Source organism: Pyrus communis, chromosome 11 (assembly GCF_041283825.1).
Source record: "Pyrus communis isolate YQ-2024b chromosome 11, ASM4128382v1, whole genome shotgun sequence".
Taxonomy (NCBI): domain Eukaryota; kingdom Viridiplantae; phylum Streptophyta; class Magnoliopsida; order Rosales; family Rosaceae; genus Pyrus; species Pyrus communis.
Genome location: NC_142575.1, coordinates 15,674,225 through 15,801,462, shown reverse-complemented (window position 1 = coordinate 15,801,462; position 127,238 = coordinate 15,674,225). Strand labels below are relative to the sequence as shown.

General features: G+C 35.6%; 7 protein-coding genes across 8 annotated transcripts; 3 read left to right on the top strand and 4 right to left on the bottom strand.

The window, feature by feature from the left end:
* The first annotated feature begins 17,772 nt into the window (after positions 1-17,772).
* On the top strand, positions 17,773-21,822 carry LOC137742043 (uncharacterized). Its single transcript, XM_068481781.2, has 10 exons — positions 17,773-17,939; positions 18,084-18,353; positions 18,589-18,793; positions 18,944-19,034; positions 19,132-19,280; positions 19,858-20,101; positions 20,188-20,292; positions 20,435-20,617; positions 20,711-20,915; positions 21,107-21,822. Exons 2-10 carry the CDS (start codon positions 18,122-18,124, stop codon positions 21,589-21,591), a joined length of 1,899 nt encoding a protein of 632 aa, XP_068337882.2. The 5' UTR covers positions 17,773-17,939; positions 18,084-18,121; the 3' UTR covers positions 21,592-21,822.
* Positions 21,823-25,285: 3,463 nt separating this feature from the next.
* On the top strand, positions 25,286-28,528 carry LOC137742968 (uncharacterized). The gene is made up of 9 exons (XM_068482895.2): positions 25,286-25,354; positions 25,469-25,921; positions 26,028-26,118; positions 26,255-26,400; positions 26,712-26,955; positions 27,070-27,174; positions 27,278-27,460; positions 27,562-27,766; positions 27,961-28,528. The coding sequence occupies exons 2-9, from the start codon at positions 25,488-25,490 to the stop codon at positions 28,449-28,451; spliced, it is 1,899 nt and encodes a 632-aa protein (XP_068338996.2). The 5' UTR covers positions 25,286-25,354; positions 25,469-25,487; the 3' UTR covers positions 28,452-28,528.
* Positions 28,529-28,678: 150 nt separating this feature from the next.
* On the bottom strand, positions 28,679-32,749 carry LOC148692956 (uncharacterized). The gene is made up of 5 exons (XM_088680276.1): positions 31,915-32,749; positions 30,273-30,680; positions 29,322-29,797; positions 28,998-29,093; positions 28,679-28,762 (listed from the first exon to the last, which is right to left on the bottom strand). Exons 1-5 carry the CDS (start codon positions 32,747-32,749, stop codon positions 28,679-28,681), a joined length of 1,899 nt encoding a protein of 632 aa, XP_088536402.1.
* Positions 32,750-34,067: 1,318 nt separating this feature from the next.
* On the top strand, positions 34,068-37,854 carry LOC137741590 (uncharacterized). Its single transcript, XM_068481285.2, has 9 exons — positions 34,068-34,154; positions 34,379-34,848; positions 35,006-35,096; positions 35,215-35,360; positions 35,475-35,718; positions 35,872-35,976; positions 36,071-36,461; positions 36,644-37,142; positions 37,398-37,854. The coding sequence occupies exons 2-9, from the start codon at positions 34,412-34,414 to the stop codon at positions 37,483-37,485; spliced, it is 2,001 nt and encodes a 666-aa protein (XP_068337386.2). The 5' UTR covers positions 34,068-34,154; positions 34,379-34,411; the 3' UTR covers positions 37,486-37,854.
* A 239-nt stretch (positions 37,855-38,093) lies between these two features.
* On the bottom strand, positions 38,094-54,065 carry LOC137741589 (structural maintenance of chromosomes protein 3). The gene is made up of 30 exons (XM_088679348.1): positions 53,877-54,065; positions 53,178-53,215; positions 52,980-53,055; positions 52,217-52,255; positions 52,025-52,092; positions 51,849-51,920; positions 49,875-49,954; positions 49,683-49,761; positions 49,445-49,562; positions 49,192-49,367; positions 48,060-48,305; positions 47,807-47,928; positions 46,848-46,992; positions 45,759-45,931; positions 45,587-45,686; positions 44,740-44,876; positions 44,397-44,598; positions 43,480-43,567; positions 43,230-43,379; positions 42,215-42,366; positions 41,931-42,122; positions 41,655-41,838; positions 41,498-41,568; positions 41,277-41,428; positions 40,735-40,903; positions 40,480-40,626; positions 40,003-40,098; positions 39,395-39,569; positions 38,615-38,807; positions 38,094-38,372 (listed from the first exon to the last, which is right to left on the bottom strand). Exons 2-29 carry the CDS (start codon positions 53,190-53,192, stop codon positions 38,617-38,619), a joined length of 3,615 nt encoding a protein of 1,204 aa, XP_088535474.1. The 5' UTR covers positions 53,193-53,215; positions 53,877-54,065; the 3' UTR covers positions 38,094-38,372; positions 38,615-38,616.
* Positions 54,066-56,948: 2,883 nt separating this feature from the next.
* On the bottom strand, positions 56,949-58,016 carry LOC137725582 (uncharacterized). The gene is made up of 2 exons (XM_068464318.2): positions 57,701-58,016; positions 56,949-57,620 (listed from the first exon to the last, which is right to left on the bottom strand). The coding sequence occupies exons 1-2, from the start codon at positions 58,013-58,015 to the stop codon at positions 57,108-57,110; spliced, it is 828 nt and encodes a 275-aa protein (XP_068320419.2). The 5' UTR covers position 58,016; the 3' UTR covers positions 56,949-57,107.
* Positions 58,017-90,632: 32,616 nt separating this feature from the next.
* Positions 90,633-99,712, bottom strand: LOC137743510 (serine/threonine-protein kinase TOUSLED). Of its 2 annotated transcripts, none has more exons than XM_068483413.2 (16): positions 99,088-99,712; positions 98,133-98,222; positions 97,611-97,817; positions 96,301-96,357; positions 96,036-96,143; positions 95,850-95,894; positions 95,108-95,220; positions 94,879-94,945; positions 93,983-94,049; positions 93,689-93,783; positions 93,391-93,570; positions 93,017-93,227; positions 92,603-92,867; positions 92,284-92,338; positions 91,805-91,966; positions 90,633-91,206 (listed from the first exon to the last, which is right to left on the bottom strand). In XM_068483413.2, exons 1-16 carry the CDS (start codon positions 99,340-99,342, stop codon positions 91,111-91,113), a joined length of 2,073 nt encoding a protein of 690 aa, XP_068339514.2. In that variant the 5' UTR covers positions 99,343-99,712; the 3' UTR covers positions 90,633-91,110. The 2 variants fall into 2 exon arrangements, with proteins under 2 accessions (XP_068339514.2, XP_068339513.2); XM_068483412.2 differs by having other exon boundaries at positions 93,017-93,230; positions 99,088-99,710.
* Between the last annotated feature and the right edge of the window lie 27,526 nt (positions 99,713-127,238).

Sequence of the window (127,238 nt, the reverse complement as noted above, 5' to 3'; positions counted from 1 at the left end):
GGACAATTATTAAGATTATTGGAAATATGTAATATTATCGATGCTATGTTATTTTAGACTTTTGATTACTTTGCATGTATATATTATGATGTTTTAGTTAATAGTTTTGCAAATACTATCTGTTTATTTTTTTATTTTTTTATTTTTTTGTTCCATATGTGAGGGGCACCTCCTAACACGAAATCCTGGTTCCATCGCTGCGAGAAACACTTGATGGATTCTCGAGAGCTGTCTGAGACAAAATCCCAATACTCTTTTCACTCTATTTCAATAGTAATTTTGAGCTTTGAAGTATTGAATTTGATGGATTCATCGGGGTTTAAAAAGCTTTTAAATTTAAATCACAAATGATATATGGGACTTTTTTTATTTTTATTTTTTTCAAAAAATTTACAGCAGTGTTGTGGTTTGGTAGTCGATGAAGGAAGAAAGAGGAATGCAGTGGCTGCTCACCGCAATACTGCCGCTGGTTTGGCAATCAACGAGAGAACGGAGGAAACCCTATTTGGAGGATGGAGGAGCTGGGAATTGAGGATGGACATCAACTTCATAGTTTAAACAGTGGAAAATGAGGATCGATTACTGTCGCTGGATTTTGGTAATCTTATAACAAAAAAAAAAATAAATAAATAAAAAATGAAACTTGCGTTGGAAACATCTAGTAGACTAGTAGCCACATATCCTAAGATCATCTCCAACCGAAGGGTCCAGAGGGTCGAAAATAGCCTGAAAACCGTCTCCAACCAAAGGCCAGGCCAAAGGGCTCATGGACCCCACTGGACAAAAAAGGGCCAACCGGCCAGCCCAAAGCAGCTAGCCAGCCAACCAACTCTACGCCGGGCCAGAATTCAAATTGCAACAGCTAGCTAGCTGACATCAACTAGCCATTATTTTATAATTTTTAATTTTTTTTTTTTTTTTACAAATTTTTTTAAAATTCTATTTGTTTCCTATAACTTCCTAAGCCATTAAACAACATTAACTTAAATTAAGTAACATGAAACAACATTAAACAATATGAAACAACATTAAATAACATTAAACAACATTAAAATTATACAACGTAAAAAAAAATATTTAAAAATTCTATTTTTTTCCTATGACGTCAGCCAGCCGTTGTATTTGAATTTGAATTTTTTTTTGGCCAAAATTTAAAAAAATATATTAAAAAATATTCATTTTTTTTCCTATAAATTTAAGTTGTAGTTTTTAAATTTAAGTTGTTATAGTTTTAAATTTAAGTTGTTGTTTTTAAATTTAAATAATAAATTATGTTTGGCCCTCGGTTGAAGATGGTAAGAAATATGGTCTTGCATTGTTCATTAAAATATTAATTTCTTGGAGGCCCAGAGGGCTAAAACAAGCCCTCTAGCCCTTCTTCGGTTGGAGATGATTTAAGCGCCAACATGTCAATAAACATATAGAATTAGAGAGTTAATTCCTACTCTAGAGGAATAGAGTTTCTCCACTTGTTTCTCTCATTTTTTGCTTGTTAAATTTCAAATTGTGTCTTGAAGCCTCGTCACGGGTGCCACTTTCTTGGTCAGCTAAATGCAAAATTTTCGAACACCACTTGATGATGAACCTCATCTTTTTCTGGTTGTATCCGATTATTAGGATCAAGATCCTCTCCTAATCTAAGGATGAGGACCCTCATGATCAAGGGATGTGGGCCGTTGGATAAAAATTCAACGGCTACAAACAGGGGGTCACTTTAAAGTTATAATAATTATAATCGTTGGATTTTCATCCAATGGCCCACATCCCTTGGTCATGAGAATCATTATCCTTAGATTAGGAGAGGATCCTGATCCGGATTATTACAACCTCTACCAGTCCTCCCAGTCAATTTTTTAATACAAAAAAATTGAAAATTATGTCAACTTTTGGTAGAGAGTGCCAAATGCATATTTACAAGGCTTTGACGTCCAATGTGAAAAATATAATACAATTTGGTATAAATAATCAAAGGTGCAGAGCCTACAGCTGTAAGTTGTAACATGCAAAAATATAAATAGGACACACATTGTAGACTATTTATTGAATGGTTAATCTTTACATATTGATTTAAAATATAAAATTTTAATTATAAATATCAAGTTCTATAAGTTAATCACGAAGCATTTTTGAGACATAATCTTTCTAGTTTTTACTAGTCAAGTATTTTCTTGAACAAAAAGTATATCTACATAAGGTAAGCTTTAACCTTACAATGAATTAGCAATAATACAATTCAAATTCGTTTTTGGTAAGAATCGAATCTAAAACTTCACTTATAAGTTAAGAAAAATACTATTAAATTGTAGTATTAAGTAACTTGAATAGTCAAGTATTATTCTAACATAAAAGCCACCTATTTGTCTACATGGGCATAAAAAAAACACCCATTTGTCTACATTTGCATTAATAAAGCACATGGGCATCAATATTTAAAAATTGAAAATGTTTGGCTTTTTTTTTTTCATATAAAAATCCCAAAATCCCGAGAATGGCATCAACGACAATTGAATTGGTCGTTTAATCACAATGACATATGCCCAACCACTTTGAATTTACTTTTGGTAATAACAATGTTGAAAATTCTATCAAAACAACTGATCGGTTCAGTTCAAATGTACAATTTTTTAACAAGCGATTTATTTATTTATTTAAGCTAAATTAAGAGAATGAAACGGTTTGAATTCGTGACAAACTTAGTTAAATAGAAATTTTCTATCTACTAGAATAATTCATCACTTACAAAAATCAATTGTAATTAAACGAAGAGAGTTTTAACGAAACACTTCAGGTACTGTTCACTTCAACGAAAAATGACATAAGTCACTTCTGATACTATCACTTACAACACATTTTTGTCATTTTGATTAAAACTCAAAATTTTCAAATCATTTTCATTAATTTTCCTTTAAATGAAATACCCTCTCAACTTGTTCATTTACCCTACATTTTACAAGGTTCCTTTACTAAGGAAGTGGGAAAGTGAGCTAAGTCTCACAATAAGCTAGCAATAATGTGGTTTAAATTCACATTTGACGAGAATCGAACCTAAGACCTCTCACTTATCAATGAAAAGGAATATCATTAGACCGTAATACCAAGTGACAAGTTTAAGTTTGTTTACTTCTATTATTTTTGTATTGGAAATAAACAAATAAATAAAAACTAATGAAAAGGGTTTGAAAATTTTTAAGTTTTAATGATAATGACAAAATAAAGGGTACAGTAAATAGTACCAATATTGACTTTTTAATGTAAAAATATGATTTTTTGTTAAAATAAACAGTAATGTGGACTTTTTCTTAAAACTCTCAATAAAAAAAAAACCCCAAAAACACGAAGGCAGCGTAGACGGCCAAAGCTCGTAAGTCTGCACCGATCAACCACGACAGCCACGGAATCGCCACTACCCACGACCAACCCACCTCGCCGACGAGAGCTCCATGTGCAAGCCTCCTATCTCTTTCTCTTCTAGGATTTCATCCGTCAAGGGCACATTCGTTGTTATTATCATTTGCCCCAATTCTAATTTTCTAACCGAATCAATTCGATTCAGATCACAGGCTTCGCAGGCTACGAATCAATTAGATTTCAATTATTGGCTGACTCAATTCCATTTAGTCAACAAGGAATTAGGAGAATTTTATAAGAATTTATAGATTTGATAGAATTTGAAAACTCCTACAAATTTTATATTGTTGAAAATAATAGTGGGTAATGAATGCCCACATAGAAACTGAAGACATTGGGTAGATTTTCAATGCCCATAAAATTAATCTTGATTTGGGAGATGAAGAAAGATTATATTGTCAAAGATGTGTGCTTGGAGTTACTCTATAAATATAGCACTCCGTATGCTTTCAATAGAGAGCAGAGAAAGAAAGAGAGTAAGAGGTGAGGAGAGAATACATAGAGTTATCTTTGTACTCCTATTATTCCAAATTATAATAAAAGCATCACTGCTGCCCGAGGACGTACTCCAGTCACACTAACTATAGAGGAACCTCATAAATTTTGTGTCTTGTTTTATTTATTCCACTATACACACCGTCGATTTTACAACATATATGGATTTTTAAGGATTTCGTTTATGATTTTGGTGGATTTTTAAGGCAATGGATGTGGTAACCCAACAGACATCCGAGAGCAACCATTGTTGTTCACCACTTCTACACACCAACCGCTACTGCCACCCACGGGAAATTCACCATTACCCACCAAGTCTAGTTCGACTTTCCGATAAAAAAAAATTACAAAATAAATATTACAAACGGTGAAATCAACACCATCATTCCATGAAATTGGGGAAAAAAAAAAAAAAAAAAAAAAAAAGTCAAAAAAATCCCCAAAGATCAGGGTAAAAAAGGATAAAGAACAAAAATTGATCGTCGAGCGAAAAAAATTGAAGATGTGAAAATTGGGACCCAGCAACACTACATATGAGAAATGATGCAACCCAGCATCATCTTTATTTAGAAATGATGCGACACAGCATCATCTACCCATCAACGAAATTTCAAGAAAAAATGCAGAGATGAAGGAATAAGATTAAAAAACCAAAAAACAAAGTGGCTGGCAGGGAGTGAGAGGAAGAGAGAGTCAGAGGTCGCTAGATTTGAAATCTCGGGGGGGGGTGGGTTGAGGTTGGATTATATTTGAATTTGGTTATATATATTTGTTATTCTCAAATCTCATAAAATCCACAACTTAATGAAATCCTATAAAATCTTTAATGTTTTAAAGGTTATTTTGATTCCGGTCCCTAATCAACCTAGTTGTTGGAATGAAACCTTATTTGTTTAAATAGTTTGATCAAGGTCCCTAGCATCTAAGGAATTTAACTCATGCATTTATGCATTCAATATCCCGCAAATTATGAAATTTAAACAAAGCCAAATAATATTGTTACAAATATAACAATTACTTAAAAATCAATAATACAGTAATTTGTTCTTCACGTAGTTCTAACAAAAAAAAAATGTACCCACGTATTATTAATATAGTGCAAGTAATAACTATTGGTATATTTTAAAACATAAAATAAACAAATATAATTAGCATGGGTACATTCATAAAAAAATATATTGGAACAAATTAAATTAAAAATATGGGTACATATTAAAATTCAAAACTATGAGTACAAATTAAATTGAAAATATGGGTACATATTAAAATTCAAAATTATGGGTACAAATTAAACTAAAAAGAATATTGGTATAAATTAAAAAAAAAAAGATACAAATTATAAATAGAAATATATGAGAAACAAAATACTAAAAAAAATATATTTGAAAATGATTAATAAACATTTTTAAATTGACATATAATATGACACACCCCGACCGAGATCAGGGCGTGCTGGCCGTCACGCGGAGGTGACGTAACCATGTGCACAATGCGGAAGCTAATAAAACAATAATAGAAATAGTAATACGAATAAATAAAAACTGGTTTACATGAAATGATAATAGGTGCAAACGTAAGTGTGACACAAGTTCAGAGCATAACGCCTAAAGCAGTCCAAACGAAAATGACCCAACAACAGTACACCCGAAGGTGGCCCTACGTTGGTGATCGTCTGTCAGAAATGCCGGGAAAGCCCTCTGGGAAACCACCAAACCTGCTAGACAACTAGAACTTGGAGGGGTGCAAAACAAAAGCGTGAGTGGGCAAAAACAAAGCTTTTCGAAAACCATTTAACAAATAAGTTCTAACCCCTCGCCGTAAAACCTGTATACTTCCTAGAAGATAAACATATGTACATATATATATATATATACCAATCATGCTCCAGGATATGCCATGCCAAATCTCACAACGAAATGCAAGTGCTCAGGTGAAAATCATATCAATATCATATAGTCTGGCAGCCGGAGTCACCTAACGTGACATGTACGGCTGAATCTAGAGCTCAATTCTCAATCTCAATAACTAAACCTGCCCACGAGTCGGAACCACCTAAAGTGGTCTGTACGACAGGCCTGGGTGTAATACATATAAACGCTCTAGTGCTACGATCACGTGAAGGCTGTGCGAATAATCGCGGGTCACCTACGAGTCGGAACCACCTAATGTGGTCTGTACGACAGGATTGTGCACTTAACTTGGATCCAAGCTAAGCGTGTGGTGCGGGAGGTGAACATCACGTGAAGGACTGTGCCCTACTCTAGGCGGGAGCACTAACACCGGGGGTGCAGGTTATGAGCTCTCTAAGCATCTTAAATCGCCACTGAATGTAAACATGAATAACACTTACCTGTGCGTCCGCAGCACCCAATATGCATATGTATATATAAACAATTAATAATGCAACTAATGATGCATAACAATGATAATGTAATGCATGGCATATGACAAATAACAATTCAAATCAATTTCTGGGAAAATATAAGTATATAGGTATATACGGAAAACCAAAAGCCCACTCACTGGTATGTGGAAGGGTCGTAGCTCCCCTGCCTCGAGTGACCATGCTCGTCCTCGGGATAGGTATCACCTATATGCGAAACAACTACAGAAACGTTAATTTTAAAGCACATAACCAACCTTTTGAAATAACTTCTCATACAATGCTCAAATGGGGTGTATGAATACACCAACGTGATCTACTCAACCTCAGGAACATCCCCATATTTTTAAAATAATTTTTCACCGCCGCACGCGCCCCCACGCGCAGGCCACGCGCAGGCACGTGCCTGGCACGCTGACGGCATCAACTGACGCCGTAAGGGAATATTCTGTTATCCCTAACGGTTTCCGTCAACGGCGTCAGGAATATTCCGTCAGACTTGACGGAATATTCCGTCGTCTTCTCCGGCGAGCCTCTGGCGCCGTCGCCTGCGCCAGAAAATCGGGAAAATTTCAAACTTCGATATCTTCTTCGTTTTTCAACCAAATTTCACAAAATTGTTACCAACTCCGGCCAACCTCGAAACTCGTGATCCCGACGTCCAAAACCTTCAAACGAACCATCCCGAGCCTCCTAGGGACCTCACCAAGCTTCCTACAAGCTTGAAATTTCCTAAAACGTGAGAAATCACGTGTGCATGAACAGTACCCGAAATCGGGCATCGTGGATTTGACGTGAAAACGAAGGTGTTCTTACCTGAAAAAGGTATGGTTGGACTCCTACAAGCCTCACGAGCTCGAATATGTGCTTGGATTCCACGATCTGTGAAGGTTTGATGGGTGTGTGGGTGTGTCCGTACGTTTCAAAGGAAATGGGAAGGGAATGGGGACTCGGGACAGTGTGCAAGAAACAGGAGGAAAGGTTGTGGTGTGTGGGAAAGTGTGTGTGGCCTACAACATGCCAACCAAACTCAAAAACAACCAATAAACGTAAAGAAATCGAACTAGGGGCAATTTTGTCTTTTCACACGTACGTTGTAATATTTCTAGGACGGGCTGTCACATAATAACTTGTAAATAATTTAATATTCAAACAAGGACATGAAGATAAGTCAAGGGACCTTGATCAAAAATGAAAAAGGAATACAGTTTTAATTAATGAGAAGGAGAAATTAGAGATAGGAACCTAATTTATTAAAAAGAAAACGTAAGTGGAGAGGTGATACGTTTTTTTAAGTATTTCTCAACTTGTATTATGATACGTGGTATACCAGCTCATGTTTTGGATACTTTGAAAAATCTTGCAATGGCACGGACATACTATCTATGTGACAGTTTGTTCAATCAAATAAAACGTCATATGGAGGGAAATTTACACATAGTTGTGTGGACCAAACATAATTGTGGTGATGTAGATTTGTGCCGTGAAGACCTTTCCCTTAAGAAAGCCGCAAACGACGAGTGGATACATGAACCCCTGCATAGAGCCAAAATGCATATGACGAGTGGAAACACAGTTCTTTTTTTATTATAACAGTGTATCTGTGTGATGTAAATATTTCTGTCATGGACGAGACATTGGATTTAAGATGAGGTACTAGGTATGAAAGCAATTTAAAACAATAAGAAGCGCTTATTTCCGCAAAGCTGTCCCTAAAATTACACAATTTGAAACATATTAACTCATTCGGCAAAAGAAAAACGTTTAAAATAGCATTCACCAAAAATAAAAAAGTCTAAAATTGAAACAAAATAAAGAGAAAGCTGGACCTTTGCTGGAAAAGAAAAGAAAAGAAACTAAAGAGAAAGTTGGGTTTTATTTGAATAAAAAAAAAAATTGATCTGCCAAATGACACTATTTATATCTTCACATATATTTACGAGTTGATCAACACATTACCGATATAAATATATTAAACTCGATCACATAGGTCATTAAGAAAAATGAGATTCTTTATCATTTCATAATATTGGACTTATTAGTTGAACAATGTTGTCTACATCAAGTCCCATATTCGAGTCGTTTCTCATACTGGGGACAACACAACGGGGATTGACACAATGGGTCTTAAAGCAAGAGGAACCTTGTACAATGTAGGGCAAATGAAGAATTTGACAAGGTATTTCATTTAATTACAATTGATTTTTGCAAATAGTAGATTATCTTGGTGGATAAAGAAAATCTGTTTATATAAGTTCATCTCTTCCATTCTCTTTATTTAGCTTAGACAATTAATTTATAATCAAAATTATTCATATTTTAAATCACTATATAAAAATCATTCATTAAAAAATAGCTTGCAATTGTTCCCCTTTTAAATTTCTGGTGCAACATGTTACAGACTGTAGGTTCAACAACTTTGATTATTTTATACCAAATTGTATATATATTTCCTGAAATTCAACCGCATTGGACGTGAAAGCCTTGTGGCACACTTTATCAAAGTTGCAAGTTTACGAAATTTTCAATTTTTGTATTAAAAATTTGACTAGGACGATTGGTAGAGGTCGTAATAATCTGGAATTTTGTAGTCAAGTGGATTTTTCAGAAAAATGATAATAATAATAATAATAATAATAATAATAATAATAATAATAATAGTAAGGGTGGGACTGGGGATAGAAAGAATGGCGAGGCGTGAGACGGAGAAGAGGAAAGGAATTTTATTTCGAAGAGAGTTGGGTTTCAATCATTTAATGATTTTTTTTTTTTTAAACAAAACGTAAACTACGTATTATAATAAAAGGCTTAAATGCTAAAATAGTCCATGTGTTTGAGTCATTGGGTCAATTTAGTCTTTGTGTTTTCAATTTGGTCAATTGGTCCTTGTATTTATCTTCGTTAGCCAATTAAGGACATTTTCATCTAATTTCTGTAAAAAAATTTATAAATTATTTTATATTTATTTATAAAATTATTTATTTGATTTAAAATTATTTAAAAATTAAATAATTTTGAAAATTAAAAGAAAAATTATTCTTGTCCTAACTCGCCGACCTCCTCCCTAACATTACCGCTCTCTTTTCTATGTCACAACCTTATTCATTTTTCATATTGGAAGCTTAATTTCTTATATGTGTTATTTTTCATTCATTTGCATTTTTCTGTAAAGAAAAAAGGTAATTATATCTCATATATTTTTTTCTTATGAATTTTTTAAAAAGATTGAATTTAATGTCCTTAATTGGCTAACAGTGATAAATACAATGACTAAATTAGCCAAATCAAAAACATAGGGACCGTTTTGACATTTAAGCCATAATAAAAACAAAAGAATATTAAAATTCATTGCATATTATAATCTCTACTAATTAATGAAACTCTCTTTGTCAACCAAGAGAGGGTGAAAGGACAAATTAGTCTTCTATCACACCAAAAAAAAATGATGGGCAATAATGTAATTTCACAGGTCCAAATTTTACTGTTTTTTATTAGAGCCTCACCTACAGGTAATATTAAAATACCTCCAATATTTAAAATAAAATAAAAAAACCAAAAACAAAAACCTCCCACTCCCCCCATGTTCTCTCTCTCTCTCCCTCTCTCATTCTTTCTAAAAAAATGTGTTCATACACACAAAATATGTAGGCAAATGCTAGTATAAATAAATAAATAAAAATTATTTACTTATATTACAACACGTCACGTAGCTTGGTTTGGATTGAAAACGCCAAATTTGAATTTGGTCAAAAGTGAAGATTGTAGCGTTGGAACATAAGTATTATAAAAGTGTTTAGCCGGCACACTTACGCAAAAGGCTAAGAAAAATATGCCATTACAAAAACAAAGAACATTCAAATTAAACCGCGTAAGGCTTTTTTTTTATTATTAATTTTATTTTAGTTTGTAATGTTAAATAAAAATTTGTTGAAAATTCAAGAGAGGTATATTAACATCTAAAGAGAAAATTGGAGCAATATTCTCTAAACTTTCATTCAATTGTAACTTTGGTTCAAAATAAAATTCTTTTAGACCATCTTCAATCAACATGTCCTAAATAAAACAATAAGAAGCGCTTATTTCCGCAAAGCTGTCCCTAAAATTACCCAATTTGAAACATAAACTCATTCGGCAAAAGAAAAACGTTTAAAATAGCTTTCACCAAAAATAAAAAGTCTAAAATTGAAACAAAATAAAGAGAAAGCTGGATCTTTGCAGGAAAAGAAAAGAAAATAAAGAGAAAGTTGGGTTTTATTTGAATAAAAAAAAAAAAAATTGATCTGCCAAATGACACTATTTATATCATCGCGTATATTTACGAGTTGATCAACACATTACCGATATAAATATATTAAACTCGATCACATTGGTCATTAAGAAAAATGAGATTCTTTATCATTTCATAATATTAGACTTATTAGTTGAACAATGTTGTATACATCAAGTCCTATATTCGAGTCGTTTCTCATACTGGGGACAACACAACGGGGATTGACACAATGGGTCTTAAAGCAAGAGGAACCTTGTACAACGTAGGGTAAATGAAGAATTTGACAGGGTATTTCATTTAATTACAATTGATTTTTGCAAATAGTAGATTATCTTGGTGGATAAAGAAATTCTGTTTATCTAAGTTCATTTCGAATTCAAACCATTCCATTCTCTTTATTTAGCTTAGACAATTAATTTATAATTAAAATTATTCATATTTTAAATCACTATATAAAAATCATTCATTAAAAAATAGCTTGCAATTGTTCCCCTTTTAAATTTCTGGTGCAACATGTTACTGACTGATAGTCAACCGCATTGAACGTGGAAGCCTTGTGGCACACTATATCAAAGCTGCAAGTTGACGAAATTTTCAATTTTTTAATTAAAAATTGGGCTAGGACGATTGGTAGAGGTCGTAATAATCTGGATTTTTGTAGTCAAGTGGATTTTTCAGAATAAGGGTGGGACTGGGGATAGGAAGAATGGCGAGGCGTGAGACGGAGGCGAGGAAAGGAATTTTATTTCGAAGAAAGTTGGGTTTCAATCATTTAATGAATTTTTTTTTAAAACAAAACGTAAACTACATATTATAATAAAAGACATAAATGTTAAAATAGTTCATGTGTTTTAGTCATTGCGTCAGTTTAGTCTTTGTGTTTTCAATTTGGCCAATTGGTCTTTGTGTTTATCTTCGTTAACCAATTAAGAACATTTTCATCTAACTTGTAAAAAAATTTATGAATTATTATATATTTATTTATAAAATTATTTAAAAATTAAAAATTAAAAGAAAAAGTATTCTCCTCCTAACTCGCCGACCTCCTCCCTAACATTACCGCTCTCTTTTCTATGTCACAACCTTAATCATTTTTCATAATGGAAGCTTAATTTATTATATGTGTTATTTCTCATTGATTTGCATTTTTTTTTTGTAAAGAAAAAAAGGTAATTATATCTCATATAATTTTTATTATGAATTTTTTTAAAAAGATTGAATTTAACGTCCTTAATTCGCTAACAGTGATAAATACGATGACTAAATTAACCAAATTAAAAACACAATGACTGTTTTGACATTTAAGCCATAATAAAAACAAAAGAACATTAAAATTCACTGCATATTATAATCTCTACTAAATAGTGAAACTCTCTTTGTCAACCAAAAGCGAGCGAAAAGATAAATTAGTTTTCTATCACACAAAAAAAAATGATGGGCAATAATATAATCTCACAGGTCCAAATTTTACTGTTTTTTATTAAATCCTCATCTACAGGTGATGTTAAAATACCTCCAATATTTAAAATAAAAAATAAAAAATAAAAAAAACCAAAATAAAAAACCTCCCACTCCCCCCACATTCTCTCTCTCTCTCTCTCTCTCTCTCTCTCTCTCTCTCTCATTTTCTAAAAAAATATGTTCATACATACAAAATGTGTAGGCAAATGCTAGTATAAATAAATAAAAAAAATTTGTTTACTTATATTACAACACATCACGTAGCTTGGTTTGGATTGAAAACGCCAAATTTGAAGTTGGTCAAAAGTGAAGATTGTAGCGTTGGAACAGAAGTATTATAAAAGTGCTTAGCCGGCACACTTACGCAAAAGGCTAAGAAAAATATGCCATTACAAAAACAAAGAACATTCAAATTAAACCGCGTAAGGTTTTTTTATTTTTTATTTTAATTTATTTTAATTTTAGTTTGTAATGTTAAATAAAATTTGTTGAAAATTCAAGAGAGGTATATTAACATCTAAAGAGAAAATTGAAGCAATATTCTCTAAACTTTCATTCAATTGTAACTTTGGTCCAAAATAAAATTCTTTTAGACCGTCTTCAATCAACATGTCAAATTATAACAGTTAAATCACAATTGATGGTTGATGTTGCAACATATAATCATATGTCAAATTTTGTGTTTCTCCAACCTAATTGTCAAATATTATTTATTAATGTAGAGCTTTAGATACTTGTATTTGTTAAAAAAAATGGTTGAAACAAAATTTGTATTGGCTAAAATGTAGTGGAATAAGAGACCCACAATTAAGCTAGTAAAAAATAAATTTGACGTTGATAATTTGACTCTAAAGAGCATCTCTAAAAGAAATGTCAAATATAATATGTCAAAATTATATTTGATGACTGATGTAGCCAATTGAATACAAATACTAAATCTTCTTCTTTTTCAATGAATGTGTCAAATATTTATTTTATTATTATATTGAGCCCCATAGTTTCACTAACTATTACTAAATAATTAAAGTTGATTTTAGTTTTTATACTATTGGTTGTTAATGGACACATGCATTAAAAATTAAATTAAATAATGTTGACTCATTCTTTGTTTGCTTTCAAAAAAGATAGCTCCAAAGTAAGGAGTCAAGTGACTCAATTGCCACATCATATATGGCATATCCATTGGAGAACACCTGAGTGTCTTTTGGTCCTGTTTGGAATCATTGACATCACCTTTGGAAATGATCTAATCACAAAGCTTCAAATCCGGTCTGCAAATAACACTTCGGTTGGAATGATTTTTTTTTTTGTTTTGGGTGAGATAAAGTTGAAGGGGAGATTAGTTACTCTCACCACCAACGCCAGGGCAACTAACAACCTCAAGCTAGAAGGACTTACGCATGATACCTAACTCCCAACTGCTGCCGATATGGAGTTATGTAGGAATTTACAAATCGTGTATCAACGATAACTACTGGTAGCATAACCCAAACTTTGGTGGGGTGATACACAAAACATAGACCTTAGACCATCTCCAACACTGACCTAAAACTTAAAAATATTTAGCCCATAAAATTTAGGTTTTAGCCCATAAACAACTTTTATGGCCTAAAATTTTAGCCCGAGATTATGAAAAAATGAATTAATGCTACTTTAAAAAAAAAATATTATGTAGACTATCCTAAATTAATTTTATGAACATTTTAACCTAAAAATATTTAAATTCTGATAAATTTTGAAAAATACTAAATCAATACATGAAAATCATGATAAGCCACATAAACTTAATATAAATGACATTTAATAAACCACATAGCTTAATACAAATGACAATTAATAAACCACATAAACTTCAAAAAAAAAGAAAAAAAAAAGACAATTAATAAACCACATAAACTTAATACAATCGAAAACTCATAAACTACATAGACTTAGTAATGATATCCACCATCTTGACTTGGTGATGGACTTGGGTGATAGTCTTGAGATGAATCATCATCTTGAAACATACCCATTGAGCCATTCCTTCGTAAAATGTCTTTTTGCTTACCATGTAAGTATTTCTTCCTCTCTGGAGTGTATTTGTCAAGGTCCTCCATCATCAAATTAATTTCAAACCTTTCTTGCTCGCTATCCCCGTCTTCCTTCATGGCCAAATGCATTTGGGCCGATTCTTCTTGCCGAGAGATATGATTTTCGTTCATTCTTGCCATTTCGCTAGCAAATTGTGCATGTATCGGATCTTGGGACTTCCCTTTTCTCTTTGCTTCCTTTTTCTTATCTCTACCCAGGGGCCTTGCAAAAGAAGAAGTTGGGGTCGTTTGTTTGACACCTTCATTGTCGGCAAAATTCACACCTTCATTGACATCATTTGGGGGTGGGGCTTCACTATGAAATAATCTTCCACATTGTTCGATCGCATCGGTTCCCCACCTTGGACAATCCTTGAGGATGTTCCAAGTATGATGCAACTTAAAAGCTTGATTTTTTGGTGTAGTTCTTGTCTTGTAAATTGCCATTGCTTTGTCACCCTATGCAACAAATACATAAAAACAATTAGTTGCAAAATACTATTATGTACATGACAACTAAAATATCAACAAAGAAACTCACAATTTCTAAGGCGCCCCTTCCACTAGGCATGTCAACCATGGCTCTCTCCAAGCTTCCCTTCCACAAAGTGCACGCTTTGTTGCTAATCTTCCACCGATCATAAACACCACCAACTTTGACCAACATTGGAGTTTTCATGGAACTTATCAACGATTTTACCCCAGAAAACCTTTCTATTTTGATTCATGCCAACGGCACCATCTTCGCTAGCAGAAATCCATGCCAAACATAAAGCAATATCTTCGTCAAAGGTCCAATTACGACCTCTAACATGCTCTTTTGCTATCTTGAAAAATTTGGAAATGAGAAGAAATGGTAGAAAGAAAAATTGGAAGAATTGTAGGAGAAAAGTGAGTTTTGTGTGGATGTTTGAACAAATACATAGGTATTTATATAGTTTTTGGTTGAATTTTAAGTTAAATAATATTTTTAAATTATTTTAGCCGTTGGATTTAAATTTAGACCGTTAGATCTTTTTTTTTTTTTTTTTTTACCGTTAGATTTGATTATATTTGATCTAAGCCGTTGGATTCAATAAATATATAAATAATTTGAACCTGGACCGTTGGATTAACTAACAACCCATTTAAATCGAGCCGTTGGATGAAGAAAACTAGCCTTTGTGCTACTTAATGGTTTGACACCCAGGGGAACAACCCCACGTGGGTTTGTTGGGCAGCAGAAATTGCCTAGCGCGTAGGCGAGTAGGGAATGGGCTTCACAGCCTCGGTTTTCAGTCTCATTTGCTAGGGTCCACTTTGCTTTGTGGCCTAAAGTTGGGCCGGTGACCCCCATTTGGGTTTTAGGTTTTAGGGTAGTTTTAGGTCATGGGTTGGAGTGGATTTCTTTTTTGTGTGTGTGTGTGTGTGTGTGGGGGGGGGGGGGGGGGTTGGGTGGGGAAGAAGGGGAATTATAGGTTTTAGCCCATGGTTGGTGATAGGAGCATATTTATGCGACTTAGTTAGCTTGTTTTCTTGCATTTACATAGCTAATTTCTGCTTGTTAGAGTGTCTTAGACTATTTTTCGTGTGTTTTCGGGTTCAAATGATAAAGTTGGTAAGAAAGTGCAATTTGGAGTATTTTAGAGCAGTTTTGAGCTTGGAATGGATAACGCATGCATGGACCAAGGTATATGGACATTTTTGAAGATCAAAAGAGGCTAGGAATGTGCTCAAGAGTTGAAGAAATTAATTCAAGACTTGGAAGATAAGGAATCAGCTAAGAAGAATGAAACATTATCCAAACTACCTTATCTTATCCAAACCTTATACAACCTTATCTTATCCTATCCTAACCTAATCTTATCCCACCTTAATTCCAGCTGCAAGGAGGACATCCAAATGACATTAGGATACCTACAAATTAGGTTTCTAGAAGCCAAAGCCCTATCCCTAAATCTATGCTGCATCCACCCCTTCTAAAAGCCATGTTTCCTGCTGCAAGGACCATTCCTTTTCCTCCCTGGAATCTGAATGAGAAGTGTCATTTTTCCTTGTTGATTTGGAGTCCTAATTCCCCTCCTTCTCAGCCTTTGCCTTGCCCTCCCTTCTCCCTATAAATACCTTGTGCCGCAGCAATCATAAATCACCCATCTCTCACCCCAATTCACACCACACATCCATCATACACAAAAACACAGTTTGTGCCACAGCAAGGGAGGAAGGAGAAGAAGTGCTTTGGAGTTGTGCCTGCCATTCAAGATCATTGGAGTGTTGGAGCGTTTCTAGGTGTATTCTATCCTTAGTTTTAGTTCAATGTTTGTTTTAATTTGGTTTTCAATTATGATGGACATGTGGAACTAATTTCTTTGTAGCTAGAGGTGAATTCAAAGCCATGAACATATGTGTGATATGAATTGATTACATCCAGTTATTGTTTCTTAAAACATGAATGCGATTTACTTATTTGTTTGATTGATAACTTATTCTTGTATGTTGATTAAGGATGCATACTTAGTTTGCATGCATGAGTTTGATGCTAAAATATAGGGGAGTTTCACCTAATCATTATGAACTTATATTTATAAGTAGTGGAAGTCCCTAGTCATGATTGTGTTAAGTAAATCCATGGCAGGAGTATCATGTAGTTCATAGTTACGAATGTCATGTCAATGCTTATGATTTTCATAGAACTTAATGATCTTTGATATGTATCTTTATCATGTAGTTCATATAGGGAACTTGATAAGAATAATTTGATTGCGTCGTTGAGTCTAATTCAATGAAATTAGGAAAATCTGAGAGTTAATTTGTGCAGTTCACAATTAATTTGGGGCATTGTCATTCATGGTTTATTGGAATAATAATTAGAAATCGATTTGTATGCATTTGTGTCATGTGTGGAGATGAACCCTCTAGCTAGCCATTCACCCATTAAAACACCCAATTTCGTCCAAAGTTGTTTAGAGTCTTTAAATTTGTTTGCTTTTACTTTAAATTTGTTTGCTTTTACTTTAAATTCGTCAAAAACCACTTTCCCCTTTATATTTCATGTCTTTTAGTTAGAATCTATTTAAACTAGTGTCTTCTTAGTATTTTGAGTCAAGTTAAGTTAAAATTCGTCCAAGGTCACCCTTAGTTTCTATTTTGAGTCAATTTGCTTGTTTTGTGCTGTTTTGAGTCATTCTAGTTTGTTTTAAGTCATTAGAGTCTAGTTTTCTGTTTTTGAGTCTAGTTAAGTGTAATTGAGTCTAATTTGAGTAGATTAGCATCCCTTCTAATCCTCGGCCTAGAACGATCCCTACTTTCATATACTACAACTATTTAAAAAGGGTTTAATTTGTGTGTTAGTTTTTACTACATCAGTTGGAGCAAGTCTTACCAACTGAGTCAACCCTCGTTGGCTCTCTACTTACATTTGATACATAGTGCACCCGCTTGTATTTCAAATACACTAAAGAATCCCTCCGCGCTAAGCCAACTCCATGTTCTTGTGTGTGATTGCACAAAACACGCTCCGGCGGCCAAGTTTTAGCACATGGGGGAGGATTTTAATGAACGTTATGTAGAAATCCTTGGGCGGATGGATTTAACTCATGGAATTTAAGATAATTTAATATAAATAGACGAGTTTTTTATTTTTTTTTATTTTTTTTTTTATTTTAAGAAAAAGATAAATAAACGAGTTGGAAAACTCAGAAAATGTCCATAAATCATAAAGCTACTTTCTATAAGTAGCACCCACCACCCTTCTTATCCTTCGTCAACTGACTTCTCCACTTTCTACCAGATCTCTCTCTCTCTCTCTCTCCTCTGTGTGTGTGTCTCTCTCTCTCCTCTCTAGAGTTTCTTGAGCTCAGTTTCTTACAATGCAAGTAGAATGCTCTCAACTTTTCGAATAGTTGTTGTTAATCTTAGTTACTTATACAGCATTCTTCATTGTTTGCTTATGTTTAGTTACATATCTTCCTGTATGTATTCTAATGGAACCCTGTTGGGTCTGGCCTCCCTGCAGATTACAAACAATCCATTAGCTCCAGTTGAGGTTCGAAAATGGCGAGATTTTCAATACCCTTAACGGGGTTTCTACTCTTATGCTGCTGCTTACTGCCAGCTCTGAGACTGACAGAAGCTGACTACTTCAAATACAAAGACCCAAAGCAGCCATTGAATGCTAGAATCCGAGACCTCATGAAGCGAATGACTCTTGCCGAAAAGATTGGCCAAATGACGCAGATCGAGCGCACAGTGGCGACCCCTGATGTCATGACCAAGTACTTCATTGGTAACCAAACAATCTCACCCACATTTTCAATTGTTCATCTCAACATGTCCATACTGGGTTTTTTATTGGAGCGATATTCTAATCTAATCTAAACTACTAGAAGCGAAATTCAAACTTGGGTGCAGGGAGGGAAAATAGTGGAATTACAGTAATGTCAAAGTTGGTTTTAGTAGCCAATGAAATGATCCTAGTGTAATTTGTAAATGCCTTAATGGGATATTTGGTTTTTCTGCAGGGAGTGTGCTTAGTGGTGGTGGGAGTGTACCAGCCCCAAAAGCTTCAGCTGAGACGTGGATCAATCTGGTGAATGGCCTCCAAAAGGGATCTTTATCTACGCGTCTCGGGATTCCCATGATCTATGGGATTGATGCGGTTCACGGCCACAACAATGTCTACAATGCTACTATTTTCCCTCACAATGTTGGACTGGGAGCCACCAGGCAAGTCACATTCATTCTCACCCAAATAAATGGAAGTCCACAGACTTCATTCAAGCATTACTGAAAGTTTTTTATCTTTCGGTCAAATTAAAGAGTCTGATGTTTCTAATCAATGTACTCATGCTTCATTTTGCATGTTATCCGTTTCAGAGATCCTAATCTTGTCAAGAGAATTGGGGAAGCAACTGCCCTTGAAGTCAGGGCAACCGGAATTCCTTATGTCTTTGCCCCATGTATTGCGGTAATTGAGTAGTCTTATTATCCAAGATCCCTACTTACAAACTTCAAAACTTGACCGAGCATGCCACTAAAACTATGTATTACTACTGTTCTTGCAGGTCTGCAGAGATCCAAGATGGGGTAGGTGCTACGAAAGCTATAGTGAAGACCATAAGATTGTTCAAGCAATGACTGAGATAATACCTGGTCTGCAAGGAGACATGCCTCCCACTGCTCAAAAGGGGGCTCCCTATGTTTCTACTGCAAAGTAAGATTTCGTTTTTTACTCTTTCCAGTTTTCAAAAATTTGCTACTTGAGATCTTTTTATTGGTTTCACTGTTTAGGGCGAATTATTTGTGTCGTGATGGTTCTTATCCGTAAATAGTTTGAAGGTCTCAGACAAGTACCTCTACAGACGTATTTATTTTGATCATAATGACCACATTGTAGGCCTGGTTAGAGATATAGTGGTCAAGATTTGATTGAGTAACAACACTTGAGTTCTACAAGTTTTTTATATTTACTAAAATTTCCTGCCTTTTCTGGTTAGCTGGGGTTCGATTGGTCGAACGCAAAACATTTGAAAGTGACAGATTGAGACTATGCCTCGGTGTCCTTCTAGTATTTTCCACCATATTTTACACTTTAATTTGGCCTAGAGCCTTCTTTAATTAGGCATCAAAACCAGGGTGTTGATTCACCAAACTACATATGGTTCAGACTATTTTAATTGCTGGCGAAAAATCAATTGTATATGTAATCTACCTGTGATGTATTCTTTCATTATTTCAAATATTTGGCCAAAAAAATTGGGTGTAATTCGTCTTCCATACCGTTTCTCTAGAGGAAAGGTTGCGGCCTGTGCTAAGCACTATCTTGGAGACGGTGGCACAACGAACGGCATCAATGAGAACAACACTGTGATTGATTTGAATGGATTGCTCCGTATTCACATGCCTGCATACCTCAATTCCATCCTCAAGGGTGTTGCGACAGTTATGGTGTCTTACACGAGTTGGAATGGGAAGAAAATGCACGCAAACAAAGAACTTGTAACCGGATACCTTAAGGACAAGCTACGTTTCCGGGTAAGGAATGTCATTTTACGTAACTTGTCTGCTGTGGTGGTTATTACTAGTGCTGGGCATAACTGTCTCTTGGTGGGTGCTGTCAGGGTTTCATCATATCAGATTGGGAAGGTATTGACAGGATTACATCTCCTCCCAAAGCTAACTATTCATATTCGGTTCAAGCTGGAGTTGGTGCTGGAATCGACATGGTTAGTCTAATTAAAAGTGTAACTTTTGGCCATTATATTGTAATAAGCTTTCGGCATGCTGTTTATATTATAGTACTTCCTCAAGATGAGACATGCCAGGTTTTTATTTTCGTTTGCTAACGTATATTTGGGGTTGTTACAGATAATGGTTCCCTACAACTTCACTGACTTTATTGATGAATTAACATATCAAGTCAAGAACAATATCATCCCCATGAGCAGGATCGATGATGCCGTGAAGAGAATTTTGAGGGTTAAGTTTGTTATGGGGCTTTTTGAGAATCCCTTGGCGGATCTCAGCCTGGCCAGCCAGCTGGGAAGTAAGGTCCGTATGTTTCTAGCTCGTTGATACAAAATAACCTTGATCTCTTCATCTGCCGTATTCAAACCCTTTTCTTCAAATGCTGGCTTTTCATAGGAGCACAGAGAATTGGCAAGGGAAGCTGTAAGAAAATCACTCGTTCTTCTAAAGAATGGAAAATCTGCTTATAAGCCATTGCTTCCCCTTCCCAAGAAAGCTGGGAAGATACTAGTAGCAGGAAGCCACGCTAACAACCTGGGCAATCAATGTGGAGGCTGGACAATCACATGGCAGGGCCTTGAAGGCAACAATAATACAATGGGTACGTGTTGAGTTAACCATTACGCCTTCATCGGTCTTTTGAATGATCTAACAAGCCATCTCACTGTAAAAAAAGTGTGGAAAAAATTTAATTTCTTAAACTCACCTGATCAAAGTCTTTGTGATTATGTTCTGTTATAGTATATTCGTATACCCAAAAGTTTATTAATCAATGATTAAACGTTGTAACAGGTACCACAATCCTCAGTGCCATAAAAAGTACAGTTGATCCTACCACCCAAGTTGTCTACAACGAGAACCCCGATGCTAACTTTGTGAAGTCCAACAAATTTTCCTACGCTATTGTTGCTGTGGGCGAACCCCCATATGCCGAAACATTTGGAGATAACTTGAATCTGACCATACCACAACCTGGACCAAGCACAATCGCCAATGTGTGTGGAGCTGTGAAATGTGTTGTCGTGGTTATTTCTGGGCGCCCTGTCGTGATTCAACCCTATCTTGCTGGAATTGACGCACTTGTCGCAGCTTGGCTTCCAGGAACAGAAGGCCAAGGTGTGACGGATGCATTATTTGGTGATTACGGATTCACTGGCAAGCTTGCACGCACATGGTTTAAGACAGTAGACCAGCTCCCAATGAACGTTGGTGATCCACATTACGACCCTCTATTTCCTTTCGGATTTGGTCTCACTACCAAGCCAACCAAGAATTAGTAATACGGGGACCGTTCGTATCCGATCATGAAGGGTTGTTGCTCGCTGTTTCATGGATAAGATTTTTTAGAACAGTCTTTTCCCATGAGAGAGCATAATAATATGTTGTATCGTTTCTGTCGTCGATTTTTCTGGAAACCGTGGAGGGAATGCTGTATTTCCAAATTCATTGTCATTGTCATGGTTAAAAGTACAAGTTATTCGATTTAAATGATATGCAGAATTATTTTACTCTAGGCCAAATATTCTGGAAAACAAGATACGATACCAAGTTTATACCCGTGGTTTCAATCAACATTTAGCATTTTTAGCCAATGAGGGTTGGTTGAGTTGGTAATGATGTTCTCTTTGCTAAACTAAGACCTAGGTTTGAGTCCCGCACCTGACAATTCTTCTTAGTGGGCGATATTTAAACCCCAAAAATGGGGCTAGAACTCTCTGTAAATGTCCAAAACAGGCGTTTGTGCTATGCCTTGGCCTTAGAATTGGTAACCTCCCCCTCCTAAACTTTTGGGTAGCAAACATTTAGCATTTTCAATTTGCTTCAATGAGGTGCGACCATTAGCAGGACCGTCAATAAGCATTTTGATAGGAGAGAACCTAACCAGTTGAATAGGCATTTTCAATTTACTTTCACTTATGAATGACTAAAGCGGTGTTATTGAATATAACCAGTTTATATTTAATTCCATCTTAGTAGTTTTTGGTACAATATCGAGAAACAATTAAAGTCCTTAACAGTTAAGGCATTAAAAAGAACTAAACTTGGGCCAAACATGCACAATCCTTTATAAAAGAAGTTTTATTACTTGTGGTGCAAGTATTCAGTATACATATAACTTATTCTAAATACAACACATCTTTCTGTTAGAAGAAGTCAGTGGCATAACCAGAAAAACTTTGAAGGAGGGTCAACATTAAATGACTATAAGATTAAAAGATAATAAGAAAAACTCGTATAAAAATAACAGTCCTTAGTCTTAATGGTATTCATAAAACATTCTACTAAAATTACAATTGCTCTCAATGAGTTTTTCGTAGAATTATCAAAGAGACAGGTCAAAGGCCCACTTCCAACAACACCAATATTGTTCTCAACTTGTTAAGTACCACCTGCACAATCCGTCATGTATGAAGTTTTATCACAAAAGGCCTCAGTATTAGTTGGAATGAGGGGTAGGATACTTAAACTCTTCTTTCTTAAAGATACAATTGATGTGTGATATTTCAACACACCTCCTCGACCCAACTAGTGGGTCACACATGCAAGATCCACACATCTATAACCATGTGGAGCCTAGGGGACTCACCCTATATGCGGGGCCAAGGGACCACCATCAACGCGCAGGGCCAAGGGGACCCACCCATCACGTGGCAATACAGTACTGACCCACTTCCTGGCTCTGATACCATGTAAAATTATCAGAGAGACAGGCTAAAGGCTCTCTTCCAACACCACCGATATTGTCTCCAACTTGTTAATTACCACCTGCACAATCCGTCATGTGTGAGATTTTATTACAAAAGGCTTCGGTATTAATTGGAGTGGGGTTGAATGTTTAAACTTTTCTTTTCTCAGAGATACGGTCAATGTGGGATACTTCAACATTTTCATGGTATGGAATCTTCTCATAATCACATCATTGTCAATATTATTGAGTTTCGAAAATCACTTTTCAATATATTCATAGCAGAAAAAACTCTTTCAACACTAGCAGTGGCAACATGTAAGATTAGTGCCACTGTCACGAGCAAGAAAATTGTAAATTAAGAGTTTAAGAATTACCTAATTGATTTGTTGTTTCAGATGAGAATTCCAAAAATGAATTAGTGAAGGCTTGCTGTCTTAGAGTTGGAGATGCCTGATTCACTGAATAGAAGTTTAAAAAAAAAAATTGGGTTAATCTCATTTTATTACTTGGAAGTTTCTTGGTTTTCAACATTTGGTATATCAAGTTTTTTTCGTCTCAGAGTGGTACCTGAAGTCATAATTTTGAGACAGTTTCATACATCCGTTAATGTTGTTGTTAAATCAATCATTAACTGGTGACGTGACGCCCACATGGACAATAATTGGGCGCTACATATCAATATGGGCTCACATGGATATTAAAAAAATTAAAAAATAAATAAAAAATAAAAAACAAAAAAAATTTCAAACCCCAATCAACTCTCCAAATCACAGTACTATAAGGATGTCACGTCATCAATTAACAGATATACATGAGACTGTCCCAAAATTATGACTTTAGGTACCATTCTGGGATAAAAAAACTTCATGTACCAAATGTTGAAAATTAAGAAACTTTAGCATAGTAAACTGAGATTAACCCAAAAAAATTTGATGATGGAAAAGAAGTTTAAAGTTTGGACAAGGATTGTCTGCCCTCCCGTGCCCTTCTGTTTTGTATGGTCATGGTTAAGTCACGTCAACATTTTATATTGTTTTTTTTTTTTTGTAGAGATAATAAGACAAAAATGAATAGTAATATAAAATGTTGACGTGGTTTAACCATGACCACACAAACAAAAGGGCATCGGAAGTAGAAGGGTAGACAATTCTTGTCCTTAAAGTTTAATGTTTATTGATTGATTACCTTTTCAATTTGTGTAATCCCCTAGTTTTCTAAATATTATAAATATATTAAATAATGAATGAAGAAAAATAGGTAAGAAATAACTCTACCATAATGGGACTATTCGGTTCACTAACAAGAGAAATGTAAGGAGACTCTTAAAAGTAAACTTTTTATGGACTCTCTGTCATCTCATATTTTTAACATAATTCCCTTGCCAACTTGATAAAACATTGTGCTAAAACGTGAGATGGTAGAAAGTTCATGAGAGTTTCACTGTCTCACTTTGAGAGAGTCTGCTTAGCATTTATCGACCTAAACAAATAGAAATTAAGTTGTTTAGTTGGCCACAAGGGTAAATATATAAGAATATAGTAGATTATTAATCAATTATAACATTAATACATAATATTTTAATGGGAATCATTAAAAGTTCACAAAGGTCATCTAAGTACGAAGTGGCTCCGCCCTTGGAAGAAATCAACGGTGACACGCCTGATAATCAACGAATCAAAAATTTCACTAAGCTTATTTGAAGGCCAAAGTATGAAACCTGACAACTGAGAAACAACACCACTTCTCAAGCCAGTAGTGTCTGTTTTGCAACGAACTGAGAAACAATCTCAACTCTATAAATCTTAAGGTGAGGTTGTGTGTAGAATTTTATAATTCAGAGGTGTCTAATGCAATTATTATACAAACTAAAATTCCTGCACTATGAGACCTTATTTCAAGTTCTTCATCTCAGAAAACGTGATGAATATTTTAAAGATTTAATTAAACTCAACAAAAAACAATAGATTATGAGATGTAAAAAAATAGACGTCATTGCGAAATTGGTAGATGTTTCGAATAAGCAAGTGAGATATCTTCTAATTAAAACCAAAATCGATGAAAAACCCATTACTTAATCTGGTAAGATTTTCTTCAACTGCAAGACAATTTTAGAAACACATTCTCTACAGAATCTCTACTAAATAAAATTAATGAGATGCTTAGATAAGACCTGGTTTTGGTTCTTATCCTAATACATATCTAATTCTATCCAGATTTTTTTGCTAATCCAAAACTTAAATCTTTAACTACATTCCTGCTATAAATATACCCCAGTGCACAAGCACTGCTTCCTCAGCCAGCGTTACATTCTATCTTTTTTTCATAATTCACCTCCTCTCCTCTCTTGAAAGGTCTGCAAATTCTCCGAAATCCTTTTTCAAACTTTCGGTACTTCTTTTCGTGTTTTAATTTTCGTTCAGTTTTAATTTCCACACAATCAATCTGAAACAATGTTACCTGTACAGGTTTGACTAGGTAGTAACGATGAAGGCAAGGTCGTTAGTCCTCTTGGTCGGACTTCTGTGCTTGTGCTGCTTGGGAGGCACGGCACAAGCAGAGGCGGAGTACATGGCATACAAGGACCCCAAACAGCCCATAAATCATCGTATAAAGGACCTTATGGGTCGAATGAAGCTAGCTGAAAAGATTGGTCAGATGATGCAACTGGATCGTGCCAATGTCACAGCTGACATCATGAGGGACTTCTCATTAGGCAGTATACTGAGTGGTGGAGGGAGTGTGCCGAGGCTACAGGCCAGTCCACAGGACTGGATCAAAATGTTCAATGAGTTTCAAAATGGTTCACTTTCAAGCCGGCTTGGAATCCCGATGATTTATGGCATTGATGCGGTTCATGGCCACAATAATGTTTATAGGGCAACAATTTTCCCACATAATGTCGGACTTGGAGCTACCAGGCATGTGCAAGTATTCAACATACACATTCATAGCTACCTTGGAAAACTATGTTTTTACCTGCTACTTAAGTTCTTCAATTTGTTTGACGATTTGCTCATCTTGTAGGGATCCGGAACTAGTGAAGAATATTGGTGCTGCAACTGCTCTTGAAGTTAGAGCTACTGGCGTCAATTATGTATTTGCACCATGCATTGCGGTATGCTATCAAATAACTGAACAGCTTTCTGAAGTCGTATATTTTTTTTGTAGTAGTTGGATTGATGTTCATCTCTTATTAATGATCACTAAGTCATATTAAAATTAATCTTTAACCCTAATGTACTGGACACTAGGTCTGCAGAGATCCGAGATGGGGTAGGTGTTACGAGAGTTATAGCGAGGATCCTGCAATAGTAGAACAAATGACTGATATCATACTCGGATTGCAAGGTGAACCTCCTGCTGGTTTAAGAAAGGGCGTTCCTTATGTTGGTGGAAAGTAAGTTGATCAAGTATATGTTGTACGTACTTCTGTTTAGAAAAATCAAATATCCTCGACTCAGCTTTGTTACCAAGCTACCTAGCTACTGATCGGAGTAGGTATTAATAAATACAGTTTGAAACAAAAAGAAAACATATATAACTTAGTTCAGGTGTGATCGAAGTTGTCAAATTTTAAGTTTATGTTGTTTCATCACAATATGTGGTAAAATTGACAATGCCATGATTTCGTTGATTATTTTAGTACTCCTAGGTTTACAGTAAACTAGGAATTCCTGATATGAAGAACTTGTTTGTGATATTATATAGGGACAAGGTAGCCGCCTGTGCAAAGCACTTTGTTGGAGATGGCGGAACGGTCAAGGGCATCAATGAGAACAACACAGTGATTGATAGGCATGGATTGCTGAGCATTCATATGCCTGGTTACTACCATTCTATCATCAAGGGTGTCTCAACAATCATGGTGTCCTACTCGAGTGTGAACAGGAAGAAGATGCATGCCAATCACGAGCTTGTCACCAAATTTCTTAAGGATACCCTTAAGTTCAGGGTACATTAATTAACTTTGAAATTGCACTACATTAATTGGAAACACTGGCTATATATGTATACTGGAAAATGAATGAACTAACTCTATTAACTAGTGTGATTGTTCAAATTTCAGGGTTTTGTCATCTCTGACTGGCAGGGTGTTGATAAAATTACCTATCCGCCCCATTCGGATTATCCAAACTCTGTTCTTGCTGGTATTCAAGCTGGCATTGACATGGTTAGTTGCTCAAATCTTAGACCAAGATATGTAAATGGTAATTTTGTTCGAGTGGTTTGGTTCACTTTTATGATACTGAAGCTGTATGTTGGTTTATTTTTAGGTCATGGTTCCGTTCAATCACACCGAGTTCATTGATATCGTAACAACCCATGTCAACAACAAATTAATCCCTATGAGCCGTATTGATGATGCCGTCAAGCGAATTTTGAGAGTCAAGTTTGTGATGGGTTTGTTTGAGAACCCGTTGGCTGATCAGAGTTTCGTTGACAAGCTTGGAAGCCAGGTTAGTACTCTTGATCAGATATGCTAATTGTTTTTAAATAAAAAATAAGCATAATCAATTAATATGAAAATGTTTACCTATGTGTGCTGAATAATGTGCAGACTCATAGAGATCTGGCACGCGAAGCAGTCAGGAAGTCGCTTGTGCTGCTGAAGAATGGGGAAAATGCAGATGCACCAGTTCTACCGCTCTCTAAGAAGGCGAAAAGGATCCTAGTTGCTGGAACTCATGCCAACAACTTGGCCTATCAGTGTGGAGATTGGAGTCTCACGTGGCAAGGACTTACCGGCAACAACAACACTGCTGGTTCGTATGTACTTATAATTGTTTTTCTTTTTTTGATATGAGCGATAGTGAGGAAAGAGGAATCAAAAATAGGATTTCGGGTGCAAGGACAATGCTCTTAACCGCTTGCATATAACTTCTACTCATACGTGTATACTTAATTAATTTAAACATCGATCATATTATTGTAACTGAAATATTTTATGTGCATACAGGAACCACCATCCTAAGCGCCATCACAGCTGCAGTTGATCCCAGCACAGAAATCATGTTCAGCGAAAACCCTGATGCTGATTTTGTCAAGTCTAATAACTTTTCCTATGCCATCGTTGCCGTTGGGGAGCCCCCTTATGCTGAGACCAATGGGGATAGCTTGAATTTGACCATTGCGGAACCAGGTCCAAGCACCATCACCAATGTTTGCGGTGGAGTCAAATGCGTGGTTGTCATTGTCTCTGGCCGTCCTGTTGTGATTGAGCCCTACGTTTCCTCGATTGATGCGCTTGTGGCTGCATGGCTTCCGGGAACTGAAGGCCAAGGAGTGAGTGATGTTCTTTTTGGAGATTATGGATTCACAGGAAAACTTCCTAGGACATGGTTCAAGACAGTAGATCAACTCCCTATGAATGTTGGTGATGCACATTACGATCCCCTCTTTCCCTTCGGTTTTGGACTTACAACCGATCCAGTTGATCAGTCATCTTAGTTAATACTTGTTCTAGCTCTCTCTTTGTTCTACTTGTCATTTTTTGGATTAATAACTGAACCCCTTCAGAATTTAAATTACATTGTTGACGTTTTGATGTATATTTCATGAATAAAACAGTTACAAGATGCAGCATATATGGAAGAAGAAACAAGAAGAAGAGAGGAGGGAAGATGGCAGCTAATGCCAACATCATGATGACCTGCAATCCCTCTAAACTTAATCTATTATCCAGCTTTGGCTTTTACAGCAAGAAGAGCCGAAAGCAATGGATGAAAACAGTAGGTGAGAGGGAGGACCGAAGATAACAGCTAGGCAATGACACAAGCTGAACTGTTTCTCCATCACCACTAGACACCACTTGTTATTCTTCTAATATTTAACCCTACTTTTAATAATGACATCCAATACTCCCCCTCAAGCTGGATCCAGTAGGTTGATGGATCCAAGCTTGGAGAGGAGTCTTTGAAACTGATGAGAAGCCAGAGGTTTGGTGAATATATCAGCCAGCTGATTGAAGCTTTTTACATAATGTGTCTGAATCACCTGCGACTGTACTTGTTCACAGACATAGTGACAGTCGACTTCAATATGCTTCGTCCTCTCGTGAAAGACGGGGTTTGATGCTATGTGCATGGTAGCCTGGTTGTCACAAAATAAGGTCATTGGTTGAGCTGTGAACACACCTAAGTCACATAAAAGTCCTTTTAGCCATATCAGCTCACACGCGGTTGAGGTCATTGCATGATATTCAGCTTCGGCACTTGATCTTGCGATGACAGTTTGTTTCTTGCTCTTCCACGTGACCAGGTTTCCACCAACAAAGGTATAATAACCAGTGGTGGACTTGCGATCGATTGCGTTTCCTGCCCAATCAGCATCACAGTACCCCATGATTTGAGTGTTGTCATTCTTTGCCATGAGGATGCCACGACCAACAGACCCTTTTAAGTAACGTAAGATTCTTTTGACAAGGTTCAGATGCTCGATGGTGGGAGAGTGCATGAACTGACTGGCAATACTTACTGAATGTGAGATGTCTGGTCTGGTGATCGTTAGGTAGATCAGCTTGCCGACAAGCCTCTGATATAAGCTGATATCAGAGAGTGGCGTGCCTCCCAAATCAAGCTTGAGCTTGCTATCAAGAGGGGTAAGTGCAGGCTTGGCATCACTCATATTGGCATCTTTAAATAGGTCCATGGCGTACTTTCGTTGATTAAGAAATAGTCCCTTGTAAGAAGATGCCATTTCGATTCCAAGAAAATACTTCAACACCCGAAGATCTTTAACCGCAAATTGTTGTTGAAGTGACTGTTTGAGTGTGGTGATTTCAGCAGCATTATCACCTGTAATTATTAAGTCATCCACATATATCAACACAACCAATTTGCTTGTAGCTCTTGTGCGAACAAATAATGATGAATCTGCATTACTCCTTTTGAAACCAATGCTATGAAGAACTGTACTTAGTTTTGCATACCAAGCACGTGGTGATTGCTTCAGTCCATAAATTGACTTATGTAACTTACACACCAAATTAGGCTCTTGGCTTTGAGGGTGTCCTGGTGGCAATCTCATATAGACTTCTTCTTCAAGATCACCATGTATAAAGGCGTTCTTCACGTCCATTTGATACATAGACCAACCTTTATTGACGGCAACAGACAATAGAACCCTTACTGAGTTCATTTTTTGCAACAGGAGCAAATGTTTCCTTGTAATCCACCTCAAATGTTTGAGTGAATCCTCGAGCCACCAGCCTGGCTTTATACCTCTCAATCGAACCATCAGAATTAAACTTGATCTTATAGATCCACTTACAGCCCACTGCCTTTTTTCCTTGTGGAAGTTTGGTGATGCTCCAGGTTTGGTGTTGGTCTAGTGCTTTGAGTTCATCTCTCATTGCTTCTTTCCACACAACTTGATTATTAGCCTCATAAAAGTTTTGAGGCTCACTGTGACTTGAAATGTTGTTCAGAAAGGCAGCATGAGATAGAGTTACCTTTTGATACGACACGCAATTTGAGATTGGATGCCTCGGTTTATATGTGACAAAATCTTGAAACCTTGTGGCAGGTTGTCTATCACGCCAAGGATTGCGTCGAGGTACTGGGAGGTTTGTCTCATCCTCGTTCAAATTGTTATCCACACCTTGAGGATTTTCTATGTTGTCGTTGTCATCATCATGCACCGAGTCATCATCATGCACAGAATTATCAGGATGAGTACCTTCATTATTGACTTCAATGGGAGGTGTAGAAGTACAGATTCTTGGTAGAGGAATTAGGTCTAAGATGCACTCCCCCTGACTTGTGGCTTCATGTGATTTGCTGAAAAAAAAGGTTAGTTTCATGGAATCGTACATCTTTAGATACAATTATTTTTCTTAGTTGAGGATCATAGCACTTATATCCTTTTTGTGTTGATGAATAACCAAGAAAAATACATTTGAGAGCTCTAGGGTCCAACTTATCTCAATGGTGTGACTGTATATGAACAAAACAGACACAGTCAAAGACTCTAAGATGTGAAAGGTCGATTTTTCTTCCTTTCATGACTTCAAGTGGAGATTTAAACCCCAAGACTCGGCTAGGAAGTCTATTGATGATGTACACAGCCGCCATGACTCCTTGTGACCAAAATCTCTTTGGTACGTTCATTTGTAACATTAATGTTCTCGTTTTTTCCAGAATGTCACGATTTTTCCTTTCAGCTACACCATTTTGTTGAGGTATGCCGACACAACTTGTTTGATGCATGATACCATGCTTGCTCAAATATAATGACATGATATGGGACATATATTCGGTGCCATTGTCAGATCTTAAGGTTTGAATTTGAGAGGAAAAATGGTTCTTAACAAGATTGTGAAAATCCTTAAAAACTTCAATCACTTCACTCTTAGACTTTAAAAGGTACAACCATGTGGCTCTAGAAAAATCATCGATTTAATTCCCTAAGTTTGGAAACAAGGAAGACAAAACAGGTTGGGAAGGATGAGCTAAACGTTGATGCCACAATTGACTATCTTGGGATGGACTGGACTTGGCTTGAAATCCTCTGGGACTGCTTTTTGACATGTAATAGAGGCCATCTAGGTAAAACCCTTCACCAATCGTCTTCTTGGTGAGGCAATCCTGAAAAATGACATTGTGAGGAGAGAAAATGGCCAAACAATTTAAGGTATTGGTGATTTTTCCCACAGATAGAAGTTGAAATGGAAAAGAAGGAACAAATAAGGCTACTGACTCAATTTTGTCCGATATTAAGTTTATATTTCCCTTCCCTAAAACCTTAGAACTCTCACCATTGGCAGTTGAGACTTGAGACGGTTTTGAAAATTTTTCAAACTTGTTAAACTTAGAAACATGGTTGGTCATATGATCTGTGGCACCCGAATCAACAATCCACAAATCATGCATCATATTTACATTAAGAGCAGTTTTAAAAGCAGTCATGATACCTTGCATGTCATCTTGGGCCATGTGTTGTGTTTCTGTCAGAAATCCAGCAAACTTGCCTAGCAAAGCTATTGAATTTCCATCTTCAAAGCCGACCGTTTGGTCACTCTTAATCCTTTCTTTCTTGCTTTGAAGAAACATTGCAAACTCATTTATGAGTGCAGCTGGATTTGCAGTGAAGCTCTTGAGTGCATCAGACCTATGAGAGGTTGAGGTAGTTGCATTGTTGGCTCTATGTGGTGCACGGTTCAGTCTTTGTGAGCCCTTGTTTTCCTTCATGAACTCTGGCTTTAATTCTGGATGTAAAATCCAGCATGTCTCCTTAACGTGATCAGTATAGTTGCAGTGTTGGCACTTTAAGTGTGGATTCTTCACTTTGTATTTTCTTTCGTTAGCTAGATAAGCCCTTGCTTCAGTTACACTGGTCTTTGTGCCAGTGTTCATGACTTTCCTTCGTACTTCTTCACGTTGGATTGTTGCACATACGCTGGTGAAGGAAGGTAGTTCGGGGTTCATGAGTATGTGGCTTCGTAGGTCTTCGTATCCTGAATCGAGACTTGACAAGAGTTGGAATATCTTGTCTTCTTCTGCCCTTTTCAGTAGTAAAGACGCCTCAGTTGTGTGAGGCCGATACATTTCCAGCTCATTCCACATGCTCTTCATGCTGCCTAGAAGTTGAACAAAGGGCTTTCCTTCTTGTTGTATGTTGGAAATGTTCTTCTTCAATTGAAACACACGTGCAGCATTGTTCTGGCTGCCATACATCTCCTTGACTGTCTCCCATAGTTTGAATGATGATTCAGAATAACTGAATATTTCAGCTAGTTTACGTTCCATGGAATTTAGGAGCCATGACATAACTAGCTGATCCTTGCAAAGCCAGATTTCATAAGTTGGTGAAGAAACATCAGGAACTTCGATGCTTCCATTTATGAACCCTAGCTTGGACCTTCCACCTAGGGCAAGACTCACTGCTCTCGAGCAAGGTAAGTAATTAAACTCATTTAACAAGACCGAGCTTAATCTTTGATTTGGATTGACATCCACCTCAGACACGGTTGAGGAGGAAGGTATCTGGGAATTTTCATCTCCAAACGAATAAGAATTCTCTTCCGCCATGTCGGAGATGGAATACGATCAGCTGGAAGAAATGCAGAAGCAGGTTATTTTTCCTGCTCTGATACCATGTTGACGTTTTGATGTATATTTCATGAATAAAACAGTTACAAGATGCAGCATATATGGAAGAAGAAACAAGAAGAAGAGAGGATGGAAGATGGCAGCTAATGCCAACATCATGATGACCTGCAATCCCTCTAAACTTAATCTATTATCCAGCTTTGGCTTTTACAGCAAGAAGAGCCGAAAGCAATGGATGAAAACAGTAGGTGAGAGGGAGGACCGAAGATAACAGCTAGGCAATGACACAAGCTGAGCTGTTTCTCCATCACCACAAGACACCACTTGTTATTTTTCTAATATTTAACCCTACTTTTAATAATGACATCCAATATACATGTTCAATGTTTTTTATTTCTTCTATATTAGAGAGAAAGACAGAGTTAATCAGCCGCATGAGTTGCGGAAATACAGGAAGATAAAAATCTCACTAGAGAAGTTGGCCATGCTCAACAATAAGCAAACTCCGTCGCATTTGTAGCAACACGACTAAGGACTTCAAATAATCAATAAGCAAAGAGTATACTATCAACCAAGCTCGATAACATGTAGGCGGCCAACAGCTTTCTTTTTGTCCAAGTTTTTATCATAAGTAAACATTCTTTTCGGTTGTCGTGAAAAACTCGGAATACACGAATGGATGTGGGGTGAATTAGTTGCTCGCAATCTTCATGACGGTTCATTATATATACTCTAACAGCCTATCCAACAGCTGCCGCAAACTTGAATTTGAAAATACAGTCATGAATCTCGCTATCTAGTTGAATTTGAATTGAATCCAAGCGTCTAACGGTCTTTTTTCGAATAAATGATACTAGTGTAAGAGAGTGCAAATAGCGTTACATGCCCACTCCTACGGGGACTGAGGAATGCATCGGACGGCCGCGAATAGCTCCTTCTTATAAGCAATGCCTTGAACCTTTACAACTAAACGACGATTATTCCTATAAATATACCACCTCAGTCGATCCGTGTTACATCACATACATTCACATTAACTTGTCTTGTATATTACAAAATTTCCAACATTAGTTGGCTCACTCGTTCTATTAATATTGATCTGGTATACTGTTTTTCTAGGCTGATTCTTTACTCTCTTTTCTTTCCAGACTTCCTATAAATATACGGCTTCCGCGATGAGTCCTCTTTCTTTTTTGTTTTTTTATTTTTTTGTATGTTTTATTTTCCAATAAAAAGGAATGCGGTTTCCTAATTTACTCTCTTTTCTTTTCATAGTTCGAATGTATACTGAGAACAAGTTAAACTTGATCTGTTTAACGTGTACAGGTTTAATTTAATCAAAATAGTTTCTGATCGAGGATGATAAAGCCGAGTTCATCAATCCTCTTAGTGGGACTTTTATGCCTTTGCTGCTGGACAGAAATGACAGAGGGAGAAGAAGAGGACATGAAATACAAGAACCCTAAATATAGTATTAATGATCGGGTAGAGGACCTTCTAGCCCGAATGACGCTAGAAGAAAAGATCGGTCAGATGGCACAAGTAGACCGTGGCAATATCACAGCTGAGGTCATGAAGGAGTACAATATAGGCAGTATTCTTAGTGGCGGGGAGAGTGTGCCACGAACACAGGCTACTACGCAAGATTGGGTCGACATGATCAACAAGTTTCAGAATTGGTCACTTGCAACTCGGCTTGGAATCCCTATGATTTACGGCATTGATGCGGTTCATGGCCACAACAATGTGTTCAAGGCCACAATCTTCCCGCATAATGTTGGACTTGGAGCTACCAGGCAAGTCATTATTCTTTGATAAAGAACAACCCGAAAATTATTCGTTGAAAGGAATTTAATCATTAACCTATCCTAGTCCTAACTCATTTCCTCAACCTCCTTCGCTCGCACTTGCGCTAGTAGTGTTCATTTGGGTGTTTTTATATGACAATTTCAGGGATCGAGAACTTATCAGGAGGATTGGTGCTGCAACTGCTCTTGAAGTTAGAGCTACTGGCATTCAGTATACATTTGCACCATGCGTCGCGGTAATCCTAACCATTCCTTGAACAATTCGGCGTTCAAGTTGCAATATTTTTCTAGCGATTGGAATCACCTTTATTCTCAGATAATCAGACTACTTGAATGAACATGTACAATGAACAGGTCTGCAGAGATCCGAGATGGGGTAGGTGTTACGAGAGTTACAGCGAGGATCCCAGTATCGTAAAACAAATGTCCGAATTAGTGATTGGATTGCAAGGTGAAATTCCAGCTGGTTCACCGAAGGGTGTTCCTTACGTTGGTGGACCGTAAGTTGTACTAGTATTGTTCTACTACTGTGTTCATTCATGAATGCTAAGTCTTACTACCATGCATTTTTCCTCATCCCATTAATTTCTTCATCATGATGTATGTATACATAGGGATAAGGTGGCGGCCTCTGCAAAGCACTTTGTAGGAGATGGCGGCACCACCAACGGCATCAACGAGAACAACACTGTGATCGATTGGCAAGGATTGTTCGAAATTCACATGCCTGGTTATATCGAGAGCATAGCCAAGGGTGTGTCCACTGTCATGGTGTCCTACTCCAGCTGGAACGGAGTCAAGATGCACGCTAACTACGAACTCATCACCAAATATCTCAAGGACACCCTTAACTTTAAGGTAAGGTACAACCAAACTGTAAAGTTCAACTACAGCTGGGGTATCCAAATATGTTCATCAAATGACGTGACAGTGTTTCATTTATCCGATAAAATGGGACACAGATGGCAGTAACGCTATCATCAATGATGCGGCATGTTGTTAATTTTGCAGGGTGTTGTCATCTCTGACTGGCTGGGTGTTGACAAAATTTCGAATCCACCCATGACGAATTATTCGAACTCGCTACTTCTTAGCATTCAAGCTGGTCTTGACATGGTCAGTTGCTATATATCTTCAGCTTCCATGTTATCAATGCAAAATATACATGAATGTTAGTACTGTAACTGCACCATATCATATTGTTTTTCAGATCATGATTCCCCACAACTATACTTTCTTCGTCAAATTTCTAACCAACCATGTCAACGAGAATCGAATCCCAATGAGCCGTATCGATGATGCAGTTAGGAGAATACTGTCTCTCAAGTTCATGATGGGTCTGTTCGAAAAGCCGATGGCAAGTTACGAATATATTCCCTGGCTTGGATGCCAGGCGCACAGAGATTTGGGAAGGGAAGCTGTGAGGAAGTCACTTGTTCTTCTGAAGAATGGAAAAACCCCAAATGATGCACCAATGCTGCCACTCCCAAGAACTGCCAAAAGGATCCTTGTTGCTGGAACCCATGCCAACAATTTGGGCTATCAATGTGGGGGTTGGAGTCTCACTTGGCAAGGAGTTAGTGGCAACAACCATACTGTTGGTATGTACGTGACGTAACAATGCTGAGTGGCAGAATAGTTGAAAGATGACATGCGGTCAAATTTGATAACCAAAAATACATGTTATGCTTTTCAAACTGAACTGTTCTCTCACTCGGTAGACGTGCTTTACATTAATACTATATAGTTGGAAACAAAATGTTTACCTTTGTATTCGAAACAGGAACCACAATACTAGGTGCCATCACAAAAGCAGTCAACGAGACGACAGAAATTTTCTACAGTGTAAATCCCGATCTTGAACTTGTCACATTAGGTAAGTTCGATTACGCTGTGGTTGCTGTTGGTGAGCTCCCCTACGCTGAGACGAAGGGGGACGATTCAAATTTGACAATGATAGAACCAGGTCCGAGCGTTATAAAAAACATATGTGGAGCAGTCAAGTGTGTTGTGATCGTAGTGTCTGGGCGTCCGATTGTGATGGAGCCCTACATTTCGTCGATCGATGCTCTCGTGGCTGCGTGGCTCCCTGGAACAGAAGGCCAAGGAATCGCTGACGTTCTATATGGTGACTATGGATTCACTGGAAAGCTTGCTAGGACATGGTTCAAGAGAGTAGATCAGCTCCCTATGAATGTTGGTGACAAAGATTACGATCCCCTCTTTCCCTATGGTTTTGGACTTACAACTCAACCTAACGCCAACTCAACTTCGGCAAACTCGTAAGTAATTGTTAAATTAGCAGATGTACTTACTTAAAACGGGTTCACCATCAGTGTGACTTCCTAGTCTAATAATGCAATGCTATGTAAAGAAAAATCTTACACTTGGCATTACATTATTGGTAGGGGACACAACGTGACAATAAAATTTTACAAGTCAACACCTTTAAATGATGCATTGGGTTGCTACATTCCTAATTTGTATTAAGAATCATAGTCATTAAGAAATTCTAACAAACTTTAACATGGTGTCAGAGCGGCTGCTCCTAGATCATCTCAACCATCGTGGTCAAGCGTGTCGTTATCGTTGTCTCTTGGAGCCCTGTTGTGGTTGAGCCATTAACTTCACCGGTTGATGCTCTCGCAGCAGCATGGCTGCCGGAACTGAAGGAAGGCCAAGCAATTACCGACGCTCTCTTCGGAGATTATGGATTCACCAGAAAGCTTCCAATGACCTGAGTGTAGATCAGCTCCCTATTGGCAAGCTCATCGCTCTTTTTCTTTCCCTTATCTTGCTATTTGTTTCGTTTTTGTACGAATAAGCAAGCTGTAACCAGCCGTTGGATGTAAAACAGTGATAGTAAGATGGTGTAACTGATAATGCAGACTAACATTTCAAACGGCACCTTAATGTACTTGTTTAGTGCCTTTCTACTGTTCTAAACGCGGTTTTATAATGATTGAGTAATTCATTGGCAGCACGCTACTCAAATCCAAAGTTCTTCGACATTTAAAGTTCCTCGTCCAAACACAAACACAAGTACAAACATCAAAAGCACGATATGCGCAAACAGAATTTGCATGTTTTATTTTGTGCAATTGAAAGTTTGTAAGAGTTGAGTTGTCTTGTGCTAGAACCAGAGACCAAAAAATGAACTGCATCCGACCAAATACATCGCATCAACTAAGCATTATGTAGACCTTCCAAAGGGAAACAAAACGAAACCAGCAGACAACATAAACTCCTTAATATTATACATATATACTTATTCTCATGGTTCATAGTGGCATTCCATGTTATGGATTAAAAGTATTATGTGCTAATGGTTCGTTCTTACGAGCAATACAATCTTACACGGAAATTGTCAATGGATGAAGCTAATGGTTCTTCAGCATCTAGACTTGAGCATATACAGAAGCAAACATACTTTGTTCAAGATCTCCCTCCATCAGTGTGTCAATTTACCAAAATGCAGACTGCTCCTCCGTCATTCCTGTTATTGAACCATGCTGGACGGACCAAAAGATGAAAAAAACATCGTTCAATTCCAAAACGAAGCTGGTAATATAACAGTAAAATAATGACCCTGCAGCCGTTCATCTACAATGACAAAAACTCCTCAAGGGCCTTTTTCCTTGTCCATTGTCTCTGGTTTTAAAAATCATGACCTGGAACTTCTGCCCTAGAGAACCTAATCAACTTCATGAAAAAAAAAATATTACTAAAACGAAAATACAAAAGTTGTTCTAACCTTTACTCCGCATTGTGAGACTGGTCGCGCTCGATGAAATCCAATGCATCATCCTTTGATACAACGTTGACACGGCTCACCCTGTTTTTATGTTCAACAGCATATATCTTGTCAGAAACTTTCACAAGCTCTGGCCGGAATGTTGTGGTTATAAATTGAGTGTTTGCCATGTCTGCCAGGCGTCGGATCATATCTATCAACAGGTAATTAAGGAAGTTGTATGGCAAGTGAAACTTCCAACATAGAAATGTCAAAAGGAAATGCATAGTAAGAGGCTGTACGAGTATTTTCCATGTCTACCCTTGTGACTTGATACCTGCTACAGGTTAGCTTTAAGAGCTGTATTACTAAGTATTCTTACTTTGGTTTTGTTTTTCTAGGGTTTTATCATGGTCACAGATAAATCAATCCGTTAATTAAAAGAAATTTAAGGCGGCTTTCCTTCCATCTCTAGGTTATCTACATGTGGCAGCTTAACCAACTTTTGATCTAAGGGAGTCGGAAAGAATGATCAAAGCTATTGGTAGAACTAGAAGAGGGGACATATAATAGTCATTCATCCCTTAACCAACTTTAGCTCCATTGGCGTGCAGGACATCAGAACCTACAATCTGTGTCATGAACATAGCGTGTTCCCTAATAAAACAAGCATGCACGGTTACTTTAGGAGATCTAGGAACCTGTTGGCTGACAAACGAACATAATATTTGAACGCCTGCTGAAAACGTTTTCATTTGAGCAGAAAGAAAAAAAGAAAACAAAATACAATATAAAGGATACTTCCAACAGCGGTTCTGTACTGAGGATCAAGTGCTGCATCTATTTCATCAAAAAGATAAAATGGGGCAGGATCACATCGCTGGATGGCAAAAATAAGCGTTAGCGCAACAACAGTTTTCTGACCTCCAGACAACTGCTTCATGGATTGAGTCTCCCCTTGTCCAGTGAAAGAAACCTGCCAAAAGAAAAAAAGAATTTAAAAATAAATACAACCTTACTGAAAACGCTATTACATCTATTTTTTTTCTATTCTTTTCAATTTTAACAATTTTGTACCTGAGACTGGATTCAATTCCCAGTCTCACAGAGGGAGCATATAATTTTGCCAAATCAATTATAATTTAAGGTATCTAAATCTCTGACCCATAGATCCCAAGGGCACATGCAGACCCGCAAACCAAATGGGTGGGACAAACAATGGGAGGTGGCCCCACAAGAGTATACACATCTGTGGCTAATCCAACTCGAGACCTATGCTTTCTGGGGCACTTATTCTACCAGCCCTACCACAGGACTAACCCCATGGGGTTGCTCGCCACTTAATATCACAAATGTTTATTAGCTCTCAGTTTAACTTTTTAGTAAAAAGAACAACAGAAAATACGTGCCTTCACTTTTACACCAATATATTTCTCGACTCTTCCCTCCAAATCCGCATCACGTGGTCCATCCTCATCCTGATCATCATCATCATGGTGACCATCCTGCAGATTTTAACACCCAGATTAAAGTAGAATCATTAGAATTTTAACTAAATGTCTAAAATGAAGGCAACATTCAAGAAGACAATCCTACATACTCAAGCCAATCTAGTTATGTCTAGGCTCTTTTGACGACAAATCCAGGAATAGAAACCATTTTTAATTATCTTTTTAATGGAGAAAGAAACTGTATTTTTTCTGAACGAACATTTAGATGGGACAGAGTGTCAAGCATCTCTGGCACCTCGGCTAACAGAGATGCAGTAATAGTACATTCTTTCAGCTGATAATGAACCAATAAACGCAAAGCATCAAGCTATGTCCACGCATATCAGGATTGACTCCAAAGAGGAAAAACTGAAGAGTTCAAGTTCAGCAATAAACCTTTTTCTTCATCATAACAAGGTGCCCATGGCCACCTTGCACAAGTTCTGAGAAAACTTCTCGGAAGTGCCTAGCAACACCTTTAAAAGTACGTTCTATTGATTCATCTTTCCTTTGATCCAAAACCTTTATAAGTTCATCAATTTTCTGCAAAAATTGAAATAAACACAAATAAATGGCAAGACTACCTAATCTTAGTCAATCTTTAAAAGAAAAAACCAACTCAATACAAGAGATCTGACAGTGAATTGATACCTGATCACCCGCTTTCAGCTCAGCTTGCCTCTTCTGGAGCTCTTCTCGTTGCTCAGTAAAATTTACATACTGATCAAGTGCTTTCTTGTTGACATGACTAAACTGTTGCAGTTGTTCATTGCATCTATGCAGCGCTTTATGCAAATCTTTGATGCCCCTTCGCTTATACCTACCATTTCAAGCAGAAGAGAACAAATAAATATGAACGTACCAACGGTGTTGCATCTCAACGTAAGAACAAATAAATAAGAATCTAGCCAATGCATGCATCAATGATGGACTGTCATCACACAGGTTGAATTACTAACTAAATAGGACTCGAGCTCAAGTAACACGGCAGGTGGGAAACAGTTGTTCTTAGATTCAAATCTTGGCAGGAGAAGTGGTAAAAGATCTCAAGGTGCAAATGATTTCAACAAATAGAAAACCTAGATAATACCCAAATAGATTATGAGAATTTGGACCTAAACAAGATCCAGATATTGTGTACATAATATTGACATTAATTATTCCGTAAAATAATTTAAAGTATGGAGCAATACGCTTCAAAAGCATCCGATGACAATGGACCCAATTCCCTGATTTTCTTTGAGTATTCTTCTTGTTTTGCAAGAAACACATTTCTTTTACTCAACAGTTGCTCTAATTCTTTGGCTTCATCCTGAAGTGTCCTCTCATACTTGTCTTCCAAAGTCTGCATCCACAAGTATTCATCTTAGCAGCGGCAACACACATTTAGAATCTAATAATATAACCACCTTACCTTTAACGCAGTCTTTTCATCTTTAATTCTCTTAAGCTGCTTTGACTGGCTATCTATACTTTCAGAAACTCCTGATGAACAAAACTGTAGTTAAAACACAAAACAAAACTCAAAACTTCAGAATGGGCATTTCAAAAACAGTAGCTTGATGCCTCACTTTTGAGCTGCTCTGTTGCATCTTTAACCAATAATTCAGCATCATTAAGTTCCTGAATCTTAATTTCAGCTTCACCATTATAATTCTCAGTCTCCACAGAAGATATTATGGCTTCTAGTTCTTGCCTCCGCCTCTCAAGGTTTGTGGTTAAATTAGTTTCCAGCTCAGCCTTTCTTGTTTCAGTCTATATACGCACGTGAGGAGTAGAAAGAGATGCAAATAAGGACACAGTTACACAGTAATACTCTAAATACTAATCAACTATATTTGAATAACCTCAAAACGATCTGTCTTGCATGAAATAAGCTTCTCTTTAAGATCTGCTATTTCAGGGTTTAATCTTGAAAGAAGATCCTTCTCATCTGGAGATAAATGATCAATGAGATCTGTGCCCATTTCAGCTCTCTTCATGGCCATACTGGCTCTAAGCTGAGTAATTTGAGTCTCCACATCCGCCAGTGATTTTTTCTATGGTCAAGAGGGAAGAATATAAGCACACACAACAGATAATTGAAACTCCTACAGGCACTGGAAGATGTCATCTCAAATGCCAAAAATACCTTATTCCCACAGGCTTTGGAAATCAGATTCTTCTGCTTATTAGCATTAGCAATGTCCTGCTTAAGTTGTTCCAGTTCTGATTTGTCATGGGCCCGCTTAGCATCAATTTTCTGCTGTTCAGTTACGAGTTCTGTAATACTTCTGTCTATCTGTGAGGTAAATTTAGTAAAAACAAGGCTATATTTTTCAGATAGACATAAAGAGTATATCACCAAGAGAGAAATGAGAAGTACAATCAAGTGAACCAGAAGTCCACGAAACCAACCCAAAACCAATAGGAAAAGTCAACAACAAAAACAGGGTAAATGACAAGAACAAAAAACAAAGGAATAGAAACAAACAACACCCCACTCTAAAAACAAAACACCTACGCAATCTAAATATATCAAACTAACTGGAATGCCAAAAAATATTTAGACAATGACACACAAAAGGATTACCTGCCTGATACTGGTCAATTTTATTCAATTTCCTTTTCAAACCCTTCTCAAATTTAGGTAATTAAGACAGTAACATTAAAACTCAGGCAGGGGCCTCTGATTATCTTTCGTCAGATTTTTTGTTGGCTTTAGTAACCAGATAGGGGGCTGTACAGATTCAAGGGCTTCAAACCAATTAACATACCGGACACAACTCAGTCAAATCCATTTAGGAATTTTTTGTTATAATCAATCAGTTCAAATTGGATTTATCAAAATTTCCAGAAAACAAGAATAGAAGTTCTGGCAGAAAGTGATTAAAACCATTTGTGTCAAACCAATGCTCAGCTTATGAAGTGCATATGATCGCAAATCACTCAAGCTGACAAGATTAAGGAATCCAAGGTTTACCTCTTTATCTAAATATTAACAAAACCCATGTCAGCAGCAAACTTCTATTTTCAATCAAGGTGTTTTTGTTTAACCCTTGCAATTAGGTAGCCAGAAAACCTTCTTTTATAGTGAAAGTAAATTAAAGTTATAGCAATAAAGCTACTGCTCTGCATGTATATGAAATCATTTTCCAAAAGGATATCTTCAAGCATTTTCTTCACTTTCTCCAGCTCTTCTTCCTTCATGTTAATAGATTTTGTATTCTGCATTATTATATGCATAAACTTCAATTTTGATCGTCTATGGTCATAAAATCCTCCCGTCATACCCCCCTTCTTGCTGACTTGGTCACCTGTTAGAGAATACATGGTGACTTGTCAAGGCATTAAAACTAATAAAAATAAAACTCTGCAACAAATAACGCAAGAGTAGGTCTCGATCTCTATCTAAACCTTCCAAAGTAATGCAGTCTAGACCATCATTACGAGCAACCCTTGTAGCCACATCAAGGTCTCGACAAACAACTGTTCTTGCAAATACCTAAGTTAAGAACATATAATGATGACAGGTCATTCTCAACATTGTTAGAAGTATTAATTCAAGAATGCTAAAATACAATATGAACATACAGAAACCACCATACCTTGTAGAGAACACATAATCCTAAAGTGAACCAACTTAAGAAGGTATACCAATGAATTTTCAAACTTGTATCTATATCAACATGATACTGATTTACTGCACATTCCCTATATCTAGGTTCAATGTCAATCATGTTTTCATCATTCACTCTATGAAGAGAGCATTACATACAAATGCACCACTACAATTTTGCAATTAAATATTTAATTGCCATGTTTTTGAACCCAGACAAGTAAATCAATGTGTCATTTGCATAAATCCCAAGCATAGGTGAGTTCCAAGTTTATTCCGTATGCAAAATCAAATGAAACATTACTGTTATGCAGTTAAGTAATGAAGATTTTAGTCCTCCCCTTGAGTAGTTTCATGTTAGACATACAGATAGTTGTTGGTATTAGAGTTTATTACACTACATTTGTAAATCTGTACTTCGTGTACAATGGGGTTTCTTTTGCCCGTCTTTTCGTGAGTAACACAATGGTTCTACTGGAGTAAAATAAAAGTGATCCCCAACTTAAGATAGAAGATACATATAAATAATAAATATGTATATATGCATGTATGTATACAAAAACAACACACAAACAAAAAAAGGTCCACTTTTGATGCAATAATTGCAAAATCAGTTACAACCAAGGTTTTGACCAACACAGCTCAACTACCAAAATGATATCATGAATCTGACATTGACCCAATAACCAATGATTTCTAAGATGTAAAACCTAACCTGGGAAAATGCCGGGGTATAGTTCGGAGCAAATTTTAATTTCTTTAACAGAGGAACCACATCTGAATTCTGTGGATAAGTGACTCGTGGAGCCTTCACCCTATTGAGGGGGATAAACGTAACACGTCCACCTTTCAATGAATTAAGGTGCCTAATTATCTGGGTTGATATTTCATCATTCTCAACCACAACGTGAAACAAGCTGTTCAGAAAGAACCGAAAATCAATTAATAGAACTAAAAGTGCAACAATAAAGGCAATAGCTAACAGATCATAACAACATTTGGTAAATGTAGGAACACCTAAAAGAATGGGGGTAGAACCCTTATAAAACTTTGAGTACCTGTTCCCAGCAGTTACTTCAACGGCAGTAAAAAACTTTTCGTCACAATCAAGCAACTCAATGATAGGACCAAATACCCCACGAATGTTATACTCTCTGCAAATCTTACGAACAGAATTTAGCCCTCTCCTCACATCCTGAAAGTATTAGACAAAAGCAGAGAGGAAAGGTGAAATGTCACATATAGTACTGCCTAAAGATCTTCAATATACAATTATTCTTAAACATGGAAAAGAAAGAACAAAAAAGAAAAAAACTCATAATTTGAAGATGCACCAATAGATAAGTTACAATCATAATAAAATACATAATCACAACACAACACAACAAAACAGAACAAGTGGATTTATAATGCAAACAATAAATACTAATTCTTTTCTGCAGTTATTGACAGAGAAAAATAAGTTGGATTTTTTTTGCACTCTTTTCCAACAAAATAACCTTTAAGGCCTTGGAAGTTCAAAGTCATTATATCTCAAAGATCCATGAGGTTTTGAAAAAGTTCTAGCATCAAACCCCAAAATTGTAAGCTAGGAATATTGATGCTTTATTAGATATGCACTGTGTTTGCAACTTCATTTAAATACAAAAATAGTTTTCATTAAATCAGCGCAAATATATACATATATAATATTGTATATTTTAGTTTGTGTTCTGATCCCTCACAAGATTTGCTTTGTGATCCCTGAGAATATAATATTGTATATATGAAATTTTATACATTTTTATGTTTACATATCTATCGACGTTTATAATAATAATAATTCAATCACTCTAAGTTTCACACAAATGACAGCCATGTTTAGCATAGCAGAAGCTACAAAAGGTAAAGAAAGCAATTACTCACACCCGGAGTTGCATGATCAAGGCTCTTTTCAGCCTTTTCAACTTCTGCTCTCAGCTTCTCAATTTCAGCAGAAAGTTCAGTTTCTTTCCTCCACAGGGACCTAACAAAAAATATTTTCATATTGGAATAATTCTAACAAATTCATATAATATTAAGTTCAAAAGACTCATACTTGCGTTCGTCCTGCAGCTTGTCCCTCTGTGTCTTGTGATGATTGAACCCATCATGTGACTGAGAGATGAGAGATTCAATAGTAGCAATCTCAGTTCTTCGAGACTCAATGTAGACATCCCGGTCGCTCAACTCAGCATCAAGCCGTGCAATTTCAACCATAAGTTTTTGCTCCTGCAACATACAAAAGCAAAAAATATATTAAAGTAAAAATTTATACATAGTTTATAAATGTTATGAATGACTAGAAAATTAAGGACTAAGGACATAAGTTGTAGCAGGAGGAATGTCAGTCACGTGCTGAATCAAAAGTGAACCAAAAGCCACAAGACTAAACGCCCAACCAAGGCAGTCTAAACAGAGCAGAACAGCAAATCATACATAATTACAGAGCAACAATAAAACCACCCAAACCACCCCATAGGATCCTTAGCAACACAAAAATGAAGGAGCGAGATTAACAAAAAACAGAAATGTCTTAGTGTTAGGGTGGTCAGTTGACCTGTGAAATATTTGGGCACTCTGCTATGTGATCCACATGCAGATAATTTCTGGGATTTAATTGTGGAGAAAATAGAGAAGCGGTTGGAAGGTTAAAAAAGTGTTTCAATGCAAAGGAGGTAGGCTCAGTTTGATTTATTCAGTCTTACACAGTGTGCCATCTACCTCTCTTTTTCAAATACGTCTAATTCAAAGAAAGTTTTGAGAAATGACGTGAATTCAAAGTGAAATAATTTTATTTTGGTCGAACAAGGTGAAATATTTGAATCCAAGAAAAGAGGATATTAATTGAATCCGTATGTATACGAATCTACACAAAAATTAAAGAAACAATCATTGGGGCAAAATGGAAAACTAACCAGCATACAGTTCTACTTCAAGTAGTTGGAATTAAGAAATACATACTAAAGTACCATATGGACTTATGAAGTACTTCAACTACGCCCTGATATGACATGGAAGGTACAATATACGCTTAAAAAAGAAACCATTTAAATATTCATGTGCCATGTTTGAAGAACAACCGTTCAAGATCATCAATTTCCTTTTGAGCCCTTTAAATATACATTTGAAACAGAAACGACCATACCTGTGCCAAATTTGAAGAAAGAACTCGCTCAAGATCATCAATTTCCTTTTGGAGCCATTTGTCACGAGCAGCTTTACTTGAAAACTGGGTGGCACGGCCTTGTTTTTGGTACAGTATGCTAAGCTGCTTCTCGCGTTCCATTATTCTATATTCCAAAAGAACCAATTGTGAGATAATATACTAGCAAATATGCCAAGACTTCTCAAAGGTCCAAATATATTCCAGTATTTATACAGACTTACTTTTCTATAATTTATAAAACTCAGACTATCTTTGATGTATGCCCTCCAATACAGCGGAAGACGAAAATCCTGAGAAATGAATTTCCCAAGGACTATGAAACTTACCTGACTCACAGTCCTAAAATGTTACCCTCAAGACTGCAAACCAAACTTTGAAATTTGAATAACAGAACCACTATAAATCCTGCTCATGAGGGAATCACCACCACCAGGCACGGGTTACCCAAACGAGGCCTATTCCTAATCAGCAAGTTCCAATCGCTCCTCTTTACACTTAAAACTTTCTACTAGACTTGAAACTGTTCTATAATGTTACCTGGGCCAAATTAAACTTAATAGCCTATCATCACTGCGTAGCGAGCAGACGTAATAAGGGCATTGTTTTAGTGTGCAAGAAAAGCAATTCGTCCATAACATAAAGACTAGATGAACAAATTGATTTTTGTATATGAGCTAAAGCTGCACATGAATCTTAAGTAACTCCTTGTTTGTTTAAAGCATAATAGATGCTGTTTCAAAAAGATTCATCAGAAAAATGGAGATTTATTTAACATCTACAAGACATATTATGATTTATTAAGTAGTCGACATAATCCTCCTCTACCTATTTTTTCCACCAATCAAAAGAAAAATCAATATTTTCTCATGACTAGAATTAAATTATATATTGTAACTGGGATAGAAATAAGAAGATTATCTAATATTATATCGACATACCCTTTTGTTATCTCCATTTCCATCTTGACTTGATTATCATACAGAGGATTTATTTTCTTAAGTTCTTCCTCTGAATCCGTAATTTCTTTCTGCAGACTCTGCAGCTGTTTCATAGCATCTTCCTGGAAGCATGTAAAGATCAACAAATGCATCATTCATGTCCCTCCTATAACTAGAAAGAAGAAAACTGATGCAAAAATACAAAATAAAAAATCAATAAAAACAATGCAGGTAACACAATTTGAAAATTTACTTTGGCACGGGTATTTCCAGTTTTCTTCTCCTCCAAATCGTTGACATCAAGCTGAAGCTCTGTGCGCTTCTTTATTGCTTCTGTCCTTCGCTTTTCTATTGCTTCTTTTTCCTTATCTAAAGTTTGAAGCTCTTTTGTCAGATCTTTCAAAATCTTGTCCAGTTCCTTAGACTTTTCATGGGCATCCAGCACAGTATTATACATCTTTGTTGAAGTTTCAGAAACCTTATTTCTAGCATCTTCTACCTGAATCAAGGTGAAAAAGTATATGTTTAGGCATAAAGGTCAGCATTGCGCATGTTTCTGCAGTCAGATCAGAAAGAGAGTTAGGACTTAGGACACAAGATGTGTTTATATATATATATATATATATCTCTGGGACATTGTTATTTTGGCTCTTCAACTTTAGATTACTTTTTTTATAATCAAAATTGGAGTTTTTTACCATTCAAACTTTCTAAACGGAATAGTTACCATAACACCATCGTTCATCACTTTAAAGATGTAGAGTGAGATTTATCATTGAGTAGCACAAACACTTCAAGGAGAGCTATTTATTATTCAGACATGCGCTGAACATCAAACATGTCCACAGGTTACAACAATATATGTAATGACAATTGCATATGATACCTAAATATGATTCCAGAACCACTTGGGGGCAGGCCAAGAGCAGAGTTTCGAGATCCAGTGGTGGAGAAGGTGGAAAGGGTGGCTTTAAAATTGGTAATTGGAAGGAATTTTTAATTCGGAGGTGGTAGAGTTAACATTGATTCAAGGGTCCGGAAGTAGACAAGAAAGGGGACCGAATTAGATACTTGGCAGCTCTTTGGGTGTCAGTTTCAAATGAGTTTGGGGTTTATTCTCACTTTTCTATAATGATGCATCTGAAATGAGTTTGGGTTTCAAGTTTGGATGTTTTTGTAACTTAGCTCTATTTGAGAGGTCTGATTCTGTACTATAGGCTCCATTTTTAAATTGTGCACAACTCAGTCACACTCTGTAATTGCTTTGAATTTTAATAAAATTCTTTCTTTTCAAAATAAATAAATAAATAACACTTCTCAAGAGCAATGAGAAAAAAAAAACTATGCAAACCTTTTATATGGCCTAGCATCTAACATTGACTAACCTCTGCCAACTTTTGGCGAGCATCCTGAAGTTCCTTGTCATAAATAGTGTATTCTAAAGATTTCCGCTGCTTGTCAAATTGCTGATACTGTCTTAGTTCCTCTTTCTCTTCATCCAACTCCTTTAATCTCTCATCCAAGTACTGAACAACTTGAACTATCTGTTTTATTTTGTTTCCTGATTTAACAAAAAGAGAAGAGCTTGTAAGAAAGTATATATAATAACCGTAAACAAATAATTCAATAATGACTTGCCAGTTTCCTGCATAATTTTCAAACTTTCTCGGCGCCTCTCCTCATACACTCGAGTACCACCAATTTCCTTCAGCAAATCCAGCCGTTCAGAGTCTTTCATCAGTGTCAAGGATGCTATCTATGATAAAGTCAACAAAATGTAATTAAAAAAAAGTGCATCAATCTCAACTATTCTTAATATATAACAATGAACTTTGTCAGCTAAAAATACAATGTCCAACTAAGTAGAAAATCATACCTTTCCTTGCTGCACAACATAATAAGGATTGGAGCGAGAGAACCCAGCACTTTCCAGTAAATTCATAACCTCCGTTTTCCTGAAATTAGTGTTATCATGCTTCATTCAACAGAAACAATGGGAGAGGATCTAATAATAAAACCCCCGTAATACACAGCACATTAACATTTTCCCAAAAATATATGCACTCACGTGATATGCTTTCCATCCAAGAAATACTCATCCTTCTTCAAACCAATGGTTCTTCGCAAGCGCACTTCCTCCTTATCAACCTATCAAGAAGTGGTGCAAAAGTTGAAAGAGATATAACCCATAAAAGAAAGCAAGGTAAATACCTCAATTGGTGTTAAAGAGGTGAAGTAAGCTGAAGCTGTGAAAATGAACAATAATCAACACATACGATATCCCTACTTGTGCATGTGTGTACTTGGACAAACATAAACATCAACTGAAAACAGAGGTAATTTGAAACTTGCCAAAGTTGGAGCAATTTTACGTATCAAGATAGAAGGCTTAGAATACTCGATGTGCAAATTTGATATTTGCCTTCTCAAGTATGGATGATAAGCCAAACAATTGGTTTAATCACCCAACTTTTTATGAGAAACAAAGCTCTCCAGAGATATAAAAAATGCATAAAATAGTGAACAAGGAGTCCACTTCTGAAACAAAACATGAAACTTACAACATCGGCACTACACTATGAGTGTACATCAACACATTAGCAAAAAGATAAGGGAAAAATACAACAAAAAGAAAATTACAAGGCCAACTATATGTCCTCCATAATTTTAGCAATCCAATGACAAAGGCATAACCAAGGAAAAGAGCTTATGGTTCCATACACTAAAAATTAAAAATCATTTTCGATTCCTACCCAAATTTAAATAACATCGCCCTAACTTTGGGGGTAGTCACAATGTTGGCAGACCACACACGGTTCATGTATTATTGCAGCTTTCCAATCAAGCCAAATAATTAAAAAGATAGATCTTTCCAATCAATCCATAGAGCTAACTAATTGCAGCTTTCCAATCAATGCCTCTATTACAGACAAGATATTTTTCCCCTCAGATAAACCTTTCTCAACAGCCAACCCCAATTAGTGGGATAAGGCTTTTTGTTGTTGCAGATAAACCTTTCTCAAGGTAGAGACATAATACTGCTACAGTTCCAAACTTTGACAAAATAGAGGTCTTTTCCATAATAGCATCAACGAATAACAGACAATGGAGAGCAAGCCCGAGTCGCTTTGTCCCTCTAAAATCTCTTGGTCAACTCTAAAGAGTGTTGTTATGCCCACCCAACTGTCCTATTTTCCCACCCACCATATAACTATAAATATAGATGGCAAATCAATATAAAAAAGGTGGGTGGGCATAGTAGAACACACTCCAAACTTGATTTATATATACTTTTTCTAAATGTTGCAAGCCAAAACATTATGGTTCATTCCTATTGTGGTCATCTTCGCACAACCCCTGCACCAAGGGGGGGAAAAAAGTGTGACTAGGGAGCCTAGAAGCACAGCTACTTGCACACAAACGTATATGTCAGAAGACTCATAACTAAATTTTTTGAAGAAGAAGAAGAAGAAACAAATTTTTATTGCAAAGAAACAATACAAATACAAAAGCGGACAAGAAGTCCGCAAAGGCACAAACAAAACAAGATAAAAAGCACCATCACCCAGACATTTAGAAACTATAAAAACAACACAAAACTAACTAATAGCCGCATTCCAGTTACGCCAAATTTCTGAAAAAGACAAATCTCTAAATTCCGTAGTAACCGAAGTCCACAGAGATGACCATAACCGAACATTATCCCACATATCCTCCCTTCTACTGCCTTCGTTGTCCTAAAAAATCTGCTTGTTTCTTTCCATTCATTCCTATTGTGGTCATAACTAACTTTCAAAGTGATACATTTCGGTTGAATGCTAGAAGGAGCACCATGCAGTAAATTTTCCATATATGTGTACTGAACAAGAGAGATAGAGAAGGGAGAGGGAGGACAGGAACTGCAAGAGGATGCAATTCTTCATAGGAAATAAAAAGGAGGGGGTACCACAAGGAAGAAAATAACAAATTTGGTATGATAATTATTAAAAGAGAATTATAAGTTACAGAAAATAACTAACGAGATATGATCAATAAATATTACCGGGATTCTATTGTCAGCGTTATCAAAGACAATCTCCACAAACGCAGATAATACTTGGTGCCCTGCACCTTCCTGGTCAATCATGACGAAGCATGAATTGCAAATAAAAATTGTTTAATAAGCAATTGGTTTGACAAAATAGCTTGAAACAAAAACACACGTTCAGAGAAACCTACATGGAGTAGAGCATGCCTATCCTCGCTCCGAAGGTTTTGGAAAAGGTCACTTAGGACAAACCGGATCGCTATAGAAAAATTTTGAATCCAACAAATGTAAATCAGTCAACGTTAGTAGTTCTGAAAGGAAACATAGAAATACTGATTGAGGGAATAAAACCACTGCAAGAATCACTCAGACTTAATACTTACCATGGAAGAAGTTCGTCTTTCCAGACCCATTGGCACCAACTGCAGTAAACATCATTGAAATGGATTTTATTAGCACAGAATTAGATATAGAAGCAAGATGACAAAGAACGTAATTAAAAAACCAGCAAATACAGATACAGAAGTACCATTGACATTTTTATTTTCAAAGAGAAGATCTCCAATATGTATAGGCATACTTTTACAAGAGGAAATGCAAAAGTAACAAATGAATAAAACTACTGAAGACTCAAATGTTTTTTCAATCTGGGTTGAATGACATCAAAATTCTAGTACACAAGATTTTATCTTATGCCGTGAAGCTGCACAAAGGTATATCGGAAAAATCAAAAAGAAGGGCTCATGTTATCCAAAAGGATAGGTTCTGCAGCATGGAATGCTCAAAGACCCTGATTGGAAATTTAAGATTCTCAAAATGGCTATTCTTGCTTTCCCTCCATATACACCATGAGCTCTGCAAGCTAAACATTCGTTGACAACCATAAAACTCCTTTTTACATCACACACCTTAAGAAGCAAGATAAGATACTTCAGCACATCATTATCCGATGTCTATCACTATGCAAACCAAACAAAATGGAAATATGACACATCATCACCTCATAATTCAATACTTTGAACGTTTGAATTACATTATCCATTTTAAAAGCTAATCCAATCAGTTATATTTATCAAAGTAAAAAATAAAAAAATAAAAAAAAGCATAAAATTCATCAGATGCAATTACAAAGGGAGATATAATTACCAACACAATTAACTTTTGGGCTGAAGGCCTCAGTAGCAACTTGTTCTCTGTAGCTCTTAAATCCTTCAATAATAACCTAATTGCAGGACGGCACATATTAATAATATATTAGAAAATCTCCAAAAGTTAAATACAGAATTATAGATATCACTCGGAACAAACAAGGTTAACAGTAATCCACCTATAACCAAAACTCACCTGCTTTATGTACATATTGAAATCACCAGATCAGCAACCTTTGAGGAAATGTAAAAGAAAAATATAAGTGATAGCCATACTAAGTAAACAACTCAAGGATTTCCCTGTAAGCCGTAAACCAGAATACTAATGCAACTTAAGCAACTATTACTGGAAAGTAATCGACAGGGGGACGTTGACAAACAAGCACAGAAATGCACGCAAACACCCAAGGAATCCTGAGTTAGTGGCTTCACAAATTAGCATTCTGGAAGTAATTTTCACACAAACGGGAAGCAATTGCTTCAAAAGTCGACAATTATTATTCCAAACTTAACTCAAATAATAATACTTCACAAAATCACTGCTGTATTGGCACGGTGGAAGTACTTTGCCCCCATCCCATACAATTTTGCTTAAAAATTTGAAAATATCCCTACCATTTCCATAGGGCTAACTCACAAGCATCTCGGGTCGGACCTCCATTTCTACCCAAGAGTGAGAGAGAGAGAGAGAGACTAACAAGTTCTCTATGAACTCAAACCCTAGCTATTCCCAGTCTATGAAACTAAATTAGCATCAACAGCGAAAACCGAAAACAAAAATTCGAAGTTCAGAAACAGTTCTACTTCTAGGGTTTCAAATTTCAGGCACTGCGGAACTATACTGCTCCTGAATTTACGAAAATGAAAGGCAAAGCTTGGAGAAGGAGAGACCTACCCGTTGAAGTTGCCAATTCAGTTCCTGTGGTGTGCTCCACAGTCGCAGAGAGAGAGAGAAGCAGTAGGGGTGGTGCGCAGTTTAAGCAGTGTGCGCTCACCGGTGAGCTGTAGCACAGATCGAGGAGGGAGAAATTAAAGGGCGGCAAAAATGAAATGAAAATTGTTGCCGAAAGTGAAATGAAATTATGCGCCGATCTTTCTTTATTTTTCGTTTTAGCGAAATTGTTATGCGCGGGTTAACTCGGACGAGATGGAAAGCCAACCCAACCTTAATCAAACACTAGCATATGCCCACACTTGCGTGTATGAACAATTTTTTATTTTTGTTCTTAAATTAGAAGGCAGAGAGACTCAGATAAATAGTTCATGTGGCTATAAAGTATACAGAAGAAGCCCTTGTAGTAAAGTAATTTAAATTTATACTCTTGTAATATAGTCCGTTAACAAAATCTAGTTCAAAAATAATTTTTCTGTTATACATCCGTTAAATGCATTGGTAAAATTGTATTTTGAGTTAATATATAGCTACTTTCATTTAATGTACCAAAACGAAGTCATAATCTTCACAGCATGGGAGAATTAGACCTGGTATTTGTGTCATATTTTTCGTGTTCGTGTCATACCCAATCTCTTAACGGGTCGTGTCATGTAACACCCATTAAAATAAACAGATAATATGACCCGACCCGAAATCGACCGTTAATATTATCAGGTAATATGAACCGACTTATTACCTGTTAAAGAAAATATTTTTTTTAAATCAATAATAATGAAAATGAAAAACATAATTTGACCAAAAATAAATAGAAAACATAATATTAAATTAATATATACATACCACATTGTCATATAAATATTACTCCAAAACATAAAAATAAAATAAAAACATTTGTCTTTCAAGTATTATATACTCCAAAATAAGAGCCTACTAAAAAAACATTAGTACATTACTATAAAATATCAAATGTTCAAGGATATGCAAAATAAAGGGTTGAGGAACCTTGCACGTTTATATATGCTTTCAAAAATTTTAGAATTGTACATTAATGATTATGAAATTTATTTTTTTTGAACTCCCTTAAAAATATTATTCATAAGGGTTTGTATGGTTTTTAAATTTAAACAACGATGTACCCATACTCATAACATAGAGGATGCGATCACAAGCCATCGCATATTTTTTTCACATTTTTCGCATTTGTAAAGTAATTAATATAATTTTTTTTTTAACGTGTTTGATATTTTTAAATTAATTGATACTTTTATTTTAATGTTTTTTTTATAATTTAATCTTACTATTTTCTTATAGTATACTCTAAAAACAAATAAATAAAAATTAAATTTTTTAAATTTATATAGAATAATAAAACAACAATGCATATTTAATGTTTAATATACAATATATACATATACATAATGGTTATTGTATTTCTAGTAAGTTTTTTTAGTTGTTTAAAAAATTAAAATCATCAAAATAACTTTTTTCTGAACTTGTCGAAACAGGTTACCCGCATATCACTTTCGTGTAAATCTGTTAAGGATCCATTACTAATGAGTTATTATCATGTGACTCGATAACGATCCGATTAGTTTTCATGTTGATCCGAAACTCGTTATTTTCTTGTCATTTAGGTAGCGTTTGGTACGCAGACGGGACGGAACAGATGTTCTGTGTTATGTTTGGTACGCACAGGACGGAACAAGACGGTTGTTCCGTCCTGCGTTTGGTAGCACATGGACGGAACGGAACCAAAAGATTAAAATGACTAAAATACCCATGTTCCGCTGTTGTTTGGTACAATTTTATGGGCGGAACGGGACATGACTCTTTTTTTTTTTTTTTTTTTTTAATAAGTTGTTCAAATTTGAACACTATTATCCATTATTTGTTTTTCTTGGTCCAAATTTTAATAGGTATATGTTGTGTTTCACATGCAAACCCCTTTAAAATTTGTAATTTTTCCCGTTTTCTACACCTCCATTCGAATTTTCACCACAAACCCATCAAATTTTATTGTGCAAATTGCAAAACCCACACCCCAATTCAATTTTTAGTCCCTAATTTTGGTCCTTTCAATTGTGGGTTGTTGTTGTTAAGGATGGATTTATAAGATGTTACAATCCTATCACTAAGGAAATAAATAATTTACATAAAATCATAATAAACTACGAATCCCAAGAATGCAAGAATATATACACAAAAGTTAACAAATTGTTGAAGAGAGCTGGAGTATTCAAAGTAGGTGTGGATGGTTGGAGAAATGGCAACGAGAATTAAACTCTTCTAGTGAAAATTTGATGAAATGGAGTAGAAGAAAATTTAACAGAGGAAGGGAGGAAATTGATCATCTAATGCATTATTTGGGTTGCCTCCATGATAATTGGGAGGAACATGGTGAGCAGATTAAGGCCTTGATAAAGTGTATTAACAAATTGAAAGAAAGAGAAAAGAAGTTTTAACTAGGTCTCGAATCAAATGGATGCAGGTTGGGATTCTAACTCAAAGTTCTTTCACTAGACCACCATATAGAATAGATGATTTAATACAGTTGAAAAATTGCAAAACATTCAAGGGGTATGGATAGAGGAGGCGAATGTTACATGGTAGACAGTGGAAGAGCATTTCATCAACTTGTTCATGTCTGGGGGTTAGCAAGATTGGGGGGCTATCCTTGACTATGTTATCCTAATAATATCAGAGAAGGTGAACAATGATTATACAAAGCCAATTAGCAATGACAAGATCAAGGATGATTTGTTCCCAATAGGGTGTTTAAAGGCTCTAGGCCTTGACGGTTTTGAAAGAGATTTTTCCCATTCCTTTTTGGATATTATCTCGGAAGAGATCAATGGCCTAGTTCAGGATTTCTCGAGTGGGGGAACAAGCCCCAAGCACCTTAATAGGTTCTACAAACATTAGAATTGGCCTTGTTTAGAAGGACACCCCTCTAAATATTCCCCATTGCAGGAACAAGGCAAACCACATAAGAGCACATGACAAATGTTGAAAAATATATAAGTTTAATGATCATGCATATCGTAAACATTTTAGGGTTTAAACATTTAGAACTTAAACAAAGAAAATGAAATATGCATAACTTAAACATGAAATATCCGAAATCAAACATTCGTCCTGACTTAAAAAACAAATAATGTCTTGCTAAAGTAATAATGAAAACACTTAGAAGTTGATAAAGTTCCCCATACTAAAACCACAAATACTAAAACCTCAAAGGCTCTCCATAAACACTTTAATGAAATCTGGCTTCTGTGAGTCATCCAAGGTGCTCCAAATACCCATCAGATCGGTATCGTTCACTAACTTCATTGAAATTCTTAACACCTGATCGTATAGGAGACCCATGGCCTGAAGCTCAGAAGGTAGTCTAGCTTTTGCTTCTCTAAAAGTAAAACTTTCACCTAATTTCTTCATTTCAGTAACAGCTTTATTCCAACCTTCACTGATAACAGATACAATATTTGCATCACCATCATTCCTGCTCCTCTTCCTCTTCCTAACAGGTTGAGAAGCACTAGATGTAGCAACAGAAGGAGATGGGGTAGGTGAAAGTGGAGGTATCTCAGAAGTCTCACAATCCTCACTTTCCAAACCCATATTTTCAATTGCATCTGCCGCTGATTCAGCAATGCTACCCGTGGCTCGGTCTCTCCCAAACACCGTACATAGCCGTGGATACAACGGGAATGGCTTATTTGGTTTGCAAGATGCATTGGGATGTTTCTACAATAAGAACCCAAAGAAATCAAGGTTAAGACTTTCAAAACAACTAATTGATAAAGAATAAGAAAAAAAAAATTTACCTTCACCCACTCCTGTAGTATTTCGTCACTATCCACAACAACACATTTTTTCTCATCATCCCAACCAAATCCAGATGTATTCATCATGTCATATGCAGACGAATACTTTTCTTTCAGACGCTTCAATTTGTTTTGTATATGCTTCGGCTCTATATTAATGTCAGGAATCTGTTCCCTCATCTTGGAGGCAACCGTTACAAAAGTACCAGCCTTAAAATTGCCGGTCTCACACCTAACACCATCAGCAACCATCTCCTCGAGGATGGTAAGTAGTACATCCTCCTCATGATCAATCCAATTACGTGAGGTGGCCATATAATCTATCAAATAAGCCATATATTACACAAGTAACACAAATAAATTTATATTAGTTGTACTAATCAATTACCAAATCAAATAAGCCAAATCAAATGACAATGACTAAATTTATATTAGTTGTACTAATCAATTACCAAATCAATAGAAGCCAGCCTCATGTCTTATGTTTATCTTGTGTATGTAAATGTGCACCCTACACATGCTAGACACACAAGGTTCAATTCTTTAAAACAAATAAGAACAACGACGGTTCAATAGCGTAAGAGAGGGTTTTGTTTATCAAGTGGAAACACTATCAAACGTTAAACCAGAGGTCCGTCTAAAGAAAACTCGAGAGTAAACAATTAAATAAATAGAAAAGTTGCATATGGATGGACAAGCACAAACAGAAAATCCAATACCAAAAGCACCAGAGGAATCTAAAAAAACGCTACTTCCTAGTTCATTCAATAGGAAGAGAGTAATCTTACTAAACTGTTTAGAATGTAACAGAAATTTTGTAGCCCTTCATGGTTAATAGTTTAATTTCCTTCAATATCAAGTAATCCAGCAACAAAACTATCCACTACAATGTCATAGATTCCTAATGCACTTGAAACAATAGACAACCTAATTTTAAAATAAGCCAAATCAATAGTTTAATTACCAAATCAAATAAGCCAAATCAAATGACAATGACTACACCCTAATTTTAAAATTTAGTAACACAAATAAACATATCAAATAAGCCATAACATCTAGATAACTCCCAATTACCATATTACAATAACAAACATCTCAATAGTCTTGATGTTACGAATTTTCAAGCCAATTACAACAACTAAATTGAGTCCCCATCTAAAAGACAATTACAACAACTACCATGTTAACCAATTTTCAAGCCCTTCTTCCTCTCCACTCATCATATATTTCTCTTGCAAGATCATCCCTCCATTGAGTCCATATTTGGCTTGACTCAACGGTTTCAATGTAGGCTAATACTTCTGGTAAATCTTCCCCTATAGGTAATTCATCAAATGCAAGCCTTGCATTTTCTTCAGGATCAACTGCCATATACATTCTGATAAAATTATGAAGTAAACTACATGCGGTGATCATTCGTCCCTGAATCTTGATTGGATAGTGGGAAGGACTTCGTAAGATAGCCCAACGTCGTTTGAGGAGGCCAAAACATCTCTCAATGACATTCCTAGCACGTGAGTGTTTCATATTAAAATATTCTTCATGATTCCTAGGTGCCCGTGAATTGTTTTCCCACTCTTGCAAATGGTATCTAGTGCCTCTATACGGTGCCAGAAAACCCTCACCATTCGTATATCCGGAATCAACCAAATAATATGTACCTATATTAGTTGATAATAAATTTTAGTTGTTGGCCAACAAAGGTAAGGAAAAATACTAGGTGCTTGTTTATCTTACCAGTTGGGACCTTGAGGCCATTAGCTCTAGTAACAGCGTCACCAAGAACTCTCGAATCAGTAGCTGATCCCTCCCAACCGGATAACACATATACGAATTTGAGGTCGTGTGTGCATACGCCTAACACATTAGTTGCTATATGACCCTTCCTTGTTCTATATGTTGGTCTATCGGCATCAGGCACAGTGACCCCTATGTATGTTCCATCTAGCGCTCCTAAGCAACCCTAGACAAAAGAAAAACTTATATTAATTAGCAATTACAAATAATTATGTTATTAATGATTTTACTATGATTATTACCTTAAAGCATTTCCATCTCGATTCCGTGCAATCCTCTGGGATAGGGGTTGGTTTTGCAAACAACACATCTTGCAAACTGAGTAATGCACGCAATACTCTACGGACATATCGACTAATAGTTTCACCAGACCTAAAAAATCTAACTTGCATTGACCTATTTTTATTGTGGTGGGCTAATATGTTAACAAAAGTAGCTACTTGCTCCTCTATTGTAACATGACCATCATCTACCAATCCACCACGAGTTTGTAGTAAATCACATAAAACTGCAAATGCATTCCTATCCATTCGCTCCCACAAACAGTTAGTATCACTCAATTGCGTGATACGATTTATTTCCTCTCTCCTAACATGAAGTCTAACAAATGTCCTCTGCTCTAAACTAGCTATTTCCTGTTGTCTCCTTTGTTGTTGTCTATACCTCAACAATTGTGCATTCATAGTAAAGACTTGTGCCATTATAATCCAAACGTTCAAAAGAACAAAGAATTGAGTCTCATATTCATCCATACCTTCACATGCAAAAAAACAACACATGAATGAGTGGAGTATCAACATACGCTAAATTCATTTTAGATACTTGGACTTGGTAATAATGATAATATAATGTATAATAAAAAGCAAGGCCCAACAAACTATACAACGCAAAATAGTTCACTTGGAGGGTTTGGTTTAGACTAATGAAGTAAGTCATTGAAATTAAAAGGAAGTAATAATATATAATGTTTATGGACGTTGCTTATCTGGGTCATCCTTTGGATTAGGCTTAATCAGCTCCAAGTGATTACTTAGCTGTAAAGCACAACAATACCATAAAACTAGGAAAAGTAATTCGATAAACAGTCACCAGGCATACATTACGGACAAATCAATCCACAGTTCTCACCATAAAAGTAAAGCATGCCCTATAAAATACAAAAATCCATCACCCCTTTCACATTATCATTCTAACATATATCTTTTTTTTTTTTCACTTTTCGAACATTTTTCACTTGAGCACAGTTTTCTAAAATTCTTAATGCTGATGTTAAGCACATGCAGGGCTCTATAACAGAGCAATGTTGATTTAACAGCCACCAAGGAGATCAATGTCTCAAGGTGCCAGAAATTCAAAAGAAGCCAGCCTCATGTCTTATGTTTATCTTGTGTATGTAAATGTGCACCCTACACATGCTAGACACACAAGGTTCAATTCTTTAAAACAAATAAGAACAACGACGGTTCAATAGTGTAAGATAGGGTTTTGTTTATCAAGTGGAAACACTATAAAACGTTAAACCAGAGGTCCGTCTAAAGAAAACTCGAGAGTAAACAATTAAATAAATAGAAAAGTTGCATATGGATGGACAAGCACAAACAGAAAATCCAATACCAAAAGCACCAGAGGAATCTAAAAAAACGCTACTTCCTAGTTCATTCAATAGGAAGAGAGTAATCTTACTAAACTGTTTAGAATGTAACAGAAATTTTGTAGCCCTTCATGGTTAATAGTTTAATTTCCTTCAATATCAAGTAATCCATCAACAAAACTATCCACTACAATGTCGTAGATTCCTAATGCACTTGAAACAATAGACAACCAATCTATTTTACCATTAAATGATTAACGAGAAACAAATCATTGGAAGAATCTGAGACTTGAGACTTCCACTACAGTGGCATAGTTCAGATGATTTGAGCATGACATCACGAAACTGTTTTGGCTTTCTAAGGGTTGTCTGAGTGTCAGTTAGGGGATCAATGGTTTGGAAAGCTGCAAACGAGATTGGGCCTGTTTTTCTCCAATTGCTATATTTACAAAAATATAAATCAATACAGCTCTGGAAATAAGATATGTTTGAAAGAAATGTTCACAAAGATAAAAATCATTAGTCATTACAATCCAATTACAGGCATGATTACTTCAAGCTAAAATTGTGGTTTTCAGTTTGATTAGCCATAAACAATTTCAAGAAATAAATATATCAAAACACCTGATACTGCCTATGCAGCCAAGATGCCCTTTATGCTTCTAGGTCAGCTCACCACGGATTGATCCTCGTCCAAGTCTAAAGACATTTGTGTGTTGGGGGGTGGGCGTGTGTTGGAAGGGAGTTGGAATTTTTTGTGTTTACAACCTATTCTACTTATCTATCTCTCCACCCAGTTCTATACCACTTCATTTTTAGCTCAAGCGAGACCCTTCTAATTTTCCATAACTTATACGCCTTTAAATGACATGACTTGTTAATTAAATCCTAAACCAAAAGCCCAGGACAATAAGATAAAAGGCATTTGCACATACATAATGGAGCCCTATTCTTTCACTGTTAACAAGAAACAATCAGAGTTATAACCTAGCAAACACATTTAGGACTTGATATCCAATGATTATACCAAAACTAGAGTATTTGGTCGACTCGGAATCCCAGGAGCACAAAGCAGCCTCTGTATTTTTCCAATATAAACAGGCTGCACTCTGCCATCTCACTTTTGGTAATTATATGTTCAAACACTACTATAAACATCATGCTTGAAAATAAGTCTTGCATAACCGACATCAACCTTTTAATGCTTATAACCGACATCAACTTGAACAGCTAAATCCTGAAATCCACTAAGACCTAAAGGCATTAACAAAACCAGCTCACTCACTTCAAATCAATATCCATACAAATATGATAAAGTCAACAAATCCCAAATTGCTTACCTTTCCTATGAGATAGAAAGGAGAAAGATTTATCTTTCAAGCAAACACCCACAGGAACAACAACCCTGTTGCCCAGAAAGCAAGAAAAGCACCTCAAAGGAGAAAACCTAAATCATATCAAAGTACCAAAACCCTGATGCCCAAAAATCCCTTCTTTTTTTTTCCCATTTCACAAAATACAAATTACAGATTGATATGTATTTACTCAAGAAACAAAATCAGAACCATACAACTCAACAATCAAGAACACAAAGGCATCCAAGAAACACCAAATTGACCAAACTGACCGTCCAGAAAGACAAATTGAAAGCAGAAACAGAAACCAAAGAAAAAAATGTACCAGACCCAGATGAGAAATCGCCAAAAAAAACTAGTATTTTGCTGCACTCTAGTTGATACAAAATATCAAACACAAACAGAGAACAAATACATAAACAGAGAACAAATAAAAAACATTTGAACAATCGAAGAAAGAGAGACCGAGAGCTACACGAAAACAGATCGAACCTGGAACCGAGATGCAGAGCTGAAGATGCTACGGAAGAGGATGAGGAGGAAGGTTCGCAGAGCTGCTACACGGAAGATGCAGAGGTGAAGAGGCTACAGGGAAGAAGATGAGGAGGAAAGGGAAGATGCAGAGGGAGGAACACGACGGCTGAGAAGAAGAGGGATAGTTTTTAGGGTTTGTTATATGATTTTTTATGTAAATTTTGAAAAAGACAAGGGGCATTTTTGTCTTAAAATTTTGGAAATTTCTGTCCCACAGACATGGAACAACCCGTTCCAGGGTGGGGGTGTGGAACAAAAAATCATCCAAAAATTGTTCCGTGGAACAGCGCGTTCCACTCATTTTAGGCGCACCAAACGTGGGACGGAACGCCTCGTCCCACTCTATTCCGTCCCGTCCCACATACCAAATGCGACCTTATGTGTCCTGTTAACAGATCGTGTAAGAAATTATTAGGTCTAGGTGAATAACCTCAAACGAACAAAACTTGTAGAACCTAATAATGATGAAGCAGCAGGTATTCCCAAAAAAATGGCAAAAGTAAGCAGCAGTTGCAGCTCTTCCTCCTCCTTAAAGCTAAATTCTTTTTCTTAGAAACTAAGTTTCAGTATAAAATAAAAATAAAATCCCCCAACAAAAATGGTAGGTGAATTGGAATAAAGGGTATTTATTGCTATTAAAATATTATTTTTCACAACACCATGTCAAAGTATAATTTTACCCATGCATTTAACGGACATTTAACGACAAAATCATTTTTGGACTAAATTTGCTAATAGATTACACCACAGAAGTTTAAAAACAAATTTTTTAACACATGAGCTATCTTTTGAATATCTTATGTACATGGACCATTTAATCGATTTGGTCTATTTTTTTTAATTAGAGATTTGTTAAGACCACATGTAGGTGTTGCTTTAAAAAAAAATTGTAAATTTATTTTGTGCAAAATTATTATTGTCCATAATTTTATTTTTTATAGAAAACAAAAATATTTTTTTACCTCTTTTTGGTTGAGAGAGAGAGTTTCATTAATATACAGTTTAGATTTCTAATTTGTAATTCGATTTTAATTCAGGTTCATATTGATCCATTCATACTCGGGTTTTTAATTCAGTTTAATTTGACATGTAAACTGATCATGTAATCCATATCTACTTCGTTTATTTTATAAATTTTTTTATTGTTAAAACCATTTCATAATTGAATTATTATATTTGGATCATATTCAAATTATTGCATTTAACTTGTTAAACCAAGCTCAAAAACATGATTAAATAACGCAATTCATATGTTTTAATTGAATAAAACAATTTAGTAAATTTAATCATCATTTTTAATGTAATTATTCTAAAGTTGAGTTTGAAATTGAACCATTCATCTTGCTTATGGAAATGGACGTTGAGTTTGAATTTATTATAATTGTGCCATTGTGTGTGTGAGTAGGTTGTCCTTCACCCAAAACAGTCGGGTTAGGCCGTTGCATTTGTGTCCAGCCTGTAGTTCTTGAGCGTTTTGGGCTACTTTCAAGGAAAGAGGCAAATGACTTTTTTGCCCCCTTAGTCCATATCCAATGCTCACTAGCAGGGTTTTTTTTGTCATTTTGTGATTTGATGTGAGGGAGGGGGTTAGGTGGCTTCGATCTCTTCATGCAAGGACTGCTAGATGAAAGGGTCACATCGGGTTAGGGTTTTTATAGTGAAAGGTGAGAGCCTTAACTGGAACGGTTAGGGTGACAAAGAGTGAATTTGAAGGCTACAAACTAGAGGGGTTAGGTTGTCAGCTGACATTGGTTGCAGAGAGAGAGATATGGGAAAAGCATGGGGTAGGGTTGAGGGGAAATGGTACATAGAGGAATACTAAGAGAGTAAGGTCATCTCCAACCGAGCTGGGCAAAAGGTTATAAGCCAAAACATAGTCTGCCACAAGGCCAAAATATAGCCAAATGGCCAGAAGGCTGGGCAAACATAGCCATCCCTAAAAGTTGGGCCCAGTTGTGCTGTTAGCTAACGTCATGTAGAGTTTTTATTTTTTTTTAGGATGAAATTTTAAAAAAAAATTGAAATCTAATTTTTTTTCTATAAATACTCAGCCATTTCACCCTTTCATACTATCTTACCTCTTTTTAATGTCTAAGTTGTTAACTTGCAAGTAAAATTAAAATATTAAACAACATGAAACTTAAAACAAGTGGCCCTTAAAATATGTCCAAAAACCTTATTTTAATATGGTAGTTTAGTTCAATTAACCGACAAAATTAAAGAATAAACTTAAAATAATAATTTATCGAGGGGGCTAAAAAATAGCCTCCTTCCATTGGAGATTGTATATAGATATGGTTTGACACAATTCTTTAAAAAATAATTTCTTGCAGGGTTATAATCTAGACGGAGGCTAAACATAGCCCATGCGGTTGGAAATGGGCTAAGGGGCGTAGGAGGTAGGAATATGGGTGAACTTGTTGCATCCCTCATATTCAAAGGTAACAAAGTGGCACATAATCATAGATTTCAGTCATTGGAAATTATGAACAATGATTCCATGATGAATCATGAATGTTCTCTCATTCCCACCTTTATTCTCATTAATCCATACTCCAAAACACAGAAGGCCTCACATATCCCAAACTGTGATTGGATTCAAGTGTCTTGTTATATGAATTATCACCCATGATACATATTCGTTCATTTTCCATTTTTCTTTCAAATCACAATGACATTCTCTCAATCGCCAAGTTGTCCCTCACGTAAACAATGGCAGAGTTAGAAAATTTTCACCTGGTGGACTAGCTTAAAGATTTAAATCTTTATAAACAAAGAAACTTGATACTATATTTTTTTATAGTATTAGCTAGCTTTTCGCAAGGTGAGCCAAGAACTTTCATTTTTCAAACAAATTCAAACTTGTACATGTACAAGAAGGGATGAGAAAAAAGATGTGAGAAAAAGAGATGGTTTGTAAACAGTATTATATAATTAAACTGAGAGAATTCGAATTAGTGACTAAATATATGGTGGGCTACATTCAAAAATCAATAAAAATTACATGTAAAATTTTATTTTCTACTGAAAGCTACCTAGGCTACAACCCAGGGTAACCCTTAATGTGGCTCCGCCAGTGCATATAAACATCGTCTTTCCAGCCGATCAATCACGCTTACCAGAAACCTTGGTCCTTATGAAAGTTGGATCTATCTTTCCAATACAGTACCATTCCAATTCTCATGCACAAGCCCATGTAACTCCCACGACTCAGGCCTCTCATTATTGAAATGCATGATATGAATTCCGTCATGTACATGCATGCCGTAATTATTTAAAGAATAATATCAACAATAATTTTATATCAATTCCAGCATATTATAACTAAGAAGAGTCAGTGGTCAAACCAATCATTCTAATTACCAAACAAACATAAGCACATCAATTCTCACAACTTAACAAGAACGAGTTATAGTTCACAAAGCTTAATAAGACCAAACATCCAATCATTATAGAGGCCCCCAAGAACACTCTACCTTGAGTCCAGCTATAGCGTAGTTCCACATTACTTTCGTACCAGTCAAAACATCAATCCAACTCGTACATCCCTAATTTTCTAGATCTATGCTGATGGGATTGACTTGAAATTTGGATATGTTATAATACTCGAACAGAGGAATAACTTTCATGAAGAACACTTTTCAATTTGAGCTGTAAAAGATAACGTTTTACCTGCACTAAACAGGTTTGACGACTTTTTGGCTACTGTAGAATAAAGAAGATGAAACGAAGAATACGATCAACCCGTATCAGGAGAACAAATGGTTGGGTATTAAATGAAACAAGGATATGGTATGGGTATCTCAAACTAAGATACCTAGTCATGACTCATGGATTTGAGAAAAAGGTAGGAAGAAGAATTTAATCTAGATGATATAAAGAAGAGAGTAGTGCCGTTGGTGTTTGAAAGAAATTGGGCCAGAAAGAGATTGAAGTATAATTGGGCTCTTAATCTTACTTGCTGGCCTAAATTACAAGTAAAAATATGGAATTGGGCTAAATTTATTTGATCCAAATCTCTTTTATAAATGAAAGAAATTAATTAAAATAATTCCTAATTCACAAAGTAAATAAAAATGCAGCTAAATGAAATTAATCACAATATTAAACATATTATTAATTTATTACCATATAGATATTTCTAAATTACAGGTTTTTCACATTCCTCAAATGAAAAAGTTCTATCAAATTTTTTTGAGTTGTTCGATTGGATATGCAAGTTTAACCGCCGAAAGAAGGTTGGGATGTTGCTGCTCTTGGTCATCGCCACCTCAACAATCTTTTGGATTTTAAGTATCTAGGGACGGGATAGATTTTAAATTTAAAAAAGGGTCGTGTAGACCATTTTTGTTGGGTCATAAGCACAATGATGTAAACAATGAACCCCTTATCCTTTTTAAGGATTAAGTGTTATTGCTACTCATTTTGATGCCCTTTTAGCTCTCATTAATTCATTTATGCGTTAATTTTTCCTAACTTATGAGCTGGCTGAATCAATATTCATATACCATCTACAATATCACAAAAATAATCACATTATTTAACCATCATTCATGTTTTGCTTTTGTTTTTTTTTTTTACGTTGAGTTTTATGTTATTCATGTCTTTAATTGGTTAATCTGTTGTTTTGCTAGGATTTTTCTTCCTTTTTTATTTCGTTGCAGTTGTGTGTATGCTTACATTTTTAGCCTTTTATGTGTTGGTCAACATTCTGCAACCCAGGTTTTCACAAATATTTGATTACGCTTGCCTGCAATTCCTTTCGTAGCTTCAGCCTAGTTAGATTTCTTGCCTTTTACATGTGAATTAGTTTTAAAATGAAGACTTAACTTAATTGGATTATGATTCTATGCCTCTATTTTTCGTACATTTGTGATGAATTCCCCTAACTCATGCTTATCTACTAATTATTTATTATTAAAATGGGTGTTTTAGTGATGTTATGGTTTCATCAGTCAGTAAGGCATTCTCATTCACGGGTATTTTGTTCGTTTATGTAGTGTTATGCCTAGAAAAGTCAAGATATATAGGTGAGTTGTTAAAATTCAACGTGATAGTTTGCTGATCTTTAGCGATGTTTTTATTTGGATGATTTTGCAAGATGTCCCAACTTCTTATGACCACGAATTTAACACTATTTCAAGCTCTTTATTGTATCATGGAAACATGAGCAATCTTGTCCAAAACTCTACATCCATTTTAAACCAACATGCGTCAATTAACCATATCTTTAACTCATCATCAACTGCTACCAATAATTCTCATCAATTTTCTGTTTTTCTTGCCTCATGTTCAAAGTAGTGGCCCTGTTAAGAGTCCATCTATAATTGTTCAAGCCAATTATCAAAAGAAAATAACCCTGTTTGAATCTGATTCTCTCCACATTTACCCCTCATTTAAAAAGTTAACTTTCCTCTGCTATTTTGATAAATGAGTTTATGAATGTTTTTTTTCCTAGGTGCTGATAGGAGCATATTTATGCGCCTTAGTTTGCTTGTTTTCTTGCATTTATGTTGCTAGTACTTAGTAATTTTAGTAGTTTAAGCCATTTTCGTGTGTTTTTAGGTTCATATGGCTAAGGAAGCAAAAAGATGCATTTTGGAGCCTTTTGGAGCACTTTTGGGCTATGGATGGATAGCTTATGCTTGGAGCCAAAGTGTTGGACGAAATTGAAGGCCTTGTATGCATTTTAGGACATAAAACAAAGGGCCTAACCCATTCTAACACCTTGCCATGCATCCAACACACATTCACCCTCTTCTCCCATCCTAACCGTACACACCATTCACCCTAAACTACAACCTTGCACATGCATTCATCATCATTCACCCTAGCTTTAATTCACATGCATACACACTTCATTCCAGCAATCAAATCCATCTTTGCCGTGCATTCCCTTTCATTTCAGCCAAGCCACATGCACTCCCACCCTTTAAACTCCCATTCTTTAATCCATTGCAGCCACATGCATTCCCCTTACAATTTCACACATTCCACATGCATTTCCAACCCACATGCACCCTTTAATCATTCAACCATGCAGCCACAAATCATTCAATCCCTTTGCCGTGCACTTCCATCCCATTTCCAGGTTGTCCACTTCATCATTGCAGCCACATATTCACCCACATGCACATTCAATCATTCAAACCCCTTGGTGCCGTGCAAAACACCTTCATTCCAGCCACTCCACATGCATTTCCAACCCACATGCACCCCTTTAATCATTCTACCTAGCTGTCATTGCACATGCATCTTCAAATAAATTAGCCACATGCACATTCACCCATTCCTACCCATGCCGTGCAAAACACCTTCATTCCAGCCACTCCACATGCATTTCTAGCTTTCCACCAACCTCCTAGCTGTCATATTCCCTCTTTTTGACCTATAAATAAACCTTCATTGCAGCCACAAGGGGGTGATTCATTCACCACAGAAATAAGGCCCTTTGTGCCAGAAATTCACCAAAAACTACCCTTGAGCCGTGCCTTGAGGCACCATTCTATCCATTCCCTACTAATCCAAACACCACCAGAAATCATCCCTTGGCCGTGGCTTCCCATCCCTCCAAAACACTATCCTACCACCCCACTCCATTCTACATCATCCATAATTCCCCAAAACTCACCTTAGACCTTGTGCTACAACAAAGAAGAAGAGAAGCGGGCCTAAACGTTCATACAATTCAAGTTTGAGTTGTTGGAATGTTTAGGTGTTTCTTTTCCTTTGAATTCAATGTTTAATTTCAATTCTCTTTGTTTTGTACGTATGAGGAAGTAAACCCCCCTTGGCTAGGGGGGATTCGAAATAAATGTTTATGCTTGCATTATGATTTGATTACTTCTAATTGCGTTTCATAAGTTGTGGATTCAATTTGTTTAACCGTTTGATTGATAACTTATTTATGTATGTTTATTGAGAGTGCACGCTTAATTTTCATGCATGAATATGACGCTAGAATATAAGTGAGTTTCACCTAATAGTTATGAACTTATATTCACAAGTAGTGGAGGTTGCTTATAAACAATCGCGTTAAATGAATTCTTGGCAAGAGTTTCATGCATTCATAGTTACAATTGCCTCGTCAACATTTATAATTTTCATAGAGCATAATGATCTCTCACTGTACCTCTTCTATGCATTCATGTTGAGGACTGTTGGAGAATGATTTGAATTGTCGCATGCATGTGGCTTGGCTGAAATGAAAGGGAATGCACGGCAAAGATGGATTTGATTGCTGGAATGAAGTGTGTATGCATGTGAATTAAAGCTAGGGTGAATGATGATGAATGCATGTGCAAGGTTGTAGTTTAGGGTGAATGGTGTGTACGGTTAGGATGGGAGAAGAGGGTGAATGTGTGTTGGATGCATGGCAAGGTGTTAGAATGGGCTAGGCCCTTTGTTTTATGTCCTAAAATGCATACAAGGCCTTCAATTTCGTCCAACACTTTGGCTCCAAGCATAAGCTATCCATCCATAGCCCAAAAGTGCTCCAAAATGCATCTTTTTGCTTCCTTAGCCATATGAACCTAAAACACACGAAAATGGCTTAAACTACTAAAAATACTAAGTACTAGCAACATAAATGCAAGAAAACAAGCAAACTAAGGCGCATAAATATGCTCCTATCAGGTGCCGATCCAGACTATGTTAATTTTGGTCTTAGAAATTGTGAGTGTCAATATTGTGGCGCCTTGTTTTGGTATGCAAAATGCTTCAGAAAAAAAAAAAAAAAAAAACCACTTCTTCAGTTGTTAAGCTGTACTTTAATGCATGTTGTATGATTGAAAAAAAATTAAGTTCCTACCTGTTAAACCCACCCTTGCATTTTTAGATCATTTTCTAGATCCAACAAATTCTCGAGAGAGTTTGCATTTTAAAACAAATGTTAGGTTGTATAATTCCTTGATGGTGTTAAGCTCAATGGAAGCTACAGTTAATGCATCAATCAACAAGAGCTGGGGTCCTTATGTTTTTAAGATCAATGGTCAAGTGCATCATTTGATGGGTTATTTGTTGCCACTTGAAGGTGAAAGCCCTAAATTTGCCCAATTGTACATTTATGACACTCTGAATGAGGTTAATAATCGTTTGAGTTGTTTTTCTCATTCAAAAATTTCTTAAAAAAAATTGAAGAACAGATAGTTGATGGCCTTATTAAAATGATAGATAAGTGTAATGAGTTGGTTCATTTATTTAGGGTGGCAAGGTATAGGGTTAATGAAGAGTTGGCAAGTTCTTTGCGCTTGCGTTTGCACGATGTGCAAGGCAATCATGATGCATAATATAGTCTACCAACGTATGACAGGATTGATGGGTTAATAGTTGGAGACATTGGTCAATTTCATAGAAAGAGATATTGTTGTTGAGCATAAGACGACTAGGTTGCAAAGGATAACAAGGTTACATCCTAAATATATAGCTCTCCAATATCCTCTTCTTTTCCCGTTCGGTGAAGATGACTATAGGAAAGGTCTTCCTTGGAATCAAGATTTAAGAAGGAAAAAACAAAAAAATGGAGACGTATCTATGAGAGCATTTCTAAGTTATCAAATTCAATATAGGGTGTGTCATGATAGCACCCTCCAAAAGGTGGCAGGCTGTTTCAACGATATTTAGTCGATGAAGGAAAAATTTGTCCTAGTTAAGAACATGTGAGAACATTTGAACACATAAGCAAACTAATAACACTTTAAAGTAGGCATGCATTTAAAAACAATTCTAAAACCCATGACTTTCAAAGCCTAGTGAATGGTGAACCAAAAAACTCTTTAACAAATTAAAGAGGAGAGAGTTTGAGTTTCATTACCCTTGAAGCTCATCCTTGTTTACACAAGGGATTCACCTAAGTGGATGGCCTTCAAGTCACTTGCTTTGCTCCTTGGATGGTTGCTTCTTTGCTTCTCCTTTGCTCCTTGAGGATTTGAGGAGAGGAACTCCAAGAACACCAAAAGTTTGGTGTCTCTAAGTCTCCACACCAAGGATGAGGTGTGAAGATGAAATGGATGACTTAGAGGAAGGAAGATTGCTAGCTATTTTTCTCTAAGTGTGGCCGGCCTATTTGGAAGACAAAGAGAGAAAGAGTTTTGCTCTTTTGCCTCAAAGAAAACCCTTGATGTGGTAAAGCTATAAAGTTCCTTTTATAGCACCTCACATTTGAGTGGCAAACTTGCAATTATGCCAAGTTCACTGCCACTCACCCTATGGTCGGCCATCCCTTAGTTATTGGGCTAATTGCCCATTTTGTTTTATTTGTCATACAACTTAAACATAATGGGCCTTGTGGACCAAAACCTTTTTGGGCCCCGAGACCCAAAACTAACTTGAAAGCCCAATACGAACCTTTGATATAATTAATTAACTAATTAATTAATCTTGACCATTCTAAATTAAACCATTTAATTGTTTATTCATCTCATTTATATTTCTTCACTTTCATCTTTACTCGATGTACAATCCATTAGGTTCTAATTAACGAGGCAATGGGGGATTGTTACTCTTAACGATCGATTATGAATTGAAACTACATTTCAATTATCCCTTTGATAAAGATTAGTGTTTGCGAACCTTCAGGGCTTCCACAAACCATGAGTGACACCTAGCAGTATGTCATGGCTACCCAAGCTAAGTAGAAGTGGTTGGGGAACCTATCCAGTTACAATTATAATGCAATATTGTCTTTCTCTAATACAATACTCTTAATCACATTGTTTGAGTGATGATTTGTTTCATGTCTACTATCCAATTTGATACTTTCCTATATGATTTAATTGAATATGATTTGGAACAAACTTCCTAAGTCATATTCATATGCTTTGGCCAAAGACTCCCGAATCATATCTCAGAGTATTCTCCCTCCACCATGGAAGGTTAGAGATCCCTTTTGTGCATTCATACCTACATGACTAGATAGCTTTACCTCAACAATATCGTGGGCACTCTCGATGGAATGCCTTTGACATGATCAAAGATCAAAGACCTAACCATTAGACATCTATGATGCCTCAGGTTAAATGACTACTTTGCATAGTGCAACTTACGAGTTCTTACATGACATGTATGTTCGAACTCTCTTTTGATTGTAGTTCAGTGTACTCGATTACCATTTTGAGCACCTATGTGTTTGTCTCAGTGTCCAACACTAAATGACTTGAGACTAGTCATACTCACACTTGAGTTAACATAACACATACTAACCTTAGTGGATTGTCAATGCCTAATTGGCAATCCTATGGCTAGAAATGTTTTAGGAATGAACATAAGAGAAAGGTCTTGTTAATCTAACTTACTTAGATCACTTCTCTCTTAGATTAAATACATTCCTTGGATTCCCTTATTGCTTAAACACATAATACAATAAATAGTGATTAACAATAAGCTTTGCCCTTCATTAAACACATAATAGTTTAACACAATAAGTATTCCAAAAGCTATTACATCAAATGAGTGGCTTTGTGGGCATACTTCCAATAGTCGATGCATATGCCATAGTTGAAAAAGATGGACTTGATTTCATTAGAGTAAATCAAAGTTCCTCGAAAATCGAGGGTTTTATGGGAATTCATGAGGCACTAAGAAAAGGAGGTACAAGTGGGTCAGATGTCGGTAAGAGGATTATCTTGCCAACTACATTTACGGGTAACATTAGATATATGTGAAATTGGTACCAAGCGGAATATCCTGTATATAAAAAATTATAATCTGCTGGACTGACTAGTCAAGCCTTCTAGTCAACTAAGATAGATTTGTTAGTCAATAAATCAAAGATTCAATAACCAATTTCAAATACGAAAAGCTATCACAGTCAGCAAGGGCTCAGTTCTTTCCAAGTTATTAATGTGTCAAGTGAGCATGATTGTGAGCACATACCAATTAAATATTCAAGTGATAAATGTAGCATGTATATGCATGTGGGATATGTGACGCAATATAAATAACTTTGAATACAAGATATTTTTGGTTGGAAAAACCCACATCTGGGTTAAAAAAGTAGGGACTCTCCATTGAATCCAATCCACTAGTATAATCAAGGTTCTTACAAAGTACCACACAAAGCTCAATTCCTAATCCTAGTCTGCGGAGCAGCTTTACCTTTATGCAACATTGTCTCACACAAGATGGATTCATTCGATCTTCACGAAGTGACAGCTCCTCTTGAGCTCTTTACCTTGTGGCACTGAAAATTTGTTGTCTCCAATCTTCACAAGATGGCAACTTATCTGACTCTTCACCTTGTGACACCAAGACCAACACACAAACTATGCATACGATGATAAGTTAATGATATGTATATCTGGATTCAAATGTCCAGTTAGTTTCTCTAGTCAAACTGTTAAAGGAAGAAACTTACGAGAATCCTAAAATGGTTTAGTTTTAAAGATTTAAAACTAGAAACACTTGACCACAAATTTAATGCAAAACCACAAAAACAATGAAACCTTATTCTTCAATGATTGGGTTGTTTAATGCATGAAAAAAGGTTTTGCAATTAGGGTTTCATAAATGAAGAACAAAGAGGAAGGTGAAGCCTTAATGCTCTTTTCTCTCTTTCTCTCACTAGGAAATAAGATTTGATCATATGATCAACTATATAAAATCTGAAAAACCGTTTGGCAAGGTTGAATCTGGTTTCTACGCTGACTTTGTCCATTTCTCACCCCAAGTCATTTGTTTTGTTTTGTTTTCAACACATAAAGATGAAATGTTCTCGTTTGATGTTTGCGTGTAACATCCCACATCACCCAGGGGAGTGATCCTGAAATGTATATTCTCATCCCTACCTAGCACGAGGCCTTTTGGGAGCTCACTGGCTTTGGGTTCCATGGGAACTCCGAAGTTAAGCGAGTAGCGCACGAGAGCAATCCCATGATGGGTGACCCACTGGGAAGTTGCTCGTGAGTTCCCAAAAAACAAAACCGTGAGGGAATGGTAAGCCCAAAGCGGACAATATCGTGCTACGGTGGTGGAGCGGGCCCGGGAAGTGATCCGCCCCGGGCCGGGATATAACATTGCGTGTTGTTCATTTTACAACAATAATTTACATAATTAAGTTCCTGAAAAGAAACCTGCCTCATTGTTACATTTTGGTTTAGGTTAGTAAAGGAGTGTAAGTGTCATTCTCCTTTTGATGTAGATAAAATCATTTCAGTTAAGATTCCTAATCAGAAATTCAACCAGTTTGGGTATGATGTTGTTTCACAGTTCATGATCCATGGTCTATGTTGTCTTGCAAATGAAAAATCACCTTGCACGAAAGAAAAATGTGCGAAGAAATTTTCAAAAGCTTTGGCAAATGAAACCACTTTTGACCTTGATGGTTTTGTTACGTACAGACATTGAGAAACAAAAAATGGTTTTGTTCTGATGAATTGAGTCAAACTTGATAAAGCGTTTGTTGTCCTTTACAATCGTGAGTTGTTATTGAAGTATCAAGCTCATGTAAATGTTTAGTCATGCTACCAATCAATGCTTATTAAATACCATTTAAATATATAACCAAAGACACAGATAGAGTAGACCCGACAATTTCTTACATGACACGTAACACAACATGAAAACGACACAAAAATAATGGATTTCGGGTCAACACGATAATTAATCGGATCATTATCAGGTGACCCGTTAAGAACCCGTTAATAATAGGTTTCAGGTCAACCAATAACTAATCGGATGACCTATTAAGAATCCGTTAATAACTAGTCCTTAACAGGTACACACGCGGGTAACATGTAGGTAACCCTTATCGATCCGTTAAGAAAAAAAATTATTTTGATAATTTTAAAGTTTAATTACTAAAAAATTTATTATAAAATACAATAGCCATGTTGTATATATTCTATATTAATATGTTATTGTATTATTATTCTATATAAGTTTAAAAAATTAAGTTTTATTCATTTATTTATTTATTTTTATTATGAGAGTTTCTTTTTGTCGTTACTAGGATAAATTTTACTGAACATGTTGTTCAAAATTAAAATCAACTAGTATAGTATTAGTATAGGCAAGAAGATAGGTTACAAGTATGAAAAATGTGAAAGAATATCTAAACACTTGTGTTTGCGTCGTTCCTCCATGAGTAGACAATGGTTACACTTACATTATCGTTTGGATTTTAAAACCCTCCAGATCCTCATGAATAATGTTTTTAATTTGAGTGCAAAATTGATAAAATTAAGAATAATTATCGTAGAAATGTAAAAAAAAATATATATATATACAACCACTTGTAGTGACAAGCTTTACAACTTTCGTGAAGGGGTCAACTTCGAAATCCGAAACTATAATCCATAAACCTTATATTTATATTTAACCGTCGATTGTTGTTTATACTTTCTTCTTTTTACTGAGTTTCGTTTTTTAAATTTCTTTTTTGAAAGCATGACCTTCAGCGTAGATGTAGGAAGATGAATGGTTTAGATCCTTGATATCAAGTTCCAATATTTACGGTTAACTGAAATATGAGTTAATGTTATATAGTTTGTAGAGACTTTATAATCTCAAAACAATATTTACACTATAGGTAAAACTCTAAACATATTATCAACAATCCAAACAGTTCATCTTCCTGGATCCTCAAATAGACCATATTTTCAAAAAAGAAAATCTAAAAAAAAACAAAATTTGGTGAGAAAGATGAAGCGTAAATGTAAACAACAATCAACCATTAAATTTTGATCTATGATTTAAACGATTATAGTGGCGAATTTCAAAGTTAAGCCCTTCACTAAAGTTGTAAAGCTTGTCATTACGAGAGTTTATATATATATATATATTATTTTTTTATTTTCACACTTCTACATTAATTAAAAAACTATTAAAGACTTTACTTAAACAATAATCATAGGATAGGTGAGATTAAATTTGTACCGTTGTATTCTATTTCACTTATATTATTAGACTTTTATTTGGATAAAAAATCCAATATTTGCCCAATTCCCCAATCTAATCAAAACAAAGCCCTAATATTCTAGAATCCCTTAACCCCTATCTCATGCCATATGTTCTTCCTGTAGCGCAGTCTGTTTTTCTTGTAGCCTCTCTGTCTCTCTTTTCTCCTATTTGTGCAATGGCCGGAATCATTCTTGGCATCTTTGGTCGTCTCTACATCTGTGCATCTCCATTCTTCAGATTCCAGGTTCCATGTTCGGTTTTGCCTCTTAATTTTTTTTTAATTTGTTAATTTTTGCTAGTGAATTGTTTCTTTGATTGGTGATTTTATTGGGTTTTATGTTGAAATAATCTGAATTTGATGTATAATTGTATTTGCCAACAACTAGCTTGTTAAATTTGAAGAGAACTATATTACCAGCTCATGCACATATTCAATTCCTGTGTTCACCTTGAGACTTATAATCTTGAAGTTAATGATGCTGTATATATAAGCACACAAATTAAAACCCTCTTTTGACAATTGTAGTATATGTATAAGTAGGGATCGTTCTAAACCGGGGATTAGGAGAGATTGCTAAATCACTTGAAAACTGACTCAAAAACGTAAAACAAAGGTTAAAACAATAAACTAGACTCAAATAATGCAAAACTAAACACTAAAACACTAAAACAAACCAAAAGACTCAAAACAGCAATAAAACACTCAAAACTGCCTTAAAAACACAATCTGGGCAGTTTTGAACACCTAACACTAATTTTGACGAATTTGGGTTATAACTTGAATCAAAACACTTAGAAACACAAACTAAGACTCTTTCTAACTAAATTGAACACTAAAGTAAAGGGGGATTTAGTTTTGACGAAATTAAAACAAAGAAGACAGATTGTAATAAAAACAGATTGTAAAAACGAATTTGATGAAAATATGGATGAAATGCTAGCTAGAAGGTTCTTCTCCACACATGTCACACTTGCATACAAGATGATTTTCAGTTGGTCTTTCGATGAATCATGAAACTCAACACCCCGGGTTAATTAGGTTCGCTTAAATTAACCTTCAAGTTCTCCTTAAGTTAATGAATTGGATGGGACAGCGCATACAACAATTCAAAACATTCTCCAAAAGTCCTTTACGTGAAAAGCACAATAAAGATACAATCAAAGATCATTAAGCAACATGAGAACTATAAGTGTTGACAAGGCATTCGTTACTATGATGAGCATGAAACTAGTGCCAAGAATTTATTTAACGCGATCGTTTATAAGCGACCTCCACTACTTGTGAATATAAGTTTGTAACTATTAGGTGAAACTCCCTTATATTCTAGCATCATATTCATGCATGAAAACTAAGCGTGCACTCTCAATAAACATACACGAATAAGTTATCAATCAAGCAATTAAACAAATTGAATCCACAACTCATGAAATTCCAACCGAAGGTAATCAATTTATATTGCAAGCATAAACATGGTTTTGAATCACCCCCTAGCTAACTAGGGGTTTAGCCTCTCATGTTCACAGAAAGAGAAACAAAATTGAAATTAAACATAGAGAACAAAAGATTGATTACACCTAGAACGCCCAACGATTCCACTTTGAATTTCTGCACGTTCAAGCTCCTCTTTCTTGTTCTCCTTGCTACGGCAGAGAGGTTTTAGGGGATTTTTGGATGTGATTTTGGTTTAGGAAGGGAGTTAGGATGATATGGTGGTGCGGCAAGGGTTGTGGAAGGTGGCTGCAATGGTGTGTAAGTGTATGGTGGTGTAGAATGGTGGCTGGAATGGATGGAAGGCTGCGGCAGAGATGTAGAAGGATGATGGTGGCTGCGGCAAGAAGGTGGGATGATGAATGAATGCCCTAGGGTTCGGCTAAAGTCCAAATATATAAAGGATTTTCAGAAATTAAAACCCTAGCTTATTTTGGTTAATTAAAATTAAGTCAAAGGCTTCTAGAATTAGGAAATCAAATCAGAAATTAAAATGGAATTGGCTAAAATATGCGGCTAGGGTTTTAATTTGAAAGGGGAATGTGTTTAAGTGCAGAAAAATAGGAATTGAGGACCCCCTTTGCACGACAAGGAATGGGGAGAAAGGGAAAGGTGCGGCAAGGGTCCCTAAGGGGTCTAGGGCCTTTGTTTTGTGTCCTAAAGTGCCTATAAGGCCTTCAAAGTGGCTGGAAAATAAGGACTTTTAAGATTAGGAAAGGTTACCAAAATGGGAAACCTTGGCTTAACTTTCCTACTTCAAGTAGGAATCCTTGTTGGAGTAGGAATCCTTGTTCTTCTAGGAATCCTCATGTGAGCAGGAATCCATCTTCAATTAGGAATTCATATTTCTTCAAGTCTTCAACTCATTCATTCCTCTTTTGCTCCAAAAGACTCCAATTTGCATCTTCTTGCACACTTTGGCTTTATAATCTGAAAACACACAAAAGTGACTTTAAACACTAAAATAACTAAGGAAACACAACATAAATGCACGAGAACAAGCCAATTAAGTCGCATAAATATGCTCCTATCAGTTAACATTTGGCTTTTGATCCAATTGTTTCTCATTTTTCTCAAGTTACTCCACAAACCTAAACAATGCCCATCATTATGGAGTTAGAAGGAACCTATTTGACATTTGTTGTATTTAAAGCATGACAATGGAAAACTCGAAGTAAATTTGAAATCTTAGAAGTTGCATCTTATGATTGTTTAATTTTATGGGTTTGAATGATTAGCTCTATATTGGAGATATACTGGAAGACTAGCATTTTTAGACAAAATTAAAGTGGCAGTGTGTATGCTACAGATTCCTACTTGACTTTCTCTATTTTAATTATCTTATAAATTTCCATAAAATCCTACCTATTTAAAAAGGTTTTAATCGATTTCTATCCATTTTATTTTTGAAGCAATGGATGCTAGAGATTCAGATTCAGTGAACCTTAGTGATGATGAGTCTGTGGAGATAATAATGGGAATAGAATGAGATCTTGGAAGCAAAAGTATAGACAATACAAATACGAGTTTTGCAAAGAAAAAGGCTAGAACAATCAATTTAGGTAAGTGAAAACTTTAATCTCCTGTTTGGAACACTTTCACTAAATTGGATACTATTTTTAAAGATGGTAAAAGGCATGCTCAATGCAAAAATTGTAAGAAAATAATGATAGATGATAGTCATCATGGACAAGTAATATGAAAAGATATTTGAATACATGCTATGCAAAGAATAATGTTGAATTGTTTATGTCAGCATCTGAATTGTTTTCCCAAAAGTTTGATCATGTGGTATTCCGTGGCTTATTAGTAGAGGCAATCATCAAGCATAATTTTCCTTTTAGTTTTGTTGAACTTGAGGGAATTAGGGCTTTGTTTGCATATGTATCTCCTGATATTAAGCTATCGTGTCGAAATGCTGTCAAAGCTTGTGTGTTAGGATATTCAAAATTGAAAAACAAACACTGCATAATTTGTTCGGCTCGGTTAAAGGTAGATTTTGTTTGACAACTTATGGTCATCTCAATGCATTGATATGTATCTTGCACATACTGCTCACTTTGTAGACAAGGGTTGGAAATTTAATAAAAGAATATAAGTTTTTGTCACATGTCACCTTTGCATACTGGTGTTGCATTATCTGAAAAAAAATCAGTGCGTTGGTAACTGAGTGGAGGATTGAGAAGAGATTATTTTTTATTACTTTGGATAATGCTTCTTCAAAAATTTGTTTTGTTAACACTTGAAGGAATCAATTAAATATTAGAGGTCTTCTCTTAATTAATGGTGACTTCTTTCATGTGCATTGCTGTGCTCATATTTTAAATTTCATAGTCCAAGATGGACTTAAAGAAATTAATTCTTTAGTGGCAAAAATTGAGAAATGCATTAAGTATATAAAGGGTTCTGAGGCTAGGAAACGAAAGTTCCATGAATGTGTTAGGCAAGTAGGGATATTGGATTGTAAGAGAGGTTTGAGACAAGATGTCCCTACTAGATAGAATTCAATTTATCTTATACTAGATAGTGCCATTTTCTATCGATATGCTTTTATTAATTTAAGATTTAGTGATTCAAATTTTGAAAGTTGTCCTTCTTCGGAAGAGTGGGATAAAGTAGTGAACATTTCGAAGTTTTTGGGTACTTTTATGATGTTACATGCTTATTCTTTGGGACAAAGTACTCCACATCAAATTTATTCTTTCCTAAAGTGTTCATAATTCAACTTTAAATTAAGGTAGCCATTGATGACCGTGACAGTTTCATGAATAAGATGGGGAATTACATGCACATGAAGTTTCAGAAGTATTGGTTAGATTACAGTTTGATTATGTCTATTGCAATCATCTTGGATCCTCGTTATAAACTGCATTTTGTGGATTGGGCTTACACAAAGCTTCATGGCGTGAATTCTATGGAATATAAAAATGTTTGTGACAAATTGACTACTTCTTTTAATGTGTATTTGGAAATATTTTATCATCTTAATCGTTCCAAATATTTCAATGAACTCAATGCCTAATCATCAAACATAAGGTGGAGATGCTCTCTTTGAGGTAACATAAAATTTGTATTTTACTTTTTGTACATGGTACTTTAAAACTATTAATATTATATTTGAAATTGGGTGATGCATAATTTTTATTATGTTTCAGTTGAAAAGAGTGAATTATAGAAGTATTTACATGATAAAAGACTAGACAGAAGACAAGACATAGATTTTCTAGCTTGGTGGCAAATGGAGCCTTTTCATATTTCAACTGTTGCATTAGAATTTGCTCTTAGTTTTGGGGGTAAAGTACTAGATCAATATCATACTTCGTTGTTACCAGGCACAGTTCAAGCTTTGCTGTGTACAAGAGAATGGATTTTTGGAAAATGAGGTAATAAATCTTTTGTATAATATATTACTATTGTTTTATTTCTTTTCATAACTATTTTTGGTACACATAATTTGAATGGTTTATGATGTTTGGTTTTTCTATACTTAGTTTATGTGGGAGAGAGTGCTAATGTGGAAAGCCTCATTGAAAATATTATCAATATAACTCTTGAAGACAATATATCAAGCCAAAGTTCGAATACCGTTTCCCATGGTGATTGATGAAAATTGAAAGGTTTGATTGTAAGAAAATGTGCAAGGTTCTAAACCTTGAAACATAACTTCCTTAATTTTGCAAATCTTTTGAACATCTGATATTTTGTAATGTTCTAACGTTTTTTTTTAAATTTTTTTATTATGCTCTTATTTTGGGTATGTAAACATGTAATACTTGAAAGATAAATGCGCTTTTATGTTTTGAATGTGACGATGTGGTATGTATATACTTATATAGTACTATATTTTTAATTTGATTATTTATTGATTTAAGGTATAATGTCCTTAATCAGTAACGAATCGAGTCATATTACTTGTTAATATTATTGAGTTGGATTATTTTACCTGTTTATTTTAACGGGTGTTACACGACCGACCTGTTAAGATATCGGGCATGACATGATAGAGCTATGGCTGTTTTTAAGGATCAAGAGTTTGATGAAATTGAGCTTATCTTAATTGTAGATATTTATGTTCTTATGAACCGGTTTGGAGACTGTTACAATTTCATATTCATTCTAGAGAACCCGTTGTTGAAAGATTGTGTGTGCACCTTCCTTCCAACCAAAATATTGTCTTTCATGAGGATGATAATTTAAGCCATGTTGTTAACCAACCTAATCTTGAAAGCACAATGTTAACAAAATTGTTTGAGATGAATGCTCAAGATCCTGATGCATCTGAATTGTGCTATGATGAATTTCCTTCTAAATATGTTTGGAATAGTGATAATAAAGAGCGGAGGCATAAGAAGTTGGGTAGATGCCTACGTAGAATTGCGTATGTTCACCTTGCTGCAGGTGAATTGTACTATTCAAGAATGTTGCTCAATTACCAAAAAGGCACCTTGGATTTGGATCATTTAAGAATAATTAAACAATGTTTCAACCCACATTCCAGGCTGTATGCAACACGCTTGGGTCTGCGAGTTCTAGGCTACACTAATTGCTCCAGCTGCTTGGGCCTCAGCTACCAGTGCAGCACCATGGGCTTGAATATGGGTTAGCTACCTTGTGGCACAAGGTGGTTTACTCACCGTGGGCAGTGGGCTCACCAAGAGTTGTTGTCATGGCTGCTACCATGGTGGTTGTCATGCTAATGCCCCGTGGGGGTGGTGTCGCTCCACTCGTCATCGCATTGAGTCTTGTGGATCGCCGTGATCCTAATTCTTGAACGTTGGAATTTTAGTTGGTTGTAGTTTTCGAATTTCTTGCAATCGTACTTTTCTTTTATGTTTATTCAAAGAATTTTTGTATAAAAAATTCTAAAAATAAGAACATACGAAAAATCTACGAATGAACAAAAATTAGAAACCTTGAACGCGAGAGTCTTATTCGAGTGTGAATCAAGACTCTTAATGAAAGCACCAATTTGTGAATGCAAATTTCCGACTTCTTCTTCTTGGGCGAAAATGCACTTGCAAAACAATTAACACCTTGGGTCAAGGCCAAGAGCCTCACGCGTCCACAATGAATGGGGGGGGGGGGGTTGGTAGAAGAACCTCCGATGCCAAAGTTAGAATTTGAGGGAAAAGTGTTTAAAGAAATTTGGAGAATTTTACAAGAGAATTGGAATTAGGTTTTTGGAGAAATGAGGTGGTATTTATAGGGGTGTGGCCGGCCCCCTTTTGAGAGATGGGAACCGACCACATATGGTGGTTTTTTGATGTAATTGCAAGATATTATGTCAAAATAATATCTTGCAATCAATTACGAAATTAATTAATTAATTAGGAAATTAATCAATTAATTTAGGTAATTAATCCTATTTTGAATGAATAATTGAAGGTTACCTTGTGGGGAGGATTTGATGAGGATGGATGAAATAGGCTTTGAATAAATACCTATTTTGATCACTTTTGACCTTGATTGTGCCATGATTGTCCGCTACTTGCACATAGAAGTTCTGATGTGCCTGGAGGGTAATATTGTCCTTTTTCACCCAAAAGTACACGTGTAGCCTCCATAATTTTCTTGATTATTTTTTACTCCACAATTACAAGAAGAACATTAATGCTTTTGGGTTACATGACATCTCTAAGTGTGAAGACAAAATTAAAAAATTTCTTTTGTATGAGCTGGAAAAATTGTTTGCGGCTTCAAACAGTTCTTTGTCTAAACATCATCTCCCTTAGCTAAACAGAGAGGCGATGGATAAACTTAAAAATAAAAGCTTGAAAGATGAGTTAAGTTACGACATTGAATCACTTAAGAAGCATCATTCACTCCTGGTCGCACAATTGAATAAAGAGCAAAAAGTTGTTTACGATGGTGTTATCCAAGGTGTGGATAACAAAGAAGCTGCTATGTTTTTTGTGCACGGTCATGGTGGATCAGGTAAAACTTTTTTGTGGACCACCATCTTAGCTAGAATCGAATCATAAAACGATATTGCTTTAACAGTCGCTTTGTCTGGAATTGCTTCCATGTTGACTCCTTTTGGAAGGACAGTACACTCAAGGTTTAAAATTCCTATTAATGTTACTGATTGTTCAGTTTGTGAAATAAAAAAAGGAGTTCATCTTGCAAAATTAACTAGTAATGCATCTCTATATTGTTTGGGATGAGTCACCAATGAACCATATATGATGTTTTGAAGCTCTAGATAGGTCTATCCAAGATGTTTTTAAAGGGTCAAAACTAGGTTTACATGATTTGCAATTCGGAAGAAAGCCAATTCTATTCAAAGGTGATTTTAGGCAAATTCCGTGAGTTGTTTAGAAGGAAGCAGGGACGAATTTGTTGAAGCTTCATTGACGGGTTCTTACTATTTTTTTCCCTTAAAGAAAACATGAGGCTTTCAAATACATGTTTGAATGATCGAGGAAAAACAAGAATTGAATCACTTTGCAAAGTGGATTTTGGAAATTGAAAATGGTTAAATTGCATAATCTATATTTTTAGGTGATGAAGAAAGTTCTGGGGTCCAAATACTGAATGACTTTCTCATTAATTTTGATGATGACCCCATCCAAAGTGTGGTTTCATCCATGTACACATATTTCAAAGAAAATTTCCATTACGTATCATATTTGACAAAAAGGGCCATTTTGACATCGCAAAATACGATCGTGATTGAGAAATTATTTTATGTTGGGTATGGTGCTCGGCCAAAGTCGTATGTTTGTCAGTTTTGATTCTGTGACTTCTTCGACAGAGAATGTCAAGAATCTTGATATTTTTTTGTCATAAATTTTTTTAATTAACTTGAATTAGTTGGTTTTCTGCACCACAAACAGACTTTGAAAGTTGGTATGTCGATGATGTTGCTTAGAAATTTAAACCAAAGTTGTGGCCTATGTAACGGAACATGCTTGGTTATGATGCAGCTAACTAATAGAGTTGTACAAGTAAAGATCATTACAAGTAGCAACATTGGTGAGGCAGTTTACATCCCAAAGATTATTACATAATTATTACAAAATAAATATCTATTTACTTTGGAAGGCAACATTTTCCTCTGAAGGTCTGCTATGCAATGACGATCAATAAGAGTCAAGGACAATCCTTGAAAATTGTTGGTTTATTTCTCTCTTAGCCAGTTTTACTCATGGACAATTATATATTACAGTTTTTACAATTGTTATTTGCTTATAAATTATGATTCTCTGTAGACTGAAGCTAAACCAATTTGGTTTTTGGTGTCGTACAAGTAAGCAAGCAAACTTGTAATTAGAGCATGCATGATTTAGGTCACGAAAACTATTAAGGCTAATCCCAAGCTGCAAGCTTGGACTCAATGTTTGTCGATAAAAAGGTAGCAAAATTGAAACTTTTTACTTATTAAATTTTGTAAATTCTGCTTTCATTGCTCATATCGTTTAGTTTTTTAACTGTATAAGGGAAATACGATCCACACAACTATGAAACCTTGGGACATCGACTTCTTTTCTGAGCGGCTTAAAGTCAAGTCTACTTATGAGATCAATAAGTTTCGTGTTGTTCACAACAAAAACTCTAGCAAATTGTCCCTCATGCTGGAATGATTGAATTGAACAAAAAAACTCTAGTGAATTGTCCCTCATGTTGGTAAGTCAACAACTATTTTTTACTGTTTTACTTAATTATTGTTTTACAAACTATCTTCTTGTTGCTAAAAATGTACAAACTAGGTTTCAATATCTAAACTTGCCTGTTGAGGTTCTACCTAGCTCTGCTGAAATGTATGCAAAAGCTCATATTATTGTTAATTCTGAGTTGACGACTATTGAAAAGTTGCTTCTCCTCGATCTTGCACTAAACATGGTTAGTGCACCATCTTTGTGCAGTTAAATAAAATGTCTTTTCTTTTACGAATTGTATTTCACAGCCACTCTTAGTTTTTCTCATTTGCTAAACACAAATACATGGTAAATGCATATCTTCATGTATGCTTGAGTTTTGATGATATTGTTATCTTTCAAGTGATTTATCATTTTTTCAAGAGAATGTTTCTTCTTTTTTGAATTTCGTTCTAATCCTACCGTGTTTGGTTTGTTTTTCATTTTGCATTTTGGTTACGTAAACAAGTAGTCACCAATTTTGTTCAGCTTTTTGGGTGCTTCATCTCTTTTGCTAAAGAGTTTTAGTGCGATTAATGCATCTATATCATAATAGGATGCAAGGTTCATGTGTCGGGCGACCATTGTCGGTTACGATCTAAGCAAAGGATGGTGGTACAAATCTTGCCCGTCTTGTGAAGAAGACATTTGCAACATTTGATTGCTATGAACCATTGTAACACTCACATCCAAATTTTAACATTGTTTTTATATTTCTTCACACAATATGTATGGTGTTAACTGCAAACATTGTCTTTATGTTACTTAGGTTCAAGATTAATTTTATTGTGGAGGACAACATAAATCAGTTCAACCTTATGATGATAAGAAGGCACGCTGAAAAACTATTAGGCGTATCTTGCCACTTTGTCGTCATAGAAGAAGGGCATGATGATTTTTTTGGGCGTATCTTACCACTTTGTCATCATAGAAAATGGGCATGATGATTCTTTTGTGTTACCACCACAACATAAAAAATTGGTTGGCACCACAAAAAATTTCAACCGCAGTTTGGTTATTAGAACAAGGAAATTGGCAGGACGGACTTTGATGTTTATGGATTAGTTGAGGAGCAACCACTATCTGGCGCGACAATTAGCTTGGTTGAACCACGCACACCTGCTACCAATATTAAGGAAGCAGGTTATTGATGCTGTAACCCCTAACTCTTTTACACCCTTGGAACGTCGCACTGAAGAAATCCAACTACCTGCATCAAATAGGAGTGAAAAAAACATTGTTCGCTGAACCTGCCACAAAGCAAAAATTGATTTTTTTCTTATATTACGCAACTTCAACAATATATTCACGGTTTTTGTGTGCATTTGGAACCTTTAATTCTGACCTTTTAACTTGGACATCAATTGACAGCAAAACATATAGGGAAGGCCAGCCACAACGAGATTTCTCTAAGCCAATCGTTCCCAAAATAGAGCCTTCAGACAAACTTCCTATCGGCGCACTAAGTAGGTAGTAGACTAAAAAATAAAAATAAACGAAAAGTATAATTTTAGTGCATTATTTGGCTAGTTATCTAAATACTATCTTTGCATCCATCCGTTATTGAGATTTGCTCCCCCACTTCTATTTTAGTGTTGGAGATGTTTATTCCTAGAAGAAATGATTTCTCAAGGATTTAATATGGCAGGGTGCATATAATTACATATGTGTACGTTTTTTTGGGCATTTTACTTCTAAACTTATGCACTGCGGGCACTGGAAGATGTTTTTATATCTTTTTACAATAGTTAAGGCGATAACATGGCTTGCAGGACATGCATTTAGTCGCGTTGCATATACAGACAAAATATGTGTGGACTACATGTTGCTTTAGTTTCTTATGTTAAAACAATATTTTTTTTGTGGTTACATATTTGGTTTTGTCAAACTTCTAATTCTACCCTTTTTACTGTGGATGGGTTGTTGATGTAATCTGAATTCAATCTAAATGCAAGCTAAATACTTATTCTACCATAACAGTTTACTTTTGTATTTGGTTTTCATATTATGTTGAATCATTTGTGTTAGTTTATACATTTTTGAGATTGGCTAAGTGGGATGTGTGTTTTGTAGATTAATGTAATGGAAAATGCAATTATGTTGCTTCTGCCCTTAGGTGGTTTGATATAGAATTTGTGGGTCTTTCAATCGTGGTCATTCATAATTACACATACTTGTTGGAATTAAATTTGCAGTCCGTACTCTATGCGTCGTCAAATCTTGTTATAAGGTTGCTACTGTTTGATGTGGTAGAAACTAACACACAAATTAAATCTCGTAAATTATGTCATCGTAGTACGAGTAAGTAGGGATCGTTCTATTCCGAGGATTAGAAGGTAATCAACACAAAATAAACTTATAAAATTAAAAACTAAGTTAAACTAACAACAAAACAGTGACTACGGGATTTTGGACGAATATTAGTAAAACAAAAGTAAATGGCTAGAAGAAAATTAAGTTGTGAATGAAATACAAATGAAATGATAGCTAAAGGATTCTTCTTCACCCATGAAACATATGCATACAAATCAATTTCTAGTTATTATTTCTATAAACTATGAATGACAATGCCTCAAATTCAGTGAACAACACCAATTAACTCTCAGATTTTCCTAAATTCATTGAATTGGACTCAGGGACGCAACCAAATTATTCTTCTCAAGTTCCCTAACTTTTTCATGATAAAGATACATATTGAAGATTATTAAGTTTGTTCGTAATTATGAAAAGTATGATACTCCTACCAATGATTTAATTAACTCAATCATGACTAGTGACTTTTACTACTTGCAAATATAAGTTCATTACAATTAGGTGAAATTTCCTAATATTTTAGCATCAAATCCCTGCATGCAAACTAAGCGGGCCCTCTTAATAAACATACAAGAATAAGTTTTCTATAAAACAGATAAGCAAATCGTATTCGTGTTTTATGAAACAATAACTGGATGTAATCAATTTATATAAAATATATAATCATGACTTTGAATTCACCTCTAGCTAAAAAGAAACTTAGTTACACATGTTCATCATAACGAAAAAAGAATCTAAAATAAACATTGAAACTTAAAAACAAAGATAGAAAGAACTCTGAAAATTCCAGCAACTTCAATGGATGAATGGTAGGTGCGGCACACTTCTCTCTAACGTTGCAGGACATTTTATATATATAGGGCACAACTGGATCCAAGGAGGAAAGGGATTAGGTGTTTTGAATAAATATTCCTATCACCAATCCAATATGATTCGTCAAGACATGCTATCAACAACAATTTATGTCTCTTTCTGTCAAAATGATTCATGCCAGTCCTGCGCTCTCACCTTTAAATAAAGAAGAATATCACTAGACCGTAGTACTAATTGGCCAGTGTGTGACTTATTATATTCTAACTAAATTGGTTGTGCGACTACTTAACAAAGTAATGTAACATGAGACTTTCCTCAAACTTTTGCCATCTCAATTTTCTCAGTTTGCTTCTTAGGAGTTGGGTAGGACCCATGTCCTTGGTGATTCTATGTCGTAAATGAAGAAAGTCTCTCTTTGATTCTTGCATGCTAAACCGTTTTAGCATATTTTGTACGTAATTAGGTTGAGATTGACCGATCGTTCTATTCTATTTCAATGCAATTTAATCCTAATGGCATCTCCAATTTGGAATATAAAGCCACATTTACCATTGAACCAATCGGAAAGTGGAAGGAGCTCCAATGCAGACGTTTCAAAACATGTACAACCAACTAGTGTTTAAAATATCGATATCGGTGGAAATATCAATATGCAAATTTGTGAAAATATTGATGGATCTATCGAATATCGGTTGCTTTCGATGTAAATGATGAAAATTTAAAATGAAACTTTAGGGATTGTCAAACATTGGTTTGGACGAAATATAAGAGTTTCCCTTATATTTATCATGTGTCAGAAATATCGACGATACCTATCAATTTTAGCCTATAGTTAAAAGTTTCTCTGATATGAGTTGAAGTCTATCTTTCTCTGATTTTTTAGATATTTCCATAGAAGTATGACCGTATTGAAGAAATTTTATACATTGAAACCAACCAACATCCGGCCGAAAAATGCCGAAAGTGAGATAGAACAATCATTCTATTGGGACTATCCTTCCTTTCGTTTTTTCATTAGAAGCTGCTTATCTTACACTAAACAGTCATCAGATGATGGCCTACATCTCTTAATTCAAATTTAAATCTCGATGTCAACATTCTATACATTGGAGCAAAACTAGTATTTACATTTCCCGATATGTAAAAGAAGATGCCCGTATCTCATGGAGAACATGTTCGATAACCAAACTTTTACGTTCTTAAGCATAGTTTTGTCATTCCGTATGAGTAATATATCTTCTACATTGAATTCCCAATTAATTTCTTATAAACGTGGTTCATTTAGATGTTGTTCGAAATCACATCCCTGCACAATTACACCAAATCGCGAAAAGACAACGGAAAACGTACATTGGGAATATCTTTCGTCGGATATCGCACCTTGTTTAACTAACACAAGAAGGAACTTGTAACTCAGTTGCTTTTGCACCGGAATCACTTCGAGTTTTAATTCCAGTCGTACGAATAAGCAGATCGCCTTCACTCAAATTTCAGACATCCAAAAGAATTTACACTCAACTGTTCCTTAGTGATGACATATATAGAGGCACCATAACAATTGAATTCAACTTTATAAGTACGTTGTATAGAGTTGCATCGCAGAGGACAAGAAAATTTTTATCCCCGCCATTTGTCAAAGATTAGCAAATGAGAGTGCCAACACATGATCAAAAAAGAGAGTGCCAACACATGATCAAAAAAGGATAACTCAGAAGCAAAAAGCCCAGCTGAAAAACAAAAAACGAAAGTTAAAGACAGGCAGGGGAAAATTACCTACTGCCTCCACCCGTTAAAGACAGGCTCCATCCCACTCAAACAAGGAATCAAAATACAAGACCCCCGAATCCGCCACCATTTTTAAGATGGAAGTACACCACAGCTACAGTGAGCAACAAACCTATACAAACTGTACAAAATTCCTTGTGGCGTATTGCAGGAAATCAAACAAAATCCTGTGGCGCCGAATTCTTCTTAGCTGTATAGATTTACTTCTTTGAGTATGTGAGAAATGGATCTTGAGCAATCCCTAAAACATCTGGCCTCTCTGCTTGATTATATGTTAGACAACGCCGAATAAATTCCTGCAAATAGAAATATGCAAAATGGTATCACCGAGTTGCTCAGAATTCAGCTAACCATGTCCATCAGTGAATGAGGAGTTATTTTTTGTATACGCACTTAACAAGGTTTTTTTAAGTTAAATACTCTCAATGAGGTTTGTTTGTTTTTTTTTTTTTTTTTTCAGTTCAAATACTCTGCTGTCTAGGGTTATGGTCTTCAGTAAATTTAGCAATCAAAATAACTTAGGAAGAAAAAGTTCGAAGGATTGCTGAAAATGTTGCTATACATGGAGATATTAAGGTACTAAGCCTTCAAGAACCCGAGCCTTTCAACATTAATATTTTTCTTTCATTAAAATCTCTTTGCTTTAAAATACTCGTAGTCTCACATATATACATGAATAAAATAACTCTTGGATCGACCTTTTGAATTGTATATTTTGCTCAACTATTCGACTCATACATTCTGAGAAGATGTTTGGTTCAGTGAGCAGCCCATGAAATCTTTGTTTCCCAGGTTAAATCTTTATATTGAAGCACAAGATAGAATATTTCTACGAACCAACTATTTCCGCTAAAGAAAATTAAGCATGCTGTACCAACTGTGAGCACAACTCACCTTTGCCTCATTTGAGATGGAAGGTCGGGAAGGGAATTCAACTTTTCGAGCCTTAATAATTGTGTCTTCCCGTAGTATTCGTTCCTGGGTCTGATCATGCCCAAAAGGCCGTCTTCCAAATAACATTTGGTATAACAGAATACCTGCTGACCAAACATCAACCTGCTTTCCAAGACGGACCGTGTCAAAAAACCTTGGAACCGAAGTTGAGAAGAATCAAGGGCAAAGAGAAAAAGTTTGGTTTTCTGATAAGTTATTTTCCAAGTAAGAAGACTCAGGGGATACCAATCGCATCTGTAGTCTAGTACGCGACGAAATTTATGTCTAGACTAGGCTTGAACAATATCGATATAAAACAGAAAAGTTATCTATTTATCAGACAGACAGAGAGTGTGTGCAGCATAAATGCATTTGGCCACTTGGTTGCACATGTATGTCATGCTGTCACTAGGCAATACAAATATATTAAAGTCACCGACCTTTGAGGATATAAGAGGTGTCTTGCTGAGCTCGAAGCATTCAGGAGGTAAATACCTGCACATAACAAAGAAATTATTACGTATTCTGCTACTTAAACCAAATGTACTAAAATGTCAAGGAGAAGAAGACAGAGGAGAGCCACGTGAAGACACACAACAAAGCTTAAAGGTTACCATTTCTTCCCAATAAATATAATAAAGTGAAGATACAAATTTTCAAGTTCAAACATCGTTTCAAATTCCCAGGGAAGCTGAACTTCTTTTCTTTAAAAGCAAATGTAAACCTGCAGATGTACTTAAGCTGAGTTGCATCACTTACCAATAAGTTCCAGCACCCTGGGATGTAAGTTCCATACCCTGGGATCCAACATCATCCTCCACTATCTTGCTTAGACCAAAGTCAGTAACTTTTGCAACCCCAAGCTCATCAAATAGAACATTTCCAGGCTTCAAATCATAATGTATAATCTTCTGTGTTCTTTTGTTCAAGTATATAAGACCTTGAAATATCTGAAAGATAATGATCCTAGCTTCCCTCTCAGGTAACACAGGCGTTGCTTTAAGGACAGCATCAAGATCTTTCCCTGAGGGTAGAAAAGGAAATATCAATAAAACCAAAAGGGAGATGAAGAAAGAATGAGACAAGAATTGTCTACAAGACCCGACTACTAATATCTCCATCTTAGAATAAACGAAGATTATTCAAAGGACAGAACGTTGAGAGTATAAATACCACTGCAATACTCTAAGACAGTGCAGAATGTATTCTGATCAATCTCAAAAATGTCCCAAAGTCGAACAATGTGATGATGAACCAAAGTCTTGTGTATATTGTACTCCCGGATTGCATGCCGTATGTAACTCTGCTTCTTCTCTTCACTCCACTGAGCATTTAAACCATGAAGCTTACATGCAACATATCTATGCTCTACCAAGTCAAATGCCTGCTGGAAATTTCTCACTTCAAATCACTGCAAAAAGGTATTTCTTTACAATTGCCAACATTGGCAAATGAATTGTCTAGGCTTTTCATCCAATATATAAACATTTACTATAAACTAGTGGGAATAATTTTAGATATCAAACCACAATTCTCAAAGTTCTGACCTTGTAAACTTCACTGAATCCCCCTTTGCCAAGAAGATTTAAGAGGGCATATCTGTGGTTGAGAATCTGAAAATTGTTAAAACGGGAACCATCCTCATCTCGTATGCGTTTCATCTCACGTATAAGCCTTCCCTTCTCCAGTTCATAACGGTCTCTTTCACGCAGGATAACTTCCTCCTCCTTCAGAAGTCCATAGTCGAACGACAAACAAATGAGAAAACCAGGACTTCCTTCCTAATGAAAATAAAAACAGAATGAAAAAATCCAAAACAGAAATTAAAGAAACTAGTAAGCTTACTCGTTTGATGCTGGCAAGACGGGATTTATAGATCTCATCCTGAATTAGAAGTTCTTCTTGCATTCCAGTTTCAGCATCAACTCCATCACCCTTTTCTTCAGGAAATGAAAATCCGTAAATCCAACGGATTGATAGATAGTGAGAGAGACAGAGTGAAACAGAGATTAACTCCAACAGACACCATATGATTAAATTGCACTGACAAAAAAAATGATTGAATTCCTAGAATGTGGTATAAACCAAATTAACCAAAACAAGAAAGGTAATAAGAACAGTCATGCATAAGAACTTTACCACTTTGCTTTTTCTTCAATGACTTTCGCTGCCGCTCAACAGCCTCTTTAGTTTCTAATAATTGTCTCTACAAAATTAACATAAATATGTTAATAAATGCCATATGAAAATCCAAAAATGGATCTACGAGAAAAAGTACAACAATCATAAATTGATTAAAAGACAGCATTTGTAGAGAGAAAAGAAAGTGTGATCCTCTCCTTAGGCCTGGAAGCTCTAAAGACACTATGAACTTAAACAAGGAGCATCGAAGCTCTAGTAGCACTAAACCTACAATGTTCATAGCTGATCAGGAGAAAATCCTTCTAAAATCAAAGATATACGCTTTATAATAGATATACACTGGTGGCGAAATTTCATGACATCCTTACTGAAGGGGCCAGGAACAGAAAGTTACCATCCAACCAACATTTCATATTTAAGACCAAACTAAATCAAATTACATATTGTGCTTCACAGACCCTTGATACTAAATAAAAATAAAACTGGAATATAGAAATGCTGTAACAAGTACATACTGATAACTGAAAGTCTGATATGTGCACACACCGTGAGATGAAACTGGCATCCAAACAAGACTTAGGAAAAATAATCTCTAATTAATAATGTACTAAAACCTTAAAAACTTTAGAGATCAGTACGTAGTCTGGAATCCTAATGTGACTTTGCTAGGGAAACCTTAATACTCATTGTTTTTGTCATATGACCTTTTTCTTTTCTAGTACTTTCTGGTTCAAGCATTATGAAATGCACTTCTATTTGCAAAAATGGTTCAGATTATTTGATAAGTGGCCAAAAAGAAGGCCATAAAAGTAGAAAAGCTCACTGTGGCTAAACATAATAATAAAGCTGCATGACAAAGCAAACTAAAAGAAAAATGTCTGATAAGAACATACAAGATGAGCATTGAGATCTTTCAAGGCTTGCCCATCTTCCCATGTCTCAGATATGACAGTTCCAGCTCTGCAATGGACAGAAAATTATTTGCGAAATATTTGGAAGGAAAATGGAATGACTAGGATGAGAAGAGGCCATAAAAATTTTGAAACGACAAGGAAATCCCTCAAGCACGAAGAACCCTTTCAAAGTACCAAATATAGAAACTGCAATAAAATGATGCATTACCTGATGACACCCACATTGCCAAGCCTCAAAGAGTCCTGTCGTACTTTCAACCTTGCTTCCTGCCTTTCTGCTTTCGAAACAGATATCAGCAGATCGGAGATCACTTTTGTTCTCTGCATAAGTGGAAACCAGAACTTGTATCCATCACATCAATTTTCCAGCAAACAAATGATAAACACAAAATTCACGCAGAATGCAATCATTTCTGACCCGCTGCTTGTATACAGAAAAATGAATCCAACAGTTCATAATCATTTCAAAAGAACTTCCGTCGAGGCTTTGTAGCATGATTCCTGTGTAAATGAATCTTAAAAGATGACCTATCTTGAACGAAATGCACAAGTCTCATTTTAAAATGACATTTATGTATGTGAGTATGCACACAATAGCCTGTTAATTTAAACTAAAGGCTGTTTGAGAACTGGATGACCACTCCAATGGTGCCTACAGTTAAGGCCCTCCAATAAAGGGACAGGACTAGAACCCGCCCACAAATTTTCAATTGACAAGACTGGTATAATAAAATTACCACACTAGTTTACTGAAATTATTAGTAAAGAGATTAAAACAGAATACGGCGACTTAGTATAAAAGTCTATCTGTACTTTGTTTTCCCATGAAAGTTGACAGCGAATGATAAAGAACAAAATGCGACAATGTAGCAGAAAAATACCAGAAAAGATTTAAAAACAATAATATAATTGGAAATACTGATGAATATAAATTGTCCAGAAGAGCACACCTTTGGCTTCATTTTCTGTTCAAGGTCTTTTACCTCATTCAATTCCTACACATCACAGACAACAATGTAAGGCTATAAAATAGAAAACAGAGATGAACAGATTTTCATTCTAGACAAGAGCCTAAGAAAAAAGTGACACTACATTAGATATTGTTCCCTGGACAATACTGGCAGTTACTTTATTACCTTCTCTGATTGACGGCAAAGATTCTGATAATCAGAGGCCTCTTGACGTGATTTTCGTAAGTCCTCCTCTAGCGAAGCAACTGTTGCACGTAAAGATGCAACCTCCTCCTAGTTTGACAAAGAATAGTACAATTATGACTTATGTGACTCTAGGGTAACCATTTTAAGTCCACCCCCCAAAAACCCCAAAAACAAAAACCACCCCCAAATAAGTATCAGAGTACCAAATAATTGCAAAATGACTTAACAAATCCCCAAATCATACATCTAGTGAAGAGCGGCTGTCATTCCAAAGCTGCTCTTTAGGCCTGCTATCCCTATCCTGAAAGTATGAACGTGTGAGAGCAGTTTGTGCTCATGAATATTTCTGTTCTAAACATACAGCAACCAGAATAAACCCCCAGAGAAAAAAGTACATGTCAAAACAGACAAGTTTTCCATTGATCATAAATGATGTACAGACCAGAAAGTTAGAAGAAAAGCTTGCAACTCCAACTAAATTAAGCTGAATTTGAATTATCCCACATATTTTTGTGCTGACACCCGATAGATGCTAAAAATCTTAGTCTCTCCCATAAAAACTCTAAATCTGACTTTAGTCTACTTGAAAGAGGGACCAGATTAAACACACATGGAATAGGATGCAGGGATGGCTCAAAATGGGAAATCGTAAATTTTATCGGAGGATTATATATATGGTTTTTATAGTTTCTGGTGAGCATTTTTTCACGCCAATGGAAACATGATTTGCCATCACACCACAATATCACTATATATTGCCTTTCGACATCATTTGCAGATTCTTTCAGCCACTTCTTTACTAGTACAATTTTAATCACCTAGTTTAGCAAAACAAAAGACATGGAAGGTACATGTGACACAATGGGCAAATTGCCAAACTCACAAACATTCTCTACACCCCAGGTTTGCGAAATATTTAAATGCCTTCATTTTTCAACTTCATAAAATATTTTGAACAATATTAACTAAAACTTCAAACAAAAGCATACACAGGGCCATGTGTGTAAACCAAGTGATAAGCTGTGGCAGTTTCAAACAAAAGCATACACAGGGGCCATGTGTGTAAACCAAGTGATAAGCTGTGGCAGTCAATGTCACCATATTACCAGGTGACATATATGCATTGGCATTTCGTAGTCAATATTTCAATTAGAAAAATAGACAGATGTCAAGCAGAAATGCAGGTCCTGATAAAACTCCATTCGTGGCTAACAGATCCTCAATGCAGGTCCTGATAAAACTCCATTCGTAGCTAACAGATCCTCAATCAATTATCTAAGAAATATGATCTTAAAGAGAATATTTAAACAATGGCAAAGAAAATATATAGCGAGAATTTTTTATACAGAGAACAACAGATACAGCTGGCCCAGTCCATTAAAAGAAACACGTCCTGATAACAGAATACAGTACATAATTTTTAACCATAACAAATAAAATACGAGCATAAGAGATAACAGCCTGATGACGGCAGACTATAATGATGCATAGAAGATAACTGCTACCTTAAAAGAATAAGGATTAAACTGAAACAGCTCATGCGTACGAGCATACCTTATTGTATGGGTTCTCAGACTGACCATTAAGAGGTGAAACTGTCGAAGGAGTAACTAATAATTTTGTCTGATCACTGACTCTTGAACCGCGAACCCTACTTGAAACTGAATGCCCCCTACCACGACCATGCTTTTTCTTGTTTAAATCAGAAGTTGCTGTGGCATCGGTGGTTTCTACAACCATCTGCCTCCCATCAACCACTGCCTGCATGTGATTTTTTTATTTCAGATTAATTTTTCAAGATTTATATATAATCCATTTATAAGGAGAAGAAAGGAAGAAGAAGAATTTCCTGGATGTAAAAAAATAAGTAAACTAATGAACACCATGATCCCAACTTTTCATCTAAATTGTATTTTGATGAGTTTTCTAAAACCGTACTTCCTCAAACATGCTAGAACTGATTTAGATTATATCATTTGAAGCCAAGAAACTAATCGTGTGTATGATCAATTAAAATCAGTGGCTACAGTATTATCCTAAAGCTTCCAACCAAATTTAACTTGAACAAGAGCCTACCTCAACATGTTCAAGAACGGTTGAATTACCATCTTCTTTAAGTTTCTGGCGCTTCTGAGTGTTGGCTTGTATCAGAAACTCCTCTCCATTCTGTCATAAGAATATGAACTTGAACATAAATTATAGCAACTCGAGAAGATCCAAAAATCTGATAGTTTAATAAGATTTATGTATTTAACGCTGTTAAACATGTCTAAATTCTAAATCAAAATACAATGATATGTAACTGATTGTTTTCAAAGGATAAGATAGCTTCTTTTGGTATTTTCTCGTTTTGTACGTGGATTTCTTGTTCACTGCTGGATATTAGTATTATCTCAACTTTATAAACAATTTTGTTTCTTACAAACAGAAAATCCTTTGGAAAAAACAACTCCAAAAACTGTTGACAGAGGCATGCAATCCCAACTTGGTAAGCAAATCATAATTGTGAATGGAAATTTCACAAATGTAAAGGGTTATATAAATGGTATGAAGAAAAGAAAATTTCCTATTCCAGTTGCACAATCTAGTCCATCAGTTCGCTATTTAATAATCCAAATATTGTTTTGATTCCTCTCGACATATCCAGTCTCATTAATTTGGCATTTAATTATCAAGTATGTAATGCCATGAGCAATTTCGAATTTTTTTTAATCACCTTGCAGGCCTTTAATCCAATTTGTAATTGTATTGTTTGATTTTAGTGAATCACTCAAGTAAGGTAGATCAAGACGGTTTTGAATACATTCAACTTAGTATTAGCTTCTACCAGCACAACGACAACAGTTTCATCGATTAATTAGAATTTAGTGGACATAACAACTGTAAATAAACATACCCACAATCGATCAATTCGCTAAACTACTTGCCAATTACCATCAGCATCAATGCCAACTAGTTAAAGTTGAAAGCACCCAACCATCTCAATGAATTACAAGCAATGGGTACAGAGTTGAGAGAGAAAAGGACTTACATCGTCGTCGGAATCACTCGAACTTGATGGCTCGGCCAAGTCAGCGGCGGTGAATCTTGGAGTGGAGGAGAGGGAGGACCAAGCGGACTGCGGCTGCTGCTGTTGCGGCTGGAGAGCAGGAGGGGCGGCGGAGGCGGAGGCGGAGGAGGCCTTGCCGACCATTCGGGCTTCGAGCTTGGCAATCTTGGTGGGCAGAGAGTGGTCCGACTGGTTGGAGGAGTTGGAGGAGAAATGGATGAGCATGTCATCCGACATTGCTGATATTAAACCAATCACGAGAGTCAACAGTTAGGGGTAAAAAATAAAATTCAAAATTCAAAATTTTCAGATCATTTGGAAGAAAGGGGTTTTTGATGTTGGAGAGAGAGAGAGAGAGAGAGAGAGAGAGAGAGAGAGAGTTAGGGTTTTGAAATTGGGAGGAGGGGAGGAGGGGAGGAGGGGAGGGGAAATTGGGGATTGTGGAAGAAGCTTTGGTCTGGTGTGGTGCAAGCAAAAGCTAGGAAATTGGGGGAATAAGAAACGAATGACTTGTTTGGGACACTTATCGCATTTGGTTGCGGTGGGAGAGGTGTGAAGTTTTGGGCGCGATGCCCGTGCCCCTGCAATTCTTTGCTTTTGGTTCTAGTTCTAGACTCTCTCATATTTAAATGTCTTCTTTTAGTGTCTTAACTTTTTGGAAATTGGAATCCAATGTTTTAACTTTAGGTTATTTGCGGTAACACCCCTTAAACTCAACTCGAGACTCATTTACGAAGGGTTAGGCCGGCCACATACTGGGTCTTTGTGGCTCGAATGAATGGTTGTTAAGTACAACCCATTCAGAAAGCATTCTATTTTCTCTAAATAACGCTCTATTCTCTTTAGGTGTATTTGTCGCACTTGATTATTTCGGATTGAACTAAATTCAAAGACTAAGGGTATCTTCAATGAAAGTCCCTATTTAGGGACTCCCACCACCACTTTTGAGTATTCCTTCAAAGGGAATCTTTGTGTCCCTGAATGAGCATTGTCTCCAATGGTAGAGTCCTTATAGTAGACTCCCTAAATTTAAAGTTTGTATGGTTATACGTGATAATTTGATTAGATGCACATTTTTTGCTTATGTTAACAATTTTTTAATTAATAAAAAGCATTAAAAGCAAAATCTTCAATCGTAGGTCCGGTTTTCCACTGAAGGTGCATATTTTTTTTTTGTTTATGTTAACCATTTTTTAATTAATTAAAAGCATTAAAAACTACAATCAAGATTGTGGGTCTCGTTTTCTACTCAAGGTTATCCCTGTACAGTGAGATTATGCATCCAATGAGTCCCTATACTTTAGGGACTCACTTTTCGATCCATTGGAAATTCATTTGGTCCGTATATTTGTTTTGCACCTATTTTATATGGTGGTTGTCCCTATTTAGGGACTCCACTGGAGATGCTCTCATTATTATTATTATTATTTTTTAACAAACGATATTTTCTACTCTAAAAGGGAGGAGGTGGAGTTAGCCAAACAATGGGCTAGCAATAATGTGGTTCAACTTCACCTTTGGTGAGAATCGAACCTAAGACCTCCTACTTAAGTGAAGATGAATATTACTAGACGGAAGTGGCGAGATGCTCTTATTAAGTGCAAAGAAAGGTTGATATTCTAAAATACTTTTTCTTTCTTTTGTTCTTTGTTGCTTTGTACAAACATTAGGAATGATCTAAAAGGTCACTAACACATGCTTATGTCCATTTAGTAATTCAATTGTAAATATAGATATTGAAGAAGCTTTCTAAATCTTTTCGGTTTCTTTTCTCAAATTTTAAGTTTTGAACGAAGTAATGTTTGTGTATTGCTTAATCCTTTGTGATAAGATTCGGTTTCATACTTGGGTGGTACAGGAAAAATTAAGCCATGACAATAAGGATAATGGTACTTAATGTCTATTGCAGAGATGAAGTTAGAGATTTGTATGAAGCCAAATAATAAGGACAACAGTCACAATTAAAAAGCTAAAAATTTTACTGAACTAAACACTTATAGATTAATCCATAAAGTTTTTCGTACAAAACACTTTAGAATCATTGTTGGCAAAGTCAGTCATATTGACACCAATTAACACATATGGTTTAATTATATTTTAATTATGGTTGGTCATTGGGATGCAAAACTATACACTTTTTATGGGGAAAAAAAAAAATTGAATGGGAGCATCCGCCCCTATAGGCCTATAATGGCTTCGTCCATGTATCTATGCACATTAATTTGGTTTAAATTACTATAATTATTTTATCAAACGTCAGTGTTTCATAAATTTTATAGACGAATGTGCATTAGTACACTTTGGAATGGATAAATGTGCATTAATTAAGTTCATTCAGATTAAGTTGATACGTATTCATATTGCTCTTAAAAGGAATCTTTTAGGAAACATGTTGCAAGTTTTTCTATTCATTATTGATCTAGTAAATTAATTTGAATTCAGCTTATCTTTCAAACATTATGTCTTACAGTTTTTCAAAATCTTAATGAATAAATCTGGTTTGCTTAAAGTATAGGGTGAACTGCAGTGTAGTCCTTGAACGATCACCTTAGTGAAAATTAGGTCCCTAACTTTTTTTTTTTTTTTTTTTTTTTTTAGAAAAATTAGTCATTGAATTATAAAAATTTGTTGATTACATCCCTAATATTATATTCAATTTTTTGTCAATTTAAGTCACGTTACTTGCATGTGATACACATTTGATAGTAGATTGGTAATTTTTCATAAATAGTGTATCGAGTTAACTTCGGAGGGTAAATTGGTAGCTTTTCATAAGAAATAGTATAAATTAACTCTGGAGAGTAAATTAGATGTTAGATTCACAACCTATATGAAATGTTAAGGGCTTATAGGCAAGAAAATGACGGTATTACACTCTAAAGTGTGTCAAGTGACTTAAGTTGATGAGAAACTAGATAATAGCTTTGAATATAATAGTAGGAATGAAATTAGCAATTTTTAATGAATTTAGGAACTTATTTTACGAAAAAAAATAATTCAAGGACCTAATTTGCACTGAGGTGATAGTTCAGAGACTAAATCAGTACTTCACCCTAAAGTATATACACAGATGAAAATATTGTGATTATACTTAACCAGCCAGGTATTTGTCTAATTAAGTCAATGTGAAGTCTTTGCTTGTTTGCATCAATTTAGAGCTATTCGAGTTTTCAAGAAGCACATGCCATAACTGAGTTTTAAATTGATTTTTTTTTTAACATACGATATTATCTACACTATGGGGGGGGGGAGGGATGACTAAGCCTCACAATGGGCTAGCAATAATGTGGTTCAAGTTTGCATTTGGCTAGAATCGAACATAAGATCTCTCACTTACAAGTGAAGAGAAATACCACTAGACGTAGTACTAAGTGACAATTTTAAATTGATTTTGAATCTACGAAACCAGTGAGAGCCATTGGGCTTTTGGTTTGTTTTTAAGTTAATTTGAAATGTAATAAGGATATTACAGTTTACCATAACTATTAAAGGTTGTTACTATGTTAAGTTGCTACGAAAATTTTCTCAGTTTCTTAGCTTTTAGTTATGTCAGTTTATATTTGCATTAGCTCTTATTGAGTATTGTTGTAGCAGATATGCAACTATAAAGGCTTCTTTAGAAGTATTACAGTTTGCCTGTGGTTTCAGTCATTAAGGGGACCAAGTGCTTAGTGTTATACACACTTGTAAGACTAACACTGTGCGTTGATTCATTCATATCTTGTTAGAGCTTCATGTGTTTGCTAATTTCATGACAGTAATCTTGGGGATGGTGTTTAATTTATAAAATGTGATTACCTTTGGTTCTTCATGGATATTAACTCATGACAAAAGTTTGTTTGTCATGGATTTTATTGTTTTGATCTCATAGTCATTAAGAGGAATTTTTAATATTCGGTTTTGAGTATGTTATATACAAGTGTTGACTGTAGTGGGAGAACGTAAGCCTATATTAGAGTTGCACAATTGTATGTAACGTCTCATATAGATTAAGGATTGTAGAGATTGATTTCAATAATACTTGTACACAAATAAGGAAAGTGTATTATTAGGATTTTATAGCAATAGCAATCCTGATACGATTAGTAAACCTAATCAGATATAAATACTAAAGTTTATGTGATAAAGTCTTGTTCGAGTAGAATTACATGATGTGAAGTTTCTTAATCAGATTCCACCTCTTTTACTATATAATAAGGGTCTCTACTCTCACATTCGATACACATAAATAACCCTTCTAGCTTTATTGAATAGAGTTGTGATAAGTGTGGAGCCTAAAATAATCCTAAAAATTCTAAAGGCGACACGTGAACCTTTGCTCAAGTAAGACAAAATTGCTCTCATTAAATGGGCAAACCTCACATATACTCTCATCCACAGTCCAACACCCCTGAAGGATCAAGTAGCTGAATACAACTGCCCACAGCTCACCTGCCCATAGCAAGGAAAAGTCAAAGGCATTAAAGATAAGGATTAAATACCAAATCCTATTTTTAATACATCCCTAATTGAAGATTGACTCTATTCAAGTAAGTAATCCCTATTTAAATTAATTACGAATATTTACACCATTATCTCAAGATATTATTTCCTACTTAATATCTTAAGAATATTCTCTCCATAAACCTTAGACAATAGGATGCCACCATGTGTAGGATAAAACCCTAACACCATGGCCGGCCACTCCCCTATATATACCTCCATCTCTACTAAATTTCGTTAAGTTTTAGCTACCCCTAAAAGTCTTAAACACTTACTCTTTTTCAGAGAAACTAACTTAGGCATCAAAGATCCGTTAGCCTAACCCCCCACCTGGTGGGCGCGTGAAGCTTAGGTCTTTGATCAAGGGTGTTGATTGTTTTGTAGGTGCATTTTTGTCAAAGCTAGAGACGATGGAAATTTGCACCGACAAATTGGTGCTTCAATTGAGAGCCAAGGCTCGTGAAGTTGTCAAAGCCGAAGTTCACGACTATAGTAGCTACGCGAACTTGTCTACTTTCTACGAAAGCCACAAGTCCGGCCGTCGGGTCTATATGTTAGAAATTCTTCATATTTCCTCTTGTAGGTAAAGCTTATTGAGCATCAAAGCCAAGACTAAAGCCTAAAATAACGACATAGGATCGATGCTTTACCAAAGTAGCTAACCTAGCTGCCTATCCTACGACAAAGTTTTGCAAGTTGCCTTGAGCAGGCAAGGTTCCCAAAGCCCTGAAGTCAAAACTAAGGCCTAACTAACCAAACCGCTTCATTGAAGTAGCTTAACCAACCGCCCATCCTTTGGTAAAGTTTTGCAAAAGACATGGTGACATAGCAAGGATGAAGCAAAGCAAAGAAAGTTGTTTATTAAATTTCTAGTAAATTGATAAACCGGCTCGAAGGCCAACAAAGTTCGAATAAAGCATGACAAAAAGAAAAAGAAGAAAATTCCTAAGTCTAAGCAAAAAGACTACTCATCAGCAGCTTGATCAACGACTGGTTCCTCGACTTCCACACCTTCAACAGCCACACTGCTTTCAGCAATCAAAGCTTCTATCAGCTTATCCTTAGCCGCCCTTGCCTAAATAGACTGACCCTTAGCTACTCCACCAAAGGCAACCTCAAACGAGAAGTTAAGCAGATCAACTAGAGAAATGAAGTAAGTCTCGAAGTTATTCTCAAAAACTCATAATCTGGTGGCCTACCTTGGAGATGGCCTACATAGCGAAAATTCTAGAAATCGGTATGACAAGAAGGAAGCGCCACTTCGTGACTAACCCTCTCATTTTTCAGCTGCACCTTTTCCTTAACAAGCCCAATGTGAGTATTTTGCAGTTTATCCAGTTCATTCTTTAGGTTTTCGCTAGCAGACAATGCATCTTGCAGATCCACTTCCTTGGACTTAAGCTTACTGGTAAACATCCTTGAGATGTAACACTTCACTATGCATGAAGACAAGCTCCTCGTCCTTGGCAAAACAAGCAAATCGTAGCTCCGAATAACATGCTCAAGGTCTTGGACCACCGGTGCAACACGACTGACTTCCTTCTTTGCAACTTCCAACATCTTATGAGTCGTACTAAGCTTAGCTTTCAAATCAATGAACTCCTAATGAACGGTCTCCTGCTGCATATAAGTGGGGGCAAAGACATCGGACCCTTCAAAATGGCAAGTCTAGATTCAAACTTTGCGATTTTTCAATAACTGAGTGAAGTTGAGCTGTCAATGCCACTTCGACCTCTTTAGCACACTTAATAACATTCCGATCAACACGCATAGACTCAGTTACCAGGATCAAAGTTTTTTGCATTGTAGCAAGCAAATATGACCTCCTCGAGTGGGCATAATGCTTAGCAAAAGAATATGAGTGAATGACCTTCCCAACACCATCAATGAACTTGGTATATGCATCGATGTCCTCAAGCATGTCAGCTTTCAACAGTGCACAAACCCTGGAAAACTCCTCAGAACTAGATTTGGTAGACTTCTCACAACTGCCCAAGCATCACCTTAGTAGCAGAATCCACATTCCCGCTCTTCATAGGGGCAAGCTTCTCAGAAGATGAACCGGACTTAGTTCTCGATGCGCGCTTCGATACAAACCTAGACACTAAGGGCACCACCAAACCTTTTCGTTATGTAATCCTCTCAACAATGGTTGTGGCCACCTTCAGAGCAGCAGGTTTCACAAGCTTAGGCTTAATAGTCTTTTTCTTCCCCTTGGGAGAAGTCAGATCAAAGCCAATCTTTTAAGCAGCATGCGCTAAGCCCTACGACCTGGTCCCTTTTTCTCTCAAGCTGATACTTGATCTACATAGGCCTCGACCCACATCTCTCTCCTTAATGGCATAGGCATGTGCCTAGCTTGCGGCCTAAGTCCCAAGTAAGAGAGATAACGCCCCGTTCATCTTTCTCTTTCTCCCTCCACGGTGCAAAAAAAAAGTAGCTATCATCCCCTTTTCTGACGAATCATCTAGTCTTACGATTTCATCGACTAATAAAATTATCAAATGAATTGTAATCACAATTGAAACAATCGAAAAGGATATATGAGTTAATATATGCTCTAAAGTTGATATTAGCCCGCCCCAAGCCCAAATCTAAAAGGGCTAAAACCTCGCGACTTGCCCAGCACACCGTTCACCTTACCTACTCATGACCACTTTTGCTCGATGCATCGAGCAACCTATGGCGAGACCTTAGCTATGTAGCCGCCTTTGGCTCCAACTGAGCTGAGTAGCCCAAGTCGTGGCCCCTGCCACGCCATCTCCTGAACCTACGTCGAGCCAACTTTTTGCCCCTGCCAGCCAACGTGTTGCACCACCCCGACAACTGCCCTGCGGCAGCACCACTTAAGAAGAGAAAGAAAATTACCTTTTTCTTATCTTGGTGCAGCACGAAGAAGAAGAACAACAATGATAAACAACTCTTTGCAAGGGCAAGAGAAGAAAAGAGCTAGGGGAGGGAGAACAAATTTCCCTCTAGTTTCTCTTTTCCTTGTTGGAATGAAGATTGTTCTCCAAATTTATTTAATCCCCTGCTTAAGGCAGAATTAAATAGGTATTGGGGGCAATTGGTTTCCTTTTCCTAGAAGAGTCTATCTCCAAGTCAAAGAAAGAGATCTACATCAAATTGGAAAACAACTCTATACACCCATACAACTTGGAATTTCTACACCTACTGCCCTTTTCCTACGTGCAACCCAACAGATGTGAGGCATATGTGGAGCCTAAAATAATCCCAAAAATTCTAGAGGCGGCATGTGGTCTTTTGATCAAGAAAGACAAGATTGCCTTCATTAAATGGGCAAGCTCCACAAATACTCACATGTGCAACTCAACACCCCTGAAGGATCAAGCAGCTGAATACGATTGCCATAACTCACCTGCCCATGACAAGGAAAAGTCAAATGCATTAAAGATAAAGACTAATTACCAAATCCTATCTTTAATACATTTCCAATTTAAGATTGACTCCATTCATGTAAGTAATTCTTATTTAAATCAATTAGGGGTATTTACACTATTATCTCAAGATATTACTTCCTATTTTAATATCTTGAGAATATTCTCGCCATAAACCTTGGCCAATAAGATGCTGTCATGTGTAGGATAAAACCCTAACACCATGGCCAGCCACTCCCTTGTATATACCTCCATCTCTACCAAATTTTATTAAGTTTTAGCTACCCGTAAAAGCCCTAAACACTTACTCTTTTTTAGAGAAACTAACTTAGGCATTGGAGATCCATTGGCCTAACCCCCCTCCCCCCACCTCGTGGGTGCGTGAGGCTTAGGTCTTTGATCAAAGGTGTTGATTGTTTTGTAGATGCATTTTCATCAAAACTAGATATGACAGAAATTTACATCGACAATAAGGTGAGTAAAAGATAGTAGAAGATCATTTGTTTTGCTCTAGAGTAGTCAATACAAAGAGAGATGCAGATACTCATAAGATTTGCTCAATGGAAGTTCTAATCCAGATAAGTGTTTTTTAGTTGATTATAAATTTCTTCTTACATTAAGTTCTAATGGAACCTATGTGTAATTCTATCATATCGACTACCACATAGATAAAAGTTTATCGTTAATTTTGTCCAATGTAGATAAATGCATCATATATGTGAGAAATCAATGATTATATAAGTTAGCTAATTCGCACCTACTAGATAAATCAAATTATGGTTAACAAATCAATGATTTAAAATTCAAAAATTAAATTATTAGGAAAAAAGATGCATAAATTGGGGATTCAAAATTTAATATAGGGAAAAATGGGTATAAACACATGGTTTAAGTTTCCTATAAACTTAATTATATATGGGGCAGTTTTTAGTCTTGTCAGCATCCCAAGATGTCCCGTTGCAACTCAAAGGAAGCCTTAGGATTGTAGATGACCTCACCCCATTGAACATTGTCCTCGTCCAGGAAAGCAATGACCACGTTGATACTGTAAAGATCAGCTGCAGGGGTCACTGATTCCTGAAACAACATATCGTGCCCTTGAACGACTACATTCTGAAAAACGGCTGTGTTGTTGGGTGTCGACATCCACTGAGCCGTACGAGACTCTGGAGGCCAGAAACTGTGTTACAAGTTTATGTGTGTACATATCATTGTTGATCATCAGTAACATCAAACTAGAATTATATATATTATCGATAATGATTTGGTTTATTTGTTAGGTATGATATTGATAATGACACATGCAAAAAAAAATTTGGATCTTGCCACACCCATGCTACTAATATTTTGATTGTAACCGAAGAAATATGAAACTGGATCACTTATAACGTGGTTTATCTAATTAAGTTTGTTTGTTCTTTGTGATTCTTTCATTTGGTAAAATGTCCACTGAATATTTTAACATGTAGAATTGTTTATTCCCATGGATATTAGAGATACTGTCATCAATCAAGTTGCAGTGTGAAGTTCAGTGGTTATTTATGAAGTCTTCAAAAACCTATGATCATGAACAACCATCATTGGTTGTGTATTACTTTTAGTCCTCACTTAATTCTTATTTGGGAAAGTACTATCTTGTTTTTGTTCTTATTCTATTAAGATTTTCCAATAAAGAATGTGGTAAATTTGGTCTTGATATTTTTCTACACTAATCATATTCAGCTGCAAAGAGACTGAAAAGGCATTGGAAAACTACAAAAATTCAGAAGATGCCTATCATTTTGCGTTATCAGCTTCATCACTCTGATCACGATCAACGTATCATATGGTGCATATTCATGTATTGGCTAAAGCCCTTCCTGTTCATGTATAACTTTTGAACATGATCAAAGAAATAATGATCAGAATTACGCTAGAATTCATAACGTGGAGAAAGAAACCCTTCCAAAGGAGGTTTGATTTAATTTTTTGTTTTTCATGGTTTGAATTCTAGTGGTATAATATATCACAAAGATATGAAAGCAAGGCTACAAGAAATTAAAACATAGCTATGGTAGTACTATGAACAAAAGAAATTGTTATCAATATTTCTTCATCCAATGATGTCAAAACTGTAAACAATACAGTTATGGGTTTAAAAGATGTTCAAACTTTTTATAAGTACTTATGTTCTCCAGTTCCGTCAATAACTCATTCAGATTCATACAACTTTGGACTGAGACTGATTTAAGAAGAAAAAGCATGGCATGAACTCTTAACCAAGACAATATCTATATCATGCATTGACTATCATGTAGAAGTATTTTTAAGCATGATAAATTCTTTGGAATAATGAAGGCTTTGCACTTTGGTATGACTAAAGTTATACATGTCACACTTTTGTTTGCCATGAGTTATATCACTAAAGTTATACATCATGATTTGATGTGGTTGTTGAATATTGTAGTTGTCTTGCTTTTATTTTAAAGATTTTATTGTTATGACGGACACTAGTTTTCCATCCTTAGCTAATATACTACAGTTTTGTTTGCTTTTTACTAGCTAACCACTATTTTGAATTCCAACATGATCAATCTTGCATCTCGTTGAGGTATACATATAGTTGGAATCTACGGTGGATTTATACCTATTCACGTATGACTATAGACTATTTGGATTCTAGAATAAAGGTGCATAAACTCTATAATAAAGTGATGTGGTAGAAACTAACACACAAATTAAACCCTGTATATTATGCAATCGTAGTATGAGTAAGTAGGGATCGTTCTATTCCAGGGATTAGAAGGGATGCTAATCAACACAAATTAAACTTATAAAACTGAAAACTAAGTTAAATTAACAACAAAACAATGATTGGGGTATTTTGGACCAATTTAATTAAAAAAAAAGAAGTATATGGCAGCAAGTAAATTAAGTTGTGAATGAAATATGGATGAAAGGATAGCTAAATGATTCTTCTCCACACATGAATCATATGCATACAAATCAATTTCCAGTTATTCTTCCTATAAATCATGAATGACAATGCCCCAAATTAACTGTGAACAACACTAATTAACTCTCAGATTTTCCTAAGTTCATTGAATTGGACTCAGGGACGCAACCAAATTATTCTTCTCAAGTTCCCTAACTATGAAAAGCATGATAGAGATACATCTTGAATATCATTAAACTCTGTGAAAATCATAAGCATTGGCAAAGCATTCATAACTATGAAAAACATGATACTCCTGCCAAGAATTTACTTAACTCAATCAAGACTAGTGACTTTTACTACTTGCAAATATAAGTTCATAACGATTAGGTGAAATTCCCTTATATTCTAACATCAAATCCCTGCATGCAAAATAAGTATGCATCCTTAATAAACATACAAGAATAAGTTTTCTATAAAGCAGATAAGTAAATCGCATTCATGTTTTATGAAACAATAACTAGATGTAATCAATTTATATAAAGCATATGATCATGGCGTTGAATTCACCTCTAGCTAAAAAGAAACTTAGTTACACATTTCATCATAACTGAAAAGCAATCTAAGATAAACATTGACACTTAAAACAAAGATAGAAAGAACTCTGAAAATTTCAGCAACTTCAATGGATGAATGGTAGGCGCGGCACACCCCTTAAACGTTGTAGGACACTATATATACAGGGCACGGTTGAATCCAAGGAGGAAATGGATTAGGCGTTTTGAATTATTTTAGGACTCTAAGAAACAGGTGGAGAGTGTTGGAATGTGATTAGGATTCTTCCTTGCAGCTGAAGATAAGATAAGATAGGACAAGATAAGATAATGTTTCTCTCCAACTAGGATTCCTCTTTGTTGTGTAATTCCTTGCGTTCCAAGCCTCAACTTTACTTTCTCCAGATTTTAGCACATGTTTAACAGCTTTTAAACACCAAAAACGTCCAACCCATATACTATCCACGCATGCTATCCAATCCAAGTCCAAAACTGCTTCAAACTGCTCTATTTGACTATTTATTGTCATCTTTACCAATTGGACCTACAATAATACAAAAATAACTTAAATTACTACAATAAATGGAAATTAACTAAGTAAATGCAAAGAAATAAGGTAACAAAGTCGCATAAATAGGCTCTTATCTAATTCCCCCACACTTAGCTTTTGCTAGTCCCTAAGCAAAACAAAGAAAACAAAACAAAACCTAAACCTTTCAACAATTGCCTTAGGGATTTCCAATGAAACATGACAAGTTAAAAATCACAACTCACATAGATTTTAGCCATCCTTACTCTTGAGCTTATACTTAACCGCAGTAACCACTCACTAGCTCGCATTTAATCAATTAAAACAACATTTGAAAGTAGTAACATGCCTTCGAGAATTCACTCAATTTCTCATCGATATACTCTCTATTTTCACACAGATTTTCTGACTACACACCTTATACTAAGTATATGTGAGAAGATTGATGTAAGCATGTAGACTAGCACTCACACATGTTATAATAAAGAAGGCACTTTCTGGAATTATTTATACTAACATGTATATGATCTCATGAATGGAGTGCCACTACTTAGAAGCCAGAACCAGGGATTCTATATGCTCATACCAATTTCAAACTCCACATATTGAAACACATAACAATCAAGAGAAAAGTCTAAGTGTTGTAACATGGCTAAGGTATTGGCTAACAAAGAAAGGTTAAGGATAAACAAAGGTTCTTAAAGTGATAGTAAGCAAAGTAATGAAATCAACACTTAGAATTCAACTTTTGATTGCAACATCTAACTATAAACGCAAAGGGGAGATTCGTACAACTTTAGGGTCACATTCACATTTTTGGACCCTTCTTCAACAACCAACACTTATGAACTCATTCTCACTTCTTTTCAACTTTTTTTTTTCAACGTTTTTCTTCTTCTTTTTTTTTTTTTTTTTTTTTTTGAAACATAAAACATATAGGCTAAATAAGGCTCAAAAATGGGTTAAACATACAATACATATGTAAGGGATAAGGCTTTTTGGCTATGGTGGTAACTAAACTCCTTCATCTTGTTATTTGTGATGCAATCAATTTTATGTTTTGAACGAAATCGGCATGAGTTCTAGTATTTGGAACTAAAATGATGAAAAAGTATTCTAAGTAGCAACAAAGCAAAGAAATAATGAGATCATGCAACGACTTTAGAAAACAAGAATATCACAAATTAATAACTCTCCAAACAAAGAATAGGCTCAAGTCTCACAGGGTTGTAGCGTTAGTTTGAGTTTCATCTTTCAAGCATGTTACAAAAATTGATTTTTTTTCCTTTGTAATTACATGTGAAACTTCCACCCATGTTTGTAACTTTCTTTCACAGTCATGCAATTAAAAACCAAATCCTCATCATTGTGTTGGAAGGTACCCTAAGACACAAACAAACAAACAAACAAATTAAAACAACTATTTTTTGGTATTTTCTCAAACTTTTTCGATTTTTTTTTCAAATTTTATTTTTATGACACACAATAAAACACTTTAAAACAGTGAATAACAACATTAGTAGTGGTAGGTGGTGAAATTCGAAGAGAAATCATGAAAAGCATTCTATTTACACCCCTCCCCCCCTCCCCCAATCATTGTCCTCAATGTTTCAAAAATAAACTTAAACAAGAAAGCAATGAAAGACCACTAGTAAATAAGACTGTTATGGCAAAGTAAAAACAAGAAAGAGAAGGGTAAAAAAGAGCAAATTTGATTGTAGGGCTGAAAATTCCATTGTCTCTTTATTTGAACACATGGGTTGCCTCCCAATAAGCACTTGCTTTAACGTCTTCCAGCCAGACGATACCTCTATTTAAGCTTCACTATGGCCTGCAGCATGGAGGGGTACATCCTCCACGACATGCTCCTCAAAACACTCATAGTAAGGCTTCAATCGGTGTCCATTCACTTTGAATTCATTTCCAATCTTTAAACTTTTAATTTGGACTGCACCATGAGGAAAATTGAAGGCGGGAGTTGAAGGGTAACATTTTCTGCCATATATATAATGTCTTACTACAGATCATCTTGTCATGGAAAGCCTTTGTTTTCTCTTTGTAAATCCGAGCGTTCTTATAAGCCTCATTCTGAATTTCCTCAAGCTCATTCAATTGTAACTTCGTATGAAGTCCAGCAATACCAATGTGCATGTTGAATGTCTTGACTACCTAATGTGCACTATGCTCCAACTTAACTAGAAGATGACATGGTTTCCCATAAATGAGCCGAAAAGGAGACATTCCAATTAGTGTTTTGTAGGCAATACGATATGCCCACAATGCATCATTCAAATGCAAGCTTCAATCATTTTGAGTTGGTCCAACTCTCTTCTCCAAGATTTGCTTGATTTCCCGGTTAGAAACTTTGGTTTGTCCATTTGTTTGAGGATGATAAGTTGTCGAAACCTTATGTGTGACATTGTACTTTTTAAGTAGCGCTCTATGGTCCGATTACAAAAGTAAGAACCCCTATCACTTATAATTACTCGTGGCATTCCAAACATTGCAAATATGTTAGTTTTGACAAAGTCTGCAACCACTTTGGAATCATTAGTACGGGTGGCTTTTGCTTCCACCCATTTCGAAACATAATCTACAAGAAGTAAATATAAATGAAACCATGAGAGGAAGGAACGGAACCCATGAAGTCAATGCCCGAAACATCAAAAATCTCAATAGAAAATATAGGAGTCTTCCGCATTTGGTCTTTTGGTCCTATATTGCATGTTTTTTGACAACGATCACATGTCATGCAAAAAATTCTAGAGCCCTTAAATATAGTAGGCCAATAAAATCCACATTCTAGAAATTTAAGTGTTGTTCTTTGAGTACCAAAATGACCTCCACAAGCATAAGTGTGACAAAAGTTAAAATTGAATTGAATTCATAATAATGCACACACTTATAAATAATTTGACCAAGGCAATATTTCCATAAATAAGGGTCATCCTGCACATAAAAATGTGCTTCTTTTTTAAATTTATCATGTTGGTGCTTGTTTATGGTGTTTAGACACAATATAATTCACAATATCAGCATATCATGGCTCACTTACCTTAATGGTCAGCAGTTGTTCATCTGGAAATGCCTTTGGGATAAGTAATGGGTCTTCTTCATGTACCAAATGACTCAAATAGTCAGCTACTACATTCTTGCTTTCTTTTTTGTCTCGAATTTCCATGTCAAACTCTTAGGGAAGAAGCATCCAGCAAGTAAGCCTTGACTTGGCTTCTTTCTTCATAAGTAAGTATTTCAAATCTGTGCGGTTAGAGTAAATTATAATTTTAGTTCCAAGTAAATAAGAATGAAACTTATCTAAAGCAAACACAACAGCAAGAAGTTCTTTTTTCAGTAGTGGAGTAATTCAATTGAGCATCATTCAAGGTCCGAGAAGTGCAATAGATGACATGCGGCTTCTTGTCATTTCTTTGTCCCAAAACAACCCCTAAAACATAGTCTGAAGTATCGCACATAAGCTTGAATGGAAGACTCCAATCTGGTAGGACAATGATAGGTGCTGAAGTTAACATCTCTTTGAGGTGATTGAATGCCTTCTCACATTCCTTATTAAACACAAACAACATATCCTTTTGCATAAGTCAGCACAAGGGTGTTGAAATCTTTGAGAAATCTTTGATAAATCTTCTATAGAATCATGCATGTCCAAGAAAAGAATGAACCTCTCTCACCGACATGGGAGAGGGTAAGTAGCGTACAAGGTCTATTTTAGATTTATCAACTTCGATTCCCTTTTCTAAAACTATATGACCTAAAACAATGCCTTGTTATACCATAAAGTGACACTTGTCCCAGTTTAAAACAAGGTTAGTTTTGATGCAACGTTTCAATATCAAAGTGAGATTAGTTAGACAATCATCAAAAGAATAACCAAAGACACTAAAATCATCCATTAAAACTTCAATAATCTTCTTAACAAAATCTGAAAAGATAATTACCATGCATCTTTGAAAGGTGGCAGGTGCATTACATAAACCAAATGGCATTCGACGATAAGCAAAAGTATCGAATGACAAGTAAAAGTAGTATTTTCTTGATCATTCGGAGCTATAACAATCTGATTATATCCTAAATAACCATCATGAAAGCAATAAAAAGAATGACTAGTTAGCCTTTCAAGCATTTGATCAATGAAAACTCTCCAACCTGTTTGCATATGAGCGGGCAAAAGTTTATTCTCTGCATTCTTTACCACAGTGACTCCAGATTTCTTTGGTACTACTTGAACCGGTGAAACCCAATAATTATCCGAAATTGGATAAATGACTCCACAATCAAGAAGCTTGATGATCTCATTTTTCACAACTTCCATCATTGGAGGGTTGAGTCGGCGTTGAGCCTCTCAAGTTAGTTTAGCCCCCTCGTTTAGAAGTATGCAATGCATGCATGTTGTAGGACTTATTCCCCTAATGTCGGCCAAAGTCCATCTAATGGTTGCTTTGTACTATTTCAACACCCTAACCAGTTTCTCTGCCTCTAATGTCATGAGTGATGAAGAGGCTATGGCCGACAAAGTTTCTTTGTCTCCCAAAAATACATACTTCAAATGATTCGATAATGGTTTAAGCTCAAGAGGGGGTGCTTGAATCACTGAAGGTAACAACTTGTTAGTAAAGACGAAAATTGGAATTGGAAGAAGAGGCTTACCAATATGTTGTGACAAAGACTCAAGGGCAGCCACAATATCAAAAATTTCTACATGATTAGTCTCAGCTATATTGGTTTTGAGTCCAATTCCTTCGGCAATGGTTCTTTCGAGTGCATCCTTATTTAAGAATTTAAGATATTCTTATGCCAAATAATCAAATACATCAATAGAAAAACAAGAATGATCATCAATATGATACCTCATAGCTTCAGATATGTTAAAGTTAATGATATCGCCATCAAATTCCATTGTTAACGTCCTCTTGAGCGCATCTATCTTGGTTCATGCTGTTTTCATGAAAGGTCTTTCAAGTAATATTGGCATTGGTGTAGAGTGGGCTGAATCCTCCATCTTAAGTACATAAAAATCTGTTGGAAAGATCAAGTGGTTAACCTGCACCAAGTAATATTGGCATTGGCAATGCATTAGATCGATCAACTAATTGAATAATAACACCATCATTTTTAAGCTCTCCTAGATTCATAGATGTATAAATGGAATAAGGCATGACATTAATAGAATCACCTAAATCTAACATAGCATGTTCAAACTTGGTATTACCAATAACACAAGGGATAGTGAAACGACTTGGATCTTTGCATTTAGGTGGGAGCTTTCTTTGCAAAACTGCAGAGACATTCTCATTTACCCTTACCACTTCCTTTTCTAAGATCCGTTTTCTTATTGTACAAAGCTTTTTAAAAAATTTAGCATACTTTGGAACTTGCTTTGTTGCATCAAGAAGCGGGATATTAACTTGTACCTTTTTGAAGGTTTCTAATATGTCTTTTTCACTCTATTCACTCTATTCTTTCTTAGTTTATATAAACCTGTGAGGAAAAAGTACATTTGGTGGAATGGGGTTAGAAAGAATTGAATTTAGACTAACCTTACCTAAATTAAGTGGCATAGGGGCTTTAGAAGGCTACGGCAAGGTTTGTTCCTTCCTTGTCGTGGCGTTGTCTTCCTCCTCTTCTTCAGGCAGCAGTTGTTCGTCCCCTGTTTGGCTTTGTTTGGATGTTTTTGGTTTAGTTCCAACCTCCTTACCACTTCTCAAAGTGATAACTTTAACAGTTTCAAAACCTTCATTTGGATTGACAATGGTTGAACTAGGAAGTTTGCCTTCTTGTCTAAATTGTCCCATGAATTCTGCTATCTGTCCAATTTGATTCTTCACGTTGCCCCATCTCTTTAGCTTGGTTTTGTAAACCCTGAGTCAAAGAAGTTAGTGTTTGAAGAATTTTATCATAATCCATTAACGAACCTGAATTTGGTTGGGAAGGTTGTGGGGAAGGCTGTAGTGGTGCAAATGGCCTTTGATAGAGCCCTGGAGGTGGTTGTCTATATCTGCCTTGTTGTTGAGTTTGTTGAGGTTCCCTTCACTTCATATTTGGATAATCTCTCCAGCCTGGATTGTATGTGTTGGAAAATGGGTCACTCATTGGCTGATTTTGGCCTTGGTAACCCACGACGTTGGCACTTTCCCATCCCCCATTCTCTATTAATTGAGGACATTGATTAGTAGGATGTCCTTGCATAGAGCATACGCCACATGTAGCTACACTTTACACTTTGGACCATTCGACAACCTATGATATAAAAGTAGAGAGATTAGCCATTTGAGATTGAAGTTCTAAAATAGCACTTACCTCATTGACTTAAACTGGAAGTGCATGTTTTTTTTTCTCCAACTCTTTCATATTGTTGTGCATTCAAGGCACAATTCACTATTAAAATCTTCGCAGCAATTGGGGTTTTGTCAACTAAAGCACCTCCAGCTACAACATCAAGTATCTGTCTCTCAAGTGGAAGTAGTCATTCATAGAAATATTGAATTAAAAGCTCCTTCTTCATTTGATGTTGTGTGGACAAGATGCAACTAAAGTCTTGAAACGATCATAATACACTGGAAAGGATACCTATGAGCCTTGTTGAATTCCACTAATTTTCTTTCTCCAAGGAATAACTCTTGAAGTTAGGAAGAATTTCTCTAAGAATGCTTTCTTCATGCTTTCCTAAGAAGTGATGGTTTCAAGTGCTAATTCAAAGAGCCAATCTTTAGCCTTTTCCAAAAGAGAGAATGGAAAGGCTTTCATCTTTAAAATATACCTATCCAAATTAATTGGTGTCATGCTCGAGCACACTACTTCAAGTTCCTTAAGATGCTTGTTCAGATCTTCCATGGACAACCCATGGTATTTGGGAATGTGATGTAGCAAACTAGACTTCAATTCAAACTCATCGATTTTGCCTTGAATTGCTGAAGGGTATTGAATGCAAAGGAGAACATCATTGTCCAATCCCGCGCTGAAAATTCCTTGATTGTTTAATTGTCAGCAGCCATGTCTTGTTCTTCTTCCGGTTTCATTTCAGTTTCAACTTCAAATTCGGATTCAGAACTAGAACTAGGTGGATTGAATTCTGGCTGCTTCCTCTTCTTTCTCATAGTTCGTTCAAAATTGTCTTCAAATTCTAAATATTCTTATGAATAGGTTGAGAACTTGACAAGCTCATATTTATATATTTTTTATATCAAATTCACTTGTCTTTTCTTAGTTAGTTCCTTATATTTTTGAGCTATTTACTTTGTTTTTGTGTTTTGTAGGATTTGTCAAGCAAAGAAAAGAAAAATAGCACAAGTGGGATTTTAAGTAACAAATTCGTCAAAACTGCCTGTGCACGTTACCTGAATTTGGAAGCAAGTTGCGGACAGCTCAAAATGAATTAGAGAATGAGCCTTATATGGTTGGAAAGCTACGGATGTCTATTTTCTGGAGCATTTCATGGATTGTTAACATCATTTTTCTACAAGAAGTTATGGCCGTTTTAACACTGAAAGGTTTCCAAGAGGCTGAGCAGCTTGTAACTGACAAGAAAGCATTGAAAGCAATAAATCCAACAAAACTAGCAGCCAAAACTGATGCAGCCAAGAACAAGCCAGCTGACACCTATTCAAATATCAGAGGAAATGGAATTAAAGATGAGGATTAAGAGGGAGTTATTGGCATAAAGGCTGCCCAAGGAGTTACAATTGTTTCACCATTTCCTCTCACTTATTGTCATCACTAAATGGCTATTAGTGGGTGAGTTAAGGAGAAGAAAATGATGCAACAAGAATTGGTTTAAAAGTAGTGTTGGGGAAGGCAGGAAAGAGGGAAGCCTTAGTCGATTTCTTTCGGTTCTATTTTCTCAAACTCATGTCTATTTTTTGTTTTAACTTAAGGATTGTGTAACCTAATTTTTAGTAGTTAGGGGATGTTTTGAAGCCCCGAATATGATTGCAATTTTGTTATGACATTTCGTTTGAATTACTTTTATGAATGGATGAAAATTGGTTCACTACTTGTCTCATTGATGAATTCTTTATGTGTTTTCTACGGATGCATACTTAGTAAACATATCTAGGATTCTAATGCTATGAATATGTGTGTGCCTGCCCTTGTCGAATGTGGACCTACATATGTTATAGAGTAGTACTTGTTAATTGCGATTAACATGTGAACCAATTTCTAGGATAAGTAAGACAACGCCAGTACTTACGATGCCTTGTGATGACTCAAACTCTTTTCGTTCTTAATGATTTCTACTTGTTAAATCTATGAACACACCATTCTAGATTGCATGTTAGGGACTAAGTTAAGTTGAAAACGTCATTCTCTTAACATACTACATAAGAAAGAGTAATAGGTTGAATTCTAACATTGAGCCAACTTGAGCATCTTCATCCGAAAATGAAAGGAATTTGAATGAAACATAACATGTTTGCATGATTATTGGTGGATAGCAATTCCCCTAACTCGTTTTTCTTAATTTGTGAACTACTTAAAATCTGTTTCTGTTCTGTTTTTGTTCGATTTAATTTAAATAGCAAATCAACTCCAAAAATCCCAAAAATTTGTGTGAGTGTATCTCTGTGTGTCTAGTGTTTGCATATAAAATTTCGTAGACTTTAGGTAAGTGTAAGTCAGTCTAATAATTATTTTTCGGTGGCTGGCCAGTAGGGACAGCAGCCCAGTTTTTGTGACATTTTAAGTAGTTAGATAAAACAATCTTCTGCGGGAAAGACCCTTATTTTCATATGCAACAATTGACAAATCTTATTGTTAATAAGAAAAATTAATAGGACATTTGTGTGCTACTTTGTGGTGTGCTTTTAATCTTATCAGAACTTCGAGTCATAAACTAGTACCTAAAACAAAAGAAACGAAACAAAATTAGAAACAAAAGAAAAGACACAAACAGTAACAAAGGGGAAGATTAGAAATTTTGCTAATCCCCAGTAACGGTGCCAAAATTTGATGTGGTAGAAACTAACACACAAATTAAACCCTGTATATTATGCAATCGTAGTACAAGTAAGTAGGGATCATTCTATTCCGGGGATTAGAAGGGATGCTAATCAACACAAATTAAACTTATAAATCTGAAAACTAAGTTAAACTAACAACAAAACAATGACTGGGGGATTTTGGATGAATTTAATTAAAATAAAAGTATATGGCAGCAAGTAAATTAAGTTGTGAATGAAATATGGATGAAATGATAGTTAAATGATTCTTCTCCACACATGAATCATATGCATACAAATCATTTTCCAATTATTCTTCCTATAAACCATGAATGACAATGCCCCAAATTAATTGTGAACAACACTAATTAACTCTTAGATTTTCCTAAGTTCAGTGAATTTGACATAGCAACACAATCAAATTATTCTTCTCAAGTTCCCTAACTATGAAAAGCATGATAAAGATACATCTCGAATATCATTAAACTCTGTAAAAATCATAAGCATTGACACAGAATTCGTAACTATGAAAACATGATACACCTGCCAAGAATTTACTTAACTCAATCATGATTAGTGACTTTTACTACTTGCAAATATAAGTTCATAACAATTAGGTGAAATTCCCTTATATTCTAGCATCAAATCCCTGCATGCAAACTAAGTATGCATCCTTAATAAACATACAAGAATAAGTTTTTTATAAAGCAGATAAGTAAATTGCATTCATGTTTTATGAAACAATAACTGGATGTAATCAATATAAACATATGATCATGGCTTCGATTTCACCTCTAGCTAAAAAGAAACTTATTTACACGTGTTCATCATAACTGGAAAGCAATCTAAAATAAATATTGAAACTTAAAACAAAGAAGAGAAAGAACTCTGAAAATTCCAGCAACTTCAATGGATGAATGATAGATGTGGCACACCCCTCAAATGTTGCAGGACACTTCATATATATAGGGCATGGCTAAATCCAAGGAGGAAAGGGATTAGGTGTTTTGAATTATTTTAGGACTCTAACAAATAGGTGGAGAGCGTTGGAATGTGATTAGGATTCTTCCTTCTAGCTAGAGATAAGATAAGATAAGATAAGATAGGATAAGATAATGTTTCTCTCCAACTAGATTCCTCTTTCTTGTGTAATTCCTTGCCTTCCAAGCCTCAACTTTAATTTTTCTAGATTTTAGCACATGTTTAACATCTTTTAAACACCAAAAACGTCTAGCCTATATACTATCCACGCATGCTATCCAATCCGAGTCCAAAACTGCTCCAAATTGCTCCATTTGACTATTTATTGTCATCTTTACCAACTAGACGTACAATAATACGAAATTAACTTAAATTATTATAATAAATGGAAATTAACTAAGTAAATTTAAAGAAATAAGATAACAAAATTGTATAAATATGCTCCTATCATAAAGAAGTTTAAAGTTTGCGAGAAGGTACTTGCATGGAAAAATTAAGAAAAGAATTTGTTGGTTTGAGTATCGCTGGTTTGTTTTGATATCCTTGCCATATGAGTTAACATTTGAGAAAACTATAAAGTCTGCATTGTAAGTTTTTAGAGATCAAGAAAAAAGATATGTTAATAATTGTTTTGGTGAATTTATCTTTCAACATAGACGCCCATAATTTTTTTTTTAATTACTGCCTTAAGTTTGGCAAAAGTCTAAAAGACCACCAAATTAGTAACCTAGATTTTTATTTGTTCATCATCTATATGTCCACTTATTGACTGCATGTGTTAATTAACTAAGAAGTTTATACGTTGACAGTTTTAGTTGCCTCAACTAGGATGTGTTTTGAGTTATTAATTAAATTGACTTATACTGGTTTAATTTTTCATATATAAAGACAAGTTTGTAGTTTGTTAAATACTTGTTTGAGGTTAATTGAACATGAAAGAGTAAACAAAAAGTACATTGCATAAATCTTATTTGACAGTTTTGTATTAGTTCTTTTGAATTAAAATATATATATATAATGAGTGCTTGCCCAAGTGGGATAATTAAAAAGGAATATGGGTTACCATTCAGTACTATGGTCTAGTGGTATTCATCTTCACTTGTAAGTGAGATGTCTTAGGTTCGAATTTCGTGGATGACAAATTCGATACCAAATTAGGTTGCTCATTGTATGACTTAGTCGAACTCTCCCTTTCCCTTAGTGTAAAATATATCGTTGTACTAAAAAGAAAAAAAAAAAAAAAAAAAAAAAAAAAAAAGAATATGGGCTTCACCCTCACTAATTGCCTCATCTGGTAAAACCAAACTCATAGAGTTTTGAGGATTAGACTCATATCATGTTTTGTTACATTAAGTCTTACCTAAAGTTTTATTGTAAGTTTTCATCTTAAAACTTTTGTTCAAAGTGAATAGTTTACAAACTTTGAGTTAACTTTGTTTAACTCGTCTAAAGTATTGACATGTGGAACTTTACGCTCGATTCTCTTTAGGATGCCTTTGTTGTACTTGACTACCTGGACTAGCTTCAGAAACAAAAATTGGACTTCCTTAGAATAGACTAAACTAGAATGACTTAGTAAAAGTTTTTGTTGCAGTTTCGGACTAAGAAACAGGATAATTAACAAATTCTAATACTATATTATTTCATCCATATCTATTAGTATTTTATCATTAATTCTCTCTTTTTCTTTTTCTTTTTCTTTTTTATAAAAATATCTTCCTCTATCGAAAGCCAATTTCTGCAGTTGCAGGTCAAATGAAAAGCCGTCTCACAATTCCACAATTGCATACCAATTGGGTTACGGGGGATGACCACTGAGGCTTGGGGACGACTTAGGTCGTCGGGGTGATGGAAGCGCAGCCTCAAGGCCATTCAACTTCAGGCGAGGATGTCAGCGATAGCCAAAGTCGACAGCGCCGAAAATAACATGTCGAAAAAAAAATTGCTAATTTTCTTTTCTATCTAGTAGTAAGTCGTCGGTGCATAACCAATCTTAATTAAGTAATGGGTTTTTAAGGGAGCCGGTTTACGGGCCAGGTGGTGGGTAGAACGCAGTTTGGTGAGTAGGACGCAGGCGCGGCTCTACCCGAGGCTTTTTTTAGGGTTTTGGAATCCCTTTATTTTCTTTTCTTTTTCGATATACCCGCACATATTCATCAAAATATGACATGCATATAGCATAGAACAATAATCATAGTATTTATGGCATAACATAAATTCAAACTATAAATTAAGGTTTAGGTTACTTGGATGTTGATGAAGATGGTGAAAAACTTTCGCGGAGTTTCCTTCGGGATCCTCTCCTTCTCGCACACACTTTACATGCGTGAAAACGTGTTAAAACTAACTTTAATAGTGGGTGAGAGAGAGAAGGTTGACAAAGACAGAGATAATAGTCCAAATGTACGAGAATAGCGTCTTCACCCCTAACCTTGTACCTTTATTTTTACTAATCATGAGAGGCTTTATTGCCTTACAAGAAATACAAAGCCTATAACGATTTGATCTTCAAATTCTATTGGGTTAGTTTAAGTTTATACAATCAGATGCCTAAATAAACATACTATTTATAATATAGTGTTTAACATTTGGTGACAATATAAAAAAACTAATTCCATGGGGCCTTATTATTGTATTAGGACAAAATATAATATTTTTCTTTAAGCAAAATTAATTATATACAGTTAGACCTCTTTTGCATTGGTTGTCATAAAGCTTATTTTAATTTTGATATTCATGATATATATATATATATATATATATATATTAAAGTGTGAGAGAATATAATTTGATGTCGAATTTTCTATTCACAAAATTCGAACTTATTTCATACTCATAAAGTGAGCAGAAATACCATTTAATCATAATTTGATAAATAAACATCCATTTGCCCCTATGAGCATATCTGATGCATTCAAACTAACCTAGGCTAATGTGCTATCTAGAACCAAATGACAAAAATCTAATTTCTACTGAGACATATCTTGCCTATACTAAAATAGCCTATGCCTCTTATACGGGCCAGTTTGGCCCCACGTCTTTCCCGCGACTTTTTAAGCGGCTACTTTAGGATAAAAATGGTTGCCAATGAAAGTTAGCCACCAGCAAATCTAACGCTTTAACTTTTAGCTCATGCTATAAGATCTAGCCCCATGTTGCAAAGAAAAGCTTTCTAACACACCCAATCAACCAAGGCTAGTTGGAGCCAAGGCTCCTTGTGAGGGCAAAATAGCCTCAACACCTGCCCAAAACTCCTTTAGAGAATAGTTTAGGACAAAACTGGTAGCCAATAAAAATGAGTCACGTAACACTTTTTAACCTCTAACTTCTCTCGCCATTAGAATAGCAAAATATTAGAAAGGCATTTCATGAATGATGTCAATTTGGGGGCTAGATTTTATCTTCAGCACAAACCCGTAATTTCTTACATGACTTGTTAACCAACATGAAATGACATGAAAATAACAGGTTTTAGGTCAACATTTTAACTAATTGGGTCGTTACGAGTCACACGTTAAGAACCTGTTAACATGTTTATTTGCAGCTAGCCCGTTTCAACCCGATAATAAAAAAGTTAGTTTGATAATTTTAAACTACTAAAAGACCTTATACAATAGCCATTGTATTTAAAAAAATTCAAAGCACATTAAAAATACCAAAGCAATTTAAAAAATACTAAAGCACATAAAAATTTATAATAATTAATTTACAAGTGTAAAAATGTGAAAAAAATATGAAAACGCTTGTGATCGCATCATCTATGCTTTGACGATAAGTACATCATCATTTGATTTTTAAAACCCTACAAACCCTTGTGCACAGTGTTTTTAGTGGGAGTTCAAAATACATAATAAATCATAATAATTAACGTGAAAATGTGAAAAGAGTATACAAATGCTCGTGGTTGCATTCTCTAAGCTTAGAAGATGGTTACAACATCGTTTAGATTTTTGAAACCCTCCAAACGCTTATGAATAGTGTTTATTGTTCAATGCAAAATTAATTGTAATAAATGTTGAACTACAAAAACTGTCAAAAAATATAATGACAAGCTTTACAACTTTCCTGAAGGGGTCAAGTCTGAAAATCGACACTATAATCCATAACCCTAGATTTATAGTTAACCATCGATTGTCATTTACGTTATATTATTCTAATTGAATTTCGTTTTTTAGATTTTTTTCTTAAAAACATGGCCTTTTAGCAAATGCAGAACGTTCATATCGTTGATATCACTTTCTGATGTTTATGACAAGGTTCTAAAAAACGTTAGGCGCTAGTCGGGCGGTGGACTAGCGTCTAGGCGGATTTACATAAATTTATACAATATGAGTATATGTGTATAATTTTCGGACTTTTTTTTCTAATTTTATACAAAGAATATTGGGCTTAATTTGTTTTTTCTTTGAACAAAATAGTGGGCCACAAAATGGACTCAACTTGAATTTTTTTTCAATTAAACCAACAGCTTTTCCGGTTTCTCCAATGCTAGTCCCAATCAACCATCACTTGTTTAGTGGCTCTAGGCTTGCATTTATTATCAACAGATCTCCTCTTTTTTCTCTCTCTGCAGAGAGATCCCTTTGTCTCTCTTTAGTCTTTATTTTTTGTCAGACTCTTTCTTTAGTCTTTAGTTATGCCTTTCTTTTCCTCCCATTTTCAGTTTTTCTTTCGACTCTCTCTCTCTTCTTTCTCCCTCTCTTTCCCTTTCTTCAACAGAACGGACGGATTTCTTCAACAGATCCCCTTCTCTCTCTACAGTAAAATCCAACAGACAGATTATGTGTATTGTTCATCCTTGTATATTCTCAATCTACTTGGGTTCATCGATTGATGTTGGGTGCAAGAGCCTAGGTTTGAAGATTAGGGTTATGGGTTATGGATCATGCGGATGCGAGTGGAGATTTGCAGAGCATCGACCGCCACTTAGCACCACCTAGGCCGCCTTGAGCGCCTAGAGACGCCTAAGCAACCGCCTAAATCCTTCCCGCCTTACCTAAACGATTTAGCCTAAATCAGATCGGGACTCCACCGCCGAGCGCCTAGGCAGCCGCCTAGGTCGATTTTTAGAACACTGGTTTACGATTAACTGAAATATGAGTCGATATTATATAATTTTTAGAGACTTTACAAACTCCGTACAGTATTTTCACTAACCGTAAAAATATGAATGTGAACAACGATCCGAACCATTCATCTTCCTGCATCTACTAAAAGATCATGTTAAAAAAAAAAAAAAAAAAAATCTGAAAAGACAAAATTTGGCGAGAACAATGAAGCGTAAACGTAAAGGACAACGATTAAATTTAAAATGGTTTTTGGGATTATGATGGCAAATTTTGGAGTTAACCTCTTCACAAAAGTTATAGAACTTGTCATTACGAGCATTTGTGTGTGTATATATATATTTTATATTTTTCATACTCCTACATTAATTAAAAGCTATTAATAAAAAATAAAAAAGGAAAACTAATGAAAAAGGCTTGAAAACTTTAAGTTTTAATGATAAGGACAAAATAAAGAGTAAAGTGAATAGTACTAGGATTGACTTTTTAGTGTAAAAATGTGGTTTTTCGTTAAAGTGAACAATACCGTGGGCTTTTCATGAAAACTCCCTTAAAAAAAACCTTACTACAACAATAGCCATATGATTTAATCTCATTCTCACGTAAGTGAGATTAAATCCTGACTGTTGGATTTTTTTAATCTCACATATGTTTTTTCAATACTTCATTTGATTATTTAACTGGTAATGGGCAGAGCCGGCTTTGGGAAGAGTGACCAATTCAATGGCATAGGGCCCCAAAATAGTTTTCTATCTTATATAGTAATATATAAAATAGTATTAAACTAGTAAAAATGCATGCTCGTTGCTCCAGGACTTGAATGCACCAGCCTTAAGAACATGAATAAGACATGTTTAACTTGAAAAAAGTTCAACATAATCATGAACGAACAACAAAAGGGACAAATGAGTGAACGGTGTCTGTAAGATAAGCAATTCGACTTTTATATACATTCAACCGATAATTGAGAGGAAAACTTAACCTGTCAGATTTGTCTGCTTGATCAAGGAACAACGCTCTCTTTGAAGTCTTGGCAGGTGCAACTGATTGGGGTTGTTGATCTAGCCACTAGGAAGGTGTCAATGAGGTGGGGGTCGCTTTACTCATAATTTGTTTTCCTGTGGTGGTAGTAGGGGTTTGTGGCTCGATTGAGGCAATCGCTGGGTTTGAGAGCAGTTGATCTTGAAGCAGTCCATAAATGATGAAATCCATTTTTCAGAAGTCACTGTTTTGATTCCCAAAAGAGAGCTAAAAT

Coding starts and splice junctions, on each gene's coding strand:
- LOC137742043 (XM_068481781.2), top strand. CDS start 18,122: ATGGCGAGATTTTCAATACCCTTAACGGGGTTTCTACTCTTATGCTGC. Junction 20,293..20,434: donor TTGGTGCTGGAATCGACATG/GTTAGTCTAATT, acceptor GGGTTGTTACAG/ATAATGGTTCCCTACAACTT. Junction 20,618..20,710: donor CCAGCCAGCTGGGAAGTAAG/GTCCGTATGTTT, acceptor GGCTTTTCATAG/GAGCACAGAGAATTGGCAAG.
- LOC137742968 (XM_068482895.2), top strand. CDS start 25,488: ATGAAGGCAAGGTCGTTAGTCCTCTTGGTCGGACTTCTGTGCTTGTGC. Junction 27,461..27,561: donor TTGACAAGCTTGGAAGCCAG/GTTAGTACTCTT, acceptor AATAATGTGCAG/ACTCATAGAGATCTGGCACG. Junction 27,767..27,960: donor CGGCAACAACAACACTGCTG/GTTCGTATGTAC, acceptor ATGTGCATACAG/GAACCACCATCCTAAGCGCC.
- LOC148692956 (XM_088680276.1), bottom strand. CDS start 32,749: ATGGAACGTAAACTAGCTGAAATATTCAGTTATTCTGAATCATCATTC. Junction 29,798..30,272: donor AGGAAAAAAGGCAGTGGGCT/GTAAGTGGATCT, acceptor TAATAATTACAG/GTGATAATGCTGCTGAAATC. Junction 28,763..28,997: donor GTGAACAAGTACAGTCGCAG/GTGATTCAGACA, acceptor GTCATTGCCTAG/CTGTTATCTTCGGTCCTCCC.
- LOC137741590 (XM_068481285.2), top strand. CDS start 34,412: ATGATAAAGCCGAGTTCATCAATCCTCTTAGTGGGACTTTTATGCCTT. Junction 35,361..35,474: donor GTTCCTTACGTTGGTGGACC/GTAAGTTGTACT, acceptor ATGTATACATAG/GGATAAGGTGGCGGCCTCTG. Junction 36,462..36,643: donor TGGCAACAACCATACTGTTG/GTATGTACGTGA, acceptor TATTCGAAACAG/GAACCACAATACTAGGTGCC.
- LOC137741589 (XM_088679348.1), bottom strand. Junction 49,368..49,444: donor GAAAATTATGCAGGAAACTG/GCAAGTCATTAT, acceptor TTGTTAAATCAG/GAAACAAAATAAAACAGATA. Junction 38,808..39,394: donor GTACAGAACCGCTGTTGGAA/GTATCCTTTATA, acceptor ACCTGTTGATAG/ATATGATCCGACGCCTGGCA.
- LOC137725582 (XM_068464318.2), bottom strand. CDS start 58,015: ATGGCCACCTCACGTAATTGGATTGATCATGAGGAGGATGTACTACTT. Junction 57,621..57,700: donor TACTACAGGAGTGGGTGAAG/GTAAATTTTTTT, acceptor TTCTTATTGTAG/AAACATCCCAATGCATCTTG.
- LOC137743510 (XM_068483412.2), bottom strand. CDS start 99,342: ATGTCGGATGACATGCTCATCCATTTCTCCTCCAACTCCTCCAACCAG. Junction 97,818..98,132: donor CCGTTCTTGAACATGTTGAG/GTAGGCTCTTGT, acceptor AATCACATGCAG/GCAGTGGTTGATGGGAGGCA. Junction 95,221..95,849: donor AACAGAAAATGAAGCCAAAG/GTGTGCTCTTCT, acceptor CCACTTATGCAG/AGAACAAAAGTGATCTCCGA.